This window comes from Thamnophis elegans, chromosome 9, assembly GCF_009769535.1.
Source record: "Thamnophis elegans isolate rThaEle1 chromosome 9, rThaEle1.pri, whole genome shotgun sequence".
Classification (NCBI taxonomy): Eukaryota; Metazoa; Chordata; class Lepidosauria; order Squamata; family Colubridae; genus Thamnophis; species Thamnophis elegans.
Genome location: NC_045549.1, coordinates 23,934,178 through 24,056,073, shown reverse-complemented (window position 1 = coordinate 24,056,073; position 121,896 = coordinate 23,934,178). Strand labels below are relative to the sequence as shown.

Here is a 121,896-nt window from a genome sequence, read left to right as displayed (position 1 = left end):
TGGATGGAGCTTTGTTTGTGCAACCTGGTTGCTGGCATGCCACGGACTGGTGCCAGTCAGTTGACCAGGGGTTGGAGACCCCTGTTCTAGAAACAGCTCAGCCTCCAATATAGTTTACAGATAATTTTATTTGCCTGCTTAAAATAAATTAATTTGGAAGAAAAGTGTAAACAATTCACTTTTTGGTTTAAGACAGCTGGTTTAAGACAAAAAGTGAATTGTTTACACTTTTCTTCCAAATTAATTTATTTTTAAGCAGGCAAAACTTTTAAGTTTAAAAATAAAAGAAATCAGATTGTCTTTGGAAGCTGCAGTAGAATCAGCATATTAGTTCAGCGGAAGGACATGGGAGAGTTAGCAGAGTGGAATACTTTAATTGTATTGTATCCAGATAAAGTCTGGATACTCATGCCTAACTAAAACATGATTTCATTTTGGTTTACTCAATAAACTTAATTTGATAAATTCTCACGTAACAATAATTCATGTTCTAGAAGATACAGTGGATAAGACCATGCATACTAAATCAAACCTAGCAAACAATAATATGGCTTTTTATTAACTGCAAGCTCAGTCATTGTTCAGTACTTTGTTTTTGGCTGTATTTTCTTGGTGAAGACAGGCAGATTTTATATGGTAGTACAACAGCATTCAAAAGAAATGCTTCACAAAGTGTATTAGGTGAGCAAAATAAAGCTTTTTTTTTTTTTAAGCTTTATAACAACTTTGTTTTCTGGAAACCTGACACAACTATTCTTTCCATTTGTTTTCCTCAAGTACTACTATTACCAAACTCCGTTAAAAAAATATTGTTCAACTCATCTCAATTTTTTCAAAATAATTGTTTCTGCTGAAAACATAATCACTACAGAGAGTGATTAATTGGGCAGAACAAACCATTGGTTGCCCCCAAATACCACTGGATGACATTGCCAGGTCTCTCTGTTTCAGCAGAGTAAGGACGATACTTAGGGATGATTCACACCCTGGTCAGTGTCTGGCCAGCAGAGCTGGCTGGAGAATTCTGGGAGTTGAAGTCCACAAGTCTTAAAGTTGTCAAGTTTGAAGACCTCTGCCTTGGGAGGATCTCAGGGTTTCCATCTAGTTTCCTGGAAAGAAAAACAAACCTATCAAAATTTGTTTTATTTTTTAAAAAAGTGCTGTCTATTCCAAAACACAGCTTTTCCAAGATGAATTTCAGCACTATATGGGGTTCTGCGTTACAGCCATGGAAGCTAAACGAGAAGCAAACACTTTCCTTAAGTAATCCAGTTAACTGGGTGTCAGGTTCGTTTTAACTACCATCCTAATTTAGAAGAGAGAAATGAAGCCATGCTGAGGCAGCCGGGGAAAAAAATATCCCTCCCTGCCTCCCGCTAAAATCCGCCGGGGAATCCCGATCCTTCACTCTCCCCTCAGCCCCGTCTTCCCCCCGCCCCAAGCTCTGCGAAGGCCATTTTCCCCACGAACGAGACGAGCCCGTGCAGGCTAGAGTGGCCAACCGGAAGCCCCCGGCCTTTTCTCCTGAATTGGAAGACGTCGTTTCCCCCGTCTAACAGTAGAGTCGGCTTGAAAAGCCGGCTAGGCGGACCCTGCGCTGCGCGGAGGCCTGAGGGGTTGGGGGGGAGAGAAAGCGGACGGAAACGGTGGGTACGCGCGCAGCCTCGGTTCGCTGCTCGGTGCGGCGCGCGCCCCACCCACTCGCACCCCGCCTCCCTTCCCTCCATCTCTCCGCATCTCTCCAACCCTGGTCGGCAGCAACCCGGGAAAGATCCTCTGAAAGTGCCAAGCCGGCATCTCGCAACCTTTAGCGCCGCTCCTCGCTTTTCTCGTGTTCGAAGTCCCCGCCTGCCTTATTTGTCCTCTCGGCATCCCTCCCGCCGCCTCTGCCTCCTGCTTTTTTTTTTTTTTTAACCGCGCCCGCCGCGAATGGATTTGCCCACCAGCCAGTGCAAAAAAGTCAAGCTGAGCAACAAAGTGCAGAGCTGGGTAGGTTCGACAGGGATGGTGAGTGGGTGGGAGCGCCCAACCGAGAAAGCGGAGGCGAAGGAAACCGGGGGTGGGGTGGGGGGCATGGAAGCCCTCTGCTGCCCGAAAGCAAGCAGTTGACCGGGGAATGTCTCACCAGAAATGGGCAGGGAAAGAAACAGTAGCGTCTGCGTGGAAGGTGGAATAATTCGGATTGCAAAGGCTCGACAGCTTAGATAGGAGATCAGTTGCATCCATTGAATAAGCTGCCCTGTTCGTTTATTTATTTATTTATTTGTGCTTTCAGGAATAAAATAGAATAGAATTAATTCTTTATTGGCCAACTGTGATTGGACACACAAGGAATTTGTCTTTGGTGCCCTCTTTTTGACTCCTGCAGTGCACAGGTCCTCAATGGAAGACAGATTGGCAGTACCGTATTTTTCAGAGTATTAGACGCACCAAGATTTTAAAGAGGTAATTTTTAAAAAAAAGATTCCCCCCCCCCCCAGCACTCTGCAGGCCTCCCAAACCCTCTGAAAACTGAGGCATGCAGAGAGTTTGGGAGCAGGGAGGGCAAAACTGCAATGGGGGGGGGCTTGATCATGCTAAAGGGTAAGGCTTTTATTGATCTCAAATCCACTTTTCCGGCAGGTCCCAAGCGTGGCTTTCTTTCCCAGTTACTCAGAGCCTTTTGTATATGCCGCCCCCCCCCCCTCCTCCTCCTCCTCCTCCTCCTCCTCCTGCAAATGAGAGATGCCTCAGAGAGGCTAGATTTCTCTGGATGCTAGATCAGGAAGTTAAAAACCTGGAATGGGGTACAATCAAGCTTCATTCAAAGCTGCCTTTGAACTCCTGAACTAAGCCTCCTGAGTTGAGCTTTCTGCCAGTGATGCCCTCAGGGTGATGACATTGCGAGCGGAGAAGGCTCAAACCCCTCAGGAGCCGCCAAGTCCTTACCGCCCTTCGACCACCCGTGAGGATTGTGGAGGAAAGCTTTTTCAGGGGGCAGATCTCCTCCCCGATTCCAAAAACGGTACATGCGTAAGGCGCTGCCAACTGAAAGCTCTTTCTTTCATGATCCTCATGTTTCAAGTGGCGGAACTGGCCAGGAGAAAAGAAAAGGTGCATCTGCGGTGGGAGGAGGCTCAGCGGGTGTCAGAGGGGTGGCAAGCATTTGGCGGCTCCTGAGGGGGGTCTTCAAAAGGCTTTCAATGCAATTCCCTGGGCCGCTTTGGGAATCAGGCTCCATGTGGAAGTGAGGATCCCTGCTGCCTGAAACCACCCAAAAATACGACGCATGGACCAGGTGGGGGGGGGCTACATTTGGAGTATAAGGAGCACCCAGATTTTCACCCTCTTTTGGGGGGTAAAAAGTTGTGTCTTATACTCCGAAAAATATGGTAATTGTTTTTTCTGCAGTTCTGAAGTCTGTGTTTGTCTTGTTGGGTTGCAGAACCAAAGAAGGGGCAAACCACCAAAGAGGGAAGGAATCTGCTCACTACAGGTCTCTCGGATGGCTTTGTGATGGGGGATCCGTTTTCAGGAATCACGTTTGCTCCTTTCAAACTGCCCAGTGGCCAAAAAAATTGCAGGGCTGAGAAATCCGAGGAAATGCTGAATCGACACCCTTCAGTATCACTTTATTTCAGTTGAGGCGGAAGGGGGTGGAGGCTGAAATCTCTGGTATACAATGTGGCTATTCATAAGTCTTGGGAGACTGAGAGACTTTGTGGAGCTGTTCTCTGAATGAGAGCACTCATTCGAGGTTGGGCTTGAACAAATGTGGAATTTTATCCATGGGATTTGTGTGTCTGATAGGTTAAATTTACAGTACTGGCCAAAGGTTAGAAAATTGACAGTCCCTGTCATTGTGCCTTTCCAGACACAAAATAATGACGCCAATGGAGTGCATTCAGTTTTTCTCCAATTTGGTGTTCTTTGGGTGTGGTGGACTACAAGTCCCATGCTGCCTATGTTATGGTGAGAATACTACCTTGGGGGAAATGGATATCTGACAACTATCTAAAAATAAATGTGTCCTGGAATCAGATAACCTGAGTGACATCTGGGCTGCAGAAATGACCACTAGAAGGTAACGAAATGTTGTGGGACTCTTTGCTGTTGGTTAGTGGTCATAGTGCAGTCCATATAATCCACCCATAAATGTTTCACTCTCATAGTAGCTGAGAGAATAGGGAGAGAATAGAGGATGGAGTAGCTAGCCAGATGTCATATTTACTAGAGATAACAGACATGGAACAAAGCATCTCTGTAGGTTGAAAATGTATAGGAAAGATGAGTTCATACAAGAAGAAGCATACTGTATTCTAGGAATAATTCATTGGACATGGTTTCCCATTTGCAAATTGAGCCAGAAAATAGACTAGGATTAAATATAGAAGTGGCATCTGTCATTCCCTCACTTTAAAGGCTTTCAGGTTGTACCTGAAAACCCTAGACAGTGCATATAAGATGTTCGTCAACATTGATTGCTAATATGTTTTTATTTTGTGGTTTTAAAATTCGTTGTAAACAATGATTGTTACGTCCTCCCAGACACGGCTGGCTACCGCTGTCAGAGCAGAGAAGAGCCCTGATTGGCTCTGGTGCAGTTGCCGGCCGGCAGGAGAAATGCTGTTTGCCTATTGGTTCCCCCCCTGACAGCTGCCCATATAAATAGCTGTCAGGCGGCTCTTTAGTGTCTCCGTTCTGTTCTGGTTAGCACTGTTCGCTCTTAATGTTACTTGGCAATAAACAGTTGTTGAAGCAATGCTCCTCAGTCGTCTGTCCTTTAGTACTTAAAACTGGCGACGAGGACAGGTGAAACGGACCCCGTTCAAGTTCCTACCATGGCTGCCGCTTCTGTTTTCGCGGCTTTCTGCCCTGATGCAGAGTCGTGGGATGCGTTCCTTGAATGCGTCGAGTATTTCCTCCAGGCTCACGACCTGACTGAACTGTCTGTGGAACGGAAGAGAGGGGTTTTTCTGAACTACTGCGGCCCCGAAATGTTCGCCACTGCGTGAGCTTTGTCTGCCCCTACTCCAGTACACACGATGCCGTGGGAGCTGCTCTTGGCTCAGTCGTCTGTCCTTTAGTACTTAAAAATGATGACTTCTGCATCTTTTAAGTTAGTACAGGATAATTCTGTGGCTCTTAGAGTATTCATTTAATTAACCTATAACCAAACTACAGGAACAAGTTCAGGGGTCAGCAACCTGTGGCTCTGGAGCCGCATGTGGCTCTTTCGTCCCTCTGCTGCCGCTCCCTGTTGCTCAAAATATGCATCGCACCCACCAATTGTGCTGGCACACAATTTATTGAGCTTTTTGACCCCCAGTAGGATAAATCCAAGAAAAGAATAGTTTCAGAAGAAAACAGAATGTTTAATTTAACTACATATGGTAATTTTGTGGCTGCTCAGGAAATAGGCGCTGAAAGGGTTTTGTGGCTCCCGGTGTTTTCTTTTCTGTGGGAAATGAGTCCAAATGGCTCTTTGAGTATTTAAGGTTGCTGACTCCAACAAGTTGTAAAAGTTACCATTTTAAAAAATCATTTATTTGCATTCAAGAAATATAGATCAGATTTGCATTTGGGTAGACCACTGAGGAATTATAAGGGTATATACATCCCATAGTCTGGAAAATATTAAATATTCTGCAAAAAACCACCCACTTATATACATTGTTACTACAAATCTTCTGCATGGGTATTGAAGTGGACTAGAACAAATCTTTACACATTTTTAGCCGTTATGAGGAGTGACTAGATTAGTCACCTTTTGATTGACAAGTTTACACTGTTAACCAAGTATTTGATTTGCTCTGCGTAGCTGATGTACAATTGAAATACAATGGTGGTTAAAAGTTTGTGAAACTTTTTGAACCTAATTAAATAATGAGTCAAAAACATACTGATTCATTTATTTAGTGAAAAAAATGATTCTTAATAAATCTTTGAGGTTGTTTTCTAACAGAAGCTACATATAAATGTGAGCGTTAGACAAAAAATCACTGAAGCTATTGAAATGCAGGTTGATTCCCTTTTCTCATAAGTTACTGAATATGTTATTTTTTTAGTATTAATGGTGTCTTCATTGAAACACTATTTAGATTGTAATGGAACACTGCTGAACTAAGCCAAGTTATTTGACAGCTTGTGACTTTTTGGCTTGATCCTGAATGAATAGTCAGAGGTCTATAGAATAACTTTTGAAGAAAATCTATTTTTGGGAGAGCTGATTAGTATGCAGTTGATTGCTTGTTCTTGCTGCTGGGTATGCTGTATAGATGTTTTATGAAGGTGGAAATGGGTATTACTACAGCGTTCTGGATTCTTTCCATTTTCCGTGAGATAAAAGATTCTTTATCCTGAATTTTATTTTGACTTGAAATTTGTTTTGGTCCACAAAACTGAGGTCTGTAGAACTGCTGATCTAAATACTTTAGAACAGGGGTGTCAAAACTCAAGGCCTGGGGGCCGGATCCAGCCCATGGGGTGCTTAGATCTGGCTCACAGGCCCCGCCTGGATACAGCAAAGGAGTGGCTCACGGTGCCTCTACCAGCTGACAGAGGGTTTCAGGAGGCCAGCACAGCCAAAAATGAAGCTTGTGAGGCCTGTGGGTAGCTCCTGAGCTACGTTTTCACTGGAGAGGGTTGCAGAAGGCTGACACAGCTGAAAATGGAGCTCAGTAGACCGTTTTCCTTGGGAAAACATTCCGGCCACTACAGTTGCCCTTGACATGAGTGATCTCAAGCTGGCCACGTACCCCATGCCCCCCCCCCGAGATCAAACACATCACTGATGCGGCCCTCAATGAAATCCAGTTTGACACCCCTGCTTTAGAAACTTCATCTTAATAGGTTCTTATATTCTCTAGTAATTCCAGTCAATCACTTTTTAAAAATCTGTATAAAAGTATCTTTTGGCCAGCTGAAATTGAAACGTATTGCCTTAATTTGTATATCTTTATCTTTTTTTCCTTGCATTTTGTATAAAACAATATTAATTGAGGTTGTCTTTCTAGTATTGTACCCTGCTTTTTATGAACATGTTCAGGAGTGCAGATGCATGGTTTTCTAGATATTTATGTTTTCACAGATAACTTTTGGTTTAATGATTTGAGTGACACAATGTCTAGAAAGGCAAAGGTTCAGTTCCTCATTTAGCCAGGAAGCTTTTTGTGTTGTCACTGTGGCAAGTTCTGTGGTTTTAAATGCTGTGGCCAAACTGTAAAGAATTCTAACTGTTTAGCATCATCTGTGTTATAGTTGAGGCCTTTCTGTAGGATACTGTTTTCTGTGGAGCATAGTGGGCAGCTTGATGTTGACAACCCATTTAAGATCAGGTACCTCTTTGGTTCCGAGTTTTAGTTTGAGCAGTTGGGTTTGGAGTTTTGCTTCCCTGTATTCTAACTTATTTTAGAGATGTAGTCTTGACGGTGATCATCAGCATTTTTGTGAGTTTTAGGATCATGGTTTGTTCCAGTGATTCCTTAAAGTTGGCTATTGAGATTGCTCCTTGAGATTATCTATAGTATGTTGGGTCAACCCTGGTCTTTGGGTTGTCTTAAACCAGTCAGGATTTAACGCAAACTGAGAGACCATTGAGGACATAGGAGCTCTATGATCCGTGGGTTTGTGAAGAGCCAGTAACAACTTAGTGAACAACAGACCAGCCATAAATCAGAATTTAACTACCATATTTTTGGAGTATAAGACACACCTTTTTCCCTCAAAAAAGAGGGTGAAAATCTGGGTGCATCTTATACACTGAATACAGAATTTTTGGCCTCCCCAAACCCCACTTCCTTTGCAAAAATGGCCGTGCATAGCCTTTATGAGGCTTCCACAGTGCTCCTGAGGGCTGGCGAGGGCAGAAATGAGCAAAAATGGGCCATTTTTGCTTGTTTTTGCCTCCCCAGCCCCCAGGAGCACTCTATGAGCCTCCTAAAGGCTACGCATGCCCCCTTTTTTTTTTACCAAAAGGGGCCAAATTTTGCAAAAAACGGTCCATTTGGGAGGTTTGCAGAGTGCAAAACCTTTTTTTTAATTTGCCTTTTCAAAATCTTGGTGCATCTTATACTCCGGTACGTCTTATACTCTGAAAAATATGGTAAGTTGTTTCAGGGGATTTCTCTCTTATGGCTATCTGTCTCATTAGATCTGGCAGAAGAGCCATGTTCTGTTAGGAAGTGTTATTTAGCAGGGCCCCAAAAGAGACTTTTTGTGTAGTGGTACCTGCATTTTAGAACATCATTCCTCCCAGCTTAGAGGGGTCCAAACCTTGTCATCCTTTCCCAAGTCATTAAAAGCATGGTATTATCAATAGAGATGAAGATATATGGCAGAGTTCATGCAATAATTGTGCCGATTTGTTCTAGTGGTTTTGTTTTCTACTTTGGCTGTGAATTCCATGAGTGTTATTGTTTTCACTGTTACCCACCTACAACAGTGATGACGAACCTTTGCGGCACCGAGTGCTGAAAAGGGAGCACGCGTGCATGCTCATTTGGGCCACAACCTGCAAGAGGAGCTGCACAGGAGGCATGCATGTGCCGGAAAATGAACTTCTGGTTTCCGGTGCGTGCATTTGCACTGGCCAGCTAGTCTTCTGGTTACTGGCGCACATGTGCATTTGATGATCTGCTAGCCGGAAGACGACCTCTTCGAGTTTCTGGCACTGTCGCATGCATGAAGGCCAGCTGATAGTCGCGCACTCATGCACCCCAGAAACCCAGAAGAGAAATGAGTGACGCTGCACGTGCCAGGCGACATGGCTCCGTGTGCCACTTTGAGCACGTGTGCCATAGGTTTGCCATAACGGACCAAGAGTCATGATTTGGAGATGGGCAGCTATATAATAATAATGCTATATAATGCATCTAAAGGAAAACAAAGCAAAGGTTGAATGATTGTCACAGTTAGGTTACTTTTATACTCACTTTTATAAAAATATCAGGTAAATCTACTTTCATAGTTCTGACTTCACTCCACATACTTCATTCACACATTTTAGCTCAGTGTATGAATCTGACTGTGATAAGTTGGTCACCAAACCATAATTGAAATTCTGATTATAGCCTGATGTATGAACCTCGGTTCTTGCGGCTTGTAAACTGTGGCTTGTGGCATTTCATGAATGCATCAAACTGTGCTATATTCACCACTAGGATTTTTGAGGTTGTACAGTGTATAAATGAAAAGATTTGTGTTCTATACTGGGGTTCACATAATGATTTTTCCAGTTTTTTCTCCTACTTCATGGGTGTCAAAGTCGATGGCGTCACATGGCGTGTTGTGATCTATCATGATTTTACAGGATGGGTGTGGCTTGCGTGTGATGCATCTGGCCCGGGGCCCACCAGTTTTGACACCCCTATTCTATTTTACAAGCATTAATGGATGTTTAAGAAGCAATGCCATTTTATCCTTTAATCTTTCTTTATTTCAGGGGATGCAGAGAGCTACCAATGTCACCTATCAAGCCCACCATGTTAGCAGAAATAAGAGGGGCCAGGTGGTGGGGACCAGAAGTGGATTTCGGGGATGCACAGTATGGTTAACAGGTACAAAACTGCTGCCTAACAGATATGTTTACTTTTAACTTTTCCATTTTTCTCTCAACATCATTAGCAGTTAGTAATTTAGGAGGAGCATAAAATCTCAAATCACCTTCAATCTGATGCACCTTTTCTACCTTGCTGTTTTATCTTGCTACTTGTATTATATTTTGTATTTTGTGAGTATGTTTGTGTATGTATCACAAACTGATATTGTGTGCTACTTTATTGCCCACTGGGCAAATAGTATCACTCTGTTGGAAAGAAGAAAAATGTGTTATTGCAGTTTAGGACATATTGTGTTACATTCATTTTTTAAACAAATCGTATCTTTCCTTTGCATTATTTCCAAGTGATTATGAGACTTCAGAATCAGAAACAGTAGGTAGAGCATATCCTTCCCTTTTATATAAATGAAGAAGAAACACTGGGAAATATAAAAAGGAAATTTAGGATTCCTTTATTCCTTTGTCTTAAGAAAAAAAATATTGTGCAGTGATCATACTTCTTTTATCTTACTTCTCTGCATGCATCTGATAAGATAAATTTGCTCAGTTACACTGGCAAAAGAAAATACTGGTAGGAAACCTGTGACTTATTCTTGATCTTATTTCAAGCAGAATTACACTGGTAAATCTTAACCCATGGTGAGTCGGTATAAATAATCACTTTCTTATCAAAATTGAAAGTTATATTTTAAAAGTCTTTTGGCTAAGAATGTACATGAATTTAGATAAAGAACACTGTAGAAAGTTGGACCACGATTGCTGTTCTATGAGCCGTTTTAATTTGTTGCTTATAATTGATGATACAGGATACATAAACAATATATATTTTGCATAATGTCTTTTATGCGCTATGCAGATTTTATGTTCCTTTATTTCATGGACATTGTGGCTAATTTTGGCATAAATATAATAAAGATCATGATGCTATTATGCTAATATGGTAGGCTGACTGAAATTTTCAAGAGGCCTAAATGCCAGTCTTTCCACTTTTTCGAACACTGGAACTTATTCTTGCAAAAATAGTTGTCTGCCTAGGTGAAACAGATTAATACTTTGCTTGTTTGAAAATTACATAGGACTATCTGGAGCTGGAAAGACCACTGTTAGTATGGCACTTGAAGAATATCTAGTATGCCATGGCATTCCATGCTACACTTTAGATGGTGACAACATCAGACAAGGCCTCAATAAGAATCTAGGTTTTTCACCAGAAGACAGAGAAGAAAATGTACGTCGGATTGCTGAGGTTGCTAAATTATTTGCGGATGCTGGCTTGGTGTGCATTACTAGCTTTATTTCTCCTTATGCCCAGGTGAGCATATTTTCCTAATTTTTATGGCATACTTTCCATTTTACCATTGATAGTTTCTAGGATATGTGTGGTAGCCTGCCAGTAGCCAGCAGAGCTGGCAGCAGATTCGGACAGTGAAGAGGTTGGGGAGGAACATGGGCCAGTCTTGGAGTCTGGGAAAGACTCTGATGAGGGCTCTGTGTCAGAGGCAGAGAGGGGACCATTGCTGTGTGCCAGTTATCATCTGACTTCAGAGGCAGACATCAGTGAGGCAGATGAACAGCTGGAGCCTATTCCCAGTGTGTGCATGAACAGAGTTGCCAGTCGAAGAGAACAGCTAAAGAACAGGGGCCCTTAATTGGTTTGTGACTCTCCGAGCTCCTTTTGCAGATATCGGCCTGTCAGTTCTGCACGCCAGATATGGTCTGTGACTGTAAATCCTCCCTCAAAGACTTTGCTGTATGCAAATGAGCAGAATTCACAGTAAATTAATAAAAGGTGTTTTTGTCGGGACAAGGAGTTTGCTTCATGCTATTGGGAAGCCTAGGTTAGAAGAATATGATCAAATAATTCATTCTTGAAAATGGACAGTAGAATCAAGTTAAATTTTGTGTGGAATCTCTTGCATATTTTAGAATGGATAGGTTTGCACTACAGCATTACTTTTTTTTAATCTAAAACATTTATATAGCCCTCCATTTTATAACCCACTCTGGGAGGCTACCGATCAAAAATGAAAACAGCATAAAAACTAGAGACACTTGCAAGACTGAAGGCTCTCCCAATATAGGCTCTCCCATATCCCTTTTTTAGGATATGAAATCATCATCATCATCATCATCAATATTATCATCATCATCATCATATTCATCTTCCTCCTAGGAAAGAAACAAAAAGATTACCACAACTCTCCTCGAGTAGCCCACTTTCATAAGCAGGGGTCAGCACCAGGCAAGCAACAAAACAGAAAACAATGTGTAAATCAAGGAACCATCAAGAAGGACACTACACCCTCAACAAAACTGGCAGGGCAAGCTATTACATCTAAATAAGCAACAAACTCTACACTCACTCACTCACTCATACTTGTGATTTTATCAAATTGGGTAATGAAATGTCTGCAAGCAATCAACCAGGCTCAAAGAACAAACAACCATAATACTACAATTTTCTCTGGGCTATAGACAATTATCTTCTATTGGGATGATGATGATGATGATGATGATGATGATGATGATGATGATGATTGTTATTTACATTTAAAACAGTTAAAAATTGACAAAATCACCATCAGTCAAATGTAAAAAGCAGCACTGCTTGGATCCGCACGCATATTACAAAAATATGTTACGACGTCCTAGGCCCCTGGGTGGGGCCCGACTAGTAACCAATGCCAAATCCGGCGAAACAACTGGCCGCTGTGATACAATTCTATTGTTAATTATATTTATAGGCTAGGCCAGTGTTCTGAGATTCTCTAGAATTTTTGACCTCTCAAAATTCAGGCATGAATAAAAACAGTTTAACCCAGGCAAATACAGGTATCAACTGAGAAACACAAGAGTGATTAGTACTGCAACCTTAGAGTTCAGGAAGCTTTCAGTAGCACTTCTGCCTTTCCAAGTGGCGGTACTGAATAAAAACTTAATGACAATAAGTTTAGGTATTAGTGACACATTCTGATTGGAAGGAGTTACAAATTGTTTCTTTTGCTAGTGATTTGTATTTGAAATATAATTTGAATATAATTTGTATTTGGAATATAATTTGGAATATAATTTTCAAGTACAATAAAATATGTTACCCTTTAGTTTTTTATTTGGTAGAAAGGCTGCTAAGTTTGATTTTAAAGAGCCGAGGTGGCACAGTGGTTAGAGTGCAGTACTGCAGGCTACTTCAGCTGACTGCTAGCTGCAGTTCGGCAGTTCAAATCTCACCGGCTCAAGGTTGAGTCAGCCTTCCAACCTTTTGAGGTGGGTAAAATGGGGACCCAGATTGTTGGGGACAATATGCTGAGACTGTAAACCGCTTAGAGAGGGCTGTAAATACACTATGAAGCAGTATATAAGTCTAAGTGCTATTGCTATTACTAAATAACTGTTACATGATTTGTGGTTCACACATTTTAAGCTAGAATGACCTGATTGGTCATACTACTAAGCCAAAGCAATCATGTTCTGAGCAACAATATGGCTTAGAGCATGACTATTGCAGGGCTTAAACAACTTGTTAAACTGCACTAAACAAGGGTTTGGACTTCATAAGCTCTGCTAATGGTTTAAGCTGTGTTCAGCAGATAATATGAATCCCACATTGCTGCTTGTAAACCATGGGTTATGCCTTATAGTTCTATGTGACCCAAGCAGCTATGGTTTGTTCAAATAACTATACATTGTTTAAATGGGAATCTAGCCAGTATTTTTGCAAATCAAGATTAGTCGACTGAACTAATTTAACTGCAGTCAAATTTGGTTACTTGAGCGAAGCTTACAAGGGAAGGTGGCTGTATTAATCTTTTGTTATGTTATCACATGTGTAATGGAGCTGTGGCTAGATATATTGTAATAAATCTTACAGTATTGTAATACATTTACAGCATTTTTGTTTCTTTGTTGTTCTTAGGACCGCAACAATGCAAGACAAATTCATGAAGTAGCAAATCTTCCTTTCTTTGAAGTATTTGTGGATGCTCCATTGTATGTTTGTGAACAGAGGGATGCGAAAGGCCTCTATAAAAAAGCTCGTGCTGGTGAAATTAAAGGTGAGGCTGGGGGTCAGCATTTTACCACTTTTTTTCCTAGAATACTTAGGCTGCTATGTCATTTCCCTATTTTATATTTATTTTATTTTATATCTTATGATATAGAGCTGTTCAGTTCGTGTTTCGTGCTGTAACATCTTTTGTTTACTTTTGGCTTAAAATGATACTTAAATCTAATCATTGGGATTTCTAGACCAAAGTTTCCAGCTTAACCAGTGTGCTATATGCCTTCTTCAATAAAACAAGGTAAACCACGATCTAATATGTTAGCCACCACTACATGTATTTAGATGCTATACTAAGTCACAGTTCTTAAAACTATGGAAGAAAGTTTATATCATTTGCTCTGATGGCTTAGAAGCATCTGTTTTCTTTTTTGTAAATATTTATTTATTTTGATCTGTCTTCAGATGGAGATAGTCTGCAGATAGAAATGCTATCTAGTTGACTTTTTGTTAAGATAGAACACTACATGGATATTATCTCACTCTAGTCATTGAAGTAGTGAATCAAGCTAGATTATAGTAGATCTTTTGCAGGTGATGCAAATGTCCATTAATTGTATATACAAGTTGTGATTCTTTATAATTATCTGACACTGCAAATCAAACACCTTAGCTGAACCAGAACACTGTGGCACTTCTAAGATTTCATCATTGAAAAAAGAACTGTGGTTTAGTCATTGCAGAACAAATAAATATAGGTAAAAGTTTTAATTACTTCTTTTCCTGTACATTAATGCTTAACATTTGCTTGCTTGGGTTTTTTTCCTTTAACATCTTTGCTGATATCACTTTAACATTTTAATTTGCCTGGATTATTTTGATCTTCAAATTTGTGCATATTAGTAAATATTCAGGTAGGTTATTTGCCAGGATAAATAAGAATTAAATAAATGTGTACTATTGCAAACACTTTAATCCAGCTTTGTATACTATGTGTAAAAAAACCCCCAGCAGTTGCCAAAGCAATCAAAATACATATACATATTAAGTCTATAGCATGTTGTTTACTTCCTTATTATTTTAAACTAAAATATATGTGTGAGCCCCTAGGCTGGTTATTCACCTGAAGTGTTGAAGTGTGTTAAGTTTTGTTTTTCATGCAGGTTTTACTGGCATTGACTCAGAGTATGAAAAACCCGAAGCTCCCGAGTTGGTACTCAAAACTGATTCCTGTGATGTCAATGACTGCGTTCAACAAGTTGTGGAACTTCTACAAGAACGGGTATGAAGGCTCTAAATATTGAATTCTAAACTTCTGTACTCAAAATGGCTTTCCCTTCAATCTTCACCTCAGTCTTGGTGTTGGGATATGTCTTCAGAGAGAAATCCTCCCCAAACATTTAGGACAGTGATGGCTAAACTTTTCGTCACGGCATGCTGAAAACGTGCGCACACCCATAATGCAATGCACGTATGACACCCCCCCATACATGCAAATATAACCCCCCCACACCTGTGCCCCGTCCCCCCACGCATGCATGGCAGAGACCCGAAAATCAGCTGGCTGGTGGAAGGTGCACACAAAGGTCTGGTGGAGCTCAGCTGGGGCAACAGCTGGCATGCCTGCAGAGAAGGCACGCTTGTCATGGGTCCACCATCACGGATTTAGGATATTTCTGCGAACTGAAACCCAGGATTCTAGACCATAGAGCAACTTTTGTGCATTTGAATTTTTCTAATTTTCTATTCTATTCCTTAAAGCCACGAAGTATCTGTTGATATAAAGGTTCCCAAAGTTGGGATGTGATCAACCTTAACAATTTGTGTATCAGTATGAATATCCTGGTTTTATTGGTTGCTCTTTAAGTTATTTGCAGCATTGACTGGTAATATATATTCCATTATTTGGTCTATGCAGTCATGGGGAAAATTGTTTTCAGTGGAGAAACTACAATTTAGAATCAAAGGAGAGGAAACTGGATTTCAAAGGAGAGGAAACAGATCTGGATGAAATGTTCTTATTAGAGTTATAAATAGGGTTGACTTTAATTTACTATTTTCTGTTCTGTGACTAAGGAGAGTTTACCTATTTATTCAGACTATCAGATTTGGGAAAAATCTGTTTTCTAATACAAGTGATGCACCTCTTAGAGTCCCATAATTGGCTTTCATTCAAGTAAACTTTGCTGTATTCTACAGGACTCCACAGATCAGTCCACTATACATCTTCACATACTAGTCAACTTCCAACTACAGTGTGCATGGTGAACTATGCAGGTAAAAATAGCTGGAAACAACATCCCTGCAATATTTTCAAAACCAGCATTGTTGGAGGAGAATGTCAAGGAATAACAAGTTAAAACCAGTTCATTGGAAAAAAAAATACGAAGTTAAGGATCAAACTATTTCCACTCAGCAGGCTGATAGCGATTCATAATTAGTTTTCAATGTCTTGAAGTTAATCTTTATACATAAACCACAGACAGTTAAAAATCATTTTCTAACCCCCTTCAGACTTTATATATGTAATATCTAGCTCTACTGCATCCTCATGAACTATCCAGCACACAGCTTCCTTTTTTTTTTTAACTAATCAAAGTTTGGGCGGTGATACTGGAATCCACAAAAGCTTGCCGTGACATTGTTATTAGGCCCTTGCAGAGTAAATTTGCTTGCGCTGATTTCATAACTGATAACAATTCCTTAGAAAGTATGCAGTTTTTGACTATAAATCCTCTTCAACTAGTCAGTCAACTACGACAACAGTTGAGCCCAAAATTTCTGTTGCTAAGAGAGGCAATTGTTAAGTGAAGTTTGCCCCACTTTATAACCATTTTTGCCACAGTTGTTAAATTAATTAATTACTGCAGTTAAATTAGAAAGATGGTTTTTAAGTGAACCAGGCTTCCCCATTGACTTTGCTTGTAGAAGGTCAGCAAAAGCTGATCACATGTCCCCAGGACACTGCAACCGTCATGAATATGAGTCAGTTGCCAAGCGGCTGAATTTTGATCATGTGACCTTAGGGATGTTGCAATTGTTGCGAGTGTGAAAAATGGTCATAAGTCACTTTTTTCACTGCCGTTGTAACTTTGAATGATCATTAAATGAACTATTGTAAGTTGAGGACTACCTGTACTATACCACACATTGTTAGCTGGATAAATAAAGGTAATGTGAGTTTAGTGCATTTATACCTATGTCAAAGTTAGTATCTTATGATAAGGGCATTGAAATTAGGAGCAATAGGTGTTTTAGTTATTATCTTGGGATATTTTTTAAAAATGATGTTCATTCTCAAATCAGCACAATTCTCAAATTGTCACTAGAGGGCCTTCTAAGATAGTGTTTCCAAGGAGCAATCCGAATTAATAGTAGCTGAGGATTTATTTCTAATCTAAACCAGTATTTATTAAATGTACCAGGTATATTACATTTAATATGTTTGTGTGTGTGTGTGTGTGTACAGGTGTGTGTATGTTTTAAATCTTTAAATCTTTCAAAATTTAGAATACTTGTCCTTTTCAGGAAACAAGTTTCATTTCTTAGTCTAATTTTAAAATTTTATTGATATATCTATGTTTGCCTTTATGGTGCATTGTTGAAATGCAAATACTGCAATATATGTATTGGGTCACATGTTTGAACTAGCAGAATTGACATGATTGATTCTTTGCTTAGAGCAAATTACCTTGAAGCAAACTGGAAACAAAGTAAAAAAATATAGCATGTTATGTAAAAGCAAATATTCTAACTCATAAAATTGTTTCCATTAGTGTTGATGTTAGAAAATAGTATTTTAGACTAAAAATCTCTCATTCTTATTAGCTTGGTAAGAGATTCTTTAGAACACCTTTTTTTCAAAATAAAACAATATGTATTTATAAATGTTTCTCTTTTTACAAATCTAATTTCTGTATTTGATAAAAACATTAACATGGTATTTTGCTTTTAATAAATAATAACTTTTGGCATATGTTTATAATTAATTTGTATCCAGTACAAAATTGAAGTTCTGTAAATAAACCATTTCATTAGTTTAATGATGTGAATAGTTTCTGAAACTGTTAATTATAACACCATATAACTTTCAAGTCTGACTTTAGGGGTATGAGACTATTATGAGTCCTCCGGGATTGGGCGGCCTATAAATAGATTTAATAAATAAATAAATAAATAAATAAAATAAATGAGCCAGCAAGGACTTTTACAGTTGTCAGTTAAAGAAATATTTACTGTTAAATAGTTGCAAAATATTGCAAGGAAACAATTGCATTTTCTATTATTGATAAATGGAATTTGTGTATTCATTGACTCCTTGTATCAGTCTGATCACCTTCTTTCTAAGGCAAGTAGAAGCCATTTTTATTTTGCATCTTTTCATATACTGAAAATTAAGTGGATAAATATCGTGACTGTCCGAATTGATGCTGAGATCAGTCTACTTTAGACTTGTTTGTTTGATACAAATTAGCTCTAGTTTTTGCAAAAAATGTGATAGAACCTGCTCTACATTTTTAGTTGTTTCAATATTGAAACCAGGCTTGAATATTATTTTGTCCCAAATTTTCTAACAACGCTGCTTGATAGTTTTTATTCAATAATAATAATAATGCATAAAAATACTTTTTGAAACCAGTAGTTCTTGTTTTTACATCTGTCAGTGGGTAGTCATGTGCATTTACGGTACAGAGGATCAAATGGGAGCTGCCCAGATGTTATAAGCACAAACCTTTGCGACAGATTTCTAAATGCTTTGATGGATGTTTTTCCAATAATCAGGTTTTGCTTATAAACAATCTGGCTTCATAGCACAACAGTTGCTGTTCCCTCTGAGAATCCTTTCCCTTATTAATTTCTCATTGATGTACCCACTGTGTCCTATTAAGCTGTTTACTCAAACTGTACTAATTAGGCTTAGATAGAGGATTCCCAGCTCATCTAGTTCTTGTATCTCTTGAGAATATTCTGCTGAAGATATTCCAGCTTCATATTGCTTGCAGTAAATGGAAGAACTGAAGACCAGACAACGTTTGTTATGACTTGCGAACAACTGCATTATTTTAGGAAACTGCAGGGTATTTTTCTAGTTTCCAAATCAAAGCAAAATCCGACAGCTTTGTAAAGTTTATATAGCTCTTATTTGGGATGAGAGCAGAGGCTGCGTAGGCACCAAATTTTAAAACTGTTTTTAGTTATAAGTAATTTTGGGGATGTGTCATTGGCGAGAAATTAACTTTGTGGTGACTCCATCATGTTCCTTTCCCACTTGAGTGTTGTTCTGGTTGTCTGCATACTTCTACGTGCTGTTCAGCAAATGTTATGTTGTATGTACTGGTTTAATCCAAAATACGTTCTCTTGAAAGAGAGGCAGTGGTGTTGTCTATAGGCCAGTAGTTTGGGGAGCAACAGCTTCATCTTCACACTTGTATTTCTCACTGGACAATTGCCCATTCTCAATGCACAGAGAAAACAGATGAGGAAAAAAAGACGACGTAGATGCAATTTGAGCAGCACTTTATGCAACACGACTTAGTGGGTTGAGAGCAGTGGTGGGATCCTCCCGGTTTAACAACCGCTTTGTTGATTGTGTGATTTGTGCGCACCTGTGCCTGTGCCTGATGTGCACTACGCATCCGTATGCAGTTTGAAGAAATCTTCACTTCCGGGTTTCTTCGGAGGAGTAACCCAGCTGATTTGCACTGCAATCTGTTCTGCCGCACGAATCAGCTGAGAAATAGAGATAGGAAAATAGTACTGGAGTATGGGTGGGCCCATCTGATCGTCGCGGATTGTTGGAGCTACCAGTTCTCCCGAACCAGTCCAAAGCAGTAAAATCCCATCTCCAGTTGAGTCCTCCCTGGGCCCAGTTCCCTAAAAAGTGAAGGAAGAGAAAACTGTATTTCCTTGCTTGTATGTATTTTCCTGGGAGTGTCTATGGAGATTCTGAGCCATCCAGGTCATGGTTGTCCCAAAGGCGCTTTTTTCAAGAGGCAGCTGGACTTTCTTGTTTTTCTTTGAAGACATTTCGCTTCTCATTCAAGAAGCTTCTTCATCTCTGACTGGATGGTGGGGAATTCCCCCCGCCATCCCATCACAGCTGAAGAAGCTTTTGGTTGAGAAGAGAAAACAAGAAAGTCCAATTGCCTCTTGGGAAAAAAAAAACACTTTTGGGATATTCTCCTGGAAGACCTTGGAGGAGATGCCATAGCTGAGATCTGTGTATCTGAGCACTTCAGAATTGGAGTTGTCTCCTCTTACTTCTTCTTCCTCTGTTGTGATCACTAGTTCTGGCCAATAAGAGTTTTCTGCCTACCAATATATTAGGACTATAAGGGAATATAGGTCCTTGACTTATGACCACAATGGTCCAAAATTACGATTGTTAAATGAGACATTTGTTAAACGAGTTTGTCCCATTTTATTAGATTTCTTGTCACAGTTGTTACATGTAGTTATTAAATTAATAACATGGCTATTAAGTGAATCTGGCTTCCTTATTGACTTTGCATGTCATAAGGTTGCAAAAGGGGGTCACATGACTCTGGAACACTGCAACTGTCATAAATACGAGTCAGTTGCCAAGTGTCTGAATTTTGATCACATGACCATGGGAATTCTGCAATGGTCAGAAGTTTGAAAAATGGCCGAAAATCTCTTTTTTCAGTGCTCTTGTAATTCTGAATGGTCACTAAACAAACTGTTGTAAGTTGAAGATTATGTCTGTACCAAATACATTTATTAACCTCTCTTTGAATTCTCTTGGGTGCTAACATTTTCCAGAAATAGCGCTGCCAAAACAATGTTTTTTTTAATAGAATGCTCAAGTATTAAATTAAACAATTGCTTTTTAGCATCAAAGATGCTTAAATAACTTTTGTTCATCCTCCCCCCCCCTATAGGATATTGTACCAGTGGATGCCTCTTATGAGGTGAAAGAACTATATGTGCCTGAAAATAAGCTTAAGCTGGCCAAAACAGATGCAGAAACATTGCCAACTCTGGAAATAAATAAGGTAATGGGAAACTTGCAAAGAAGTTTACACAAGTAATATTTCATTTGTTCACATATAACTTAACTTACCGGTAGTTATCTGTGTCACACATCTTTTCTTACCTATATAAACCTTTGTCATATTTTATGCTACAAAGAAAAACTATCCCAGTCATTCAGATTGCAAAAACACCTATTCTACTGCCAGAAATGAGCGAATTAGATCGTTATTTACGAGCCCAGCTTAGTTTTGAAAGATAAACACACACACACAAAAGAGATAATTGTTTTCCACCCTCAAATTCATCTAATTTTCCTAAGTGCCAATGATTCTGGCAAACTTCTGTTTCTTAATAAGTATTGATATCACTGGCATTATTAGATTGGCCTATTTTATTTTGCTAACCAATCACCCAGTGTTTCCATATTTTCTACTATGGCATCTTCCCTGCATTTGCAACAATGGTTCCCTTAATTCCAGCGAGCTATTTGTTACTTTCAGTGTGTTTTAAACCTGTTTTTTTTTAAATCTTTGATCAGCTTAATTTCTACTACCTTATTGATTTGTATTTTTAGATTTACAAATTCATTTGATTGATGCTTCCTTTCTATAGCCTTTATAACTCACTAAACTACCCATGCAGTTTAATTAATCTCTAGTGTTACCTACATATATATCTGAGTGGACACCCAACACTTAAAATGAACTTTTTAACCAAACACAATCAAATATGAACTAGATTGTTTCTATAAGCAGCTTACATATAGACAGTTGTTTTGCTTTCTTATTCTCCTTAATGATGAATCATTTAAACATATCATAACTTTCTTTTGAAGTGTTTCTCAGCCTTGGCACCTTGAAGATGTGTTGGCTTCAACCTTCAGAATTCCCCAGCTAGCTGAGGTTCACACATTTTTAAGCTGCCAAGATTGAATACAATAGAATGGAATGGAATTCTTTATTGTCCAAGTGTGATTGGACACACAAGGAATTTGTCTTTGGTGCATATGCTCTCAGTGTACATAAAAGAAAAGATACATTTGTCAAGAATCATAAGATACAACACTTAATGATAGTCCTAGGGTACAAATATGGCAATCAGGAAACAATCAATAACAATATAAATCGTAAAGATACAAGCAACAAAGTTACAGTCCTACAGTCATAAGTGGGAGGAGATGGGTGACAGGAACGATGAGAAGACTATTAGTAATAGTAATGCAACCTTAGTGAATAGTTTGACAGTGTTGAGGGAATTATTTGTTTAGCAGAGTGATGGCGTTTGGGAAAAAACTGTCCTTGTGTGTCTAGTTGTTTTGAGGTGCAGTGCTCTATAGCGTCATTTTGAGGGTAGGAGTTGAAACAATTTATGTCGAGGATGCGAGGGGTCTAAAGATTTTCACAGCCCTCTTTTTGACTCATGCAGTATACAGTTTCAGAATAGAATAGTGATAGGAATGGAATGGAATAGAATAGAATAGAATAGAATAGAATAACAGAGTTGGAAGGGACCTTGGAGGTCTTCTAGTCCAAGCCCCTGTATAGGCAGGAAACCTTGTACCATTTCAGAAAAATGGTTATTCAACATCTTCTTAAAAACTTCCAATGTTGGAGTATTTACAACTACAAATATTGTTTTGATATGATCTCTATGGATGAACTAAGAATCATAACTTACCATTTTTTTCACATGTTGTCTTTCTAAATGGATGCTTTTATTTTGATGGTCACAGACTTGGCATTAAATCTAGGACTTATGAAACATGTATTTATTTACAGGTTGATATGCAGTGGGTTCAAGTTCTTGCAGAGGGATGGGCAACCCCACTTAATGGCTTTATGAGAGAAAGAGAATATCTTCAGTGCCTTCATTTTGACTGTCTACTGGATGGTAAGACATTTCAAGTTGGCCACACAGTCCATTCATCTTGCAGAGAACCTGTATATAATTCTCCCATTTGCACTTAATAATAATCAGTTGTGTTTGTGAAAAAATTAGGCTAGACTCCAACTTAGAAATTTGAAAATATCCTTATTCTTTCGGAGCTGGGCCATTATATTTCATCAAGCCTTTGTTTATTTGAAACTCAAGGTCCTGGGCTATATTTGGCCCTGGGAGACTTCAAAACAAAATTACAAGTTGAATGTGACAGAAGTGGGACATTATTAAGTACACATCTGGTGAGTAACCATGTTGGCTATATTCAGTTTTAATTAAATATGTAAAACATTTTTAAAAATTTTGTCCTGGGCACATCCACAAATTTTAGAGAATGAGTCTTTGACACGCTTCTGATAGAGCAGTATGGGTTTAGATCAGGGGTGGGTCCTGGCAGTTGCTACTGCCAGTTTGTTCATGGCCATGCATGCGCAATACAATAAAAATTGCTCTGCGCATGTGCAGAAGCAAAAAATGAGGTGCTGCCAGGAGAACTGGTTCAGGGGCGTGGCAGGACTGGGTCGTTGCCGAACCGGTAGGAACCCACCACTGGTTTAGATCCCGAAAAGTTTCAGCAAAATTCTGTGGCTAAGCCCTAGTCATCCATAATTTGCAAACCATAATAAGGTAGGCTTATTCATCAGGCTATGGTCTAATATGGCTTTTTTTTTTTTTTTTTTTTAGCTTTGTCTTACTGATCCTGGTCTTGGTTTTCTGTCTTACTGATCCTGGTCTTGGTTTTCTGTTTTCCTCATCTTTTCCTTTTCCTCCAAATATAAATCGGTATTCCTGTTCTTACTCAATGACCCTGTGTTCTGACTATATCTTTTCATTGTTTTGGCTTACATGGAAAATTCATTGAAAGAAAGAGTTATAGAGAAATGGTTTGCCAGGATTGTTTATGAGCTTCCCCCCCCACAAAAAAACCCCAAAGCTATAAGGAAAGAGTTGGTGTCTTAAAAACAGAGGTCACCATCAATACTGGATACAATACCCAGCATTTTAACAATACATGTTAGACTAGGAAATGAACGCCGTTTTTAGAATTTGAGGTAAAAACATCTTGGAAGCATGAAAAAAGAAATTTGGCAATTGTTGAAACTTGAAGTAGTAAACAGGGAGTAGTAAAGGTTCAACCCAAGAGTAGGCAAGTTGGTAATTTCCAGATGATTTGGACATTACCATTGGCAATGCTCACTGGGTTTGATGAGAATTTTATTAATAGTTTAAACTATTGAAACATATTTTTTCATCATTATGGTGAACCCATATTTTGGTTGAACTGTTAATAACATCGATCAGTTTATGGTAAAACCCCTGTATTATAATTGATGTAATATTAACATTGATGGATTTATTGAATATTAGCATTACCATATTAATCAATCAATGTCTTTGTAATATTTATCTTATGTTTACTTTCAGATTTTTACTAAGACTGTATTACTATTCTTCTTCTCATTCTTCCTATTACTTATCTCCTTCTACTTATGACTATAACCTTGTTGCTTGTATCTTTACAATTGATATTGTTTTATTTCCTAGTATGATTTTGATTGCTTATTTAGTATCCTATGATTATCACTAAGTGTTGTATCTTATGATTCTTGATGAATGTATTTTTATGTACACTGAGAGCTTATGCACCGAAGACAAATTCCTTGTGTGTCCAATCACTCTTGGCCAATAAAGAATTCTATAAATTCTATTGTATAAATAAAAGATTTCATGAAGCCAAACCTACTATTGCATCAATTTTATAATACAATAATATATGATTGGAAAATGCTGGTGATTTGAATTCAAAGATCACATTCTTCATTTTTGTATGGTAAAATGACTCTTGAATACAATCTTGACTGCTTTTATCTTCACAAGTCAAGAATATGGGTGATCTATCCTTTCATATGATCTTTTTTCTGTTGGGTTCAGTGATATTGCAACTGCTCCAGAACCCTGAAAAGATTGCAGCAGCAAACCAATGCTGAAAAAAAAGGTTTGACCAAGAGCTGCAATTTGCTTTTTAGAGAAAATGAAATGTTGGGAATGAAAGATGTTCTGCAGTGCAGAGAAAGGAACCTCTGATTTGCTGTCCTAGAGTAGTAAGAGCTGTCGCTTATTATTTGTTACTCTAATCACATTGGCAAGGAATGAAAATCCAGAAACTGCTAAGCAGGTCTATATCCCCTAAGAATAGAACCAGCAGCGGATTTTATCTATTCGTCATAAAAGGATGATATACTGTCAGAACACTGTAGATTAGAATAATTAGCAATAGCAATAGCAGTTAGACTTATATACCGATTCATAGGGCTTTCAGCCCTCTCTAAGCGGTTTACAGAGTCAGCATATCGCCCCCACAATCTGGTTCCCCATTTTACCCACCTCGGAAGGATGGAAGGCTGAGTCAACCCTGAGCCGGTGAGATTTGAACCGCCGAACTGCAGATAGCAGTCAGCTGAAGTGGCTTGCAGTACTGCACTCTACCCACTGCGCCACCTCGGCTCTTGATTGTGTGCAGGACATATGATCTGATTCTGAAATGTTCCATTAGTCCCTGAAATGTTCCATTCCTCATTCAGAACCAACTGATCTGAAGGTTTGAGTTATGTTCTTTGATTCCAGAAATAAATTGCACAAGAAGAGATGTATATTGTTTTGAATTTTTGGAACTGGTTGTTCTGGTTTGCTAATTCTTAATTTTTATTTTCCCTCCCAGAGAATTGGAGATCCTTGTAATTTAAATGCCTGTTGCTACTTTTTTTTAAAGGTGGGGTCATTAATTTATCAGTGCCTATAGTGTTGGCAGTTACAGAAGAGGACAAGGAAAGACTGGATGGATGCACAGCTTTCGCCTTGCTATATGATAATCAGCGTGTAGCTATTGTTCGCAATCCGGAGTTCTATGAACACCGAAAAGAAGAACGTTGTGCCAGACAGTGGGGAACAACATGCAAAGAGCACCCATATATCAAGGTAGCATTTTCAAGCAGATTTTATCATTAATCTGGAGTCCTTCTATAATATGGATATGGTTATAAATAAGCTGGTGAATAAGATTATTAGAATGGTTGCAGTATGTTCCCTATGGCAGGAGTCCCCAATTCCTGGATCTCAGACTGGTACTGGATAAACGTACCATGCTTCATTTGCACATGTGCGGGATCCCCCTCACCCACCGTGGCTGTTGCCGATCCGTGGAACCAAGAAAGGTTGGGGACTTTGCCCTATTTTTTTTGTCTTTTAATGACCCCATACTCCCCGCAAACTGAATGGGGGCTGAGTGTTTATTGACCGGATGCCCTTCCTATCACCAATGCAGAGCTCATAGCTGATATTTACGCATTGTGCCCAGAGAGAGAAATATATGCTGCTACCTAGGATCAAAGTCACAGCCTCCTGATTGTGAGGCAAGAGCGCCACCTCTAGGCCACTGCACCACCTGTGCCCTATTATGAAACAAACAAAATGTTAAAAAGTTGTGATATTTATGTAGCTACTTACCAAGCACACCTAAATTATATTAAAGTAACCAAAATATCTTTACAACCCTCAAGGCATGTCACAACTTTTGAGCACCCCTAAAGTTTGGAAATTGAAAGTTGAAAAATTTGACACGTCCTAAATTTCTACAAACTTTGATAGGATGTTTAGATAACCTTGTTACATTAAATATTTCTCTACAGTCTTTTCGTGCTTAGCCTGTTGAAGTACTGTATTTTTCGGAGTATAAGACGCACCCTTTCCCCCCGCAAAAGGGTGAAAATTTAGGTGCAACTTTTACACTGAATACAGCATTCTTGGCCTATCAAAACCCTGCACCCTTTGCAAAAATGATCATTCAGATTTGGGAGGCTTGCAAAGTGCTCCTGGGGGCTGGGGAGGGCAAAAATGAGCAAAAAACAGGCCATTTTTGCTTGTTTTTGCCCCAGGAGCTATTAGAGCCTCTATATGCCCCCCTTTTTTTTGCAAAAAAAGGGCTGGTTTTTGCTCATTTTGTGTCCCCCCCCCAACCCTCCAGGAGCACTCTACAAGCGTCCCAAAGCTCTGCATGCCCCCCTTTTTTTCTTGCAAAAAACGAGGCATGCAGAGGGTTTGGGAGGCAGTCAGAGTGCAAAAACGTTTTTTTTTAAAAATTACCTCTTCAAAATCATGGTGCGTCTTATACTCCAGTATAAGACTTATAGTCCGAAAAATACAGTAAGTCTACAGTGATTGCATATCTTTTGGGTACAAAGAAATTTATGTAAACCGCATAAACTGTCACTGAACTGGGCAACAATTTCTGTCATCTGGTTAATAAATATAGATTCGTGATCCTAGCGGAAACAATTGGAAATGAATTATTCAGCAGTAATGACAGAAAAAAAACATCTGCCCTTTCTGCCTCAGGCCTTGACCAGATTAAAATAACAGAGTCCAGACTTCAATTCATCTTTTATTTTGACGAACAGTTTAAATTATCTATTAAGCTGGTCTCTTAATTGTAATGATGAACCTAAATTTAGATTCAAGCTAATTTATAGCAGGGCCAGTGATATAATTCCTGTTATTTCTTGATCATACTTAGTACTCAATAGGCTTATCTATAGCAATTATCCATGCCCCATCCTGTCTCACAATGGCCCCATAGTTTTCGAAGAGGTATAAAGACATATTTTCCCGATTACCATATTTTTCGCTCCGTAAGACACACTCCCCCCCCCCCCGGTGGGTGGAAAGGGTGCCGGTCCTTTGGTGAATAGCAGCAGGGTCAAGGCGGTGGGATCCTTTTGCAATTCTGAACCCTGCCTCTTCTGTCTTTGACATTGCCGGCCTCTTCTGTCTGTTTTCCCCAGTGCAGGAGTCAATAGGCAGAGCTGGCACATGAGAGGACACCTATCTGTGGTCCTCTCAGGCTCTGCCTGATTGTTTTGTTTCTTGTTTCCTGTTTCTAAACCTAGGTGCATCTTATGGTCCAGTGCGTCTTACGGAGCGAAAAATATGGTATTTTTCAGGTTTCAATAGGCTAAATCAATGAACAGTAATGCAAAACACAGGAGTTTGTAGGAAAACCGTAGCACGACATACTCACCTAAGTTTTGAGGAAATAAGAAATATTGGGGAAAGTTAATAATAAGAAATCCTGATACTGGTAGTCCTTGAGTTACAACTATAATAGAGCCTGCAAAATACAGTTATAAGTTGCAACAATCATAAAGTGGGTTGGTTAAGTGACTGACCTGATTTTTATGACATTTTTTTTGCAGCAGTTATTAAGCAAGCACAGTAATTATAAATGCAAATGCTGTGGTAATTAAATTGAATCAATTGTTTGCTATGGTTCAGTTTTGCCCAGAACCAGAAGTAAGTGGTAAAACCATCATACAATGTGGTGACAGGATTGCAGGATCAAATCACCATAAACATTGGTGAGTACTTGAAATGAGGTCATGTGACCATGAGCAGGGGCTGTCAGAACTTTCTGGGTCGTAGGTCCCTTTTTTCAGGTAGATTGTAACCCTAAGCAACCGGTTGTAAGTTGAGGACAACTTAGTATGCTAGTGCAAGTGAGTAATTTATGGCACAGAACAACACAAAAGGTGTTACAACAATGCCAGATATTGGGATTAACCTGGTCTCTCTTAGGTTGCTCAGAGCCATGTTCACATAAGTTATCTTGTCCCCATTTATATTGCTATCGATGCAGTTTGCTTTCTTACGTTTCCTAGATGGTTATGGAACAAGGGGATTGGCTTGTGGGCGGTGATCTCCAAGTCCTGGATCGAATTTATTGGAATGATGGTCTTGACCAGTACCGTCTCACACCGGCTGACTTAAAGCAGAAGTTCAAAGACATGAATGCTGGTGAGTTTTTAAACGATAATTGATAGTAAAGAAAATTTGGCTGCCTCTTTCTAGAAATTTGCCCTGAATAATGCTGTGGAACAGACCGCAGGCATTTTATGGTTCTTCAGCTGTCCCTGTCTGGTCCGTGATGTTGGGAGGGGGGGCATCAGCAGGGGTGGGGCATTGGCAGGGCACACAGCAACGTTGGCAGGGCAGGAGACATTGGCTGGATCAGAGCAGTGGCATAGATGCCCCAGGGCAGCAGTAGGGGGAGGAATCTCGGGGTGTGTGGTGGGGCAGCATTGGCGGGGGTGTGCATTGGCTCCACAACAGTCCCAGTTTCTCATGTGGCTCCTTGGGCAAATTAATTGACCATCTTTGCTTTGGAGTCTGATCTTTATTTCCATCAGAACACTATGGTTGCAATCCTAAAAACCAATATTTGTAAAGGGAGAGAAGCAGACAGACAGCAATGATAAGTTTTGCCATTTTTTTTACTGTTTCTGACTGCATTCTTAACTGGCTGATTTGGTATTCCAACTAACCCTAACTTCCAAATCTTTTTGACTGCCTGCACAATACTTTCCTGTTCCATAATGGCTATCTGGGACTGTGGTTTTTAGTAATCCGGATAGATTTTGGTTTATTTTTGTATTGTGTTATGTAGCATCTTTTAGCTATCTTTATTTTTGTCCCTCCCTTCCCAAGGAACAGCTGTATAGAAACAAAACATAGGATTCTTAGGCTCGGGTGATAAATGGTTTTTAAATGTTTTAGAAAAATACTTTTGGAAAGACTTTTCTAGGCTTATAACATAGTAATGAAAATGATCATAGTATAGTCGGTTTGTTTGCACTGTAGTATTTTCCAGTTTGCATTATGCTGGCAAAATAAGGAACAGATCAATAGTAGTCTGACAGATTTCTTTTTCTGTGCTGTTATAGTCGGGGCACACAGGACCACTGTCCAGATTAATACTCAAAAATTGTGGGTAAGAGGGTTTGAAGTTAGAGTTGCTACTTTAAAATAGAAATATGTTATAAAGAAAGATATTTGTTCTGGATCTGTAAGAGCCCAGTTTTATGATGCAAACTATTGCAACATTTTAATAGCTGATCTGGTGCAGATATGGCTTAAAACATAGCCACGTTTCCCTTCTACGTTTTCTCTTCCTAATTTTTTAAGTATTGTGCTTAATGAAGACTTTTGAAATCTTTACAGATGGCTATATTTTATAACTTTTGTTGGCCTCAAGGAACATCATCATAATATGCTTTCCCTCCTCCACTCCATCTCTAAACTGGGGAAAAATGTCTGCCAATCTCAATCTCAAACTCTGTTTAAAGTGTGCATTTTTTCCCTTGGAATTTTGGCTCCCAATATTTCCTTCAAATAATTAGCATTTGAGTTCACAATCTCAAAACTCATGTTTGGGATGTATTGGAATTGAGATCTTGACAGTATTTACTTTATTTAAAATTGATAAACTAGTTATTGTCCAGAAAATGGATGGTAAACTGATTTAAAGAAGCAGTTCATTGTCTAAAATTAAACAACTTGACTTCTGCATAACCTGAATGCTTACAGGGCAAAAAAATCAAGCATGAAATCAGAACAAAACTGCTGAAATTGTCCATAGTAAATATAAGCAATAACTTGCAAACAATTATGGATGCACACAGAATATAAACAAGTTTATAATTTTGTTGAAGAATATGGCCCTATTCCAGCATCAACAGTCCATGTGTACAGATATTTTTTTTACCTCTGCTTATAGTAGAGTTGGCCTACCATGGCCAGCTGTAGGGGATGGAGAAATAGCTTTTGAGTATGTTGCCATCACCATATTTCACTTATTTACATGTATGCTTCCTCTCTTCACTTTGATAAAGAGGTGATAACCCTCCTTTGGAATTTTTGTTTGTTTCCTTTTGGCAGGGGGAGGGTAGATGGGAAATCCTGTTGCTTTAGCTGTGGGATTTAGTTCAGTTTGAGTTTAAGACGTACAAAAATCACATTGATCAAAGAAAATGCATTAAGTGGCTGGATATCTTTCATGTCCTTAGTGCTAGCTTGCACTTTTCTTGGCAGCTATTTAAACATTCCTGCTGGTACTAACCCCTCCCCCCTCCCCGGCAAGCTTATATTAGTAGGCAGTGTCAAGGTACTTTATGTGCAGTAGATTGATAGATCTTTCGCATGAAATAGGGATGACACAGCATTGATAGAATGCCTCCTTTGAGGGAAATGAAAGCCAAATATTCTTGACTATAGGATTTTGATGACTACCAGACGAATTGTAGTTCATCATAGCAGTGTTCAACACTATATGTTGTATTCTGATCTTCCAAACATTAGCCATAATTAGGGGGATGATCCATTGAGACATCTCTCTACAACTGGTTATTTCTGACCATGAGCCATAGTGGCACAGTGGTTAGAGTGCAGTACTGCAGGCTACTTCTGCTAACTGTTGGCTGCCTGCAATTTGGCAGATTGGATCTCACCAGGCTCAAGGTTTGACTTAGCCTTCCATCCTTCCGAGGGCGATAAAATGAGGACCCAGATTGTTGGGAGCAATATGCTGATACTGTAAACCACTTAGAGAGGGCTGTAAAACACTGAAGCGGTATATAAATCTAAGTGCTACTGCTATTGCTATCCTTCTCACCCTTTTTATATATTACAAGCCAAACAGAGTTGAATAAAACATTAGTGCCCACTTGCCATTGACTACTAGAATTGTTGATTTGTTACTTCTAGAATGGTTGACATCTCTCCCTTCTTTCTTCAGATGCTGTCTTTGCTTTCCAGTTGCGCAACCCTGTGCACAATGGACATGCCCTGTTGATGCAGGACACACACAAGCAGCTTCTGGATCGAGGTTACAGGCGCCCAGTTCTGCTTTTGCATCCTCTGGGTGGCTGGACAAAGGATGATGATGTTCCTCTGATGTGGCGAATGAAGCAACATGCAGCAGTGCTAGAGGAAGGAATATTGAATCCAGAAACAACTGTTGTGGCCATATTTCCCTCTCCTATGATGTATGCTGGACCAACCGAGGTAATACATCATATACCACAGCTTGCTAATTCCTTCGTCCATTTGTTTTGATCCTTTCAGCCGATTTCCTGAGTTGATTTATCAATACAGCTTCCCCTAGGCACTGCTGCTTCACCGCAAGACCCTTGAATGATTGATTCATGGTTCTCCTGAATTTTTTTGCCATGAGTTGTTTATAAAATTTGGTTTAGAGGCCCTAATGGAAAGGTCCTGTTGTGCTGATCTTCAGAAGTTTCTTGTTTACAGACAAACTCCTTATTCTATTTCTTCATCTTTTCATTTCTACAAAGTTACAGTGTTCTTAACATAGTGAACCATAGCCAGAATTGAACAGCTGGTTCCCAATTCCTCTTCATTTTAATGTTTTCTTTCAGATCTGTATGTGGAGTTGAGACAAGTGTAAGTAAACATTTCAAAAGCACACTGACTGAAGAAACGGCATAAAAGCTTAAATTATCATGCTCTTTTTTCCAGATCTTATTTGGAATTTTTGGTGGTACTTGTGATATTGAACTTCTCTACCATTACTATTCTATACATGTGCATGTCATTTTTCTTCCTATCCATCAAGGTCACTTCTATTCCTCTCTGTGTTTAAATTGTCTTCAAGCCATTTTATCTATTTTTTTTAAACTGGTTTTTAATTAATTACATTTTTTAGTGCCCTTGTTAAAACATCGTATTGTCTGGGTATTTAATTTGCTTAACAATGTTGGTTACATTCTTAATCTCCACCCCTTTTTTCCATTTCTCTCTATATAAAAACGGTTGTGTATGTATGTTCCAGCATAACTCTGGAACTCCTCGAGCAATTTCAACCAAACTTGGTACACAGATGACTTATCCTCTGGAAACAAATACTTACACCCCTTACACCCCTCAGGGTGTTCTGTTAAGATACAGCCTGTTGTGCCTTAAAATGGCTTCTACTGTACTGTGTACTGGGTACTGTGGAATTGCCACTGCACTGTACGGCTTCACAGTACTCCACAAGGGAAAATCCAACATTAGAAATTAGGTTTGATCCGGACATTTGCCCCTATAAATAAATACCCAGGCAACACTGGGTTATCGGTTAGTCACTGATAAAATAGATTCCATGTTTGATAGTATTCTGTGTTTCTTTCTGTTTAATTTTCAATTTCAATCTATGTATTTCTGCCCAGTCTAGTATCTACTTTATCTCTTCATCTCGTAGTTTCTTCATTTTTCCAATGTTTTGTGCATATAAACCTCACTGCTGTTTACGACATGTGATATTAAATACATACTTTTCTTATCTCATTTTTCTGATATTATATCTAATAAAAACAGATCAGGTTTAAAATCTATGATTTATCTTGTTGAGAAAACTCAGGAAGGAAGATGATTTGCTAAAAAAAACAAACCAAAAAACAAATCACCTCACTTCTGCCTTAGTCCAGAAATGAAAATGGTTTTCAGAATTGTTCCAGTCTGTACATAATTATGCTAAGAAAGCAATTCATTGCATGGACTTGTTACCTTGAAGTGTTAATAGATGTTTATGAAGGAAAAACTTGCAACTGAAAAACTTTATGATTGGTTGGAATAGAAATACAATTGTGTTCCAGACATGAAATATTGCTGTTCTTTGGCTTTTATTTCTCTTTTCATTGCAATTGTTACCTTTTGCTGACATTTGGAAGAGGGTCACTTCCAAATCAACCAGGCAGCATGAGATATTTACTTTATTTGCTGAGATGTTAATCCTATCCTGCTGCTTCCTCTTGCTGATTCCAGCAAGTGAAGCAATACAATACTATTTGCTAGGCAGGGAAAACATGGCAGCACCACATGGTTCCACTCTGTCTCAAACCATGGGCCAGAATAGCCTTTAGGGGTGTGCCAGGTATTGCACTCCAATGTGGGTGAAATTGGGACAAAGCTAAATTTGATTTAATTTACATAGTATTTGAATTAAAATTGGAGTGGCATACTGTACATTCAAAATAATTAAAATGGCTATTTTTCAATAATTAATAAAGTTCTACATCCATTACATCATAAAGTAAAATTAATTGAAAACATTTAGAGGGTTTCTGGATAGCTCATGGGAAGCTACAACCCCTAGGACTTCACTACACATCATGGTAACCTTCAATTTGCCAAGTAGGTTCTGAAAATAGCTCAAACTTCTTTTTGATATACTTCTGTCTTTTTTCTATGCTTCTTGCTGTAGCTTTGTTACTTGGCATGCAGAAAGACAATTCAAATTGGTATTGCAGTCTGGGAATTATGATTGACAAATTTGGTACTTTGTGAGAATTTCAAATTTGAGAAATCCATCATTCCTTCTAGTTGGCAGAAGTGTTTTTCTCTTAATAGGCTACTCCAAAATAGACATATGAATTCCTATTGTGCACAATTTACTTATCACAATCTTAGAGTTCAAAAATGTGATACAGTTTTCAATGGTTGGAAGTACAGCAGTGGAATAAGCTGTAACAATCTGATACTTCTCCATAATTCTAACATGAGAAATGTTTATTGATCCATCAATTGCTGGCAGAGTTACCAAAACATGATATTAAAGACATCAATCCTGAGGGTGAATACTAAGTTGAAATAATTCTAGGTCTTATTTTATTATCATGATATTATAACATTATATTCTGCTCTGTTCTATAATTACAGTAGAGGAAGATCAGAGCTATGTCTGTTTTTATGGTTGCTGCATACATTTTTGGTTCCTTCATGTAATCAGTGAAAAGACCAGTATGATATAATGACTAAACTTTCCATTCAGCCATAAAGCTTATTGCATGACAGAGTCCATTGGAGGGGGAATATAATGTTCTCTGCCTTGAACGTCTTGAATGAAAGGTAGATTATTAATTCCAAAATATATATTATGGCCTTCTGGGCATTTTAGAATTTCAACTCCTCAATGCTGCAAGTTTTGAGGAGCCTATTTGTATTGGAATAAGGTACAATATTTGTAGGAGATTTGAGATAATAGTTGAGAGTAGAGTGCATGGAAAGAATTAATCCTATTTCTATTTTATATGTCTGAAAATGATGGCTTATTCCAAAATAATATTTTTTTGTTAACTATTCACCCTTTGGATGCTAATCTGGATGTAAACCAATTATAACTTCATTGGAACCTTTCCTTTCAATCATGTTCTTTGTGCGTTTGTCATTTTTATTGTGGCTACTGAAAATAATCCATGCCATGTATGTGGATATTCTTTCCTATGCTTGGAGGGCATGGAAGCGAGGAGATGAAGACAATCTGGACTTGGAGTCCTAAGTCATGATTGCAAATAAAATAAGAAACATTCTTCAATTTATGCCAAGTTTTCCAATGACCTCAGAAAACCGTTTGCCAATATTGTGTTTTAGCCAACTAATAAAAGACAACTTTTCCTTTAATCATTTTCTTTAGGTCATTTAGAAGACATTGGTACCAGATTTGTTTCTGTAATGCAAATGACTTGCAGAACAACAGACAGCTGCTTAACCAATATAGTTATCGAGTGTTGGAACATAGCTTTCCCGTCAGTAAAGATTTCATGGTGATGTTTTGTAGGACTAAATCTAAACATGTCACATTTTCCTTTCTATCCTCTTTTTAAAAAAAAAAAAAACTTTCTATAAAGTAGGACGTGTCATCAAATAAACTAGGCAATTATATTTGCAGCAGATAGGCTGTTTTCAGTACAGCTGCAAAAGATATCAAAAACCCAGTGATTTCTTTAGAAAAGCAAATTTGTTAGAATTCATGGGAAAGATGAATGTATATACGATAACCACTAAGTTTGTATACATTTCAAAACTACTTTCTCACACAAGGTCTGAATGCTTATTGTAAGATATATTGTCAACTTTCTTGCATTTTCCTTGAAGGATCTGAAAAATTCAGCTCCTGAAGTATAGATCCTTAAATGCCCTGAGCATGAACAGGTACAGTTGTGAGTCTTCGTTACCAGATAATCTTCCATCAATCAAAACTTTAGCATGATAGGGTTTTTCCCTATTTTGCAACATGCCTCTGTCCATTAGCAGAACTCTTCTCTCTGGTCTGGATGGAAATCTCTGGCAGCGAATAATGTAGTTCTTGGTGGTAATGTTAGCATATTGATGTACCAGGGATTTCTATTTACTGGTAAATCTTTTTTGTAATTCTCCAGATTGTTCCACTTAAAAGTTCTTTTAAATTCAGTTTTTTGGTTTGTCCGGATGGCATGTTGCATTAAGCCCCAAATCTGTATTTGAATCATGGAATCCTAAAGTTGTAAGAAATCATTTAGGTTGCTGTGTCAAAACCAGTTCTTAGTGGAGGAATCATAGGCAAATAACTAGTATCTATTTTCTTCCTGCTCTTACTGTTAAGGGTTCATTATATAATGAACTATATAATCTGTCCTTTCGCATTTTAAAATCCGTTTCCATATCTTGCATTCTAAAATGGGGAGGAGGAACCGACCAGGTGGTTCCGCCCCAGGCGACTGATGGACCCTGTTAGGTTCCAGACGGAGCTTGGGGTTATTCCAGATGCTCTCGCCCACAGTTCGGCGGAGACTCTTGCTGCGGCCTGGCACTCGGCAGCATCAGGGTCTCTGGACCGGATTGCGCCACTACGGCCCCTCCGGGTCAGCGGCTCGCGGAGGCCTCCTTGGTTCACCGAGGAGCTCCGCGAGATAAAGCACCGGAGGAGACGCCTAGAGCACCTATGGAGGTCCGATAGGTCCGTGTCGAACCGAGCACTGTTGACAGCTTGCACCAAGGAGTATATTTGGGCACTGAGAACTGCCAAAAGATCACACATTGCCTCCTTGGTAGCGTCCGCCGAGTCCCGCCCAGCCGCCCTGTTTAGGATAACCCGCTCCCTCCTAAATAGGAGGGAGATGGGGAACCCCCTGCAGGAGTATGTTCAGTTCTTGGCGGACAAAGTTGCTCGGTTTCGATCGGAACTGGACTCCACTCTTGCAGATCCAGCCGAGACACAAGGGAATGACTTGGCAGACCATCTCTGGGTTGAGTTTCAGGATGTTGCCTCCGGGGATGTGGACAAGGCTATGCGAGCTGTGAGCGCCTCCACATGTATACTGGACCTGTGTCCCTCTTGGCTGGTTGCCAACAGCAGAGAGGTGACACGAGGCTGGATCCAGGCGGTTGTTACCGCCTCTCTTCGGGAGGGGCACCTCCCCACCGCGCTTAAGGCGGCGGTGGTGAGGCCCCTCCTGAAGAAACCGTCCTTGGATCCAGCAGTTCTTAATAACTACCGTCCAGTCTCCAACCTCCCCTTTGTGGGGAAGGTTGTTGAGAAGGTGGTGGCCTTGCAGCTTCAGCGTACCTTGGAGGAAGCTAACTATCTTGACCCCTTCCAGTCTGGCTTCAGGCCCGGTTACAGCACAGAAACCGCTTTCATTTCATTTCATTTTTCATTTATTAAAATTTATAGGCCGCCCTTTTCCCTGAGGGGACTCAGGGCGGCTTACAATCACAAGGGAGGGGGGTGCAGTATCAAAAAACAAAACAAAATGTGAACAAAGAAAAATAATAAAACACAACTTTCGTTCAGCAATCAAACACTCGGGCGGGTGAATTGGGAACCTATCCCCAGGCCTGCTGGGAGAGCCAGATCTTGAGGGCTGCGCGGAAGGTCTGGATGGTGGTGAGGGTACGGATCTCAACGGGGAGATCGTTCCACAGGGTCGGAGCTGCAACAGAAAAGGCTCTCCTCCGTGTGGTCGCCAGTCGGCATTGACTGGCAGATGGGATTCGGAGGAGGCCCAGTCTGTGCGATCTAATTGGTCGAAGGGAGGTAATCGGCAGAAGGCGGTCTCTCAAGTACCCAGATCCACTACCATGGAGTGCTTTAAAGGTGGTCATCAGTACCCTGAAGCGCACCCGGAGACCAACAGGTAGCCAGTGCAGCTCGCGGAGGACAGGTGTAACGTGGGCGAACCGCGGTGCGCCCACTATCACTCGCGCGGCTGCATTCTGGACTAACTGTAGTCGCCGGATGCACTTCAAGGGCAACCCCATGTAGAGCCCATTGCAGTATTCCAGCCTAGAGATCACAAGGGCTCGAGTGACTGTTGTGAGAGCCTCCCGGTCTAGGTAGGGCCGCAACTGGCGGACCAGGCGAACCTGGGCAAATGCCCCCCTGGTCACAGCTGACAGCTGGTGGTCAAAAGTCAGCTGTGGGTCCAGGAGGACTCCTAAGTTGCGGACCCTATCTGAGGGGTATAAAATTTGACCCCCCAGCCTAAGTGTTGGTACATTAGCCAAATTATTGGGAGGGAAGCACAACAGCCACTCGGTCTTGTCCGGGTTGAGTACCAGTTTGTTAGCGCTCATCCAGTTCTTAACGGCCTCTAGACCCTGGTTCATCACGTTTTGGTCGCATTGACCGATGATCTCTGGAGAGCCAGAGATGGAGGCCATGCGTCCATCCTGGTTCTCCTTGACCTCTCAGCAGCTTTCGATACCATCGACCGTGGTATCCTTCTGCGACGACTGCGGGAGGTGGGGGTGGGCGGCACTGTTCTACAGTGGTTCTCCTCCTACCTCTCGGACAGGTCGCAGTCGGTGTTGGTGGGGAGGGAGAGATCGTCCCCGAGGCCCCTAATCTATGGGGTGCCGCAGGGCTCGGTCTTATCCCCCCTGCTATTCAACATATACATGAAACCGCTGGGCGAGATCATTCGGAGGCACGGGATTAAGTACCACCAATATGCGGACGATACACAGCTGTATCTGTCCGCCCCGTGCCAACTCAATGAAGCGGTGGACGTGATGAACCGGGGCCTTGAAGCTGTTAAAGACTGGATGAGAGCTAACAAACTGGTGCTCAACCCGGAAAAGACCGAGTGGCTGTTGTGTTTTCCTCCCAAAAATTCGGCTAATGTTCCATCAATCAGGCTGGGGGGGCAAAATTTATACCCCTCAGACAGGGTCCGCAACTTGGGAGTCCTCCTGGACCCACAGCTGAGTTTTGACCATCATTTGTCAGCTGTGACCAGGGGGGCATTTGCCCAGGTTCGCCTGGTGCGCCAGTTGCGGCCCTACCTGAACCGGGAGGCCCTCACAACAGTCACTCGAGCCCTTGTGATCTCTAGGCTGGAATACTGCAATGTGCTCTACATGGGGCTGCCCTTGAAGAGCATCCGGCGACTTCAGCTAGTCCAGAACGCGGCCGCGCGAGTGATCATGGGCGCACCACGGTTCGCCCACATAACACCGATCCTCCGTGAGCTGCGCTGGCTACCTGTTGATCGTCGGGTGCACTTCAAGGTCCTACTTACCACCTATAAAGCGCTCCATGGTAGTGGATCTGGCTATCTGAGAGACCGCCTTCTGCCAATTACCTCCCTGCGTCCCATCAGATCGCACAGGGTAGGCCTCCTCCGAATTCCATCCGCCAGTCAGTGCCGACTGGCGACTACGCGGAGGAGAGCCTTCTCAGTTGCAGCTCCGACGCTATGGAACAACCTCCCCGTGGAGATCCGTACCCTCACCACAGTCCAGGCCTTCCGCACAGCCCTTAAGATCTGGCTATCCCGTCAGGCCTGGGGATAGGATTTATTCTCACCCCGCCCGAATGTTGAGTGAATGTTGTGTTTTATGGTTAATTTTTTTTTACTCACGTTTTTCTTTTATGTCTTGTCTTGCACTCCCTTCCCCCATTGTTGTAAGCCGCCCTGAGTCCCCTCAGGGAAAAGGGCGGCCTATAAATGTTCAATAAATCTAAATCTAATCTAAATCTAAAATGATAGAAAATACGTAGGAAGTATTTAGTGTGGCACCCTTTTTAGATATATAAAGAGTGCTATTATACCATTCCCTTTTGTGAATTAAATGTTCCTGGTTCCTTCTATATTTTTTCCAAGGACTGACTTTCTACTTCCTTAATCACCTTGATGCTCTTCTCTGAAACTCTTCTGGTGTGTTTAAACTCATCTTAGTAGATGGTGAACTGAATCAGCTATAGTGCTAAAGGTGGAGACAGACCAAAGAAGAATAAAGTAGAATAATTACTTTGTGATTTGGAAATTATACTTTGGATGATGCGGTCGGTCATGCATTTTGCTGTTTTGCAGCCATTTTATTAGTAATTCTACTCAGTTTTTAATCACCTCTTGATGAAATAATGTTTTTCACTATTATTATTAACCAAGTAAGGTATTATCCTCATCCTTCTTGCTGCTAATGCCTAAATACAGTTTCTCTCTCTTTTGTCTTGTCTTATCCTACCCTACTTTATGTATTTTCTTGCCTCATTTTCATGTAGCTTTTTTCCTCCTTTTTTCTTTATTTTTCTTTTATTATTTGTGCCCTTTTGAGGACACTTGGCAAATATCCTTGCACATAAGCCACACATATGCACATATCAACACATACAACTCTGCCACGCACATATATTTTATTTGCAAAATTTCCAGGTCTGGTTTGTTCTGAATTGGCAATATTAGATTGACAATATAGGGACATTTACAGAGAATTTTTGATTGTATTTATATTTTGTTTTCTCTTTATTTTTCTCTTGGTGCTGGTTTTAAATTTAGAGTTAAATGCAGTAGATATTCTTGAGTCCCATGTCTGTCAATTTCAGTCTTCAATCCTACCTCTTTATTTGTTTCTCACATTTAACTACTGGAATGTGTTCTTTCTTGGAGACAATTTAGCTAAATAGTTGAGTAGTTCTGCTCTAGCCTCAATAGTTTTTTCTGATTTAGCTATGGTATGTTTCTTTTTCCTTTTTCTATATCATCACTTACTTTCTTTTGGCTTGCTATTTCTTATTCCTTTGGCTAATACATGGACAATACATGATGAGTATGCATATATATCAAAATGTTTAAAGCCATCTTGATCAAGCTTTAGCCAAATCAACTTTGCAGCTCTTGTAAAAGTGCAATCATCCTGTGTAAGCAGTTCAGTAGTCAATTAATTCAGATCGTGTTCCCAGAAACCAATTTTCTTATTTAGCATTATTTGCAGAGAATAGGCATCTGGATGTGCAGGAGACAACTGAAAAGACTCTTGCTGTCATGAAAACCTAGAAAATATACCATTATCAAGAGTTCCCCATAAAAAGACATTTTTCGGTACTGCTAATTTAATGCTGTTTGGTAAATATGATACTATTGAGATTTAAAAACATCTCTCTTGGATAATTTTTTTCTGGACATCCTAGAAACATATATTGTATAGTTTGTGAATAGTACTGAGTTGGTTGCAAGAAAAAAAGCAAAGAAATAAACTGGTGAATGTATTTCTTTTCCATTTCATAGTATTTGCCTGTCCTTTATCAAAAGTGATTGCTATAGCTTCCAGAATAAAGAATTCTTGTTTTATTTTTTAAAATTAATAAATTATTTCTATAATAAAAGCACATTGATTTGAAATCTCCTGACTAGCATAAAATAAGCATTATATGGGAATAGAATTCTAGCAACATTGAGGACTTCAATTTCCTTCCCCTTTTCATTTCTAGGGGGTAAGAAAACCTCTGCTAGGAGGGACAAAATAATCATCAAATACTGTTTCATTCCCAAAATGAATAGTATTTTGAATGTGTAAATCTCGCAATTTGCAATGTCAAATATATTATATTAATGATAACAATATATCATAACATAATTGTAATATGTTTATTCATCTTAAATATCTAGTGCCCGTCTTTAAAAATATTTAATGAACTATATAATGTATTTTTATAAATGCAAGTACTGTACATACTAAGAAGCACTTCCATTTCACACATGGAAACCACCACAATTCATAAAGGATGATAAGTTTTTCTGACAGATACACATAATCTAAAATGGAAAGAAGTATGTGATGTGTGCACTCAGAACTTTCTTGACTTTCATTGAATTTATGCGTGTCACTTTAATAGAAGTTTATTTTGATGACAGCCCTTGTCAAGTGGTTTAAGGCACTGTTATTCCTTTTTTACCACCTTTTTTCATTATGAATTCTGGATTTCTCCCTTTCTTAAACAAAATATACGTATGGTTTGTTTTACAAGTTTTCTCTATTCCTTATGCAGAGAAACTGCATTGCCAAAAAAATGACAAACATGTTTGTTAGCGTACATGTAAATACAATCCATGTGAAATATATATTCTCAGTTTGAAAGAAACATGTAAAAGCTCAGCCTAGAAAATACATAGTTTCTCAGATGCTACTTTTCCTTGATTAACATATAAATAATTAATTTTTTAAAAAAATAAAGGCAACTGTTTTTTCCTTGAGGAAGAAATAGTTTTCTCTCTCTCTCAAAGAGGAAGACGTTTTGCTTCTTAACCAAGAAGCTTCATCAGTTCTAATCGGATGAAACTTTGTGGATGAGAAGCGAAACATCTTCTTTTTCAAGGGGGGAAAAACATTTCTTCCTCAAGGAAAAAACATCATCCAGTTATCTTTCTCAAAGACCTTTGAGAAAGTAATAAGCCCCCCCTCCCACTATTCTTTTAACTTTAAAAGGCATTTTAACTACTGTATTTTTCGGAGTATAAGATGCTCTGAAGTATAAAACGCACCTAGCTTTTGGGGAGAAAAACAAGGTGGGGGGGGAATCTGCCTCTGCCTCCCAGCAATTTGCCTCCTTGCAGCAAACAGTAGAGACGATATACACTGTTTGTGGTGTTACATCTCAGACCATACTTGTACAGACGCTGTTAAAATTGATGTGCTTTCTGGAAGTATACATTATTATCTGCTATTTACAAGAAGATACAATAGCACTGGGCCTCTTCAGATCAAGCATTTATTTTAAAAAGCTTCTTCATTTTATTAAGTTGTCTAGAACAATAATAAATCAGTTTTTTAAAAATTAGTCTTTGAACATTCTATAGGCATTTATAGTTATTGACTTACCTCCTTGCAGTAAACAGCAAACAGCCCCTTTCAGTTTAGCCTGATTAGAAGAAGAAAAAAACTGCCTCTGCCTCCCAGCACTTTGCTCCTTGTAGCAAACAGCCTCTTTCACTTTCAATTTCGGTTTCAGCATGGGCCTCCTGATGATCAGCTGTTTCAGGCTGCTGGGATTACCATACCATAGCCTACTGCCGCCTCTGCAAGCCCCATTTTCCCGTTTACTGTAAGGAGGTAAATTGCTGGGAGGCAGAGACCAAAGGGTGGGGGGCTGGTGCTTGGGCAGGGCTACATTGGGTGTATAAAATGCACCCAAATTTTCACCCTTTTTTAGGGGGGGAAAGGTGCGTCTTATACTCCAAAAATATGGTAGTTATTATTAAAAAAAACCACTGTTACATAGAGAGCTATTCTGTGGAATTCTGCTTCCAATGGAGCAAGGCTATCTAGTAGTTTGAATGTCTCTTTTTTCCCTTTTATGGGTACGTGTTCACACAGAAATTTTTGAGGCTTTCTTCCAGTATGATTCTCTGGCATGATAAGTGGCATCCCTCTGTTTGTTTGTAAAACTGCTGTACAAACTGCTATGCAGTGTTGTGCATTAGAATTTTTGATAGTCTATATCTTTAAGCCACACAGTGACTCAGTTGCTTAGACGCTGAGCTTATCGATCAGAATGGTCAGCGGTTCAAATCCCTAGCGCCATGTAATGGAGTGAGCTCCCGTTACTTGTCCCAGCTTCTGCCAACCTAGCAGTTTGAAAGCACATAAAAATGCAAGTAGAAAAATAGGAACCACTTTTGATGGGAAGGTAACAGTGTTCTGTGCTTTTAGTCATGCCGGCCACATAACCACAAAGACATCTTCGGACAACACTGGCTCTTCGACTTTGAAACAGAGATGAGCATGATCCCCTAGAGTTGGGAAAAATTATCACATATGTGCGAGGGAAACCTTTACCTTTATCTCTTAAGTTGATGACAATCATAGTAGATGTGCCCTTGAACAATGTATGAGCCTAGAGGACACCTGATTTTTTAAAATCTGTTTCAGATCATCTTTCATGTCTGTTGCACCTTCTTTTCGAGTTCTGCTTTTTGCTAATGTCTTGAATCTTATTCTAGGTTCAGTGGCATTGCAGGGCGAGAATGGTGGCTGGAGCAAACTTCTATATAGTGGGCCGAGACCCAGCTGGAATGCCACATCCTGAGACTGGGAAAGACCTCTATGATCCAACCCATGGTGCCAAAGTCTTGACTATGGCACCAGGTTTGATAACATTGGAAATTGTACCTTTCAGAGTGGCAGCATATAATAAGAAAAAGAAGTGCATGGATTACTACGACTCAGAACAGTAAGTTTTAGGGAGGTGGGGTTAAAAATGAATGTCACACATAATATTTTGGGTATGGATCAGTAGTGGGATTCAAAAAAATGTACTATCGGTTTTGTGGGCGTGGCTTGGTGGGCGTGGCAGGGGAAGGTTACTACAAAATCCCCATTCCCTCCCATTCAACTGGGACTCAGGCCAGTCAGAGGTGGTATTTATCAGTTCTCTGAACTACTCAAAATTTCCGCTACCGGTTCTCCAGAACTGGTCAGAACCTGCTGAATACCACCTCTGTCATGGATTTGGAATTTGGCTTTATATGCCATTATATCTCACCATACATTGCTTAATTTACCAATAAATACTCATTTCTCAAGCCTTATATTAGGTTCATTTTCTGTATAATTTAGAAACCTATAATCCAAAATCATACCATACATTTTAACTTCTTATATCCTGTGACCTATGTTTAAATTAATTAAAAAAAGCTTGAACCTCAAACGATCTATAGTTGTTTTACTATTCTGGGTGGCCTGGAATTAGCCCAAAGATTGTTCTCACATTTATAATGGAAAATTTTGATTGTCATGATGCTGTAGATCAAATTGCAGTTTTTTTATTTTTAATCTCTCCATTTGGGAATAATGTTCTTTTTTATACCGTTGAACCATTTAACAAGCTTTGAAGTACATGTTTAAAGTTTAGCATGTTTGTTATTACAGACATTTTCTCATCTATGACAACTACAAATTTGTCTATTTTTTCTGTATAAATAATGTTATCTTGTAGTATATATTCTTTGCAGTGCTGCTGTTTTTATACAAGGGTTTGATTATCTATTGCATGGATTTTAATACCGCTATTCTTGATGAGAGAATAGAGTCTGGTAATTTGAAATATATCCTTTTAACATACTTCCTGTCATTTAATGTACTGCAACACATTTTTCAGAGCTGAAGAATGAGGCAGTTTTTACATGATTGATTCAATTGTGTTAATTTGGGGGGCAAGATTTTCAGCTTTTTATTTTCTACAGCCAGTTAAGGGATTAAACTGTTGCCTCTCTTCTCTCACTTACGTAACAACCTCCATTTTATTTCTTTAAGAAAAGATTTAAAAATCAGAGTGATGCTACTCCTCGGTCTTTCCAAAATTGGGTGATAAATTCAATACTGGAATTTAAAACTGGACTGAAAACCATTACCAGTGCATAAAACAGAAGTCAGTTTACTGTTGTTTAAAAAAAAAAAACCAGTTGCAAACTGTAGCTGCAAAAAACCTCCCATCTCTGCATTAGAAAGTTACTTTAACACTTTAAGAACAGCTTTAAAATATTAATATAATCCTGGAAGTGGGTTGCACTGATCATCAGTTTGCCCCATTGTGTGTGTAACAAAGTGGTTTAAGTAATTAATTCCTCTGAGACACCATAAGTTTAACTCTGTTAAAGGCTTTCTACAGAAGGGGAGATGAAACAGCGCTCTAAGTTTCCTCAGGGCTTAAATCTGCAACTTTATTAATGCAACCTTTTAAAACAATTATAGTCTGGCAATTCCATATTGCATTCTGTGAGTTGAGGTCTGTTACATTATCCATCATTTCTTACTGTTACATCAGGGTATTGTTTTTAATTCTGGCCGTTTCAGAGCTTGCCTGGGTTGTGTTTTTAATATAATAAGGAATATTTCACAATAAACCCGCTCACTTTGGTCATATCATAAAACCATGAGAGAAGTCATGAGGCGTTTTATATAATCCACTCGCTAATCCCTTTTTGCCTCAAGGTTTCACTTTCCAATTTAGATCCAAATGGAAACTTCCATCAGTATCACATGTGACTGTCTGAAAGTATCGTCAGAAAAAAAGTATTTGCTACTAAAAAGTATTAAGTATTTTAGCAATAAGTATTTTTTTAAGAAAATGAAGCATTTTGTCTTGTGATCCCCCCCCCCTTTAAACTCCCTTTAAGGAGTTCTATTTCATATTTGTATGTTAACTTCACAATAAATACAGAAAAGAACAATTATAAAAGCCAGCACCTACTTCAATGCTAAACAAATTGACTTGGCTGTTTGACTGGCAGTCTGGGTGCATGTTCTGCTTTTGTACTTAAAGCAAAATTCAGTCAGAGTCCAGATCACTCTACCTCTTAAATTAAATGAGCATAGCCATGGGGATACCATAGTAATCCCCAGTCCTGTTTAATCGATTCAAAAGTTTAATTCTTGGGAGCCCCATACTTCTAGAGCCAAGGGATGGGGAAGGCCTGTGGCTTTTAAGCATAGTGGTAAATAGTATTGATGGTTTTGACATCAAACAGTATCTCATTGATTCCTGAAAAATCTGTTGATGAGACTCATCAAGAAAAGCATCCAACAGAAATCTGTTTTAAGACTCATCCCAGAGTCTTAAAAGTCAATATATTTGTCATTTGCTGTCCTTTGGTTCTAGTGAGTGTAGCTCACATGTCTAAGTGAAAGGTATTTGGGGTCTTAATTCTCAAAAACCTTTTATGCTCAGCATCTCAAAGAAAACAAAATTGCACAGAATAAACCCAACAAAGAATTAGGGTTTTTGTGGTTAGGAAGCAGGATGTCATATGAAATAAAGGCAGCTGTTAATTAAAAGCATATGAAAATAACTGAAGTTGTGCTGAGAAGTATGTGAATAATTACTAATTACACATACACACAGAGAGTTAATTTTACTTAAACATTTCTTCTCTGATATATAATCATCATTTTGCAGATCTGGGTAGATTCTGAGATCTTGGACTCATTCTGTTACCATTTTTTATTATCTCTGTTCCATTTTCCTTTCTTGAGGGGTTTGTATTACATTTTAAGACACTTAGGATGTATTTTGTTTTTGTTTTGTGTTCATGCCTTTAAGTCATTGTTCCTGGCAACTGCTTGGACTGGTCCCTGCAGTTTTCTTGGCAAGATTTTCGGAAGTGATTTGCCATTGCCTCCTTTCTACAGCTGAGAAAAAGTGACTGGCTTAAGTTAACCCAACTGGTTCTGTGTCAAAAATGGGAGTAGTAGTGGTCTCCTGGTTTTCGGCCTGGTATTTTAATCACTGCACCAAATTTTTTCTCCTCAATATGTTTTGACTACTTAGTTATCTTCAGGGAGCAACAAAAATAATCAAAGTCAGCTAAGCAAAGCAAAGTAAATTAAAATAAATCATGACTAAAATGAATCACATAAAATGAGCAACTGGCTCATCAGCTGAACAGTGCCATTTTCATGACTTACATGAGATATTAATATTTACTTGAGGTAATCTAAAGAAAATATAGATTTTGATATACTTACGTTTTAATAAAAACTAATAATTTAATCTTGACTGCTATTTGTGTACCATAGTGGTACGAAAGACATATTTCTTACAATGAAATATATTAACTAAGAATTTTGCAAAACCAAAAAGGTAGTGCAAAAATTACCATTGATTAAGTAACATTTTCTTCTGTTCATTTTTTAAAAATGCCTCTCTCATGAGAGTTAGAAATTTGCAAAGCCACTATTGCTTGAGATTGATTATTAGCAACATACAAAATACTTAACATTTGTATTATACTACGCATAATTAAAAATATAATAAACCCTGCCCATAGATTTATAATTCAATTGATCTAAAAGGAAAAAAAGGATGGAACTGCAAACAGAAAGCAAAGGAACTCAGGTAGTAAATTTTTGAAAATGCTGCAATAATTTTATCTATATATTAAAAAATGGCTGTGTGTGTATGTTCCAACATAACTTTGGAGCGCCTTGAGCAATTTCAACCAAATTTGGTACACAGATGACTTACTCTCTGAAAACAAACACTGTGGGGGTGTAAGACACCCTAACAGCCTCGGGATGTGTATTCTGTTAAGATACAGCCTGTTGTGCCTTATAATGGCTTCTACTGTACTGCCTTAAATGGCTTTTACTGCCCAGCACAGTGGAGTTGCTATGGTAACGGCTTCACAGTACTCCACAAGGGGGTTCCCTTTGGTAAGGGAAATCCAACATTAGAAATTACATTTGGACTGGATATTTGTGAATGTCTAATGCAGGATTGGGATAAACATATACCTGGGCAACGCCGCTTAATAACTAGTAGAATTATAAGTAAAGGGCAACAGCCTAGCCTTATGCATATATGTCATGCCTTCCTTAAGAGAAGTGGAATCCTAGAATTAGAACTTTTTTCTGAGAGAGAAGGTCTTTTCATAATGTGTCTGAGGTATGAACATTTGAATTATTTGTGTCTCTAGTGAGAACTCTGGATTGAATTATTTGTTCCATTTATTTCTTTTCTTGGTTGTCCAAGGTATCATCAGGAGGCTACTCCAAAACCAAAGTTCAAAAGGGTCAGTATTCTTTCTGTCCTGCTTCTTCAAAGTTCAGCCAAGCGGGTAGGCCTAGACAGACGAAGAACAAAAAATGTCACAGTCCGGGCTGTAGTAGCCAAGATCCCTTTAGACATGCTCATGACAACAAAGAATTTGAGTGTAGTTAAACAATAACTGCTTCATTTCTTTTGTGTGCGGCTGTTTGTGTTATGTGAATAACTGCTAGCAACAGCACGTGGAAAAAGCTGAGAGCAAAAACAACAATAAATATTAATAACAACAACAATAACAATAATAATAAAATTGCTACAGGCTGTGAAAATGGAGAACATTATAAAAACCTCAGAAGCAAAGACAGAATATAAAGTGAAGCAGCTGGATGACAGATTAAATGGATGGAAAACCAAAGCTTTACATGGACAGCAATTGAAAAACATTGAAGAAAAATGTGATAACAACTTATCATGGGCATGGCTTAAGATGGGAAGCATCAAGAAACAAACAGAAGGTTTTCAAGAACAAGCACCACAAATTAATGCCATGAAAACAAAGATACAAAAATCCACTGGCAATCCAAACTGTTGACTTTGCAATGACAAAGTTTCACATTTAATATGTGAGCACAGCAAAATCACACAAGCTGATTACAAAGCTAGAAATGACCAAGTTGTTAAATTAATCCACTGGTCGTTATATAAAAAATATGACTTACCTGTATCCAAAAAATCATGGGAACGTAAAGTGGAAAAAGTTGTCTAAGATGAGAAGGTGAAGATCTTGTGTGACTTTCAAATACAGATGGATCGTTATTTGGAACACAACACGCCAGATATCACAGTTGCCGAAAACCCAAGAGTACAATTTATTGATATTGCTGTACCAGGAGGTGCCAGAGTCAAAGAAAAAGAACTGGAAAAAAATCATGAAATATTGTGACCTGGCCATCAAAACTATGTGATCATGGCTGAAACATGGTACCAAGTGCCCCATTGTCATTGGGGTACTTGGTACCAAGAATTTTACAAAATACATCAATAAATTGCAGCTTCCTGCAATAACAGCAGTGGAACTGCAAATAACTGCGCTACTCAGAACATCGTATATCTTAAGACTGTACTTGGTCGATACCTAGGGTGCTGGCAGCAACCCATATCAACCATCAGCCCCAGTCAATAATATTTGTGATACATTTTTAAATGTTCAGTTGACTGGGTTACATGTTTAATGAATAAAAGTTTATAATAATAATAAATCATTTGTTAGGCATCTGTTAGGGTTTTCATTTTTATCGCAAAGAGACAGCACCTTTACAGTGTATGAACCTTCCAAGAGTTACCAAAAGGAGCTTATTGTAGATCAGGGGTGTCAAACTCCCACCCGCAGGCTGGATGCATCACGCTCTGGCCACGCCCATGCCCGGTTTAGTGAAGGGGGAAAAAGTCTAGACACATCACATGATGCTGCTGTCATGAATTTGACACCTCTGCTGTAGCTCATGGGTAGCAAGCCTAAACATTTTTGCAAGCCTAAAGAAAATATCTCTTCTCTGGATAACCTATGCATCTCCTTGCCATAGAATTCAGTCCCTATGTATTCTTCCATCACCATCAGGAGATGTAGCGTGGAAAAGCATTACATTGAGCAAACTCTTCCAATCTTCCTAATTAATTAGAGTGAAAAGATGTGTTTACTGTAGTTGGATTGAAGGAAAGATGGCTGGCAACATGTGAAAGCAGAACTCCCATTTGGGATGGTGTCTGTAGCATGCAGCCCAGATGTAGGGCGAAATGTTCTTAGGAGAAGGTGCCTGGGGAGCCGCTCTTGAAATCCCCCTTCAAAGGGAAGGCATACCAGCCGCCTGGATTCAATGCACACAACTTGGCGCTGTGGGAGAATGTAAGGTTTTAATAGGTCTGCCTTTTTTCTTTTAATCAAAAAGCACCGAACAAACTGATGGGCTTTTATTATTCCATGTCTCTTGCCAAATAGCAGGCCAGATTTTCTATTTAAATACATAGTGAGTTGAAGTCAAATGAAGTAAAATGTTTGACTGTTTGTTGCCTGTAATGATGAGTGATGTTAGCCCAGATAAGCTATGCTGGACCTCCCATGGTTAGAACCGTAGGAGTGGGAAGAATATTAGAATGCTCTTGGATCTCCCTTCTGTCATAGTTTGGAAGTAGGAGCAGATAAGTTACTTGAAAACATACTGGTCTCCCTTTTCCAGTGTTGGAGTACTATACTGACAGTTTCCCAGCCTATTCCCTAATTTTCGGGATTGTGTTTTGTCACCTGTTCCAAATGAAAAGAGGGACGGTTAGGTGTACTGGTTTAGATATCAGGATATAAACTGGGAGATTGTGAGTTCTAGCCCTACCTTACACACAAAGGTGACCTTGTGACATTCACTCGTGTTTGGCCCTAGGAAGAAGGAGACAATGGACAACCTCGTCTAAAGCCTTACCCCTTAAAATTGCGGGGTATACTCCAGGCAGTTTCCAGGCAGTTTCCAGGCAGTTTCCAGGAGAAACAAAATGACTCAAAGAACCCCCCCGAACAATAGCCTAAATGTTATGTTAATTGTCACATAAATCTGGCACAATCTAGGAAGTGTCAACTTTTTCAGCTTTCAATATCCAAACATTAGGGGTGCTCCAAAGTTGTGACATGCCTTGGGGATTGTAAAGATATTTTGGTTATTTTAATATAATTAAGATGTGCTTGGTAAGTAACTCCATAAATATCATAACTTTCTAACATTTTGTTTCATATAGCACTCACACATTTGGTTACTCTTGAAGGCTTGTTCTTAAAAGCAATAGGGATAGCAGGTTGGGATACTTATTATTATATTTATAATGATGAACAAAATGCACAGATTTGTAAGTCAGTGAAGTTTTTTAGAATGAAAACTGGAAAGTTTTGTTTCGTGACAGAATGCCCGTCTTTTCCTAATCTATTAGACAGGCTTTATACAATTGTACTCAGCATGTATTTGTAATTGCATATATTCTGGAACAGTCTGTAGGTCAATATGAGTAAAATGTATGTTCTTTCATAATGGGATTTGCTCTTAGGTCAGTGGTAGAGTATAAGCTTTGGGAATTTTAACTGGGATGCCTCCATTTAAAAGGAGCAAGTAGAGAAAATAGGAAAATCCTCTGTCTGAAACCAATTCTTTTGATTTTTCTAAAATAAATCCATTAAAAGGACCCCAATGTACAGTAGTGGCCAAAATTGTGGAAACGTTTTGGGAAAAGTATTTTCTAAAACTAGCTAATAACGCCACTTTTGTTTGCAGTAGTACCATAAAATTATATATCAATGGAAATATAATTTAATCAAGAATGTAATGCAATAGGTTTTTATGAAGGATTTGCTATTAAAATAGCAGTTATAAAGAAGAAAAGTAAAATGAGATATACAAAAATTATCACCATGTCAATTAATACTTAGTTGGGTAACCTTTAACATGAATTATGGCCTTAACAACATCTTCCCATGGAGTGAACCAAATCTTTTAGTTCTGCAGCTGTTATAATGTGAAACCAAGATTGAATTATTGCTTCTATTAACTGGGTTTTATTGCTGGGTCGCTTCTGACTAACAAGTTTCTTTAGTTGGCTCCATAGATTTTCAATTGGGTTAAAGTCTGGGCTATTCCCAGGTCATTCCAGCAGTAGAATATGATTATCTTGAAACTAAAAAAAAATGGTATCATTAGCCATCAAACCTCAAAAATACACTTTTCCACAATTTTGGCCACTACTGTAGGGTAACAAAGAGGTAATGTATTATACCAGTGGTCCCCAACCTTTTTATCGCCGCGGACCAGTCAGCCTTTGATAATTTTACCGTGGCCCGCTGAGCGCGTGCAGGGGTGGGAGGGGGCGTTGTTTTAAATCCACCTTCCCAATTCAACACCTGAATCATATCCCACCTTCCATTTTGTATGTAGATTTTAAGGAATAAACAGCTGAATTAATCAAGGTCAAAGATAAAAAGAGCAAGGGCAAAATTAAAAAAGCGAGAGGATAGCAATGTAAAAAGAATACAGTATTAAGGAGAGAAAGGAGAAGAAAAAACCTCGCTTCTGCTGAGGTCAGGGAAATGTTTGATACTGATCTGGCTGGGTAAGAGTCCAAGAGTCCATATCGCCAATAACTACGTGTGGGGGGAAAGGAAAAGTGTTTTGTGAGGAAGAGAAAGAGCGCGCTTCACCGATGCCCATTGGCGAAATTTTGGAAGAGAGGCAAGAGACTTCAGGCACCGAGCCCCCACCCCTGGCTGCGGCAACTGGAGCGGGCGGGAGGCAGGGAAGGGGTGGGCAAGACCGCCGCTTTTCCACCGTGCGCTGCAATAGCGGCAGCGGCAGCCTGAATCTGGTGACTGCCCCTCACCACCTCAGGCGGCGCTCATACCCTCCCCTTTCCTGCGCTACCGTTATCGCGCACCCCCATCTCCCCTCAAAAGACCCCCCACCCTCGGCTGCCTGACGTTCTCTCTCTCTCTCTCTCTCTACCTCTCCCGCCGTTCCTTCTCACAAGCCAAGGCCGGGCAAGGAAGCGCCGTCTCCGGCCCGGGCGCGCCGCCCCTCCCTGGGCAACTCGGAGACGACTGAGCCGAGGAGGACAGCAAGAAAAAGAAGAGAGCGGCCAGCAACGACCGCCGGGGAAGCCGCCAGGGCCTCCAAGGGCTCCGCTTCCAGCGCATGGTCCGCCCCCTCCTCGCCTCGCTTCCAGGCGAGCCGACTGAGGCGAGAAAGGAGAAAGAGGCGGAGGCGTTCACTGAGGGGACGGCTGACTCGGGGAGGGGGCGGAGGTGGTGTAGTAGCGGGGGATTCTTCCTCCTCGCCTCACTTGCTCCTGTGCTTCCGCGCAGCTCCCCCCCTCCGGCGACGGCGCTGCATGAGTGAAGAGTCGGCCATTGCATGGCCCCCGGCCGCTGAGCGGCCCGGTGCCAGGTACTCCACGGCCCGGCACCGGTCCGCGGACCGGGGGTTGGGGATCACTGTATTATACAACTCTTATTTCAGTCATAAAATGCATCATTTTATGAATTACTATGTGGGCACACCCTGTTGCAATACCTCTATAATTTCTCTTTAATCTGGTAAGGAGTTTTATTTATATATTTAAATATTCATGATACCAACTAAAGTTCTACAGTTTTCCCCATCTGGTAACAAGAGATTTTATCTATCATATTGTACCATCCTATTTCTTTACCCTGAAACTTCATAAAACGGATTTGTAATTTGAGAAGTTGTAAGAGAGTTCCATATTTGTGCGGAATATCCAGACATTGGTTCACTTGTTTTAATGACACAGATTGTCCATAGCTCTCTTGCGTCTGTTATACAGAAATGCTTGATAAAAAACACATTAACAGTATCTTTCGGCACTTGATTCAATTAGGAAATGTCTCTAATTTGCACTGTTTATTCCTAGTTCAGATCTTCCATTAAACTTCTTTTGAGTAACTCAGTATAGTTTATTCTCCAAACTGAAATACATTTTGAATGCCAGATTAAATGGAAAATAAACTGTTTCTCATTAATACTTATTATGAAGCGTGTGTTGGCTTTTCTCTTTTCCTTTTTTGAAAGACCCCTGTAATCTTTCTTCTTCAGAGAACTGAATTCATTCACAATTGTTATCCAGTACGAATGTCACTATAAGATGGCATGGCTTAAAACTAACCACATATAATTCGACCCCATTGTGAGTTCATTATTTAGGCAAAAACTCTCTTCTCATGTGTTGTCTTTCTTGGTTAATAAGAATAGTAAAAAGAGGACAGCCTTAGGAATGAGGAGCTACAGAATACAGATGGTAGAATAGATGCAGAAGTTCAGTTCTTGAAATTGCATACAACAATACGATTAGAACATAGAGCACTAGTGAATTGTTAACAGTAAGTATATAAACTAGGCTCCCTATGTGACAAACCTGTGGGTGTAACATTGCCAATTATATCACAAATATATCACAACATTTCAAAAATTTCCTATTTTGAATTGGCAGTGAACATAGAAATATAATGGTCATATTTTTTTTAAATGGTGTTGTTTGATTCCTAGGAAAAATATATTTATTTTTGCTTTGCTATCATAAATGCAATATAGAAGAGAGACCTTTTGAGTGTTCATGGAAGAACTCCTAAAAGTATTATTGCTTTGAGGTTTAGAATTTAATAAACTATAGGGAATAATTTTGGGGACATAGTGCCTCAGCAGTTAAAGCTGCTGAGCTAGTCATCTAGAAAGCTGACAGCCTGGGTTCAAGATTCGACCTCCTTACAATAGGGTGAGCTCCAGATACTTGCCCGAGCTCTTGCCCACCCAAAAGCATGCAAATGCGAGTAGATAAATAGGCACCACTTCAGTACGAAGGTAACAGCGTTCTGTGCATCTCAGTGTACAGTCATGGTGGCCACATGACCATGGAAATATCTTTGGACATTGTTGACTCCCTTGGGTAAGAAATAGAGATGATTGTGTCCCCTTAGGATTGGAAACAATGGATAGGGAAAACCTTTACTTATAGGAAATAAAAGAAAGGAATAGGCAAGGACAAAAATATAAAATTCAGCTTGGCCAAATGTGTTTTGAGGTATTTCTGGCAAGTGAACAGGGCAAGCAAGGAATATAAAACCCAAAAATAATATTGAAAATCACTGTGTGAGGTCTTGCTTGGGGAATGTTCTCACAAGAGAAATATAGTTGGTACCTATGTATCAGCCTTTGACAAAAGTTCAAGATAATTCTCTCACACTGATTAATGACATTTATCTTCAACAAATACTGTATTTTTTTCCTAAACTTTAAAGCACATACATTTTCTATTAATGTATGTATGTATGTATGTATGTATGTATGTATGTATGTATGTGTGTGTGTGCGTGCAGCTGCATCAGACAGCTACAATTACTGGACAAGTAGTAATGGACAAACAGATTAGAACTTCACTTCTTCCATGTTGTTTTCAGAGCATTAATATGAAAAAAGTGTTTGATTGCCTTTTTGAAGCATGTGCTTTCTACTTCTCTCCCTAGTTTATATCCCCAGCTTTCCTGTTTTGATCTCCCATCTAGGTGTTAACCCAAAATCCAAACAACCTAAATTGGCATTTTGAAGTCTGCCAAGATTGGCCAGCTCTGATAAAATAGAAATATAATAAATGTTCATAAGTAATAAATATAAACAGACAAGGCATGGCATGATCAATCATAATCTGAATATATGAAAGTACTATTGCAATAAGATTTGTACTTATTTAATGTTCTTTTTTTAAAAAATGGCCAGGCTCAAAATTAAAAATAGATTCTACAAAGCTTTAAATATGACCAAAGACAATTCATAAAAAAGCAAAAACATTAAAAAGTAACCACTTATTAAGGAGCTAAGAAAAAGAACAAGATGCCAAAAGCATAGTGGAATATAAGTTTAATCTTGGATGGGGAACTAATGAAAAGAAGGAGTAGGGGTAACATGATAGCAGTGTTCCATTATCTAAGGGGCTACCACAGAGAAGTTGGGGTCAACCTATTCTTCAAAGCACCTGAAGGCAGGATAAGAAGCAATGGGTAGAAACTAATCCAAGAGACAACCAACCTAGAACTAAAGAGAAATTTCCTGACAGCCCAATCAATCGGTGGAACAACTTGCCTTCAGAAATTGTGGATGTTCCATCATTGGAGACTTTTTAAGAAGAGATTGGATAATCATTTGTCTGAAATTGTATAGGGTCTCCTGCTTGAGCGGGGGATTGGATTAGAAGATCTCCAAGGTCTCTTCCAAGTCTGTTATTCTGTTAACTCATCCAAGGTGTGTTAACCCATCACCCAAGGTGCTACAATCCCAGAGTTGCAGGATTGCATCAGATAGGATGTATGAGTTCTTAGATGTTTAAATGTGACGTACACTTAACTGGCATCCACCACCATTGGAGCTGCAGAGGTAGACAACCTAATGTTTTCCTGATGTTTTGCGCCCCAGATTCAATATGCCCAAGCCATAGAAATTGTCTAGCACCAGGGAAGGTATCAGTTCCATATACATCTTCCAAGGATTTTAAGATCAGAACTGTATTTGGAATAAGACCATGAGCTTGCCAGCTCTAAATTGTTAATAGTATTTTGCACTACTGTTAACTAATCAGTTAGTAGTTCATTGCACAGAAATCCTGGGATAATTTCTGAGAATTGCAGTGATCCTTGCGAATTTGTACCCATCCAGTTCAAAGATTATGCTGCTAATTTTTTGCACGTACAGTGAGAAGACTTGTTCTTTATTTGCTAAGTAATGTGTATAGTTTAACATTCAGACAAGCAAATTAGCCCCAAATACATTTGGTTCCCATTTTCTTCTGTCTTGAGCCATATCCAACTGAAGTCAGCATTTGGCTTATATTTAAGATGGATCAATTGAAAATGACTAAAACATAGATGGAACAGGCTGAGTGAAAGAGCAAGAAAAAATATTTCTTTTTATTGTTGATTAATCACTCTTGCTTCGGAGACTTGAAAACTGTATGTGTGTGTCTTGCGTTTGTACTTTTTGAGGCTGCATGTTTTTAAATTGCTTAATAAAAGCCTAGATAAATAGTGTATCTCATGGCTACCTAGATATTTGATATTGTTTTTCTTATGTATCCATTTGGCAATTTGTGTCATGCTGTCAACTGAATGCAAATACTTTATTTTCTGGGAAAAGTGCTCTTTACTAATTAATTTAGGCTGTAACATAAGTAAATAGGCGGTACCTTACGAACAAATAATTCATTTTGTTTTCTGAGGAAGAATGTTTATGGAAGCAGAATATCCGCATAGAAGAAGGTAAATAGCAGCTTTGGGAAGATGAAAACCGTCTAAATTCACAAAAACACAACAGAATTTGTTTTAAAGAAATCATAGGATGTCAGGTGTTTCTGGAAGCACAGAATACAGAGCAGGAAAGCATATCATAGAAAAGCATATCTTGACTTCCTGGGGGCGTGGCCTGTTGCCGAGGAGGGCTCCACCGAGCTCCTCAGAGATCTGGTCTGTATATCTAAATAAGATCATAGATAGCACCCCTTTTTGGCTAAGAAAGGGGCAGGGAGTAGCTCTGTAGGCTAGGGTCTATTCGTAAGCCACAGCCTTTTTCTTTTTTTTGGCTGTGGATAGAGATTAGATCCAGCCGGAGCGGAGCTTTTATCTCCAGCCAGTTCTTCTCAGCTGCCTTTTTTTTTTGGCAGCCCCAGACAGGCTAGCCCCCCCCCAGGACAAAACAAAGTTTTTTTCAAGCTAGAATTGATACGGGCGGGTCCCACCCCTGTGAGATTTATGTTTTTATTACTATCTTAAATACCAGCACCATTTGTCTTAGAGACTTCTTTGTCTAAATGGATTTCAAAATGGCGATTTCTCTCCGTGGATGATTGATAGTGGATATACTTAGCCGGTTTTACCTTCCTGCAGACCGCTCCTTAACAAAATAAACTCTTCTTCTTTGGAAACAGAGGGGAGCAAAGCGCTGCTTACTTGTTTATTTATTATGGCACCCAGGTCAAAGAAGTGCCTTGCTACAAATGTGTCTAAAGAATTTAAAGAATTTTTACTGGAACCACAGTCTTTGTCTCCTATGCCTTCTACTGGAGAACTTTTAACACAGGAATATTTCTTTAAAATGTTTAATGATTTTAAACAAGAAATTAAGGAATTTGTATTGGAACTATATGATGATTTAAAGTCTAAAGTTAATCAAATGAAGGCGAATACGTTTGCAGCCGTGTCTGCCCTGTCAGATTATTCTGCTGAAATAGAGAACAAATTGGAAAATTTGGAGAAGGCTAATTTTAATTTGACTACCAATATTCAAATTTTACAACAAAAAATTAGAGACAGTGAACAACAGCTTATGATGATAAATTTTAATAGGAAGGCATTTGCAATAAGAGTGAGAGGATTCCGTGAAAAGGAGCAAGAGAATCTGAAACAGACCTTTGCTGAAGCCTTCAGCCATGCGGTGGGAAGCCCGGGACTTAATTTTGATTGGCAGATTCGGAAAATCTATCGCCAGAACTCATTGATAGCGGAACAGCGACAGCTCCCGAGGGACATAATTATACATTTCTCTACAAAAGAATCTAGAAACGCGATTGTGCAAAAGTTTCATAACAACAGTCTCCGAGTTGATGACCAGGACCTGATTGTCTTCAAAGATATACCTTTCCAGATGTTGAAAGCAAGAAGGGACTACACCTTTTTAACTAAAGAGCTTAGGAGTCAACAGATTCGATACAGATGGGAGGCCCCTGCCGGCATCACGGTTACATTTGAGAATCAAAGATTTCGTCTTAACTCTGTTTCGGAGGCTCAAGATTTCTACTGTAGGACTTTGAAGGCGGGACTTCCTGACTCACTTGGAAGAGAGGAGAGACAAGCGGAAGAAGGCAAGCGGCAGGCCATGTGGCTGCAAGATGGAGGGGGTAGCCTTTCCTCCCTCGGAGAAGCAGAAAAACGGAGATCGAGAATTTAGACATTTCAAAATATTCGCCAAAGTTAAGGACTGAATGGGGGTTTGAGACCTCTCTCCGGTAGAAAAAGCGGACTAATTCTTATCAGAAGGGAAAGCTGGGTGAAACTACTTTGAGCTAGATTTTAAATTAACGTTAGCATAAATTTGATAGTGGTAAACATTAGACAAGCAAGGGATGAGGGTAAAATATATGTGGAATGATTTACGTTGTTTAAAGCTTATTAGAACAGAAAGCCGGTTGGGATTATCTTAAGATAGGTGTAAAAAGAATGCGGAATGATTTATGTTGTTTAAACTTTGTTAGAAGGGACTATTTTAAAACAGAAGGTTAACTGACTCTTGCTGAAAGTATTATTTGAATATGTGGAATGATCCATGCTATTTAACTTTTATTAGAAGGGAAAGTTGGTTGAAATTGCTTTGAGTTAGAGTTTAAACAAATGTTAGCATAAATTTGATAGTGGTAAATATCAGACAAGTAAGGGATGAGGGTAAAATGCATGTGGAATGAACTACGTTATTTAAATCCTATTAGAAGAGAAAGTCGGTTGGAATTATCTTAAGATAGAAGTTGATTTCTGTGTAAAGTAATATTTGATCTACGCTGCTTAACTTTACTAAGAAGGGGAAGCTTGGCTAGATTATTTTGAATTACTGTTTGAAAAGGAGGTTAAGAAAGATCATTTACGCTGTTTAAATTTTACTAGAAGGGAATGCTTGATTACTCTTCTGCAAAGTAATTTGAATATGTGGCATGAACCACGTTGCTTAAATTTTATCGGAAGGGATCATAAGGTTTAGGAAGAGGAACGGGAGAGTCTACAGAAGGTTGGGGTAAATAGCAAAGAAGTAAGAGACGAGAATAAAATATAGATAGAATGATTTATACTATTTAAGCATAGATAAAGATGGGGGGCTGAGATCAACACAAAGAGTGGTTTTTTTTTCTTTTTTTCTTTTCTCTTTTCTTTTCTCTCTTCTTTTTTTCTGTTTTTCTTTCTTTTGACATATTACTTTTATTTTTTAATCCATATGTATACAAGATATTTTAGACAGAAGGTAGTGCCAGGTGTGGGCCCTGGGAAGTCGGGAGGATTAGGGATGGGGATTTGTGGGGGGGGGGTGGGGGGGTGTTAACATAGTCTTAATAAGAACAAGAATGTATTTATATACGGTGGTTCTTTTTTTTTCTTTTTCTTTTTTTTTCCTTGGTTCATTTTACTTTTATCAGATCAAACAACACTCGAATAAAGGCATACACCAAGGAGGGAGGTAGAGGGAAAGAAGAGGGAGGAGTAAGGAAGGAGTAAGGGGAATGTAAGGAGGGTGTGTGGGGAGTAAGGGGAGAAGGAAGGCTTGAGGGGAAAGGGAAGTAGGAGGGGAGTGTTAGAGGGAGAAAGGAAAGTTGGAGGGGGTAGATGGGGTGTATGGAGGATGGAAGGGTTAGGTGGGGTTGCGAATGATGAGTTGTGTTTCCTTTTTTTGTTCGTTTTATCTCCTTTTTTTTTCTTTTCTTATAGTAAATACCCTGTATATAAGTGATTGCAAATGGAATGTGAAAAATGAATAAAATATATTTAAAAAAAAAAAAAAAGAAAGAAAAGCATATCTTCAGCAAAGCATGGAAAGACTGACCAAAAATTGAATCAGATGATGCCACACTGCAGTTCTGTGGCAGATTTTACTTGTGTATAATATTTTTGAATGTACAAAATAAACCACAGGGTTTCCCAATAGTTCATTTGTGTTGTAAGCACATTTGGCACGCTAAAAGAAAATTGTAAAATCTTATCTCCCCTTTTCCCTGACATCCCATTCATTCCAATGTTGTCGAATGACATATTTCCCACATCCATGCAGCAAAAAAACCCAGTGCCTGTCACTGCTAGTGTGATCCTTTATAATTGTAAGATGCTCATTTGGCTTACAATATAGGTAGTCCTTGATTTACAGCTATTCGTTTAGCAACCGTTCATTTCACCAGCACTGGTTAAAAAGTTGTTTACACTTAACACCGCTTGCAGCATCCCCTCAGTCATGTGATTCAAGCGCTTGACAATTGGCATGTCTCTATGACATTTGCATCAGACAGCTACAATTACTGGACAAGTAGTAATGGACAAGTAGATTAGAACTTCACTTCTTCCATGTTGTTTTCAGAGCATTAATATGAAAAAAGTGTTTGATTGCCTTTTGGGAAATGGGATTCACCTACATGATTCATTTAACGACTTCAGTGATTCTCTTAACAAGTGCAGCAAAAAAAAAGGCACAACTTGCTGAAAAACATTGTTCTTAGCAACAGAAATTCTGGTTTCAGTTGTGGTATTACTGAGTTACTGCCTGTAATTTTAAATGCAAGCAAAGTTCAATTGAAACTCACTGCGTATTCCTTCTAAAAGGTTTCTTTCTTTCTTCTTTTTATTTTAGCCATGAAGATTTTGAATTCATTTCAGGAACTCGCATGCGCAAACTGGCTCGAGAAGGTCAAAATCCTCCAGAAGGTTTCATGGCTCCTAAAGCGTGGACTGTCCTGACAGAGTATTACCAATCCCTGGAAAAAGTTTAAGCTGCTCTTGTTCATTGAGATCAACCTTTGACACTTGATTTATTGACAGGACAGGGGACCACTCAGTGATGCTGCTTTGTTGCAGCCTTCATCAGAAAACCATTCCTAAATATCTTCCTTAAGAACCATTCTATGATTTTCTTACATGTTTTGTTACATATTGCTAACAAACTTGTTTTTTAACGTCTTCTCTTTATTTACGTTTTTATTATAGTAGGGGTTTTTTTTTAAAAAAAAATCCTTTGTTTTAATATTCTATTTACTCCTCTTAGTTGACCTGTACTTTTCTGGGATGCTGAAACTTACTTTTTTTTCTTTTCCCTTTATGTAATGGAATTCCAACACTGTGTTTTATAGTTTAAGGAATAACTATTATAATCTGATTACATGAGCTAGAAAAAGGTGTTGAATTTGATCATCATAAAATGGATTTTAATGTACTACAGTTGTACTTTTCGGTCTGGACTTTGAGGTTCTTATATGGAATCTCCAAAGTAACCATGGATGGGAAATTAAACATTGTTTGATAAATGTGTGATTTTTATTTTTGCCTAGCTTTTTCTTAATCATGTATAAAAATTATGGGAAATACAACAAGGCATCCTGATTATATGGATCACTAATTTTGTTTCATGTGTTTCTGGTGGTTGTAACACTATTGCTGTCTTTCAAACTTTTGTTTTAAACTTTTCTGCTCAATATAGTGCTCTTTTAAAATTATTTTGGTTGATACGATTATTCTCATTTAGCTCAGTGTGCTAATTAAACACAAAGGTTTACCCTTCTGGAGAAAAGAAAGCTTGGGTAAAAAGATATTTGTCCGTTTCAAAAATGCCTGCTTTGATCCTTTGACATTTCAATATTTGGGGGCTGCAAGTTAACTGAATTAACATAAAACAGCCTTGTTATTGTAGAAACTGTACATGTGAATTTTAACTTCCCGCTAGGTACTATCTCTGCTTTGTTTAGATACTTTACAGTTTATGTCCTTAAAGTATCAGTGCCTTAAAACTAAAGGTGAACGTTTGTATAAGAGCATATTCTACAGCAAAGCATGCAAGAAGGTTCCAGGCTCAATTCTTGATTTTTCCAGTTAGAGGGACTGAAAACGTTTGTTTCCAACCCTGGAAAGAGTTAGCTGGAGGATTGATTGTTGGACTTGATATCTACATACATTAAACTCAGCAAGATTAAGAAACACTGGTCTATCGAGACAACCAACATAGAATTAGATAGATGAATCATGTGATTCTATAGAAAGGAGTTTCCAAATACTGTTAACAGTAATTTAGATTATGTAAGCCAAGAATATTGCAATTATAGGTGAAGAAAAAACAACAAGAGCAAACAAGCATCAAGAACTTCCCTCTGCTATTTCACTCACACAAACAGAATCCTAAGGACTTTCTAAAATCCATCTACTTAAAACTATACAATAGGTACTCCATGACTTACAATTACCTTGTGGGATCAGAGCTTCCATTGTAATGCTAAGTGAATGATGGCCAATTTTATGGTCTTTTTGCCAAGGTTACATGCATCACAGGGTCATTAAGCAAATCTGGCTTCCCTTGTTGACTTCGCTTGTTGGAAACCCCCTGGGAAGGTGGTAAATGGTGATCAGGTGACCCCAACACACTGCAACCATCATAAATACATGCCAGTTGAAAAGCCCCCAAATTTTGATTGTGGCCATTAGAATTTTGTGATAATTTTTAAGTGTGGGAGCTGGTTGTTTTTTCAACACTGTCATAATTGGGAACAGTCATTAAATGAATGGTTGTAAGTTGAGGACTACCCATATGGGAAAAAAATGGCCATAATTCTGTTCTGACCTGGGCTTCCCAAAAGCATGAAGCCGACTCCTCATCCCAATAAAACCCCTTTTATTTAGTTTAAAGTGAATTCCTCACTAGCAAAGTCCCAGCCAACAGTTTTTCAAGAGATTTCACAACTACAGACCTTTATCAGGCTTTCTAGAGCTGCCAGGCTGATATCTTCCAAACGCCACTCTGTAGCAGACAATACTTGGCAAGAAGTCAGGAACAGATCTTCACCCTAATGAATTGAACTAATTGTCTCCTTCAAACTCCTCTCCCTTTTCGCTCCTCTTTATTCCCTATGGGAGGAGCCATTTACCGTCCACTTGTGGTTTTACTCCTGAGCCGACCCTTGTTCCTTAACCTTTCCCTTCTGGCATCTCTGCACATGTGCACACAGGCAACATGCTCCAGCTTTTCTTCTGCCCCACTGATGTCTGACTCTGAAGGCAGCTGATAACTGTCAGTCTGTCCTGGCCCCATCTCTGCCTCCGACGCAGAGCACCCGTCAGAGCCTTCCCCCAGACTCCAGGACTGGCCCATGTTCCTTCCCAACCTCCTCACTGTCTGAATCTGCTGCTAGCTCTGCTGGTGAGCCACAACAAATTCAATATTAGTACAACATTGAAGAAAAGTGGATCAATCATAGTTAAAATTAGGCAATGGGCAAGTAAATCTGAAGAAAAAAAAAAGAATGTACTCATTTGTGAAAAGATAGTATTTTGGTTAAGAGTATGCATTAGAAAGCCTGCAGTTGAATCATCATATGTGACAATATCTGACCAAAATGTAAATTGGATCTTGTATGATACCACCCAACTAATAAAAAACATTGAGGACAATGTGTAGGAGATGACCAGGAATATCCTGAGGGAGGGTTCAACAGGCAGAACAAGAAACAATGGATGGAAACTAATCAGGAAGAGAACCAACCCAGCACTAAGAAGAAATTTCCTGACAGTAAGAATAATTAATAAGTGAAACGATTAATTGCCTCCAGAAGTCGTGGGTGCTCCAACGCTGGAGGTTTTAAAAAGAGATTGTAAAACCATTTGTCTGAAATGTACAGCGTTTCTTGCTTGAATTTGGACTAGAAGAACTCCAGGGGTCCTTCCAACTCTGTTATTCTGTTAAATGAATGGCTGCTACAGTAGAGGAGAAGGAGGTACTCTGAGGAACAGGAAGTGGAAGATGCCTGTTTATTGTCCCTTCAGTAAAATTGCCAGTCCTCACTTTGACAGGCCCGCATTGTTTTTGCAGTCATAAGGATTCCTACCAGTTTGCAGCCTGCCACTTGTATCCATGGGGTAGGTCACCCAAATTCATTTACTTTAGGATCACAGGCAGAGGTGGTATTCAGCCAGTTCGGACCAATTTGGGTGAACCAGTAGCTCCAACGATCAGCTGGCCCCACCCACCTATCCTGCTGTATCATTTATTTCTTGTTTTCTAGCTCATCTCAATCACATGGCACAGCTTATTCCCCCCTTCCCCCAGCTGTTTTACTTACAGTTGCTGACTTGGAAGGTAAGCAGCTGAGTTTCTAAATTCTCCATTTTCAGCGTGCGCTCACCAAACTGGTTGTTAAACTGGCAGCATCCCACCACTGCCCACAGGATTACATTTGAGAACTCTGTCCTAATATAGCCCTGTTAGCAAGATGGAATTGCTAAGCAATTCCTCTTAAAGCTATACACACTCAAAATCGAAGTCCTGAACTGACATGTAGGCATTTTTTTTCTGTCAATAAGACTAAGAAACTTGGCTCGGACATGGAACCCTGAATTTTACAGCCCGGATTGCTCAATAGAAACAGACCTGGAATTGTTGCAAACAATTAAAACTATTAAAACAAAAGTCTGGAGCAGGACCAAAGGATTCGAGCTGTAAATACTATTATATCTGCAATTAAAAATAGAGAAAAGAAATAATGATTTATGTCTCTGTGATTTCAGTTTTGCCATCTCTGTAAATGCGTGTTTTCATAGCCAGAAAATTGGTCAGAAAAATACCACGTTTTCCTACTTTGTCATGAAAACGGCATAATTTTCCGATAGTCTTAAAATAAGTTTATTGTTTGTGTGCCTCCATTACAGTAGTGTGCATCTGGAAGATATGCCTCTTAGGAATAAGTGATGCAAATTGCAGAGCATAAAACTAAATTGCAAAACCAAAAATGTAGATAGTTGCTTGTTAGATCGGATGAATGGATGAGACAGACTCAAGCTTCAGTGACAAACAACAGCTCTATTGGAATATCTGCAGAATCCAGCGCCGCTCTATTTGACAACTAGTCCTTTTATAGAGAGCTGTCAAACGGCTCGGCCAATCACCACATTTTCCCACCTGGGTGGGACCTTGGTGGAACCTACCATACTGGCTGTCAGTATGTAACATTGCTCATTGCTAATCATACTAATTTGAAAAACATTGCTTACATTTTGTGAACCTATTTATATTTATATTACAAATGAAGCCCCTTTTCTAGAGTTTACAGCCTACTCAAAATACCTAATTAAAAAGCTATATCAGTTTCAAAAAATCCAGTTATAAGAAAGGACTAAAATTAAAAAAAAACCTGTTTGGAAAGAATTACCGGCATGTTATATAAAATTTACTTATTCTGTGGAACCAATACTTTTCCTAAGTAAGTAAACAATCTTCAAAAATAAATGATTTGCAAAAATTAGTCATGGACTCTTGTTACCAACCAAACTCTAATTTCGAGCATCTTGAAAACAAAGGGTAATTATTGGGTGCCATTAAGAAATCTAACTTTTAATTGAAAGTGATCATCAGTAATTCCTTATCAAATTGAACTGACATATCTTATGGGGTGCCTTAAGGTTGGTTTCTTTAATCTTATTTAAAAATAATAATGGCTTTGAGGCAGAGATGGCAAATATGTAAATGTCATAAAGTCAAATAGTATAACTAATCTAGAAGGCAGAAATAAATTCAAAACCATTTTATGAATTAGAGAAAGAAGCTTCAAAAAAATAAAATAAATTTGATAAGGACAAATGAAATTCTTTTCACCCTAAGAAAGAGAAATCAAAGCACAAGGACAGAACAGAGAATCCTACGACTGACAATATGAACCAGAGTATAAAAGAGTATAAAATGAATAAAAACAATTGGTGTGATATGGCTGCAAAAACTCAAGTGGGATTTTATGGTGCCCTAATAGAAGTATTCTTTCCAAATAGTAATGGAAGTAACAGTTCCATTTTATTTTGCATTTATTAGACCCTCATCTTGAGGTATAGTGTTAAAATTTAAGCCTTTGAGCTTGAACAGAGAAGAGTTAAAGGATGATCAAAATTTTTAATTTTAAGAAGAGAACATTAAAATAGGAGAGGAAATGTAATGGAAGCTACAAAGGTCCTCAAAGGGGGTCATAAAAGTCAAGGTGATGGGTCCAACCAGATGCTTCAATCCATCTTTATAGATTTTGCATGTATAAGAGTCCTAGTGTGGTGGTTAACGTGCAATATTGCAGGCAAACTCTGCCACAGGTTGCATTTTGATCCTGTCAGGGCTCAAGGTTGTCATAGCCTTCTATCCTTCTGAGGTTGGTAAAATGAGGACCCAGACTGTTGGGGGCAATATGCAAATAATGCTTCTACATTGCCCAGAGACTGCTGTAAAGCACCATGGAGCAGTATATAAGCCTAAAGTCCTATTGCTTTTCTATAAAAAGAGTTAAATCTTCAAGCATGCAATTGGGGCACTAGCTTAATTTTTTAAAAATCATTGTCATCAATTGACATCTCCAATGGCAATCCTCTCTCCTATCTATCCTATCTCCAAGGATATGACTCTTGACAACTTTCAAAGACCGAAAAGGATATGACAAAATAAGATCAAGACTGGTTCAGAATGTAGGAAATAGAATGATCAGTGGTGGGATCCTGCCGGTTTAACAACCGATTCAGTGATCACGTGTCAGGCGTGCCTGCGCCTGACATGCACTGTGCGCGCGTGCTCAGTTTTACCAAAACTTACCTTCCACATTACTTCTTGAGGCGCGGCAATCTGTTCTGCCACGCTAATCAGTTGAGACAATTTAGCCCAAGGGGGGGTGGGCAGGCCCACTTGATTATCGGAGCGAATTGGTTCGCTCTTGGCTGATTGTTGGAGCTATCGGTTCACCTGAACCGGTCCAAACCAGCTGAATCCCACCCCTGAGAATGATGGATTTAAACATGGGGAAGAGACTCTGATGGAATAGTCATTTCACTTGATTGCAGACTTATAAAGTACACATTCCGTTCAGTCCTTGAAGGAAATTTAAGATTAAAACTGAACTGGAATTACTGATAAAATATTAGGAAATAGTGTTATAATAATAAAAGCACTTGAGTGGAACCAGTTACCCAGAACTATGAATGATTCCCACTCACTAGATATGTTCAAGGAGAAATTAGATAGCCATCTAGAATACTTAAATTTCGATTGAATGGGGTACTGGAATAAAGATAAAGGTTCCACTCGCACATGTGTGCTAGTCGTTCCCGACTCTAGGGGATGGTGCTCACCTCCATTTCAAAGCCGAAGAGCCAGCATTGCCCAAAGATGTCTCTGTGGTCATGTGGCTTGCATGACTAAAAAACGAAGGTGCATGGAATGCTGTTACCCACCAAAAGGTGTTTCCTATTTTTTCTACTTGCATTTTTACATGCTTTCGAACTGCTAGGTTGGCAGAAGCTGGGACAAGTAACGGGAGCTCACTTCGTTATGCGGCGCTTGGGATTTGAACCGCTGAACTGCTAACTTTTCTGATTGACATGATTCTTTCCAATAAACATGGAGATGTCTGGGGCAACCATAGCAGTTTGATTAAATAATTTCCTTTATTTATATAACTTATTCAGAGGTGGGTTCCTACCAGTTCACACCTATTCGGTAGAACCGGTTCGTCAAATCTACCAAACCGGTTAGAAGAGGTTCCACCAGTGGACCTGGAAAGCAGGCCACACCTACAGAAGAGGTTCCAAACTTTTTTGAAACCCACCACTGGTCCTTGGATATGATTATTCTACACTATCATGCTCATATTTATAAAACTCAGTGCCTCTGTGAAAGGTAAGGATGACTACTGCGTTTGTGGTGCAATCAGAACATTGCGTGTGTTGAAGTTGTCTTAACGCAAACCAAAGATGCCTTTTAAAAAACAAGTTTACATCATATTCTTATGCATGCCAGTGCTGTGTGTGAGGTAATTTAAGGTGGTTCTGACAAGTGTCGTCGGCATCTTCATATCCGGTCACATGGGCGGCAAGCCACTCCCATCCGGTCACATGGGCGGCAAGCCACTCCCACAAAGGAGGCAGAGTAGGTTCGAACAATTTTTGAAACCCACCACTGAACTTATTGATTAAATATATTCCATCAAGTCAGTTTGACTCTGAGTGATCAGACAGATATCCAGGTATAACCTTAGTCTCATCCTTTATGTCTCCCAAAGATGCCCCCATTGCCACTGTAATGAGTCCATCCATCTCGCTTCTGGTCATCCTGTTCTGTTCTCTTCCATTTTAATTAGCAGTTTGGACTTCTCGAGAGAATAATTTATTTATACTGAAGATACAAGCATGCATTGGTAAAGGAAGTTTCTAATAAGAACAAGGTGTACATAATATGTATTAAAGATGCATAACTAGAAGCCTCTAGGCCAAAAAAACTGGCTCCCATGTGGCAAGAGAGAAGGATAAAAGACTGTCATTGTTGGCAGGAAGGCTGCAGGCTCTTGAAGAGAGGACTTTGCAGAGCACTTCCAATCCTTAACTGGGAAGCCTTTTGGTGAAACTGCTGATCAGCAAAAGGAATTTTCATCAGGAAAGTCCTCTGGCATTCCATGGAAAATGATGGTTTTTCCATCCCTGTTACTGCAGTGGAACAAAGAGGGGAGAGTTTGCAAGCCAAGTTCATTCATATAAAGTTCCAATTGTCTGACCTACAAATATTGTATTTGTACAGCTTGAAATCTGCCAGAAGGGTGTGGGCAGCAGAGAGGAAGCAATTCCCCTGCAACCTAGCATCAGGCTTTAAAGTCACATCTGCAACTCCTAAACAGCAATTAATGTCCCCCAAGTTTAAATCCCCCAAGTCCACCCCATTTCCATAATATTCAATGAGACTTGCAAGTAATCAAAGGAATCTTTTTTTTCTAAAGATTCCTAATGCACAGTTACCATTATGGGGAACTAATCATACCGTATGTCTATCCTATTCAAGTAAATAAATTGCAATGGTACTGAAACAAATACTGGATTCCTGAGCTGAATCTCTCCACTGGATAAAATGTCATCCTCAATACCCATTTTATATTATCATTAATGGACAGTTGCATAATCTGAACCTCTATCCCCCCCGCCCCCCAGTGAAGGATAGGTTGAAAAGGATCAGTTTTTGAATGGTATCTTTCCCAGATGGCTCTTTAGAGTATATGTTCCCCCATCCAATTCCCCTGCTATTTGCTGTTAAAGTGTAATCAAGAAAATTGTGGTTTCCATTATAATTAAGATTCATTAGGAAGGATCGGATGTACTTCCTTGCAGTTTGAGTTCAGAAGGAGGCTATTGGCTCTGAAATGGTGAGAGATGCCTGAATTAGAAATTTTACTATTGTATCTCCATCTGTGGTAGGTTGCCATTTTTTTTATACTACCAGTTCGTTTTTGCATGCGTATGCGCAGAAGCGTCTGGGTGGGCGGGTGGAGCCTCTTGTTGCTACCACTACCGATTCGTGAGATCCAGGCTGAACCAGGAGCAACCCACCTCTGATCAGCATTCTGTCCAATGTGGAACTAGCACTACTGGAGTGTGAAAGGTGTATGAAAACATTACAGGTGTATACATGAGATTCATTTTACTGTACTTATTTATAGATAGGTGGAAGATTCAGTAATACTCACTGCTTCATAGATTGTCTAAATTTTTCTGTGGTTGAATTTTCTCTGGTAAAGATCAAAATATATCAAACATGTGCACACTAAACTAGTAATGAATTAATTCCTGGCAGAATATAATGACCAAATTATACATAATTAGACTCATTTGATTAGTCACATTTCATCTCATAATGAAAGATAATCATATTTTGGCATAGGGAACTTTTAAAACAATTGATTACGTTGTTCCTGCTGAATAATTAACTCCTTAGCAGAATGTTTTCCCCTTCAAAGTTAGTGGGTAAACATTGTACCAAAGTTGAAATAAAACCAAGACTTAATATAATAGAACAGTAAATGGTAAGATGTGCAAATAAAGCAAACTGATCATTTGAGCTAAACTGGTCCAGCTTGAGTTATTTAATGCATAAATAATAAGCTAAATTGTCTTGAAATTGAAAATTGAAGGGATTATCTGCGTACAAGGTTTGTTATATTTTTGTAAGAAGGTGCTGTCTCTGGTCATCAATATTTATCCTAACTCCTGCATTGGAAAACCTTCTCTTTGACCACAGTCCTGTTTCAGAATCTTTGTACAGAATTATTTACAACTGCTATAATTTCTACATATCTCTATATTGCTGCTCTATGAAGTACTATCATCACTGACTGTATCATAGTCAGTGTTTGTGTCTTTGTGTGTGCACACTTGGAAGAAACTTTTAAAGGCTACTTGAAAGAATTATAAAAGAAAATATTAAAATTTAGAAACTGATAAACCAGCAACGTTGACCAGCTTGGTTAATAAATTTGTTTTCTCATGCCACAAATCTCATAATTTTGTTTTTCTACGATTGCTAGACTTTAAACAATCATTTTGGTTGTTTTCTTCCTCGGCCTCATCATTTTTTAATTATGGAGAGCATGGCAGCCAAAGCAGAGAACATATAAAAGGGGAAAGTGTGTAATTTTTTTATTTAAAAAATAATGGATCTAAGTTTAGTTTTCCTGCAAACATAATACACACAGTGCTGAAAACATAATCAAATGCATATTTTGGCTGACACTTTTAATCATCGGTTAGCATTTTGTGAATTCTTACGAAGGGTGCTCATTTGAGTGAAAAGACTATTATAACAAGGTAGATTCCACCAAGGTTGCAGACCAAAAGTAGTAGACATTAGCTTCCTAGCATCACTTATACATTAACCTGGACATGTCTAAAGAGAACACCAAAGGTTCTGCAAATTTTCTGTGTTGGTACAAAAAAAGAAGCTCAAGATGGCTGCAATAATGTGAAATTCCCTTTCTTTATACATATGTGTTAGCCATGTGATGTACATAAAATGCACATTGGTCAGGTGGTTGTAGCCATTGTCTTGATGTGTCTGAACCACACAGTAGTTCCACCCAGCAGTAATAAGTGGAAATTGTTAATGAAAATTAACTAGAAGTCTCTACTGACAAGGGAGAGAAAAGGGGAAGCAGATTGACCAGAACTGCCTAACAGCTAAGGAATTAGGTTCCCATTCAGTGGATTAATTGGTACAGAGAAAAGCTGATAACTAAACTTAGCAAAAAGCAATAGAAGACACTATACCAGGGGTCAGCAACCTGTGGCTCTGGAGCCGCATGTGGCTCTTTCATCCCTCTGTGGCTCTCTGTCGCTGGTCATCTCCACAATTGATAGAGCTTTTGGTTAGGGCAGGTAGAGAAAAAAGGACGCCACACTAGGAGGAGACTCTATGGTGGGGGAACCGGACTTCTGATTGGCACAGGAAAAAGGACTCTATGGTAGGAGAAGACTCTATGGTGGAGGAACTGGACATCTGGTCAGCTCCAGAATTGAATGGAGGGCTTCTGGTTAGGACCTTTGTAGCTCTTTGAGTGTTTGAGGTTGCCGACCCCAGCACTATACAAACACAACTAGGAGAGATAGAGAAATAAAGTTAAGTGGCTGACATAGCACAGCAACGTAAAAATATAACAGTGAAAAAAAAGGAGCTTTATAATATTAACATGTTGTAAATACTACTTCACCTGTTGGTCCAGACATGTGGTTTAGTCCTACTAATTGTTTTGTTAATCAAATGGTTTTTTTTACCAGATTGAAGGGTTGGCCCATCCCAAGTCCAAGATCCTTTACCATGTGCTCCAGCAGGGTTCCCTAGTTCCTTATCCTATACTGGTTAGTGCTTTGTCAAGCGGCCAATATCAGTGTGAGAGTGCTAAATAGAGGAAACAACCAATGCTGTCTTTCTCCACTCTGTTCTTTGCTTTCCTCCATTAGCTTTTTCAAATTAAAAGAAACAATGCTTGCTACTGTCAGGGAGGCAACAAGGCAGTCCTCTATTCAGAAGAAAAAGGCTGAGAAAGAGTCGGTTGGCGTCTGCCGGGAGGGTGGAATCTCAGGGACGAGCCTCCCCACCCTGCAATTTCAGAGAAAGTCTGCAAAACGGTGGTTGCAACATTTGCTTTGGAGAAGGAGCCAAGCCAATTAAGTCTGAATCAAGAAGGCCCACAGCATCCTGAGGGCAGTACAGAAAGTTTTCTTCTTCCTCCATGAGTACTCACTTTGGAGGATGCAGAGTGTATCTGCCTTACACATGGCATTTGATACTTTTGTTGAGTAATTTCCATAATGAATGAATAACTCCATTTGAAACACAGACACACACAGATACACAGACATAGTTTTTGATGGATTGATGCCAGACTAATTTATCTCGGCTAGTTGACTTGTCAATGATATTATCAGGAAGACATTTGTTCAAGTCCCACATTGTCTCTGGTCTATTGGAAGCATACACTGTGTAAGACCTGAGTCCAAATTAATGTTCTTGGAAATATTTTGCGTGGAGCCAACGGCATGGGCACAACCATTTTTGCTGGAGCGATGTAGCTGACAAATGCTTTCCTGTCCTATGATGATAAAGACATTTTAATTGCTCTGGGCTTTCATTGTAGTTCAAACTTTCACAAAGCCTGGTTTGAATTCAAAGGCTCCTTTTTCTTCTCTTTTCTTTGGAGCAATGTGTCTTACAGCACAATCATGGTTTGAATTAGCATTTATATGTATGCCGAATATATTGCACGTTAACCCTTTCTTTTATATTCCATGCATTCTTTAGGCAAAGACCAAAGTGATCCCATGTGACCCAAAACACAACATAATTCCTTTTGATAGTAACTCAGGGGAGCAGAGCAGAGGTGGTATTCAGTAGGTTCTGTCCAGTTCTGGAGTACCGGTAGCAAAAATTTTGAGTAGTTTGGAGAATCAGTAAATACCACCTCTGATCGGCCCTGCCCCCATCTATTCTCTGCCTCCCGAGTCCCAGCTGATCAGGAGGAAATTGGGATTTTGCAGTAACCTTCCCCTGCTATGCCCACCAAGCCATGCCCACCAAGCCACACCACACCCACTAAGTCATGCCCACAGAACCAGTAGTCAATTTTTTTTAATCCCATCACTGGAGCAGAGCCAGGGCTCTTCTCAGCACAGACCATCTACTCAAACTTGCTTTACTCCGTTCAAAGATAAGAGAGCAGCTTGGGAGGAACACAAATGCATGTATTTTCTTTATGTGTCCTGCCTGTGCCAGATTTCTTTTTGTTTTCATATCTAAAAGAGGTCGGGAGGAGATCATGAAGATTTGGTTGTGGTTCTTTGCCTATCTACATGGTAATTTTGAAATTAAATGTGCATTATCCTGAAGATAATGGGATTTGTTCATTAATCACAGAGAAGAAATGGCATAAAAACGAGTTGGGAATTTTGGAGAAAATTAGTTTTATATCTCCAATCCAACAAATGCCAGTCAATCCAGTCAACTTGGCTAGAACCAACTCCTGGCACCGATGGGATCTACTAAGGTCTCAATCGTCTGGCAGGATTTCCTGCCGACGTGTCTCCTAGCTTTTCCTTCACTTGTTCTATTTTTGCCATCCCCAGCAGTAGCCACAGAGCCTTCTTCCCAAGAGAAGATAACAGGAGAGAAACTTTCTCCATGAAGATTTTACAGATTAGAAAGTGGGAGTAGTGGCAGAAAAATCTAGAGATAGTTTTAGAAGAACCAACAGTGACATTCTCTGATATTGCTTTTTAGCTACATAGATAAGGAAGAATAGGAAAGCAACTGCTTTATAGCACTAGATACGTATTTATGTATTTGTTATGTAGGCTTATATACAGCTCAGTTAATGTACTTCAGTTACAGTATTTACAAACGAATCCACCCACCAAACCCAAGTCAATCATGAAAATACATTCCCTTCCATAAACCCCATGGCCACATCTCTCTTCCTCTACCTATCACAGTCCTTTCTACGTAAATCAATCTCAGCATAGGGAAAACCCTCAAACCAAAATATTCCAGATATTCATTACTATTTTGCAAATTGAAAGTGCGGCAGGTTAATTTGTAAGCAGTTAGAAAAACTTTCTATACCAACTGGAGCAATGTGGATCTATGAATGCTGTTAAAAATGAATTTACATCTGTTTTATTACATTTAATAATATTGAGAAAGGGAAATAAATCTATTAATTTTTAGCTTCAAAGAAATCAAACAATATATCTTGTATCTCAAATATACTTGAGAAAATATATATAAATTTTGATCTGTTAATCAGCTACATTTGATCTTATTCTAATAGCTCCCATTCATCAAGAACACATATGTTCAGAAATAATTTTTGCCTCTTTGCAGAATATGAGATTTACACATTATCACAGGACCAGGTCAAAAACTTTTCCTTCAGAAAATTATTATTACAATTGCATCTATAAAACCACGAAAGACTTCAGACCCTCATGGTTTTACAGCTGAAGTATATTGAATTTCCAGATGCTGTTTTATTGGAGGTACGTGATAAAGTTTTCCAAATCAAATTCAATGCTTTAATTTTAATGAGACATATATCACAGTTATTCCAAACTGGGCAGAAAATTTTTTATATGCATTTTAAAATTCTAAACATCAATAAGCATGGATAAATTCAGATCTAAAATTTTAATAGCCACTTTGGCTGATTGCTTACAGTTTGTTTTTACAATTATGCATCCAGTTCATGTTGGATTTATATGAAGCAGTCAAAATTGTAATAATATTATTACAATTAATAGGGGTTTTTTGTGCTTTGGTATGGAGAGAATCTAGTGGCTAAAATTTATTTTGACACAAAAAATGAATGTGGTGGGCTTTAACTCATTTTGTATCTAAAGCATTGTACTGATATGCTTTATTTTAATCCTAAATTGAAAGTTAAATATCTTCCCTCAAGCATTGGGGCCAAGTGAGGCTGGATCCAAGTGAAGAATAAAGTTGAATCTTGACATATGGTGGAGTGTTGCTTTTAGGGTACTGGGAGTTTTTGCTATGGTTTCAGGGTTTGATGTTATTATCATTTTTGTGAGCCTCCCAGGTTTATGGTGGGTAAGATGTATGTCAGAGCTGCTAGCTGTGAGTTCAAGAAGACTGAGACGACGTCCAATGGAGCAAGGTAAGCACCCGGAAGCTGAGCTGCTGGTTGCATCTACATAGCATTTGAATTTTCCAGAGGTTGCTGGAAAGAGGGGACTGGAGGCTAAAACAAATAAACAATAGTTGCTGTAATTGGGTATGTCTAGTTTAATGAAAAGAAGGACATGATAGCAGTGTTCTGATATCTAAAGGGGCTGCCACAAAGAAGAGGGAGTCAAACTATTCTTCAAAGCTGAGGTGGCGCACAGTGGTTAAATGCAGCACTGCAGGCTAGTTCAGCTGACTGCAGTTCTGCAGTTCGGCTGTTCAGATCTCACCGGCTCAGGGTTGACTCAGCCTTCCATCCTTTTGAGGTGGGTAAAATGAGGAGGACCCAGATTGTTGTTGGGGGCAATATGCTGACTCTGTAAACAGCTTAGAGAGGGCTGAAAGCCCTATGAAGCGGTATATAAGTCTAATTGCTATTGCTATTGCTATTGCTATTGCTATAAAGCACCTGAGAGTAGAACAAGAAGCAATGGATGGAAACTAAACAAGGAGAGAAGCAACCTAGAACTAAGGAGAAATTTCCTGACAAAACAGTTAAACAATTTAGTGGAACAACTTGCCTCCAGAAGTTGTAAATGCTCCAACACTGGAAGTTTTAAAGAAGAGATTGGAAAACCATTTGTCTGAAATGGTACAGGGTTGGACTAGAAGACCTCCAAGGGTCCTTCTAACTCTGTTATTCTATTCTATTCTATTCTATTCTATTCTATTCTATTCTATTATTCTATTCTAAGATGGTGGCTATCTAAGTCTTTTAAACAGACAGACACTAACAAACGATTGGGATTGGGAGTTGTGTAGGCTTGCTGTTTGTGATACAATTTTCCAAAACTTCTTTCTTCTTGTTTCTGCTTCTAGTTTATTGTTATTAATGTTGATCTTATTTTATATTATTAATACTATTACATATTTTTCCTGTTAATTGTCTTGAAAAAGTACATACACAGATAGGATTCTTTGAATGGAACCCTGGGGTATTATGGGCATCTTAATGCAAACAAGCTATCCATTAGAGAAACTATGATAATTGATATTCAATATAGAAATGGAACTTGCGAGATTATATATATATAATGAAAATATTATAAATAATAAAAATGAAGAAACTATGATATTTGCCATCATCAATATCATTATTATTTGCGATACCTGTGAAAATTTAAAAATAAAATTGTTTAGTACTGGAATTAAACTTCCTTAAAAAAGTTGATTCTTCTCCCTGATTGAAAAACAACAGAGAGATCAAGGAAGTTTCCCTTTTTTAAACTTAGTAACAGGCAGCAGGTTTGCAAGAAAGAGAAAAGCAGAAAAAACAGGTATAGCTTAATGATGCATGTTAATAAAGAATGAAAAATAAAGACCACCTTTAACTGGATAAGGTATAGTCTATTATGATCCTTTGGTAAGGTCCATATAAAACTAAAAACCCAGTTCTAACAGGGAGGTGGTGATTGGAAAGATCTACATGCCAAAACATAAATGAGCATGTCAGCTTTCATCCCAGAAATGTGTGGACATTTAACCAAGAGACTGGGTGCCTTAAATGGAAGGCCGGTAATTGACACGGCCCTAAAAGAAACAAAACATTTACAGATTTCTTATGCATTTCAAGAAAAACAAGAAAAAATTGGATGAGTAAAGCTACCAAAAATAAAATATCATAGTCTTGAGAGGAGAGTGACAGCCAGAGATGAAGGAACTGAAAGCAGTAAAGTAAAATAGGAATGGAGCAGTGGTGGGATTCAAATTTTTTTCCTACTGGTTCTGTGGGTGTGGCTAGGTGGGTGTGGCTTGGTGGGCGTGGCTTGGTGGGTGGGGCAGGGGAAGGATACTGTAAAATCTCCATTCCCTCCCTACTCCAGGGGAAAGTTACTGCAAAATCTCCATTTCTTCTAGATCAGCTGGGACTCGGGAGGCAGAGAATAGATGGGGACAGGGCCAGTAAGAGGTGGTATTTACCGGTTCTCCAAACAACTCAAAATTTCCACTACCAGTTGTTCAGTACTGGTCAGAACCTGCTGAATACCACCTCTGGAATGGAGGCATCTAACAAAAATGGCAGTTGCAAATAGGAACCCAATATAGGGTCAGCAAAATTACAAAGTGATATCAATTTAAAGGGTCATCAGGAAGATAAGAAGAGCTATGTTCCAAAGAAAAGCCAAAATCAAGGCAAAAAGAGTTATACTCATGAATTAAATGCACCATTTTATGTGGATTTTCCTGGCATACTGGAATATCTAAAATAATATCTCTGTATGAAATATATCTGAATTAGAATGATAAATACAGTAGCAATAGTTGCTGCTTAATATTAAAGGCTGGGTCTACATGTATCTGTTCACCTGATGCAATATAAGAATATGGTAGATTGGGGAGTGTTTGAGAAAAGAAAATAACATTGATTGACTTGTCCTTTTTCTTTGCAATTACTAGTTATATGGATACAAGATTTCCTCTGTCTCAGTTACAGAACCCTAGCATTTAACTGAACAACACCCTCTTCTAAACTGGAGCAACTTTGGCTGAAGAGTCTTCAAAGATCCCTCTTTATGCTTTGCACTATATAGCAGCTCTTTTAGTGTATTGAAGCTCTTCCTTTCCCCCTTTTCCTTTTTAATAAACCATGTGGTTTAAACATCTGTGTGCCTATAGACTCTGTGTATTTATTATTTACCTTTACCTTCAGGCACTTCTAAACAGCTGGACTTAATGAATAAAAATCGTCAGTGAAATCATGCCATGTGTTTGCCAGGAAAGAATAATTTATAGCTAGAAATATTACAGAGGATGGGGAAGAGAAGGAGGGAGAGGTGCCCAGATCAACAAAGCATTCAAAATCCCTGATGTTTTTGTGCAAAGCAGGCACCTGTAGTGCTCAAGGCAATGAAATTGATTAACAAGTATTCATTATCTTCCTTACCGTGAGTGACCATGGGAATTGTGAATCGGAAAAGGAATTATTAGAGAACTGCAAGATTTTTTTTTAAAAGTCTCATTAGCCTTCCACATCCTAACTATCTGGAGCATTATGTCATTCACGTGGGTAAATAGAAAGGAAGTTGGTTTTCTGTCTCCTTTTGAACTTCTCAAAATAATTGTTACATGCAACTAATAGCTTAGAAGGTAGCATGACAACAGTATTAGACAATGCATAATGTAATGCAGGGACTATATTGTATTCCATTTCAGCAGGTCTGCATGTTTTATTTGCATCCTGTTTCAAAGCATGTGAATGATTTTTTACTGCTAACAATTGTCACCTAAAAATGAAACTATGATGAGAAAAGAATTTATGGTTCGTTTAAAAATTTCATAAAAGGGGATTTTTCCCCCTTAGTTCTGGTTAATATTGGGAACATATTATTTACACCATAACAATTTGAGAAGTTGCACTTTCTAGCCATTTATATTGGTTCTTCTGTTTTAAATTCAGCCCGGATATTGAGCTAATTATTAACCAAGTCTGTTTCCAATAAAAAAAAGTAAAGATGGCAGAAAAATGCATCTCAAATGTGTGCATTCTTCCATGTTCAGCACAATTTGAGGGCTTGGTTGTCACATTGTCACTTTTAGGAGCTGATTTCTCAGATGTTGAGCATTGGTTCCTATATTTTATTTTTATTTATTTATTTAAAACATTTATATAGCTTTTGAATTTTAACAGACTCTTGCAACATCATAAGTTCTGTTGTCTTATTTTTGTGTGTGAATAATTTGTACGTCAAGAGCTCCGGAATCTATAGGACCTGCTGAAATCCGGAGGCTCGCATTTTTACTATAGCGGCAGCCCGGGCTACCCAGCTGTGCGAGGACGGCGGCGACGGCGGCGCGCGGCGGTGAGAGCGGCGCGCGGGCGTTCGGAGCCTCCCCTACCACCTTACCATCTCTGGTCTTTTTCGGAAGCCCCTGGTGCTGCTGGTGAGCCCCCCTGGCCGATTACCTGCTGGCCCCTGGTCCTATTAGTCATCCAGAGCAGCGGAACAGCGGCTGCTGAGCTTAGAAGAAAAACGTGGAGGAAAGCATAGAGGAAATGGCGGCGCCAAACAGCTGACTCACAGCATTACATTCTTACATCCTCCTTTCCGGCCAGCTTGCTGACTATGCTGGAGCTGAGTGGTGGTGACTGTGTCTGTGAGTCTTGGTGACTAGTGAGTGACTAGTGAGCTAAGAGGGGTGAACTTTTAACTTAGTCTACTTTAAAGAAGGGGGCTGTCGGAAGCTGTTGGAGGCTGCACTGAATCTATAGAATTGAAAGACGCCCCCCCCCCCTCGGATCTATCTCTGCTCACTTTGCTACCTGTTACCTAATTTATTATTTATCATCTGCTGTTTTGCTATTTATTATCGTTGTAACCCCCTCCGGACCTTGCTCCCTGCTCACTTAATTATTAAGAGGAGTAGGACTGTGGCCAACTGGCAAGGAGGAATAGAGGATGGCGACAGCAGGGACAAGGACTGAGCCCCGAAAATACCAGCAATTTTCCTTCCATTTGCAAGAGCGGTGCAAGTTAGCCTCGAACTCTGGCCTCCTACATTGGGGCCCTTATATATCTTTGAGAAAGAGACTTTCGAACATACAGCCCGCTAACCTCCACCAGTGGGGCAAGACTATATGGGAGCCGTCTACGAACTCTGGAGCTTTATACTCAATCTTGTTTGTCTACAGCCACCTTATATACTACGTACTTTTGACTTGGTGGCTAAGGACATCTCCCCAGGACATAAGAAGGGAGAGGAGCAGACCATCGCTTCCTCCACTGTTTCCATATTATTATATATTATAACTGCGCAATTTTAATTAGAATGTTGAGTGTATGGGAGTTGCTTGGAATTGAATGAATGCCCATTTTTAGTAATTGTTACCTTGTATTTTATATGTTTTAAATTCTTACGTGGGATTTGTTAGAGTGGATAAATGAGAATGCTTGACTCGGAGGACCTGCTGGGGAAGGCGGGAGGAACTGGGGTGGTTGGGGGGACCATGGACATGGGAGTGGGTCGGAGCATAGCGGTCGTGACAGGGAGAGGCAGATACGGCGGGGACCTTAGGGCTGGCCATTACCGGGGAAGGAGGGTTCGCTACATTACAGAGATCCCTCCTTCCGGCCCTAGGAGTCCCACTCCAAGACCAGATGGCGCGAGTAGTCAGGACCCTGGTCTCAGGCTGTTGTCGCTAAATGCCAGGTCTGTTGTTCACAAAGCTCCCCTCGTCCGGGACTTAATTGTTGACGAGAGGGCAGACCTGGCATGTATTACTGAAACCTGGCTGGGCACAGAAGGAGGAGTCCCCCTTGTAGAGATGTGCCCAGAGGGATTTCAGGTGCTTCATCAGCCGAGAGCCCAGGGAAGGGGTGGCGGTGTGGCTATTGTAATCCGGGAGTCTCTGTTACCTCGTAGGGTCCCTGCTCCGGAGCTTGTCGGGTGTGAGTCTCTGCTGATAAAGTTGGACCTCAAGGGTCAAGTGGGTTTGCTGCTAACGTACCTGCCTCCCAACTGCGTTGCAGCATCCCTCCCCTCGCTCCTCGAGTCAGTAGCCGAGCTGGCAGTTGAGTTCCCCAGGCTTATAGTTCTGGGGGATTTCAACTTGCCATCGCTCGGTGAACGCTCTGAAGGGGCGCAGGAGTTCATGGCTTCCATGACAGCCATGGGCTTGACCCAAGTAATTCGGGGCCCAACCCATGCAGCGGGTCACATGCTCGACCTCGTATTTCTCTCGGAGCAGTGGATGTGTGATCTTGGTCTGAGGGGTAATGAGATCATACCCCTGTCGTGGTCAGACCATTGCCTACTGAGGCTTGACTTCCGGAGGCCAAACCCCCACCGTAGGGAGGAGGAACCGACCAGGTGGTTCCGCCCCAGGCGACTTATGGACCCTTTGAGGTTCCAGACGGAGCTTGGGGTTATTCCTGATACCCTCGCCCACAGTTCGGCGGAGACTCTGGCTGCCGCCTGGTACTCGGCGGCGTCGGAGTCTCTCGACCGGATTGCGCCACTACGGCCCCTCCGGGTCAGTGGATCCCGGAGAGTTCCCTGGTTTACCGAGGAACTCCGGGAGAAGAAACGCCGGAGGAGATGCCTAGAGCACCAGTGGAGGTCCGATAGGTCCGAGGCAAACCGAGCACTCTTAACTACCTGCACCAAGGACTATGTCCGAGCATTAAGAACTGCAAAAAGATCATATATTTCTTCCTTGGTTGCGTCCGCCGAGTCACGCCCAGCCGCCCTGTTCAGGATAACCCGCTCCCTCCTTAATAGGAGGGATGCGGGAGACCCCTTGCAGGGTAGGGCTGAGGATTATGCTCAATTCTTGGCGGACAAAGTAGCTCGGTTTCGATCGGACTTGGACTCCACCGCAGTAGATCCAGCTGAGACACAGGAGGATCATTTGCCACATCAGTTCTGGGTTGAGTTCCAGGAAGTTGCCTCTGGGGATGTGGACAAGGCCATCCGAGCTGTAAGTGCCTCCACTTGTATTCTGGACCCGTGTCCCTCCTGGCTGGTGGCCAACAGCAGGGAGGTGACACATGGCTGGATCCAGGCGGTTGTCACCGCCTCCCTTCGGGAGGGGCACTTCCCCGCCGCGCTCAAAACGGCGGTGGTGAGACCCCTCCTAAAGAAACCATCGTTAGATCCAGCCATCTTAAACAACTTTCGTCCTGTCTCCAACCTTCCCTTTATTGGGAAGGTTGTTGAGAAGGTGGTGGCCTTTCAGCTTCGACGGGCCTTGGAGGAAGCTAGTTATCTTGACCCCTTCCAGTCCGGCTTCAGACCTGGTTACAGCACAGAAACCGCTTTGGTCGCATTGACCGATGATCTCTGGAGGGCCAGAGATGGAGGCTATGCGTCCATCCTGGTTCTCCTTGACCTCTCAGCGGCTTTCGATACCATCGACCATGGTATCCTTCTGCGACGACTGCGGGAGGTGGGAGTGGGAGGCACTGTTTTGCGGTGGTTCTCCTCCTACCTCTCGGACAGGTCGCAGTCGGTGTTAGTAGGGGGGCAGAGATCGTCCCTGAGGCCCCTAACATGTGGAGTACCTCAGGGTTCGGTCCTATCCCCCCTACTATTTAACATATACATGAAACCGCTGGGCGAGATCATTCGGAGGCACGGGATAAAATACCATCAATATGCGGACGATACGCAATTGTATCTGTCCGCCCCGTGCCAACTCAATGAAGCGGTGGACGTGATGAACCGGGGTCTGGAGGCCGTTAAGGACTGGATGAGTGCTAACAAACTGGTGCTCAACCCGGATAAGACCGAGTGGCTGTTGTGTTTCCCCCCCAATAATTTGGCTAATACACCAACGCTTAGGCTGGGGGGTCAAATTTTATACCCCTCAGATAGGGTCCGCAACTTAGGAGTCCTCCTGGATCCACAGCTGACTTTTGACCATCAGCTGTCAGCTGTGACCAGGGGGGCATTTGCCCAGGTTCGCCTGGTCCGCCAGTTGCGGCCCTACCTAGATCGGGGGGCCCTCACAACAGTCACTCGAGCCCTTGTGATCTCTAGACTGGAATACTGCAATGGGCTCTACATGGGGTTGCCCCTGAAGTGCATCCGGCGACTACAGCTAGTCCAAAATGCAGCCGCGCGAGTGATAGTGGGCGCACCTCGATTCGCCCACGTTACACCTGTCCTCCGCGAGCTGCACTGGCTGCCTGTTGGTCTCCGGGTGCGCTTCAGGATAATGATGACCATCTTTAAAGCACTCCATGGTAGTGGATCTGGGTACTTGAGAGACCGCCTTCTGCCGATTACCTCCCTAAATCGACCAATCAGATCGCACAGACTGGGCCTCCTCCGAATTCCATCTGCCAGTCAATGTCGACTGGCGACCACACGGAGGAGAGCCTTTTCTGTTGCTGCCCCGACCCTATGGAACGAGCTCCCCATGGAGATCCGCACCCTCACCACGATCCAGACCTTCCGCGCAGCCCTCAAGATCTGGCTCTCCCAGCAGGCCTGGGGATAGGCTTCCAATTACCCGCCCGAGTGTTTGATTGCTGAATGAAAGTTGTGTTTTATTATTTTTCTTTTGTTCACAAAGTGTTTGTTTTGACCTTGCACTTCCCCTCCCCTGTGGTTGTAAGCCGCCCTGAGTCCCCTCAGGGAAAAGGGCGGCATATAAATCCCAATAAAACCTAAACCTAAACCTAAACCTAAAATAGCTCAAGCTCAAGGAACAAGAACAATCTACTACAAATTGTTTCTACCCCATCTATGTATGTATGTGTACATACACATTTATTTATTTCAGTACATTACTATTAATGTATGTATCATCCTGATGTTTGTTAAGAACATCAAAATATGATGAATTAAAAGGAATAGCCAAATTTTTGGCAAGAAAGAACAAAATAACCCTCTGACATCTAGAAGAGAAAAAGGCTTCCTAATTGTATCTCTGCAGTCTTTCGAACCTAAAGTCTTGGGATTGTAAGTCCTAGAATTCCTAATAAACCTGATCAACGGTGAAGATGATATTACTCCTGGAACCCTGTGGTGGATTCCAACTTTTTTCCCCTTTACAAGGGAATACTGAACTCTTAGAAGAAGGTATAGATTGGTGTGATTGAATCTCTAGTTGAAGTGGGATCTGGCTAGCATGGAATCTCAGCTGGGTAGAAAGCTTTGGAGATATGATCTTCTCCCCTCTCAAATCATTAGCATGTTTATCTGGTTATTCTCAAGAGAATGCAATCAGTATGATGAGATTCTTATACTGTAAATAGTCAAGTAGTGATAAAGAATCTCCTTGAATCAGTTCATAGTGTTGTTCTGGTTCCTTGTGTATGACAATTAGTCAGTCATGGTTCTGAATGTGAACTGACTGGATCTACATTATATGTGTGTGAGCACTGCAAGATTTTCAAGTAGCAAAAGCACATCACATACAAGGTCATGAGCACAAATGTGAACTAGGAAATGGGGTTTCAAACAGATGTAATCCAGTGACCACTAGATAAGTCTGTACTCCTGTTAGAAGAGGCATGTAGTAAATAATGAGAATCATTTACTGTGAACCGGTGAAATGCTATTGGTTTGCCCGAACCAATAGTAAAATATGCTACTGGTTTGGACGAACTGGTATTTCTGACGATCAGCTGGGCAACGATCAGCTGTGACATATGATTTATATTAGCTAGAATCATAGTATTTCCTGCTTTCTAGCTAATCTAAATCATGTGGCACAGAGGATTCCCCCCTCCACCCGCTGTTCTACTTACCTTTGCAGACTTGGAAAGCTTCAAAATGTTCTTTTTTTAGAGCTGCACGGGTGTGCCTTAGGCACCCAAAGCGCATGCTTGGTAGCAGACTCACTGAACTGGTAGCAGACTTCGGAGGATTACAACTGTGCCTTGACATTCTGTCAGGATAATGGCTTATCAGTAGCTGAAAATTGGTGGAAGAAGAAAGAATGTCAGGGAGTCCACAAGTTGCTGCCTTAAAAGTGCTCTTTACTAAGTGATCAAAAAGGCAACAACAGTGATGCCCTTGCTCCTGAGAGATAAAGCTAATGAAGACAGCACCATTCATGTGGGGATTCTTTCCTTGCGGCTAAAAGATGACTGGGAGATACATTAACATAGCTGTGGGAAGATTCCCCCTCCAAGATGTATTTAGCTGCTCTGTGAACCACTGGGGGAATCCTACCTAGGTTTTTTGGGGTCTTTTATTATTATTTTATTATGGTGAAACTGATTGGAATGTGGTTAGGTCTTTCAAACAGACATTAAAGAGTTTAAATTTAAAAGAAATTTAAAAAGTTACTCCATGAGGACCAAGATGTGTCTTAAAGCCATGTGAGCAGCAGATGTGTTGTGTTACAACACATCAGATTATTTCATAATGTGGGATTTGAAACATGGTGTATTACTTGATGCATCAGTAATCTGAGCAGTCATACCCCAAAGCTATAACTGCATACAATTAAAAATCTATTTTAACGTAAACATGCTAACAGATACTCTTAACTCATGTAATGAGCAATGATGACTTTGCTTGATTATATTAAAAGGCTCTTAAACCTTCCTCTTTTTGTATTTTTTTCCTGTCTGCTCCCCATGAATCCTTCATGCATTCTCAGTAGTTTGTTAGATAATGAGTCTCTGAGTCATCATTAATGACATTCTGAAAGAACAAGCTAAATGGATTGATTTCAATCCAACCTTTATTAGTATATCAAAGAAATGTAAGTATTGCTTTGATTTAGTACTTTTGATGAAACATTCATTTCCCTGTAAAATTCAAAGGAATATTGGAATCAGACCAAATTGCATTTATGTTCTTACATTTCTTGTTTCTTTTTAGTCACAACTTTATTAGAAATAATTCAAACAAGGTATTTGGCCTTGTCGTAAAAATAATTCATTTGTCATAATAATGCTCTAAATGTCCAATGAATGAAACAGACTCTATTCCACATCACTTTAGTACTTTTATGCCAATTTAACTGTTGTGTTTTGGCTTTGAAAGAATATTTGGCATTCCCATTGTCATAGTACTGAATTTGTTCTTGTTTATATCTCTACAAACCGTCTGCAATCTTTCCTAAGAGTCTTGATTATTTGTCCCACTAGGCTAGTATTCCTGAAATGAAAGTTTTATAAATTCAAATCAGCATGATCAATACTGAGGAATGCTGTATGGGAATGCAGAACAGTATTGTATAAAAAGTTCACACGAAATTACAATGAATCTCAACAAAACTTGATACATAAATAGATATAGAGCAGATGTACAGAACTCAGCTCACATTTGAAGGCTAACACTCTAAAAAGAGAGAACAGGAAAGAAAAGGTCTGGGAAAAATGGATAGTGAACATTTATGTATTAGTTCTTAGTGTTAGAGAGGATCTTATGATGATTATCTGTGATGTGGATATAATTTTATGATTATTGTGATGCAACTGAAAATTCTTTTTTAAATTCTATCTATCTATCTATCTATCTATCTATCTATCTATCTATCTATCTATCTATCTATCTATCTACATACATACATACATACATACATACATACATATATATCAAAATAGTTATCTTATCCATTCATATAAAAATATAATTGGATGCAAAATTGTCAGTAGAATATAATACGTATATGCTTTACAACAAAGCAGAAGAAAATGAACAAGAAAACCGAAGAAAACAAACAAACAATAGCAAAATCAACATCCAGATTCATTACAGTGCAATCTGGAATAAAGAAATAAAACTTGAAAAAGGTGTCGTTCCCCACAAAGAAAACCACAACCTTTGAGGTAAACAACGGTTACAAAATGTAGAGTACCAAGTATGACCTAGTTCAAAGATGTTCAACCTTTTTGAACTGGGCAAGCACTATTTGAAATTTGAAAGAAAGTCCTGAGTATTCTTATAATTCACAAAATGATCAGCATGACTGATCATCAAAAAGCTCTTTACTGGAGTACAAACCATTGAGGTTTTCCTTGCTACAGTATATAGTTAGTCCTTCTGGAACCCTCAACTTCTGTTTGTTATGTTTTTTTTATTTATTTATCAGAGTAGGTAGACATGTTATTGTGTAGGCAAGAACAGACCAGAATAGATACAACAGCATTTATTGACTCAAAACTAGGACTGTGGAACCACAGGCAAATCCCTGTAATTTATACTCTGGGTCCACAGGGCCTTCACCAATCACACTACTTGATAAAGCCCACCCAAATATGAATGTTCTAAGTTTCCCCCCAAAACAGTTGCAGTTAAAAGTTAGGGTCATCTAAATGTTAGTTTCACGTTAGCAGGGCTTAACACAACTATATATATTTAATACATATGTGATGAATTAATGCCACAACGCTGTCTATAAATTTAACTAATAAATAAAATAGCAATATTCATAACTGCTACTCTAACAACGATTAAATACCTGACTGAAAATTAAACACAGCCCAGCACCTCTCCTCAGAATTGTATCTATCTTTATCAGAGTAACTATCTTTATCATTGACACTGACTTGCTATCAGCTAAGAGCGACATAGGTGCTAGAGCAGTGTTTCTCAACCTTGGCAACTTGAAGATGTCTGGACTTCAACTCCCAGAATTCCCCAGCCAGCGAATGCTGGCTGGGGAATTCTGGGAGTTGAAGTCCGGACATCTTCAAGTTGCCAAGGTTGAGAAACACTGTCCTAGAGGTCTCTAAAAATGATTTTGGAAGTTGTGCTTTGCATGTTGGCATGCCAGCTTCTTTTAAAAAGCAAACAAACACAAAGGAAACAATCCCCTTATTATTATTATTATTATTATTATTATTATTATTATTATTATTATTATTATTATTATTGTACAATTGTATCACAGCGGCCAGTTGTTTCGCCGGATTTGGCATTGGTTACTAGTCGGGCCCCACCCAGGGGCCTAGGACGTCGTAACGTATTTTCGTAATATGCGTGCAGATCCAAGCAGTGCGGCTTTTTGCATTTGACTGATGGTGATTTTGTCAATTTTTAACTGTTTTAAATGTAATTCCAGTGCTTTTGGAATAGCACCCAGTGTGCCAATTACCACTGGAATTACCACTGCTGGTTTGTGCCATAGTCGTTGAATTTCGATTTTTAAGTCCTGGTATCTTGCGATTTTTTCATGTTCCTTCTCGGCGACCCTGCTATCACCTGGTATTGCGATGTCTATGATTGTGACCTTATTTTTCTCAACCAGTGTGATGTCTGGTGTATTATGCGCCAGTATTTTGTCGGTTTGTATACGGAAATCCCACAAGATCTTGACCATCTGATTTTCGGTGACTTTTTCAGGCTGATGTTCCCACCAGTTTGTTGCTGTTTTAATATTATAATTTTTGCACAAATTCCAATGGATCATTTGTGCTACTGAATTGTGCCACAATTTATAATCAGTCTGCGTGATTTTTTTACAGCAGCTGAGTATGTGATCAACAGTTTCATCAGCTTCTTTGCAAAGTCTGCATTTGGCATCATCAGAGGATTTTTCGATTTTGGCCTTAATGGCATTTGTGCGGATAGCTTGTTCTTGCGCAGCCAGGATTAGTGACTCTGTTTCTTTCTTTAATGTACCTGTTTTTAACCATAACCAAGTTTGTTCACTGTCCACTTTATCTTTTATTTTTTCCAGAAATTGACCATGCAGTGCTTTGTTCTGCCAACTCTCCATTCTTGATTTTATCACATCTTTTCTGTATTCTTGTTTTGTCTGTTGGGCCTTCAGTAGATTTTTGTTCTTTACTTCGATTAATAGATGTTCTTGAGTGTCTTTTAAATAATCAGCCAGTGCATGTTTTTCTTCTTCAACTGTTTGCTTCACTTGTAATAATCCTCTGCCACCTGATTTTCGGGGCAGATACAGTCTATCAGTATCACCACGTGCATGTAAACTGTAGTGTATTGTCATTAGTTTCCTGGTTTTTCGGTCCAAAAGGTCCAAATCAGCTTGTGTCCAGTTAACTATGCCAGCTGTGTATCTTATAACTGGTATTGCCCAGGTATTTATGGCCTTGATTGTATTTCCACCATTCAATTTAGATTTTAAAATTTTCCTAACTCTGTTGGTGTACTCTCGCCTGACAATACTTTTTACTTCTCCATGCTTGATGTTATCCAACTGCAGAATGCCTAAGTATTTGTAGGCTTCATTTTCTTTGCATTTAATTAGTTGGCCATTGGGCATTTCAATTCCCTCAGATGCAGTGATTTTGCCCCTTTTTATGGATACAGTGGCGCATTTTTCCATGCCAAACTGCATTGAAATATCGGTGCTGAATACTCGGACTGTATTTGTCAATGATTGGATTTCTATTTCTGACTTTCCATAGAGTTTCAAATCATCCATATATAGTAAATGCGAAATTTTTTCAGCTTTTTTGGCTGTTTGGTAGCCTAATTTCATTTTTTTTAAGATTACTGATAGTGGGATCATTGCGATGATGAAGAGAAGAGGTGAAAGTGAATCACCCTGGAAAATTCCTCGCTTGATATTAACCATTCCGTAGCTCTCATTCCCTACTGCCAACTCAGTTCTCCATTGTTTCATTGCCTTTTCAGTAAAGGATGTAATATTTTTGCTAATGCCAGTTGTTTCTAAGCATTTTATGATCCAACTATGTGGCAGTGAGTCAAATGCCTTTTTGTAATCAATCCAGACCATATTCAAGTTCGTTTTTCTGTTCTTACAATTTTCTAATATCATTTTATCAATTAGAAGCTGATCTTTTGTGCCCCTGCTCCTTCTTTTGTTGCCTTTTTGCTCTACTGGCAAGATGTTGTTTGTTTCCAAATAATCCATCATGTTATCTGCAATAATGCCTGTGAGTAATTTGAAGGTTGTTGGCAAGCATGTTATTGGTCTATAGTTTTCAGGTGTTGTTCCTTTAGTTGGATCTTTCTGAATCAAGTATGTTTTTCCAGTTGTCAACCATTCATCAATTTGGCCCTTTTGTAAAATTTCATTCAGTTGCCTGGCCAATATTGCATGTAAGCTGGTCAGATATTTGAGCCAGAAACCATGTAATTGGTCCTTTCCAGGTGATGTCCAATTCTTTACCTTTTTAACTCGATTTTTGATCATCTCAGTTGTTATTTCTAATACTTGCATTTGTTTGTTGCCAATGCTTTTCTCAAAGTCATGTATCCACCTTGCTTCCTTGTTGTAGTCCTTTGCATTTTCCCACAATTCTTTCCAGAATTCAACTGTGGCCTGCTTTTCTGGTTTTTCACTTTTGGTGTCACCATTCACATTAAGACTTTGATAAAAACGCCGTTGGTCTGATCGAAATTGCTGATTTTGTTTATATTGGATGATTCGTGCCTCATATCTTTCAATTTTTCTAGCTGTTGCTGTTATCAGCTGTTTTACAATCTCTACAGCTTCATTGATGTTTCTTGTATCCAATCTATATCTTCTGATTAGCCGATCTATGATTTTGTTGTATAATTATTATTATTATTATTATTATTATTATTATTATTATTATTATTATTATTAAATTCAGCTTGGGCAAGCAACCTAGTGAACACCAACAATTTTCGGCATTTTGATGTTTGTGGTATACATTTTGGGTTTCTCAGACTTAACTACTGGATGTAACTAGTACAGCTTCCCCACCTAACCCCAAGTTAATATCTTGCTAACAATGTATAGAGTTAGCAACAGCAATAGCACTTAGACTTATATACCACTTCACAGTGCTTTACAGGCTCCATCTAAGAGGTTTTACGGGGTCAGCATATTGCGCCCAACAATCTGGGTCCTCATTTTACCGACCTCGGAAGGATGGAAGGCTGAGTCAACCTTGAGGCGGTCAGGATCGAACTGCTGGCAGTCAGCAGAGTTAGCCTGCAATACTGCAGTCTAAGCACTGCACCATTGGGGCTCTCCCTGTAACTCTGTAATAGAGTTGCAGGGAAAAATCACAGAATTGCCCTTATCCTGGTTCTGGCATAATACAGCATATGACAGGTGTGAGAATTATATTTAAAACACTAATAAGAGAAATGAATAATTAAGAATTATTTATGAATGAAGGCAATTATTATTATAAGAAAATTATTTGCTTAGGTTTTTTTTAAAGTACTTAAATAGAAACTCTGAAGCAACTTTCTTTTCAATGTTACATTCTAAGGTAAAGCCTAAAGTGGTACTTTTGGCATAAAGTTATATTCAGAAATTGAGTGTTTCGTGTGCCAAGTGGATGGTTTTATCGAAATGTTTCTGCATATAAATATTAAAACAATTTTCAATATTAGTAATGCATTCCTGAAATTGTGTTCTTATGACTTCTCATCTTTTTTTAAAGTTTAGTTTCTTCCTACCACCACATGACAAATAAATTTGTGTTTGGATCAAGGGATATAACATACAGATATGCCCCCAAGTAGGTAAGGATAGATCAAAAGGCAAAACAAGTAACATTATATTCACTACTGAAAACTCAGACATCACAAATAACAGAATTAAATCCAGGAACACTTCAAAGGGGATAGCAGAAGAAACAAATAAGTAATACATCTGAACACAGCACAGACCGAGCTTTGGAAAGATGCATTAGATGAGTAGCATAGGGAACAGTTTTATTACCTTATTTATCAAATATCTAGTTTGGAACCATTTGGGTAGCTGTCTTAACAGATGTCTGTTAAAAAGCTTTCTTGAATTTGTCTCAATATGTATGTATGTATGTATGTATGTATGTATGTATGTATGTATGTATGTATGTATAACTAACTAACTAACTAACTAACTAACTAACTAACTAACTAACTAACTAACTAAATAAATAAATAAATAAATAAATAAAGTAAGTTCCGGAGATCACAATGTCTTTTGTGTGTGTGTTTCACTCAGAAAGAAGTGAATTTGTCTAAATCAACAAAAAAAGTAAGACAAAAAGGCATAAACCTGCTTATGACTTGAATACAGTAGTATAGATAGTGACTGGGTGGGTGCTGTTATATTTTTTTCAATTTTCCCTCCAGTGCTCGGTTTTCTTAGTCATATTCTCTTCCTTCATTAATATAGCTTTGGACAAAGACCTCTTTAATCAGCGAAAACATTAACACAAAGATAAGAGCCTTAATGCCCTCAAACAGATAACTACTCTTGGCACTTTCTATTTGACTGGCTTTGAAATGCCATAAAGATTCAGAACATTGTGAAAGGGAAGCTGTTGTTTCTTCCGTGACCCATCAAAACCGCGGACCAAAAAAGCGCGATCGACGAAAGCGCGCATTTGACGTCATCACAGCGCGATGAACAAAATTAAAAATTGAAATAAAAATAAAATTAAAGCAAGCCGATTCACAGAAAGCTAAGGGTTAGGTTTAGGGTTAGGGTTAGGGTTAGGTTAAGGGTTAGGTTTAGGTTTAGAGCGTTAGGGTTACGTTTAGCGTTAGTTAAGGGTTAGCGTTAGGTTTAGCGTTAGGTTAAGGGTTAGGTTTAGGGTTAGATTTAGGGTTAGGTTAAGGGTTAGGTTTAGGGTTAGGTTTAGGGTTAGGTTTGGGGGGTTAGGGTAAGGTTTTCGCTTTATTTTTACATTTATCGATCACAGCACGATGTTTTCGTCGCGCTGTGATGACGTCACGTACGCTCTTTCGTTGAGCGCAATTTGTCGTCCGCGGTTTTGTGGTGGAACCGTTTCTTCACTTCTCTGTGACTTGGGCTATAATTTCATGCTTGTGGCCCAGTTCATAGACAAGGAATCTCTAAGCCACTGCTGCATAACAGCAAGGAGAATAGTTCATTGTGTCCCATTGTTCCAAATGGTCCAGTAATTCAAATTAATCACTTTCTTTCTTTCTTTTTGGTCAAGCTTCTGCTTTAAGGCATGTTCTTACCTTTATTATTTTGTTTTTCTAACATTCAATTGGAAATGTCCATCCTGTTCCTATAAAAAGAATTATCCCATGTTTTGCCTTCTGTAACACTAGTGAGTAGGTTTTGGCTGTCTTTTGTGTGGTGTCTTCATACTTGAGCATGGCTATCACCTTTGTGAATATGTTGTGTTTTTTGAGGCTAAATAGGCCCATCTCTCTTAATAGGACTGTGAGATAAAAAGCTGCCAGGAAAATGAGCTAGACCTGTGCTGCTGTTGTGCTGGCTTTTTTTTTAAATCTTCTCCTCAGCCTGCTGGCTTGTGGGATAGAGAAGAGGAAAAGAGCTATGCAGAGGTGGGCGCCATATAAATTAACAACCAGTTTGCCCAGCACTGAAAATGTGAGCACATGCATATATGCTCCCTCCTGTGCATGCGCTTCGCTCGCACACATGCCTTGCATGCATGCGTGCAGCAATGGTGGGATTCAGCCAGCTCGCACCTATTCTGGAGAACCGGTTGCTAACTTTCTAAGCAGTTCAGAGGACCAGTTGTTAAAAGAAATCTCATTTTGTTTCCCCCCACTTTACAGGGCTAATCCTGTAAGGAAGGCAGGAAGGAAACATTCTGTTGTTGTTTCTAGCCTAATCTTGATTGTCCTGCTTACAGAAACTGCCTCTCCGGTTAACCCTTATTACACTGTAACAGCTACGGCGAAGCGCCCATCGATGTGAGTGACATTGAGTTGGCCACATCCACCCAATCACATGACCACCGAGCCATGCCTACCCAGCTGGTCATTAGGGCAGAGAACTGGTTGTTAAATTATTCGAATCCCACCACTGGCGTGCAGCATCAGAAACAAGGCTAAATAGGACAGCATAGCGCCGGGGCGGGTGGGCAAACCAAACCCACCCGCAAATCGCACTTGCATCGCAAATAGTGGTGCGCCCGAACCAATCCAAACTGGCAGAAGTCCACCACTGGAGCTATGTGTTTGTGTGTGGAAGTAAAACAGTCTGAAGCAGTTAGAAAGATAATTTTTTCTAGCAATACTCAGGAAAAAATTATTGAGGAGCAGTAGTTGAAGTGGCAGTACTCATAAGGAGCAGTAGTTGGAGTAGTAGTAACAGTGGAGATGAGTGGAATAGTGGTGAAAGTGAGAAGTAACTGTGAATGCTTGTTTGTGTGTGTTGTCTAGGGACGCATTGTTTTTGGCTTTTTTTGTGTTTGAAGCCCACTAATTTGGGTCTAGTTAAAAGAACCAATGACAAGAAGTTCATTTACAATCCCCTGTCTAGTCTCACTGTAGTGCTTTCCTATCAAGGTTTTGGCTAGTCACCATTTCCACATCAGTTTTCCTAGCATGAGGACAGCCCAAATTAATAGCATTATAGGTTGAAGATGTACATTCTAGTAAAACATTTCAAAAACATGAAACTTGTGCACTTCATTTTTTCCCCATAACTTTTAACACCACAATATGATTTTGGCAAAACTTGAGAAGCATTGTCTTATATCGGAGAATATATTCAGATTTTAATATAGTTTTAGCATGTTCCATTTTATTGAGCTTAAACCCAGAAATATCTAAAGATTGACTCACACATGCCAAACTGTACTTTGTTAAAATGGCCTGCTGAATGAACCAGTTTTCTGTGTTGCATGAAATATTAATAAGCTATGACCTATCAACTATAAGTTAAGTTTATACAACACAGTAAAGCAAAACTGAATAAGCCACATTATAGTTTACCATTGTATGATTGAGTAAACATGAGATTGTTTGTTTTCAACCATAGCTATGCTTATCCCAAATGATGGAATGTGAACAAAGTGATAAGCAATAAATCATGACTGAAAAAAATAATCTTATGACTGTGTTTTCATAAAACAAACCAATCCATGCCTGAATAAGCAAACACATTTACACAAGCTCCACAACTGTGCTGCAAATGGTTTTAATTTAGTTTAGTTTAGATTATCAAATGGGTTGTTGATTACCAAGTGGACTTTTTTTTCTATGTGAATATAATGATACTAATATTCCAATCTATGTAAGCCTTTATATTTTTGTTGTGGCCCGTCAGCACAGCTGGCAGCAGATTCAGACAGTGAGGAGGTTGGGGAGAACATGGGCCAGTCCTGGAGTCTGGGGAAGGCTCTGATGAGGGCTCTGTGTCGGAAGCAGAGAGGGGACCAGAGCCGTATGCCAGTTATCAGCTGCCTTCAGAGTCAGACATCAGTGAGGCAGACAAACAGCTGGAGCCTATTCCCAGTGTGCGCATGCACAGAGTTGCCAGCAAAGGGAACAGGGGTCGACTTGGGAGTAAGGCCATAGGTGGGCGATGAATGGCCCCTCCCAGAGGAAATAAAAGAGGAGCAAAAGGGGAGGGGAGTTTGCAAGGGACAATTAGTTCACTTAATTGACTCTCTGAGACTCCTTGCCAAGTTTTGCAGATATCAGCCTGTCAGCTCTTCAAGCCAGATAAGGTCTGTGACTGTAAATCCTCCCTTGAAAGACTTTGCTGGATGTGTATGAGCAGAATTCAAAATTAATAAAAGGGGTTTTGTCGGGACAAGGAGTTTGCTTTATGCTCTTAGGAAGCCTAGGTCAGAACAATTTTATTGAATCAAGGTGTATGGCAATGGCCTCTATCCACCAAGGCAAGTTCTTTCTAAGATTTCTGCAGGGTTTCCATCCTTGTTGTTCATATCAAAAATTCAAGAAGATATTAATAAGGCTGTCAAATATTTAAATGACAGCCAAAGACTGAGGACCTGGCTAATATTTTGCATTTCTAGGCATGAATAATTTCCTTAAAAGAGGCAAAAGCAAATCTACCCAAGCTTTCATATTTTTATTAAATGTTTCAATAGTGCTATGTCAGAATAATTCCTAACCAAAACATAAAGACCACATTATAAATAACACAAAAGAAAACAAGGTAACTGTAAATATAAAGTGATCACAGAAAGCAGACAATTTGGTCAAAAACATAGCAGAGGGATGTAGAGAATGTTTGTAAGACTTTTAACTCAATAAAAGGATGTTTTTCTAGTGTCTTTAAAGGAAAAAATAACTTTACCATTGCAAAGCTTTGTTGAGAAAAGACCACCTCTTATACTAATAAGCTACATGCTAAAAACAGCTGTTTTGCAGTGATTAAAATGTTGTTTTTTAGATATTGATAATCAGACTACATGCCATAGGCCAGTGATGGCAAACCTTTTTTGCTTGCCATGCCAAAAGAGGGGAGAGCATACAGCGGGGGGGTGGGGTGTCATGCGCTGACATGCCACACCCATAATGCTATGTGTGTGCGTCCCCAATGTATGCATCCCCCAGCAACCCTCCCACTTTTGCCGTGGTTTTTTCGCCTTCCCCAGTCTCCAGAGGCTTTATAGGAGACTGAGAAGGGCAAACAATCTTCCCACCTCCCCCAGAATCCCTCTGGAGGCCTCAGGAGCTTCCCTGAAGCCACTGGAGGGCAAAAAATGGACCTATGGGGAACCCGGAAGTTTGGGAATTGTGTCTTCTGGTTTGTCCGTAGGGCCAATTTTCGACCTCCGGAGCCTTCAGGAGCCTTCCCTGAAGGCTTCGGAGGGCAAAAAACGGACCTACGGACAAACCGCAAGTCACATAGGCAAACCTATGACATGCGTGCCATAGGTTCGCCATCACGGATATAGGCATTACTCACGACCACAACTGAGCCCAAAAATTTATGTTGCTATGTGAGAAATTTGTTAAGTGAGTTTTACCCCATTTTACAATTTTTCTTGCCACATTTGTTAAGTGAATCACTGCAGCTGTTAAATTAGTAACATTGTTGTTAAGTGAATCTGGTTTCCTCATTGACTTTGCCTGTCAGAAGGTCACAAAAGGCGATCACATGACTCCGAGACACATAAATATGAGTCAGTTGTCAAGCTTCCAAATGTAAATCACGTGACCTTGGGAATGCTACAATAGTTGTGTGAAAACAGTCATAAGTTACTTTTTTCAGTGACATTGTAACTTGGAATGGTCACTAAATGAACTGTTATAAATTGAGGACTACCTGTACACAGCTATCTTATTTAAATTTTCTCTGAAAAGCTATCCCTGGCAGAGTCGGATGACTGGGGAATTCTGGCAGTAGAAATCCACAGATTTTAAATGGTGAAGTCTGAAAAACCTGTCCTTATAGTATATATTACTCTGGATGCTGTACTATTTATAAAATCTCTTCTTGCTCTCCTCCCCAACCTTATGTTTCTGTTTTGTGATCGGCTATAGCTACTATCAAGTTCTCCCTCACATGCTTTCAAAGATCCCAAATTCTAGACGAATGAGTGACAGAAATGGGTTAGAATATCCACTCAGTGTAATGGCTTTAATTTGAATTAGAACTATAAGGAATGTGCATAAAGTTTACAAATAAATTTGCACCAACATTTCTATGCTTGTTTATGAAGGAAATGTAGTTTAATTGCATTACATCTGTGAGATTTGATCACAATCTAAGGCAGTGTTTCTTAAACATTTTTATTTCAGGACTCCTCCCCACTTTTAAAAATTATAGAGGACCTCAAAGCGCTTGTTCATATGACTTATATTTATAAATATTTCCTGAATTAAAGATTAAAGTTGCAGCATTTGCTGACAAAGCTTTTAAATATTGATAGTATTTTAGAACTGAATCAATTTTAACATAGACTAGTAAACTGTTTTGATTTTATAGACACCTGAGAGGTTCTTGGGGATCTCCCAGTGATCTTTGGACCACACTTGAAGAAATGCTGGTCTAAGGTATAACTTCTAGAGCAGGGGTGTCAAGCTTGCTTTCATTGAGGGGCGCATCAGGGTTGTATTTGACCTCAGGGGGCCAGGGTGGACATGGCCATGATGGACAGGGCCAGCTTGACATCACTTGTCAGGGATACATATGGTGGGCAAGCACAAGAAGACTCCCGAGCTCCATTTTTGGCTGCGACGGCTTCCTGCAACCCTCTGTCAGTGAAAATGGAGGTCAGGAGTGTCACTGGAACCCTCCCAAGCTCCATTTTCACTGGCAGAGGCACCACAGTGTTGTATATGTGTTGTGTGGGAAAGAAGCAGGAGCCATGGAATCAGAGAGTAAGATGTTTATTAGTAGGTGACAAGCGATTCAGAATGTGTTACAACTGTCACAGTATTTATACTCTCAGGTACCAACTGTCATTTAACTGTCATTACAACCGCCAATCACAGGCTGTGCTTCGCCCGACCAATTAGAACGCAGCACAGGCTGTTGCTGGGCTATAACACTCCTTCCCCCCAGTTATTTGCATAATAACCATTTATTTGTGTGTTATCCATTTACCTTTTTGTGTTGTCAATTTGCGTGTTATTTGTTTGCATTGCATAATAACCATTTATTTGTGTGTTATCCATTTACCTTTTTGTGTTCATGTTCAACATTTACAAGTATTTGCATTTTTTTTTTTGTAATTTGCGTTTTCTTGGTTGCGTTGCGGCTGTCTTATTGTTTAGTTTTATTCTTAGTCCAGGCTCTGCGGAATCGCGATCCCATCCTCGTCGCCAGTGTTGTATATGTGTTGTGTGAGGGACAGACGCAGGAGCCATGGAATCAGAGAGTAAGATGTTTATTAGTAGGTGACAAGCGATTCAGAATGTGTTACAACTGTCACAGTATTTATACTCTCAGGTACCAACTGTCATTTAACTGTCATTACAACCACCAATCACAGGCTGTGCTTCGCCCGACCAATTAGAACGCAGCACAGGCTGTTGCTGGGCTATAACAATTTTCACTGGCAGAGGCACCGCGGGCCAGTCCTTTTGCTGTTTCCAGGGTGACCCCACAGGCCAGATCTAAGCATTCCCTGGACCAGATCTGGCCCCCGGCCTTGAGTTTGATACCCCTGTTCTAGATCCCTCCCTTCTGAAGTTGATAACTAATAGATAAGAGAAGTCTTAAATACAGGGTGACTAATCATATTCATATTATATTTTTGATTAAACTTACGGGGAATGGGGGGAAGCTTTCCACACAAATGGCATGTAAACTTTTAAGTATTGACGGAGGGACGACGCGAAGCCAGGGTTCAACTTAACAGGACTCTTTATTCAGTACAGGCGATTCAAAGAACGAAAACTCGCGCCAAGGTATTTATACTATTTTTAAACCAATCACCGGCCAGGGACGAGACAGCAACAGCTGACGTCAGTCCCTTGGCCAATCAACAATAACATTACGTCGGCAACACCCTCTGGAGCCCTCAGCCAATCAGAGAGCCAGAGGGTGTTACTGACAGCAAGAATAATTAACCAATACTTAACACCCCTTCCCCCCAGTTCTGCGCATGCCCGAAACGGAGCATGCGTAGTCCTTAAGGTACGCAGGGCGGCGCCGGACCCGCCCAGATCTTCTCATTGCAGGGAAAGTCGTCGGCGGAGGAGGACCTCCTCGTGGTAGCTCCTCCCCGAAGGGAGTGTAGCTCCGAGGCACGCCCTTTCGGAAAGGCCCAGAAGGCGGGCTCAACTGCAACGGTAGGTGTAGCCGTGGGGGCGCGTCACTTGTCGTGGGGGGAATCCTCTGGGCAACTTCCTCGGATTGAGCTGTTGGGCTGGCGTCCCTTTGGGTGGCGCTTGGGTAAGCAGGGCCTGGTGTGGCGAAGGCCCTCGTTTGCGGACCGCCGGTTTGAGAACGCTGTTGTTGTTGAAGCAGGAGGGGGCCTGGTGTGGCAAAGGCCCATGGCTGTGGTCTCTCGGATTGAGGGCTTTGTGCTTGGTGCGGATTAAGGCCTGGAGTGGCGAAGGCTTCACATTGCAACCCCGGTGCTGCAGTGTTGTCGCTCAGGGGTTCGCGGCCACTAGCCTGCGACGGGAGACGCCTCCTCAATTGATCCAGGTGGCGTCTCCATTGGGATCCATCAGCCAATTGGACCCTGAAAGAACAGGGGCCGGTCAGGGCAACGATAGCACCAGGCACCCATTTTGGTTCCCCCGTAAAAGACCGAGCCCACACTAGATCCCCTAGCTTAAAGGACCGGGGAGGGAGGACCCCCAGATTGCTCGGCTGATCCCCTGAATAGAGCGGATGAAGCCTATCCAGGGGAGTCCGCAGACGCCTGCCCATCAACAGCTCCGCGGGGCTTTTGTTGGTAGTTGGGCAGGGGGTGGAATGTTGGCTTAGCAGGTAAGCCGCCACCCTTGCCTGCCAGTCGCCCCGGTCCATGCGGCTCAGTGCCTCCTTAGCTGAGCGGACCGCCCGTTCTGCCCGGCCATTGCTGGCCGGGTGATACGGGGCTATGGGCGCATGCCGGATCCCTTGCTCGGCCAAAAATTCCTGGAAAGTGGTGGATGTGAACTGGGGCCCATTGTCCGAGACCACCACGTCCGGCAACCCATGGGTTGCGAACATTTTCCGCAGGGCCCTGACCGTACTCTCGGCTGTGGTAGAGCCCATGAGGACTAGCTCCACCCACCGAGAGTAGGCATCCACCACTACTAGGAAATTCTGGCCGTGGAAAGGACCGGCGAAATCGATGTGGAGGCGAGACCATGGGCCTCTCGGAGCCTCCCACTCACGAGCAGGCCCGGCTGGTGGGTTGGGCCTGGATAATTGACAGGTCGTGCAGCGGCCTACATGGGCCGCTATCTCTGTGTCCAGCAAGGGCCACCAGACATAGCTACGGGCCAATGCCTTCATCCGTGCTATGCCCGGGTGGTCCTTGTGGAGCAGATCCAGAACTAGTGGCCGGAGTGCGGTGGGGATCAGCACCCGATCCCCCCAGATGAGACATCCCCCGTGGAGGGAGATCTCCGCCTGGCGATGTTTAAAGGGCTGGAAGCCCTCTGCCACTTTGTCCGTTGGCCATCCTCTTAGAACCCAGGAAGAGACCTGGGACAAGATCGGATCGGCCTTTGTGTGGGCCGCTACGTCCGCGGCAGAGAGTGGGAACCCGGAGTCGGCAATGGATAGGACAGAGAGAGAGGGAACGGGGGCGGTGTCCGTCTCCGGGAGTGGGCAACGGCTGAGGGCATCTGCATGCCCTAACTGTTTGCCCGGACGGTACAGCAGCGTATAAGAATACGCTGCGAGGAACTCCGTCCAGCGAGTCATGCGGGGAGATAGGATGGAGGGGGTCGGCTTGTCCCCCCGCCAAAAGCCCAAGGAGTGGCTTATGGTCGGTGACAAGGGTAAAGTGCCGACCGTAGAGGTAGTCGTGGAACCTCTTAATCCCGGACACTGCAGCCAGAGCCTCCTTGTCGATCTGACTGTAATTGCGCTCCGCCGAGGAGAGTGTCCGGGAATAAAAGGCCACAGGGGCTTCTGAGCCATTAGGGAGGATATGGCTCAGGACAGCCCCTACTCCGAATGGGGAGGCGTCACACGCCAACGTCAGAGGCATCCCATCATGATATTGAATGAGGACTGCCGATGACGTCAGTGTCTCTTTGACAGCCGCGAACGCATGCGCTTCGCGGCTTCCCCAGCGCCAGGCCGCGGATCGGTCGAGTAACCGATGCAGCGGCTCGGCTAGTGACGCCTTGTGAGGAATGAAGGGGGCGTAAAAATTGAGCAGCCCTAGGAACGCCTGTAGCTCCGCCCTGGAGGTGGGAGCAGGGGCGTTCTTAATGGCGGCAATTTTAGAGGGTGTAGGGTGAATGCCTTGGGCATCTATTAAGAAGCCCAAGAATTCTACCCTAGGGACAGCAAATGAGCATTTGCTGCTTTTTAATTTTAATCCCGCGCCCCTGAAACGACAGAGGACCTTCCTTAATACTTCGATGAGTTCTGAGCGGCTCGTAGCAGCGATCAGAACGTCATCGAAATATGGAACTACCCCCGGAAGTCCATGGAGCAGGCGCTCCATGAGACTTTGGAAGATCCCCGGGGCCACGGATACGCCGAATTGTAGGCGGCGACAACGAAAAGCCCCACGATGGGTGACGATGGTCTGGGCAGCCGCCGCATCGTCATCCACCGGGAGCTGTTGATAGGCTTGCGCCATATCCAGTTTGGCAAATATGCAACCCTGCCCCAGGGAATGGAGCAGGTGTTGCACTACAGGGACTGGATAGGGGTTTGCCTGAAGGGCCAAGTTGATCGTCGACTTGTAGTCGGCGCAGATTCTCACCGAGCCATCCGGCTTGACCGGAAGAACTATGGGTGTCTCCCATGGAGCATGATCGACTGGCTCGATGACACCCTGCGCCAACAATTTGTCAAGTTCGGCGTCAACCTTGGCCCTTAAGGCAAAAGGCACCCTGCGGGCTTTCAGCCTAATAGGAGCAATCTGAGGATCTAAGCTAAGGGAGATGGGGGTTCCCTTATAACACCCAAGCTGTCCATCAAACACATCAGAGAACTCCTGTAGGACGTCCTCAATTGTTGAATTTTTTACTTGGTGTACCCCCCCAATGGACAGTCCCAGTGCCTCAAACCAGTCAAGGCCAAGAAGAGCCGGCAAATCATTTTTAACAATGATGATTGGCAGCTCTCCCTCAAACTTGCCATACCTAACGGGAATAGGAAAGGATCCCAGAACAGGGATCAACTTTCCTTGGTAATCCCTTAAGAGTACCCGGGAGGGGGCTAACTTATTTTGGGAAACTGTAGGGCAGAGATAGGAGAACATGTCCCATGACAATAACGATCGGGAGGAGCCAGAGTCCACCTCCATCTGGCAAGGCTGACCTGCCAGGTGGACATTGGCTGTAATTTTTCGGTTGCCTGAAGAGGCCTGATTGATGGAAGTCTCCACTTCCTGCGGTTCGGAAACAGTGTGGCAGTCATCTCCTCTGCGAGCTGGTTTCGTGGGCTGCTGGCGGCGCTGTTGCTGCTTGGTTCTCTCAGTAGCTTGGAAGAATGCAGGGGCCGGCAAAGAGGCTCGGCACACTTGGGCGAGGTGCCCCTGCCTCTGACAACGGCGGCAGATTGCGTTTTTGAATTGGCAAGTTTGGCGGTCGTGGCGGCCTCCGCAGCTAAGGCAAGGCACCCTGGCGTTTCGCGGTGCGGCTGTAGATAGAGCAGGTGGCTTCCGCCGTGGTTGGGCACGGACTTGGTCGATGTTGTCTTGCTCCCGGACCTCACAAGGTGTAAAATCATCATAGTCAATGTCATGCACTTGTGAGGCCGGTGCCGGGTTAGTTGACAGCTGTAGCCTCTCCAAATCTGCTGTTGATTGCTCAGAGAGCTCAGCTGCTCTGGCGATCTCGACTGCCTGGAGAAGTGTAATGTCGTGATGGCGGAACATGCGGCTTCTTAAGTGTACATCCCGCACTCCGCACACAAACTGTTCGACTAGATTTTCTTCTAGGTTCGAAAAATCGCACTGGGCCGCCACAGTGCGCAGCGCTTCCAAAAATTGACTGATAGTCTCCCCGGGCTTCTGTACTCGTCTCCTGAACGCGAAGCTGCGGGCAATTTTGGACGGTGTTGGGGCATAGTGCCCCTTCAATTTCGCCATCAAGTTGTCCCAGCCCAATTTGTATGCAGGTCTGGGAGCAGCCATAGCTCGGGCTGAGGCAAACATTGAGGGTTCGCAGCATGATAAAAAGAAGCTGCACTTCTCCTCATCCGTTTGAGCCTGATTTTTGGTAGCGATTAAATAAGTTTCAAAGCGCTCCATGAATCCTTCCCAGGATTCACCGGCGGAGCCGAAAGGAGCGAAAGGCGGTAATGGATTCATATTGATTAAGCTCACTTGTGAGGAGCGGAGTGACTGAGATCGTGACAGGAAATTTTTCCCTCAGCGTTCGGTGCTGGCGCGGACAGCGACTTACAGCAGCTAGCTGAAATAATTTCTCTGTTCTTAACCTAGGCTTGCGTGGAATCGCCGGATCCCACCTTCGTCGCCAGTTTTTAAGTATTGACGGAGGGACGACGCGAAGCCAGGGTTCAACTTAACAGGACTCTTTATTCAGTACAGGCGATTCAAAGAACGAAAACTCGCGCCAAGGTATTTATACTATTTTTAAACCAATCACCGGCCAGGGACGAGACAGCAACAGCTGACGTCAGTCCCTTGGCCAATCAACAATAACATTACGTCGGCAACACCCTCTGGAGCCCTCAGCCAATCAGAGAGCCAGAGGGTGTTACTGACAGCAAGAATAATTAACCAATACTTAACATAAACCTCAAACAGAGGGCTCACACAACTTTCTGCTTTCTGTCTTTGGCAAGGGTTTTTCGTAATCAGCAATATGGAAAGTTTGCTGTTAGAAAAAGGTAAGAATTTGTTTCTTTTTGTTTATTAATGCACTTAGATCCGCCTTTACACCTGTCTGATGATAAAAATGATAGTTAAGAACTAATAAAACTCTGCAAGAATAGGTGGCTGCATAACCAATATCTGATAAATGTCTCTCACTTTGATTTTAGTAAACAATTTTAATTTGTAATAAATGAGACACTATATTATTAGTGTTAATGGTGAACCTCGATCATGACTCAGGTGATATATTTTTAGATGAAGGTTGGGAATATTTTTTTTATTGTAGAGATAAATTTTGACAAGAGGAAAGGAAAAGGGGATAAAAAAAGAGTTTTAAAAGAATGACATAGTTTATGTACCAGTCCCCTGAGGAAGACCATATACATGTAGATAAAGTATAATGTGATTTGTTTCAGATTTATTACCCAGACAATTTCCAGGATTAAAACAAATATTGGTTGGGTGGGAGGTGGAAAGGATTAAGTGCTTCAAGCAAAGGCTCTGAGCAGGCACTGAACCTGTTATTACAAATGGTATCACACATTTTTAATACATGGGCCTGGCATGGAAAAATTTGCAGGCAATATCAATGGAGGGCAAATGTCTACTTTTGAAAAGAAAATCATACCTGACTATGAGACATAGGATAATTTTTCAGTGTTTTGACATATGATATTTAAAACAGTCATTTCATTATCTGAAGAAAAATGGGAAGCATTCAGTTGTGTTACAGCTGGAGTCTAACTCTAATGTACAACCACACCCTCCCAAATCTGAATTTCAATAGCAAAAATAACAAAATAAGAAAAAAAGGTAAATAAGAAAAAAAATCTAAAATATCCAGCATAGGGTGGATATTCAGCTCTTGTCAATATGACCAATGCAGAGGATGATTGGACTGATATTGTTCTAAAGGATAAGTTGTATATTTCTGGTGCAAAGAAGGAAGATACTTGTGATATCAATTCGATGGCACCCAATCAATCACCCTAACCAGTAATAGAGTGATGGACTCATTAAGATGGATGGGGCTACTGAAGTCATTGAGACCAACACCTTGCTCTGTATAGAAACCGAAATTAAACCATCCCCAACTGATGGATGTTTGGTTTCTAATGAAACATTCAAAGTGGGGGAACCTAGCACCTTCCTAACTAATTGTATCCATGATTACATTTCTATGATTGTTTAATCTGCCTCTAACAATTCCTGCCTTTATTCACTCTGTGATGACACAATTGCGGGCACTTTGATTTCATTTTGCGTAGCTCTTGCAAACTATAGTGACACGGGCTATTTGAACTTCAAAGAGGCATTTTACTTCAATGAAGTTTCAGTCCTACACAATTATGACCATTTGGACATTGAGTGGTTGGGTAGGGACCTTACCGAAGTCTTAACAAGAGATGAATGTACTTCATAACACTCAGCTTTTTTCATTATCATAACTAGATCGCGGAGTAATGAAAAGGATCTGAATTCAATTGTTCTTGTGAATTTCCTTATATAATTCTGGCAAGTTACTTAGGCTGCATTTGATATTTTGGAATAGCTTTAACAGTTTTAATGTATGAGAATAAAATGAAGTGTTGTAGCTGTTTTCTTCAAACTTCAAGAAAGCCTGTGAAATGTAGTCATCTCTAGAGGGCAATAGTTTAAAATGTATGTATAATCAAGCTATGGTTTTTCCAGTTGCAATGTATGGCTGTGAAAGTTGGACCATAAGAAAGGCTGAGTGCCAAAGAATTGAGGCCATTGAACTATGGTGCTGGAGAAGTCTCCTGCGAGTCCCTTGGACTGCAAGGCAATCAAACTGGTCAGTCCTAGAGGAGATCAACCCTGACTGTTCTTTAGAAGACCAGATCCTGAAGATGAAACTCAAATACTTTGGCCACTTAATGAGAAGGAAGGACTCACTGGAGAAGAGCCTGATGCTGGGAAAAAATGAGGGCAAAAGAAGAAGGGGACGACAGAGAATGAGGGGGCTGGATGAAGTCATCGAAGCAGTAGGCATTAGCTTAAATGGACTCCAAAGGATGGTAGAGGACAGGAAGCCTGGAGGTACATTGTCCATGGGATCACAATGGGTTGGAGACAACTTTGCAGCTAACAACAACAACATAAAATGTACCTGTCCCTTTGAGGGATAACACTCCTTATAATAAACTGCGCTATGCTTCAATTTTTCCTTTAAAAAAAACAGCATTTCCTGAATGTGGACCAAACTCTTGAAAAAAACAACATATTATTTATCTTAAACTTGCTATGATGTTCCTAAGCTAAGTATACATTTACTTAAACTACATCTATACATCTGGAATATATAGGGGGCAACTCCTTGAAACTTTTTGCCAAAAGACTACACTGTTTGTCTTAAACTTTTATTTGTTGCTTGTGTTTTGTAAGAAATCCAGTCCTTTTACTGTTTTTATTTAAGGGGAAATGGGAACCTTCCCAAGGAACAAGTATGAATCCAAGGAATTTTAAGAAGAAACAAAATAGCTGCTAGCACTGGTTCACAAATCCTTATACAAGAGTTTGTAAACTTGTGCTATAATGTATAATGATCATGTTTTTTCACCAATGGATGAGATCATATTGGCTGTGTTTTCTCACCAAGTTGTTTCAGTGATGGTCCAATCCAAGTTCAGTCTCTTGGGAATGAGAAAAGATGTCTACTGTTATTATATGTGTGTGGGCTTTGAAAAAAAATAGATGTGCTTTATTTATTCATACCCAAAGCTGCAAGCAGAGACAAAGAAACAATTAATAAAGCAATAAATACACTATGCAGAAATACACCATCAAGGAAATGCCCTCCAATATTCTACAGAGATAATCATCTTAAGCAATTGTAGTAAAAACAGCAAAGAATCCCACAGAATAAGATTTTAGTATAAATGTTTTAAGTATATTTCAGTATAACCTATTGTGATAGGCAAGTCATATTACAGTCATCAACTGTTTTGCCACTATTATGAATAATTTTTGCTTTCTACACAATCCACATTTGATTTTCTTCTGCATTATTTGATTTTCTTCTGCATTATTTCCATCTGAACCCTGGGGGTAAGTGACCATGCAATATTGGAATTCAACATTATGCAAACACAAGTAGTAGAACAAAGTCAAACTAGAATCTTGGACTTTAAGAGAGCTAATTTCAATAAACTTAGAGAGAGCTTGGGAAAAATTCCATGGATGAGAATCCTCAAGGGGAAGCTTGGGAAATTTTGAAAAATGAGATTACAAAAGCCCAGTCTAGCACAATACCAATGAAGAAGAAAAATAACAGCTCCCAAAAGAAACCAGCATGGCTACAGAACTCGCTGACAAATTGAAAGACAAAAAAGATAAGCATAAAACGTGGAAAGAGGGGGACATAACTAAGGCAGAATATCAGCAAATAACCCGAGCCTGTAAAGATGAAGTGAAGAAAGCTAAGGCTAAGGCACAATGAAGAAAGGCTTGCCACAAAAGTAAAAATTAACAAAAAAAGCTTCTTCCAACATGTTAAAAACAAGAAAAAAGTTAAGGAAACAATTGGTCCATTGCTGGGAGAAAGTGGCAAGAAGGTGACACGCAGCAGGGAGAAAGCAGAACTATTTAACTCATGTTTTGCATCTGTCTTTACACAAAGGGATAAAACAATCCAACCTATCAGAAACAGCACAACAAAAATCAGATTAGGAACACAAATTAAAATAGGGAAGAAAATGGTAAGTGAGCACCTGTCTACCCTAAATGAGTTCAAATCACCAGGACCGGATGGATTACACCCCAGGGTTCTGAAGGAACTGGCAGATGAGATCTCAGAACCACTAAATTATATCTTTCAGAAATCCTGGAACACTGGGTAACTACCAGAGGACTGGAAAACAGCTGATGTGGTTCCCATCTTCAAAAAAGGAAAAAAAATAGATCCAGGAAACAATAGACCTATCAGCCTGACCTCAATACCAAGAAAGATTCTGGAAAAAATAATCAAGCAACGAATTAGCAAACACCTAGAAGCAAACAAAGTAATAGCCAAAAGCCAACATAGGTTTGTCAAAAACAGATCATGCCAGATTAATCTTATTGCATTCTTTGATAATGTGACAAAATTAGTGGACCAGGGGAATGCCGTTGATATAGTTTACTTGGACTTCAGTAAGGCATTTGATAAGGTAGACCATAATCTACTACTAGATAAAGTAGAAGAATGTGGGTTAGACAGCATCACCACCAGATGGATTTGTAACTGGCTGACTAACTGCACTCAACGTGTAGTCCTCAATGGAACTGCATCTACATGGAGGGAAGTATGCAGTGGAGTATCCCAAAGCTCTGTTTTAGCCCCAGTACTCTTCAACATCCTCATCAATGATTTGGATGAGGGAATAAATGGGGAACTCATCAAATTTGCAGCTGACACCAGGCTTGCAGGAATAGCCAACACTTCAGAAGATAGGCTCAAGATACAGAAGGATCTTGACAAACTTGAACATTGGGCACTATCTAATAAAATGAAATTCAATGGTGAAAAGAGTAAGGGTCTACATTTAGGCAACAAAAATGAAATGCATAGGTACAGTATAGGCGGTACCTTGCTCAGTATTAGTAACGGTGAAAGGGATCTTGGCGTCCTAGTGGACAACCATTTAAATATGAGCCAGCGGTGTGCAGCAGCTGCCAAAAAAGCCAACACAGTTCTAGGCTGCATAAATAGAGGGATAGAATCAAGATCACGTGAAGTGTTATTACCACTTTATAATGCATTGGTAAGGCCACACTTGGAATACTGCATTCAGTTCTGGTCGCCACGATGTAGAAAAGATGTGGAGACTCTGGAAAGAGTGCAGAGAAGAGCAACAAAAATGATTAGGGGACTGGAGACTAAAACATATAAAGAATGGTTGCAGGAACTGGGTATGTCTAGTTTAATGAAAAGAACGATTAGGGGAGACATGATAGCAGTGTTCCAATATCTATGGGGTTGCCACAAAGAAGAGGGAATCAAACTATTCTCCAAGGCACCTGAGGATAGAACAAGAAGCAATGGGTGGAAACTAATCAAGGAATGAAACAACTTAGAACTGAGGAGAAATTTCCTGACAGAACAATTAATCAGTGGAACAAATTGCCTCCAGAAGTTGTGAATGCCCCAACACTGGAAGTCTTTAAGATGTTGGATAGCCATCTGTCTGAAACGGTATAGGGTTTCCTGCCTAGGCAGGGGGTTGGACTAGAAGATCTCCAAGGTCCCTTCCAACTCTGCTATTCTATTGTATAAGGATCCCCTCTTAGATACTTTTGGCATCTAAGTGAGTTGTAGTATAGAACTGTAAACCACAACAAAAAATTGAGCTCTGGTGGTGCAGTGGTTAGAATGCAGTTCTGGAGGCTACTTCTGCTGCCTCCTGGCTGCCTGTAATTTGGCAGTTCGAATCTCACCAGGCTCAAGGTTGACTCAGCCTTCCATCCTTTCAAGGTCAGCAAAATAATGACCCAGATTGTTGGGGGCAATATGCTGATTCTGTAAACTGCTTAGAGAGGGCTGTAGAGCACTATGAAAACTAAATGCTACGAAGTCTAAAGCACTATATAAATCTAAGTGCTATTGCCATTGCTATTTTAGTTGTCACAGACTTCAACCAGCTGAAAAAACAAAACCAACCCTAATGTTGGTTATATATCACAAACACTTAAACACTAACAATGAATTAAAAGAAAAAAATACTAAATATATTTATATCATTAAAACTATAAAAAGCTAACTAATATACTGCCTAAGTCTCTATAGGTTGAGGTAACTCACAACAGTTAAAGAAATTACAATAAAATGTAAAAAAATAAAATAAAGATAAGAGATGACAGGTGCAAAAAGAGGTGTGTCAAAAATGAAGTTTGATTTATTCCCAATTGCGAATGGTCAGAAGATACAGCATTCCCTCCTTGCAGAAAATATTATGTAGATCAAAAAAGGAAAATGTTTTTCATACAATACTGCAGTGCTCCATAGCTGCCAATTTTTGGTGTTGTTTTGAAAACTGTATGTTGTATAGAGGAAGGGACAGCTGAAGGTTAATGTAAAAAAATTCATGTTCTTCACAAAGGCGTATTGTTAAATAAGACATCGCGAATGTTGAATCAGGAAAATAAAGCAATCTTGATAAAGCCTAGAAAGACATTATTTGCCAAACAATCAGCTGAACAGGAGGTTCCAATTTTGTGGAAGTTTAGGGTCCCCTGACAAAAAAGAAAAAAAAGAAAAAGAAAAGCTAACACACACACACACACACACACAGAGGGGGGGGAGGGAGTATAAGATAAGCAATTTTTCTACTCACAGTAATTTTGTCAGTTTAATTGTGCCCTTGTGGCTATTTGAAGGAGCTGCTTGGGAAGTTGATGTCAATGTTGTGAATCTGAGGCAGATTCTGCTAGTTATCAGAGAAATACACCTGATTAAAAAAGAGGAGAGCAAAAAGAACACTTAGGCAACAACACACAACATAAGTTATATCCTAGTTACTGATTAAATTTAGAGCAGGTTTATCTGGAATGAAGTATCACCTCATACTATCTCACACATGTTAGGGCCGTCAAGCATGCAAAACCAAATTATTTAACTCTAGGATTTAATAGTGACAGAATGTTGACTTCTCCCTAAAGGAAATTATTACATCATCCAGTGCTTCTACTCAAAAGCATTTAAAAATGTTAAAACTACAGAATATGAGACTTACTCTTTGCCTGTGTATCTCAGAAAGGAAGTATTGTATCCAGTCCCTTAATAGGGTTGTTTCTAGTCTGCATTTTTATGAGCTGATAAATCACATGGATATCATTTCATCAAATGGAAATGTTCATTTTCTATTAAAGTGGAGCAGATATATATATATATATATATATATATATATATATATATATATATATATATATATATATATATATATATAATGTAGTTTAATCTTGTATGGGTAGAATATCTACCTAGTTCAACAGTTATGGTTCTAAAGTCTAAACTAATCCTACATTCTATGTTTATGGAATCACATGGCTCCTTTTCTTGTAGAAGTTCTCTGTTTATGCTTTTTATTAGTTCCAGGTCCTAGACTTCATGTATAAATATATTGATAATTTGATCTTCCATGTGGTTGAAGAACCCATGCATAGTGATAAGTAACCTGTCATCCCCCATGCTAACAATTTTTGCAGCTGCCAAAAAAGCCAATGCAGTCTTAGGTTGTATTAAGAGAGAGATAAAATGAAGATTATGTGACATGTTAGTACCACTTTATAATGCCTTGATAAGACCACACTTGGAATACTGCATCCAGTTTTGGTCATCACAATATACAAATATGTTGAGACTTTAGAAAGCATGCAAAGAAGAGCAACAAAGATTATTAGGGGACTGGAGGCTAAAACATAAGAACGGTTGGAAGACTTGGTATGTCTAGTTTAATGAAAAACAGGACTACAGGAGACATGATAGTAGTGTTCTAATATCTCAGGGGCTGCCACAAAGAAGAGGGACTCAAGCTATTTTCCAAAGCACCTGAGGGTAGGACAAGAAGCAATGGGTGGAAACTAATCAAGGAGAGAAGCAATCTAGAACTAAGGAGAAATTTCCTGACAGTTAGAACAATTAATCAATGGCATGATATCTCTCCAGAAGTTGTGGGTGCTCCAACTCTGGAAGTTTTTAAGAAGATATTGGACAACCATTTGTCTAAAATTGGATTGGTTTCTTGATTGGGTAGGGATTGGACTAGAAGACCTCCAAGGTCTTTTCCAACTCTGTTATTCTGTTATAGTTTATGCAATGTAAGTATTATGACAATATGAAAGATCCAGGTTGCCTTTGTGGTGAAGCATTGTAGGTATAACTAAAGGAATGTTCACATGGAGCACAGGAAAATGACAATTCCTTTCTTCTCTTACATTCCTAGGTATTTACCAGCTCAGTTTTAATGTCCCTTCAAATGTTTTTTTAGACTACGTGAGCCTCACTTTTCAACTTCCAGATTCTCCCTTCCATATTGTTTATCCAGGATGAGAGAGAGGGAGGGAGGGATGAATGGATGTGTGCGTGTGCGTGTGTGTGTGTGTGTGTGTGTTTTCATATATTTTCATGGGTGTAGGTTTGCTGGTCTTATTGTATTTGGGTCTTTTCCCGTCTAAGACTGAGATTGTCTTGGCAATGTTTTGGTGAGGTCCCACTTGCCATCTTCAGGCTGGTATTTTCGGCTTTGTGCTTGTATGTATGTATGTATGTATGTATGTAATAATATATATATGGTAGAACAAATAATTATGCACAGATACCTAGATATCTGTTAAAGAAAATTTCATTGATTCCACTCACTCTCTTACATGCTCTTAGACACAGACTGCTTTCTTTAACAGAGAGTGGTATTTTCAGGAATTAGAGATTTCTGGGTGGGATGTACTTTCATGTCAATTTCATGGGTCCCTGAATTTTTATTGAATATCACATTTCTCATCCTTAATTTAATTTTTACTGCATCTTATTTAGAGTCCTCATTAATTTGCAATGAATATTTAATGGTCAATTTAATATTAACACTATGGGCAAAGAATATCAATCTGCTCATTTTAAAAATGCCTGGGAATTGTTCCTTCCAAGTACCTTGTCCTTCCCCCACTGACTTTTGTAATGCAAATCTTACACCAAAGCTGGATCTCTTTTTGATCAATATATATTATTCTTATATATATATACACATTATGTATATATACATTATGTATGTATGTATGTATGTATGTACATACAGTGAGTAAGACACAAAGACTCCTTCCTCAGGAAGCAAATGAAGAAGGGGGAAAACCATATGATAGTATATCCTAAGATCTTTTCAAATTTGCAAATTATGTGTGTATATATATATATATAAACACACACATAATCTCCATCCAATTTTATATAGTATATCACAGAATTGAGTGCACCCCTTCACATTTTGTAAATATTTAAATATTTCTTGCCAGCAGTTTAGGCATTAATGGCTGTATGTTGTGTTATTTTGAGGGGACAGCACATTTACACTGTTATACAAGTTGTATACTCACTACTTTGTATTGAGGCCAAGTGTAATTTCTTCGGTGTTGTCACATGACAAGATACATTAAATATTTACAAAATGTGTGTGTGTGTTTGTGATTTCTTGTGATCTTGTAATTTCTTGTGATCTTGTAATTTCTAAGTGACTACCTTTAGTGCTATAGTGGCATATCAGAGATGTACAGGGCATGCAATCATATTGCTGTAAAAATGGGAAGGGTGCCTGGAGGACTTGTGAAAGTTTTCCCTTATTATTCTGAATGAAGTCATAGCAAGCAGATTGGGTCTGTTTTCATTTGACATTTTGACGTTCTGGGGCTATATTATGTCTGCCTTCACTCAAGGCATTGTTTCCTCATTTCCAGGAAACAATGTTTTGCATGGTAGATGGGTGGGTGGCAAAATTCTCTCTCATATGATTAGGACACATGATGTGAAAAAAAAAAACACCATAGAGGCAGATAAAAAAAACCATTTTAACTAATTTATTTCTGATTGTGGAATTTCTGCCCACTTTTGAAACTAAAACCAGATGGTAGAAGCTTTGTAAGTGTTAGAGTGCTCCAGGATTTAGTGCATACAAAGGCAGATAGCTTCTACTCACCATCATAAGCTCTCATTTCTAGGAAGAAGTAACTAACTTAAGATGTTTTATTGTGCTTGGATTTCTTGCAGGATCATCTGCCATTCTATCTTCAAGGTTAATACACCCACACGCCAACAGCTGTGCACAAACAAAAGTCAGATTGTAGTTAAAGGACAAAAGTAATTTTTAAAAGATGTTCTACATGGATACCTCATTACAGTGGCATGCAAATAACAGGCTTAATCCCTTCATAATACCTTAGGTCTATGAGATACGACAATCTGGCTGCTCTTGCAAGTGATGCTCAAGAGGGTCATGTAGGGATATGAGATTAGATACTCAATTCTATTTTCTAAGACAGGAGAACCATTGAAATATTGTCCAAATAAAGGATTGGGTTAAGACCAATACAATGCTTAAAAGTGATGCCTGCAAATGAATGATTCCCTAAACCAGAAAGGGAAAGTTTATTATATTTTTTTATAGGGTTGTTATAATGATTTTTGCATGGTTATTAGCCCCGGCAGAAACAAAACCGAAAGAAAAAGAAGCATTAATGTATGCCAGTGCTGCCATATCATTCTCCCATTTGTGACTTTAGACAACCAAGGTTAATGTCTGGAAAGCAAATGATGTTGGTATATTCTATGCTTATTTTGTATTTTACATATTGTCAGGAGAAAACTCATTAGGATAAATTGTTATGAATTTTTTGGTAAGAATCCAAGAGAATGGGTAGAAGTTGCATGTTTTTGTTTATGTGTTTCTTTCTTCCTTTTTTCTTTGCCAAAACTGGCAAGAGAAAATGCTGGTTTATATTAGTAACAAACAGACTGAAGTGAAAATTTATAGCAGATGTACAAAGATGACCAATGCTAATAAAAATAGCCCAGGATGAAATAACAAAGATAAATTATAGACAGATTGACATGTATGCTATGTTATTCCCCTTGCATCAATTTTTCCACTGAAATTGTTCTAGGTCTTGATATTAAAGTTAGAGCAAAAGAACCAGACCTGTTTCTAATTCAGGAGAAAGAGTGTGATAGAATGTGCACCTGCAGAAGCAGTGGGGGACACTTTTGGCAACACAGAGCTTTCCCAGAAAGAGTCCAGAACAAGAGACTGCATAGCCTCCAGTAAGAGTGGGGAGATGGAAGAGATTCATGGTAATCACACCCCAGAATCTTTCAGGATATAGTATATTTAATAACTTAGAAATGGATCGTTTTAATTTGGCAAGATTCTGTGTGTTGGTTGTAAGCAAATAAAGGATTGGAATCAATTGGATCTCATTGTCTCCTCTCTAGGCTTGTGGTGACATCAATGACTGAAAGAAAGGAGGTCCCAGTAGGAGGAGTTAAGAGATATTCCAGTTCCCCCTAGGGGAGAGAAGGTGTATGAGATCAAACACTTAGGACTGTATCACGTGTTTCCCAAGGGAAGAGAGACAGTCTGGCAAGATTCCTGTAAACTGGTGAATCAACAATAAAGAAACTCTTGATCTAAAGCTCTGGGTTAATCTGGTTGCTGGCTCCTGGCAGGGTTTGGGTCTAACAGGAAGAGAATGACTAGCCAGCTTCCTCCTGAGAGGTGAGCAACTAGTATAAACAACTGCTTTTCCATCATAGTTGGGACTTTACTTGATCTGTCCCCTAATAGTGAAAGATATAATTTGAGGAAAGTCCTGCTTTCAAGAAAGAAGATTTGTATTGAAAAGGCTTCAATCAGAACTGGGCATAAATGTCATTTTGAAATGTAATAAATTTGTGGTGGAAAAGATCTCTAATTTATCAGGGAAAGGAAAAACTCAAGGCTGAGATTCTCCCTTAGAGGTGACATTAACACTAATATTCTGGAAAGTGCAAGACAGGAATTCTCTCATTAAAACTTTCTTTTACTTTAAAATGAAACATAGAACCCAAGAAGGCTCTGTACCAGAGGTGGGTTCCTGTCAGTTTGGCCCGGTTCGGCCAAGTAGGTAGTAACTCAGCCTGCTATGTCCCTGAACTGGTTCTTTTGTTTTTTGCTTCTGTGCATGTGCAGAAGCATTTTTGTAGTACTGTGCATGCATACATAGCATGAATCAAGTGTGCACGCATGCGCAGCGCACACAACGCGTTCCTGAGCAAACCGGCAATAGCAGAAGCCGGAACCCACCCCTACTCTGTACCATTGGAGAAACAACTGTACAATGAACAGGGCATCATCAAAAATGCAAAAACATCATCCAATAATAATATGCTTGAAAACCAATGCCTCTTTCATAAAACAGAGAAAGATCTGATATAAAAAACAAAGAAGATTTTTTCTAAGCCACCACTAATTTAAATACATTTGACAATTGCAAGCCTCGTTAAAAATCACTGTAAAATAATCCTCCAAAACAAAAAAACCCACAAACTTATCTTCTCCAAGGCATCTCTTTCCTACAATTATGGGAGTATTGGCTAAATGAAAAAAAAATTACATAAAGTTTAAGAAGATGCTTTTGCAGAACACTTTTAATTATCTAGACCAAGAGAGCCTTAAAAAGCCATTGTATGCACTGTGTGATACAATCTTTTTGCCTAGCATGCCTTCTTTAATCTGGGATCCTAATCTTGAGATCCTAACTATATGATGCACACAACAGTGTCTCCTTTTTGACTTAATCAGTAGTTCAATCTACCAGCTGTCTAGAGAATGAAAGTCTGGGCATTGTATTCGCTTATGTCTCTCCAAAGTTAACTGACCACCACTCAACCAAGCTATTGATACTGATTTTTTTTTAAATAATTTCAGTGGAACTAAACAACCCAGGAGAAAGATATCATTAATTTTGTAGCTGAAAGGGAAAGACCTTGTCAAGCTCTCTGTTTTTAGTTAGTCTTTTCAGCTGTTCCGATGGATATCAAATTATTTATAGGAAAAGAATATACTGAGTATCCTAAGGCTGAAGATTTTGTAGAATGGGAAAATATGTCTAAGCTATGTCTGAATTCTGAGCCAAACATATTAACTTAATAGGATGTGAGATGTGGATAAGTAACTCACTTTCTTCCACTTCCCTCTCCCAACTCTCTACTTTGGGAATCTTGGAGCTTAGCCATGGAAATACCTGTTTCCGTACTGAAGAATAAGTAGCTCTAATCTTCAAAATTGAATTACTATTACATGTTAGGAAAAAAGTAATTTTTCACTTAGTCCCTGGGATTCAGGATACTTCATTAAAACATACTCAATAGCGTAGAATGATTTATTCGAGTTTGCGGTAACTGCAATAAACTTTGGAAGGTTTTTTTTTTTTTAAAAAAAAACTAAAGTTGGTTCTTAGCAAAAAATAAAATAAAATCATAGCAACCACAATAGTGCTGGTTCTTTTGGAATGAACATTTACACAGATCTCTTGAGGTTTCCCATCAGCCAGTGAGGTCAAGAGAGGCTAATGTATACATTCCCCCCCCTACTTTTTTTTCTGTGGGAGAAATAGGGGCTAAGAGATGGAAAGAGAGAGAGTTTGCTTTCAAACATCTGAGAAAAGAACAGATCATGCCTGGTGATCGTTTACCCCGGTTTGCTGCAGAATATGAAACAACAGTGAGAAAGTTTTCTGTCTCTAGTGCTGGTTTCTAAGGGAGCCGTGCAATAAATAATAAACCACACAAAGGGCAAAACATCCCAGAAAGATGTCGAGCAATAAATATCAGATGTTTTATTATTTTGATAATTTTTTAAAAAATCTGAGTGACAGAAAGCTATCCTGAGGTAAATTCGGAGGTCTTTGTTGTTTTAACCACCGGATTTTCTCTCTCCCCGCCACCACCAAAGCCAGGTGCAAGTTTTGAGTTCTATAAGTCTTAGAAACTAGAGTTTTGGTTATTATTTTTTTTAAAGGACAACTTTACTGCATAAATTCAAGTCAACCTCTTTGACTTAAACTGCAGTCTTAGAGAAAGGTAAAAATGCCTGTTTCTGCATCTGTAGGCACTTAGACAACATTCTTCCACACAATCTGCTTTTACTTGCTCCTAGAAAACCCTGCATTCTGATCCTATAAGCCAGCCATAAAGTATGTCAGCTTCGGTGCTATGAACAACACAAAGGGACCTGCTTTGCTGTTATTTTAATACATATTTTTTTCTTTTTTATATACGTAATTTTTATTAAGCTTTTTACCAAACAAAACATAAAAATCAATTTCAATATCCATTCTTCCCATTCTTAAGACATGGGTATATCTCCTTTTTGTTTAGCATCTTACATACTTTCCATTCATTTTTTATTTGCAATTTCCTCTTTACATTTATAATTCCTATAACCTAATATTTACATATATCAATATTCTACTTTCATTGGTTATTCCTTTTCTCTAACCACTGATACCATTTGTCCCATACTGTTTATATATATATATATATATATATATATATATATATTTCTTTTGAGCCAGCATCACTCGTAGCTTGATGAGAACTCTACGGACTAGAAGTATGATTTCAAATAATATCTATGGAATTTTTGAGACTTTAATGTTTAAAAGATTGTGCAGAGGAGGTATTTAATTTTTGAAAAAATGCCTTTAATGATTTTACGGCATTTTTAAAAACATAACTTTTTCATAGAAAGACAGTATCAAAATAATATATTTAAGTCTGTATCTATTTACCATAATATCTGATTATGCACCTAGATTGTCTTGGTCTTTTTTAAGAGGAAGGTTAATTAGAATTTAGAATAGAATAGAGCTGAAAGGGACTTTGGAGGTCTTCTAGTTTAGTCCCCTGCTCAAGCAGGAGAACCAATACTATTTCAGATAAGTGGCTATCTAGTTTCTTCTTTAAAACCTCCAGTGATGGAGCATCCACGATTTCTGAAGGAAAACTATTACACTGGTTAATTGTCCTCACTGTTAGGAAGTTTCTCCTTAATTCCAGATTGCTTCTCTCTTTGGTTAGTTTCCAACCATTGTTTCTTGTCCCGCTGTCCTGTCCTGGTGCTTTGTAGAATAAATTGACTCTCTTCTTTGTGGCAGCCCCTCAAATACTGGTATACTGCTATCATGGCGCCCCTAATTCTATTTTTCTTTTCATATTTTTCTGTTTGCTTCATTTAAAAAAAATTATGAACCATGATTTAAATTCCAATAGGTTACAGAAAGTGATTGTTTCAGTATGCTTAGCTCAGTGTGGAAAAAAATGTTAGAGTCTTTCATACCATTTATTTGAAGCTTGTGTTAAATTTACGTACATTTAGAATGTTGGTTTCTATTCCATGTTTATCAGAAAAGGAGCTAATAGATTTCAAGGCATATCTTTGGTATCCTCAGGAAAGCGAGCTTGCAAAACCCCAAAATCAATTTTATCATATTTTATTGTCTTAACATCTTGGGCCAATGTGCAAGAATGTTGTTAGTAAAAGGAAAATATCAGCATTTAATGAGATAAAAATGATTACATGTAATATACAATACTGACAGCATGGAATGTAAATATTGCTTCAACTTGTAATTATAATAAAGTGACTTCCAGTATCAATAGATTAATAGATCTTTGGGGTATTAACATTTTATTATGCTAGAACCATATCAAATTAATATTTCAGTGTTGAGTAACAATTCAGCAAGGAAGCATTCATTCATTTATTTAGCAATAAACTCCTCTATTCACTGATTAGTTTCACATTTTAATTTCCTCCCCACAGAGTATATATTGTGATTTAGTTTTAAATATTTTAATCTGTTTAGTAATCTAGTAACTATTTATTGTGTATTTTACTTGGCTTCATTTATTGTATATTTTACTTGGCTTCATATTTCTTCCAGTTTATATATGTTTATGTACCCAAACTTTGTAATCCTTTCTTAAAGCTATACAGAAGATTTGTCAATGGCTATAATAAAGATGTTAGTTTGAAAGATAGAGGCCACCTCGCATCAGGGGTTCAGCAATTCCAAGGAGGGAAACTGCAATAGAAAAAAATTCCTTTCTGATTTCCTTTCCCCTCTATCTCCCAACTGGTAGTTTTTCTTTTTACAAAACTGAATTATGAATGTTGTAATTTTACAAATGTAATTTTATCATTTAATTTGACTTTGTAATTTATATTCTTCAGCCAAATGCTTCTGGAATGGGTGGAGAAATTAGATAGCAAGTAAAGCTTTATAAATAATGTTACTTTCACATTTTTCAAAGCTGGCATAACAAACCCAAGGAAGTACTATACCAGTGATGGCTAAACTTTTTGTTGTTGGGTGCCAAAAATGCGAGCACATGCATGCGATAGCCATAATACAAAGTACCCCCCCATGCACATGCACACACAACCTCCCCATGCTCCCCCTACATGCACAGTACTGCTCGCCTCCAAGCTGAGCTTGGTATTTCCTCCAGGGGTCCGAGGGAGGCTGTTTTCGCCCTCCCCATGCTTCAGGAAAGCCTCCGAAGCCTGAGGAGGGTGAAACACAGACTCAATGGGCCTTTTTTTCATCCTCCTCAAGCTCTGGAGGCTTTCCTGAAGCCTTGGAGGGCAAAAACAGCCTCTCCCAGCCTCTCAGAGATTCTCCAAAAGCAGGATTGTTTCCGAACTTCCGGTAGGCCCATTGGGTCCATTTTTCACCCTCCCTAGGCTCCCAGAGGCTTTCCTGAAGCCTGGGGAGGGTGAAAACGGCCTATCCCGGCCCTTCAGAAGGCCAAAAATCAGGTAGCTGGCATGCGCATGCGCATTGGAACTGATGGCTTGCATGCCAGCAGATATGGCTTCATAGGTTCACCATCACAGTATTATACAAACCTCCCTCCCTCCCTCCCTCCCCCCTCTCTTTATCCTGTCTACTTTGTAGACTATAAGTCTACAGCAGGGGGTGTCAAACTCATGTTGTCATGTGACGTATAACCAGGCATGGGCATGGCCAGCATTTGACATATCCAGCCTGCGGGCCCCAAGTTTGTCATCCCCGGTCTACAGTAAGAAAAAAAACCCTGAATTATCTGATTTGCTGCGGAACGGACTTTATCTAGGTTCAGAACCTATGCAGGGTCAGTGTAGGTGAGTGTAGGCTTATACCTGGAAGTTGAAATAACATACTGAAAAAAAGAATGGCAAATAATTTCTGTATTGTCTCCTCACCAACGAGATATTATTGTTTAGTCACTTTGACTTACATCATAAATGTCAGGATACTGCCATTTGGCTAGAATGCCTAAGGTGCAAGACAGTCCACACATTTCTGTGGGTGGCAATTATTAATAAAGGAGAGGAAATATAACTTATTTTTTACATCACAAATTATTTATTAAAATGATTTGACAGATGCAATAAAATAATTTAAACCAGAAATAACTATCTTACTATATTCTATATTTTACACTATATTTTTGTCTACTTTCCATTTATATTGGAAAGATTTATAGTAAAGAATAATAAATAATTGTCTGTTCTTTTACACAGAATATACATTATGGCTTTAAAAAATCCAAACACATGATTGAACAATGTCTTTATTAGAACTACAAAATACTGAAAGGAAACAGACACTTTCTGAGTATTTCAAAACTTCATCAAGCTGGAAAGTCAACGTGTGAAAATAAATATGTAGTACCACAGTCTGCATGAAAATATGTACAAATTGCTATCTTGACTTTTCAGAAAGCATTCAGAACTCATATAGAAATGAACAAAATTAATTTGTGCATGATAAAATGTGAATGTTTTAGATTTCGGACCACATTGTCAGGCACAAAGAATCAGGATCACTCATTAAGTTCCAGTTAAGAAGATTTACTGCTTGAGCCTATAGACAAGAATCTAGTCCCTGATCCTCTGACATTAGCAGTGAGGGACTAACCCATTTTAACACACTGTCCAGAGGTGGGTTTCTGCTGGTTTGCCCCAGATCAGGCGAACCGGTAGTGGGGGCGGCGAGAGGCTCCGCCCACATGGTCACTTCTGCACATGTGCAGGAGCATCGTGCGAGAGCATTAGCATACACGAGCGAACCGGTAGTAAAATAAATTGAAATAAATTGAAAATAAATTGAAATTGACTAACTAACAGACAGTACCAAATTGTGGGAACCCAACAATTCCAGACTGATTTCTCTCTTGATTCCACCCCCAGCCTCTGCTTATTCTTCTCCTACACATATAGACTCAGTTCTCTTAAATTGAAATGTAGAAGCGTGGTTAACATAAAAAGTGATTTGAATGTTTACCTCCAAGAAAATAAGGGAGGTCTGGTCTCAGAGGGGAAAATCTTGGAACTTTTATCCCAAGTCATAATAGAAACCCTCAAAATTGGTGCTTTTCCAAGGTGTAGTTTTGAATTGGTGAACTTTCTACTTGCAGGTACTTCCCATGTGGTAGGCATGATTCCCCTGTCATGCTATAATTATATGCATATCGACCTGGAACTAAATTCATTGACCACCTGAGTATTCATAAATAAGATCATTATTATTATTTTTGGCTATTCATCTACTACATTTATACATTACATTTC

General features: G+C 39.8%; 1 protein-coding gene across 2 annotated transcripts; it reads left to right on the top strand.

The window, feature by feature from the left end:
- Nucleotides 1–284: 284 nt before the first annotated feature.
- PAPSS1 (3'-phosphoadenosine 5'-phosphosulfate synthase 1) lies at nt 285–61,701 on the top strand. 2 transcript variants are annotated; one of them, XM_032224575.1, is made up of 12 exons: nt 285–1,646; nt 9,422–9,536; nt 10,615–10,850; nt 13,452–13,590; nt 14,699–14,817; nt 20,438–20,551; nt 22,310–22,421; nt 25,240–25,445; nt 28,181–28,316; nt 31,093–31,361; nt 43,340–43,569; nt 60,843–61,701. In XM_032224575.1, exons 2-12 carry the CDS (start codon nt 9,425–9,427, stop codon nt 60,979–60,981), a joined length of 1,812 nt encoding a protein of 603 aa, XP_032080466.1. In that variant the 5' UTR covers nt 285–1,646; nt 9,422–9,424; the 3' UTR covers nt 60,982–61,701. The 2 variants fall into 2 exon arrangements, with proteins under 2 accessions (XP_032080466.1, XP_032080465.1); XM_032224574.1 differs by having other exon boundaries at nt 285–1,989.
- The last annotated feature ends 60,195 nt before the right edge of the window (nt 61,702–121,896 follow it).

What these genes read in the sequence shown, in the direction of transcription:
- PAPSS1 (XM_032224574.1), top strand. Translation starts at nt 1,930, where the DNA reads ATGGATTTGCCCACCAGCCAGTGCAAAAAAGTCAAGCTGAGCAACAAA. An exon ending in AAGAGCACCCATATATCAAG is followed by an intron (nt 25,446 to 28,180) that starts GTAGCATTTTCA and finishes TACGTTTCCTAG; the next exon opens with ATGGTTATGGAACAAGGGGA. An exon ending in TGTATGCTGGACCAACCGAG is followed by an intron (nt 31,362 to 43,339) that starts GTAATACATCAT and finishes ATCTTATTCTAG; the next exon opens with GTTCAGTGGCATTGCAGGGC.